The sequence below is a fragment of the Lissotriton vulgaris genome, chromosome 3_1, assembly GCF_964263255.1.
Source record: "Lissotriton vulgaris chromosome 3_1, aLisVul1.2, whole genome shotgun sequence".
NCBI classification, from domain to species: Eukaryota; Metazoa; Chordata; class Amphibia; order Caudata; family Salamandridae; genus Lissotriton; species Lissotriton vulgaris.
The window spans coordinates 781,801,761-781,945,939 of NC_141689.1; the positions used below are offsets into that span (position 1 = coordinate 781,801,761).

The window sequence follows — 144,179 nt, forward strand, 5'->3', positions numbered from 1 at the left end:
AATTCTAAAATAGTCATATAAAATCATTAAACAACTGCTTTTAAAATGATTCTTCACTTCTACCAGGTTGCCTCTAAAGATTTACTTACAGCTAATACAATTTTAAAGGAAGGGCCAGCTTTTAAAGTCCTAAGAGCAACCTGGTATCGGGTATTCCTATATCACAGCAAAAATGGTGATTCCACTTGTGGTGAGATATCAAATACTCAGAGAAGAAAACCAATAAGTGTAATTCATTCTGATTGCCCTGGCCACACTTAGGGCAAACCATAGACTCTTGTTTCTTGCCCCATTTTTAGGTAAACGATCTTATAGGAAGAGTCCCAAAACAAAATCGTAAATACTGGCTTTTGGCTAGAGAAGAAGGTATAAAGTCTAGATATTGCTCAATGATGGTATAAGTTTGTATTCAAGGAACACTTTGGTTTGGTAACCTATTGAGCTACTATAATCACTATAGGCAATTCGTAGCCTTCAGTACATTCATATTTGATTTTTTGATTCATGTAGGATCAGCCCAGTAACTATGTAACACCTGCTTCCCCAGCCACATGCATACAAATTTGACCCAGTGGAGCATCCTAGCACCTGGGATTTTTAATAGTTCTGCAAGTGAATCCTTGTAATCACTTAGCTTGGGGTGGTCCAAAGGCGAACCCAGTAAACTAGTATTTTTAATGCAGCCACGCCTGCTATTCTTTTTAGCCCTAACTCAAAGTACAGTGGGATAAAGGTTTGCTAGATGAAAGGCAAACCAATTTCCTCACAAAATTGTTTTCAGCAGTGGCCAAGGGTGGGACATTCACATGAACCCATCTTTCAGCACAATAGAGTGCAGCCCAATGAGCCTTCACACAATATATTTCCAGAACTGGAGAAGGCTACAAGTGAGATTGTTTGCTTAGGGATCCGAATGATAGCATTCAACCTGTGCTCAATTAAAAGGCTGATCTTGTTTAATTGACCCAGCCACTTAAAATTCTCCATGAGCCGCACCCCTAGATAATCAAAGTTATCTACCCTTTCTAGTACCTCGTTATCACTGTTTTTTTCCTCATGCCCGTGCCCGGCACCATAAATTTGGTAGTGTTTACATTTAGTTCAAGGCCCCTTGACTTGTAGAAACCTAAAAATCTATTCACTAAGATTTGCAGGCCCATAGGCGTCTTTGAGATGAGAAGAGAATCATCAGAACAGAGTGAAATGGGCACCTTCCTGTTCTTGAAAGTAGGGGAGTAATTTCCACAGTTTTCATCTATCGATTACAGTATCCAAGACCAAGTTCTTATATTTGTGAGATAAATCCTATATAGGTCATCCATATTTGTATTCCAAATGCAAGAATGCACAAAGCTATCATCTGGATAAAGTATTTGACTGTCCGAGAAATATAGAGCTATATAAGTAGATTTGATTCATTCCCATATATTTTCATCATAAATTCATAAGTTTGCTAAGTATCACTTCTACCACTTTAAAAATAAAAACAGCCAAAGGCATTTGAAATGAAAAGTTAATCTCTGGCCAAATGGATTAATGGATTTATTATCAGATTAATTCTGAAAACTCACATTTAAAGAATGTGATTCTAATTGCAGGAGAATTACCCTAAGTGCACACAGAACTAATGCACTCTAAGAGTTTTTTAGTGCATGTTGGTCTCATTGAATTAAGGCTGCCAGCTCGACTTGTCTATCCTACAAAGATAACACATTATCAATAGTGAGCTTTGGTGCATTAGACAGGTCTCATAATGACTTTATAGAAGTAGGGAGTTACTTGAGCAATGTAGTGTTGATAATTTACCCAAGGTGCAGTTGTTCACCTATATCTCAAATATGTTGCGTTAGTCTTCAAATGTGGGTCCTTGCAAAAAACTTTCAGAAACCAAAAGGTTTGGTCTGGGGTGTGACCAGTGCCACCTTGATGCCAGCATGGGGGGGGGGTAAATTGATTAGCGTGTAAGGTGAGTGTATGGGGAGTGAAGCATGTTTAAAGACTGAACTGTGAGTTATGAAGTTATTTAGAGGGTTTCATTGCATATTGCCCTCAAAATGAAGCCCGTATTCTTTAGAAAACAAACGGATATGATAATACTGTGTTATGCTGTATATTAGTTGGTATTTCTCTATCACACCCTTGAGTAATCCTTTTCTACTTGCTATCCCTACTTTTAGTGAGTCATGTGTACAAAGCAGGTAACTTGATTGTTGAACTGGAATGAAACAGAATCTAGGTCTCACAAGCCCCCATTGCCTTTGGCCTCTTATATGTAAACATTAGGAGCTCTTTGAAACTGTCTCAGTTAAGTTAGCAAATGTTATAAACAATCCTTGACAAAGACCCCTAAGAAGATGTGTAATTGAAAGCGATGCACAGACACAAACACCCAAACTTCACTGCTAGACATAGTACAGTGGGAAAGTTTTAGTCATGGCACGAGGAGACTGTAACTTTAATCTGGGCTTTCACACTGCCACAAAATGCTGGTTGTGATTTCTTTATTAAAAGCAATATCCTGAGGGAAAGGAGTGACATGTCTGCTATTGTTGTTACTGCTTCTACTACTTCTGTTTTGCCTCCAACATATTGAGACAAGAGTTTGTCTCCTTGCAGCAGAGTTTGTATACTGACTGTTCAAAATGTAATGACTGATTACTGTTGTTGATTCTACTGGTCAACAAAACCCTGTTGATACTTAGGCCCTTTTCCTGAGATGAAAAAAGCAGGGTTAAAAATCCTTTGCGTCTTCACGGCACATAGTGAAATACAGCCCTAGATGAATTAGGTAATTCAGAACCAAAGAGACATTTGCTGAAATGAGATTATGAGATAGCTCAGGAAGGTTCAAACATTTCTAGGCCAAAACCTGTTGAAACTGTGATAGAACTAGGTTGTGAGGCTTCCCTGATGGATTCAAATAAAAGACGGATACAGAAGTAGAATATGAATCTATATTGAGTAAGTAAGAAAATGCTTAAAACTTCAAAAAATATGTTATGAGAATAATACAGGCAGATTGGAATACCAATCGGCAGAGTGTGTGAACTGAGAGATATTCCTGTGTGTTTGGATCTGGAGATGTAAGGCCACTTAAAGCCCCTACCTTTTTTGAATGCCTGTGTTGGTGAACAGAGATGGATTTTTACCAGCTATAGGAATCTACGGAAATAAAGCGATGGTGAGAAACACCAGACTGGAGCTCACTTTCCAGTATAGAATTGACTCAGTCAAGGGATCGTACAACTCTATATTGATGTGGAGACAGGTAGGTTGAACCAGCCGGAAAACATTTGGACAGGTAGGTATGGTTGAACAGCCAGTTCCACAATATAACATACATATATATTCATGGAGTTTTACGCTGTAAGCTGTCCTGGAATCCAGCTAAGAGCCCAGGGGTGCTACCACAAAAACACCGGACAGCAGCTGCAACAAAAATAACAGAGGCATCACACAAAATATTGGGCAAGGCTAAGGAAGGAACTATCTTTGCAACCAAGGGATGTAATAGGGAGGTAAATAACAAATGTGAGTGATAATACATGTGTGAAGTAGTATGAAAGTATATTGCCAGCACAACTAATGACATACTGCAAGTTAAAGTGTAGAAGCAATGTGCAGTCTTACATGTGGTTCTACCACAATTAACCATGAAATGACTAACCCTGGGTGAAGAATTACGCTCCATTCGCAGAGTTTCGGCAACTCCGCGTTCCCGCCGAGAACGCGTAGCTGTCGATTACTCCGCGATCCGGTGCGTAGCGTAGTTCTCGCGCGCTGAATAACATTATCGCGTGCGCGGCAATGGCTTACCTTGGTTCTGCGTTCGCTTTTTCCCGGTCGCATGTGCCACCATGTTTGTAAACCCTCCCGCACAATTCCGTGCGACTGTTCGAACGCGATAACGTCATTTGGATGCGCGATAGCGTCATAAGGACGCGCGAGGATGCTTGTTGGTAAGATCGAGTTGCCGAACACGCAGAACCTGCAATCTTGCACAGAATAACTCGCGAGCATGTTAAAAGTAAAACCATAATAATAAATTACCATTTTGGTTAGCAAAAAAGTGAGAAACCCCTTAAAGTTGTACCTTTGGCTATATTTTTTTGGGGGAAGGAGTCCTCTTTTTGTTTCTACTCTATTTTTGAAGATTAAGGAGGAAGGGCCCTTGAGTTTACAACTTCCTGTTCCTGTCCACCAGGCTCCTCCCAGTGCTTTGTCCATGAGGTGCTCACTTTCATTTGGATTTTGAGCTGGAAAGATCACTTTCTGTGTGTGTTGGCTGCATTACTGCTTTTTCTTGGATTTTATTGAGGACTTTTGGATTTGGAATTTTCTTTTTCAAGTAAGTTTGAGTAATGTATGAGTGAGTATGATGTTGTAGACTTGTGTTTGTTTGATTTGAGATTTTTTTAACTACAGTATTCAATCCTGGATTTAAATTATTGATGTGGGCCTGTACTTTTATGAGGTTCCAACTTGTATTTCTTTTTAAATTTCATCCAGGCTACATAGAGAGGTACCCATGGGTAAAATCATGTTTCTGTGGTCTGTGTTTAAATTTTTATTCAAGTTTGTAAACAAACATCATGGCTGGCATTGGATTATGGTCATTATGCAATAGCAATGTCTGTTGTGGAATTTCTGTTTGTGTAATTTAAATGTTTTTATTTTTTTAAGCCAATAGCTGACCCTAGTACTCCATGTAGTTAGTGTGTAGGCATGCTTGAGTTCATTGTATTAACTTTCTGTGGTTGGCCTGGCCATGTGTTGGCGGCCATTTTATGTTTCCCAGCCACTTTGCTCTTGCCATAGGCCTCCAACCTTGTGGCCTACTCTGCCAGTAGGCCAGAGGTACTAGTCATAGGGTCATGAAAGTTAATCAACTGTTTTTGTGGTGTACCCTTAATTAGAAAATCATGGATGGCTTGGATTGATTTAGAAAATCTTATTTTTATGTGTGGGGTATGTCAGGTTTTGGGTGTGTTTAACTAATCTGTCAATTTCTGCCATTAGGTAACCCTAGGAATACAGCTTGGGTAGTTTTGGTAACTTCGCACAGTGTGAGAACGTGACCTTACATTTTTTGTCTTGTTTGCGCGCTCAATGTACTGGCTCGGGAACGCGATAACGACGTTTCATTCAATTCGCGCAGCCGAACACGCCGATTTTGCAATCTCGCGAACAATATGTCCCGAGTTGCATAAAAGTTCCTCGAAAATGTTTAATGTGTTTCTTGTGCTACAAAAAGTCCTCATTTATGTGTCATTTGGTTGTAGTTTTCTCTTATTGCAGCATGGACCACTTCCAGTTTCTGTCCTCTATGTAATGATTTCTTGTTTATGGGTGGGGTGACCAATTTGGGCGGTGGTGTGTCCATTTTGTGAAGCTAAGCATTGTCCCTTTGCCATAGGCATTTATTGTCTGTCTTCTCTTTCTTTTCATGTTGTTGTGGGTGGCCAGGCCATGTGGTGGGGGCCATTTTGTGTGTACTTCCTTTGTGATGATTTTGCCATGTTGTTGTTGGTGGACAGGCCATGTGGTGGCGGCCATTTTGTGTATGCTTCCTTTGTGACTGATTTTGCCATGTTGTTGGTGGCCAGGCCATGTGGTGGAGGCCATTTTGAGTATACATCCTTTGTGATTTTTCCATGTTGTTGTTGGTGGCCAGGCCCTATGGTGGCGGCCATTTTGTGTGTCCTTCCTTTGTGCTTTTGCCATAGGCATCCAAGGTTTTTGACTATTCTGGCAGTAGGGCAGAGGTACTACTACTCATAGCCATAGGTGCATTAAAGTTAATCAACTCTTTTTGTGGTGTATCTTTAATTACATCGTGTATGGCTTTGGATTGCTTCGCATTTTTTTTATGTTGGTGCTTTCAGATTTGGTTGCTTGTGTGTAACTAATATGGCACTCCCTGCCAGTAGGTAACCTTAGGAATACAGCTCGCGTACTTTTGGTAACGTCGCACAGTGTGGACACGCGACATTACATTTTTTGTCTTGTTCGCGCGCTCAATGTACTGGCTCGGGAACGCGATAACGACGTTTCATTCAATTCGCGCTGCCGAACACGCCGATTTTGCAATCTTGCGAACAATATGTCCCGAGTTGCATAAAAGTTCCTCGAAAATGTTTAATGTGTTTCTTGTGCTACAAAAAGTCCTCATTTATGTGTCATTTGGTTGTAGTTTTCTCTTATTGGAGCATGGACCACTTCCAGTTTCTGTCCTCTATGTAATGATTTCTTGTTTATGGGTGGGGTGACCAATTTGGGCGGTGGTGTGTCCATTTTGTGAAGCTAAGCATTGTCCCTTTGCCATAGGCATTTATTGTCTGTCTTCTCTTTCTTTTCATGTTGTTGTGGGTGGCCAGGCCATGTGGTGGGGGCCATTTTGTGTGTACTTCCTTTGTGATGATTTTGCCATGTTGTTGTTGGTGGACAGGCCATGTGGTGGCGGCCATTTTGTAGGTACTTCCTTTGTGCATTTATCATTGGCTTCCCTGCTTTTGGTCTGATCTGACAGTAGGCCAGAGTCCCAGAGGTAGTAGTTAGGGGGGCTGCTTTATGTAGCTGTTTCTATTCGGTCTATTCAATTAACATCATTAGGGCATGTGTGTATGGCATTGCATTCCCAAATGTGTTGTCTGGGCAGGGGTGTAGGTAACTTTTTTGTGTGTGTAATAATTTTATGCCTTGTATGTGTTTTTGCGGAGTAGGTTTCCAACCTCTTAGCCATGGGGTATTTTATTCCTTGCATTAACCTGTCATGTGTAGCAGGCATCCTCCTTTTTCTGTCCATATTGGTATATAGGCCTGCTTGACTTTATTGGTTCTTTCTGGACTTCATGTGGCTGGGAGCTGTGGTGCTGGTAGTATTAGTCTTCTGTTTTGTGTTTTATACATTGGCCTGTGTGTCTTTCAATTGTTCATGTTGGCTTACTGCTTGTTTGACTGATGTTGTTCTGTCTTCTTTGCTTGTAGGTGCACAAAAAAAGACTGAGGAGGTGCTGGTTGTTTTCACCCATCGCCCGTTCTACTGCCAGACGGACGTCCTTCAGTTGTACGCCACGTGTGGTGTGTGACTCATCTGACCACACATCTCTGCAATTTGTGCTACTGAGTGCTGCTGTGTGCTGACATCAGAAGAAGATGGGCCCTAAGAAAGCAGGTACCAGGTCCTCCACCACCAAGAAAGTTGCTGAGAAGAAGGTACAGAAGAAGGAAGTGTCACTTAAGTCTGGTATGGACCCCAAAACCTTTTTTGGGCCCCCAAAAGGTACGCCTGCAGCAGCGGTGTCCGGGGTGCAAGCTGGGGTCAGCACATCCGCATTAGCGGGGGCAAGCCACCAACCCAGGGCCAAGCACATGAGGGTCAAAGAGGTAGCCAGCCTAGTGTTACAAAGCAGTGATACTGAGCCTGAACTAAACTTATCGCTGTCTCAAAGTAGTACACAATCCACGCAAGATGAAAGTGCTCAACAACCACCGCAAGCAGTAGATGTTCAACAACCACAACCACTTCCCGCAATAGTTGTTGAACAACCACAACCACCGCCCGCAATAGTTGTTCAACAACAACAACCAAATCCCACAATAGTAGTTGTTGAAGAACCACAGCCCGTTATAGTACTTCCTCAAGAACAACAACCACCATCTCCGCACGCAATAGTAGTAGTTGTTCCTCCCGAAGTCGGGGCAGTTCAGGAAGTAGAGCCTCATTCCGAGCAAGAAGAAGAGGAAGCAACTTCTGGAGGTGATCTATTGTCTTTCAATTTACCAAGGGAAAGGAGGGTTAGTGGCAGTGCATCGAGTTCTTGGCCAAGCATCCCTTTAGATGACCTTGATAAGGATTGGCATCCACAACTATCTGAGCATTCAAAGGAGAGACATCCCAAGACCAGGCTAGGAAAAAGGAAGGATCTACCAAGGCTTGAACTTATGGAGGTCGATGTAGGTGAGCAGGATACTGCTGGTGATAAAGACGGGTCTGACACTGTCATCATCACAAGCGTTATTCCTGGTGCAGAGGATGTAGAGACCAACATTTTCACCCTATCCAGAAGGGCTGCGATTAGTGATGAGCAGGTAGCACGTATAACTCCTACACACTCAGCACCCAAAGTAACACCAGCTCCCATTTTTTCATCAGCGAAGGCCCGGCAGCATCCGACATCCAGCACAAGCGCCACCTCAACAGAAGGAGGTAGTGGCAGTACTAGTACTGAGCTGTCACATAGGGAAATTCAACAAAAATCCTCCAGTTCATCCGGCATTGGAAGTGGGTCCTCTTCCTATGGCAGGAGACAAAAGTTTACCTCCCCAGTGTGGGATTTTTTTACGGTTCACCCACATCAGGAGAACATTGCTATATGCACCATTTGTCATGTCAATGTTAGTCGTGGTAAGATTGGTACAAACTATGGTACTGGAGGCCAAACGACCCAATTGAAAAAAACACACTTAATAACGTGGGAGAACCACCTTGCAAGCTTAAAAAATGTAAGCACTGGTGTTGGTGGGGATACAGTACTACAAGGTCCACTCATGGTTGACCAGGAGGAAGAAGAGGGAGACGATGACCTTCTATCTGGGAGTGGTATACAAATGAGCCCTGTCGCCAGCACTGGAGTGGTACAGTCCACATCCTCCGCATAAGCAACTTCTCAGTGGCACCAGAGTCAGCCGGAGACACCAAGGAGTGCAAAGTCTGCGTTGCAAGGTGGTCCGTCTAGCCTACCAGAAAGAAATACCAAGCAGCGTACCATTACTAGCATGTTTAGGCAGGAGGGAAAGTACGAGCGGAACCACCCAATAGCACGTTTGTACAATGCGAAACTTGCAAAAATGTTGGCACTCGACCTTCTCCCATTTTCATTTGTTGAGGCAGTGGGATTTCGGGAATTAGTGGCAACACTCTGCCCAAAATGGAACGTTCCCAGTCGCTACTATTTTGCAAGAGTTGCTATTCCAGCACTACACCACAACGTGCTGGAATTGATTGGGAAAGCCTTACAACAGAGTGTTGCCCATTGTATCCACCTGACAACAGACATGTGGAGCAGTCGCGAAGCCACAGCAGATTACATGTGCATCACCGCACACTGGATCTCTTTTGCAGGTGTTAAAGACAAGTTAACTTCAGGCCTTGACGTTGCTGGGATTTTTAATGATACTCGCAGACATGCAACTGTAGCCATGTTTGGTATGGAGAAAACTCATACTGCTGAAAACATTTTGTCCGAGTTTAACAGCAAGGTCTTTGAATGGCTGCAACCAAGAGGCCTTAAGATTGGTTTTGTTGCCACCGACAATGGCAGTAATGTAGTGAAGGCAATGAGAGAAGGACATTATTTCAGGGTACCCTGTTTGGCACACTGCATTAACTTAGTCGTGCAAGACTTTCTGAAAACTGAAGCCAAAGTCAGCAACATACTGACCATCTGCAGAAGAATATGCACGCATTTTAACCATTCTTTTAAAGCACGGAAGCTGCTACGCGTCATTCAGCGTGAGCATAAATTGCCAGTCAAAGCACTGATCCAGGAGGACCCAACACGTTGGAACTCTACTTATTTCATGCTTGAGCGTCTCTTTGAGCAGTACATACCACTGAATGCTTATGTCATGTCAAGAAGATTAGGGGATCCTACTGTTAATCTTAAAACCTTGACCATTGAGATGTGGCAGTGGGACATCATTAAATGCTTGACAGAGATGCTACTACCTTTTGAGGTCTTCACACGTGCAGTTAGCAGGGAGGACTGTACTATGGGCCAAGCCATCCCATTGTTGTACATGCTTGAGCAACAGCTGAAGGAGGTCTGTGAAACATACGAAGGTGACGAAGAAAAAGTTGATGCATATACCTTGGCCAAGGCCTTAGCCAACCGCTTATCTCTAAATGCAAGGCTTCAAATGATTGTGTCAGATCAACATTACATAACTGCAACAATGTTGGATCCACGGTACAAATTGTTTGTCAGCAGTAGCGCAGTAATTCCTTTTTCAGATGGGGATGTTGCCAATTACAAAACTTCCATAGCTGTGGAAGCTAATGATTTAGAAACTGAACAGCTGTTACTTAAAGGCCTGCCAGTGCCAGCCCAGGACAGTCAAAGTACTCCAGGCCATCCTCCTGAGGCAAGTTCTTCAGAGCATGAGAGCAGTGCGTCTGCTTCCCAGCAGGCACCAACAGTACCAAAAGCAGCACCTACACGATCTGATTCAGCAGACACAACCAAAAGCATAACTGCTTTTTTTCTACAAAAAGGGATGGGTAAGTCCGTTGCTGTTGCAAAGGGGAAAGAGGACCAGCAAAGCCGAGCACCAATGAACACTGAGCGGACGGTTCAGGCCTATCTGGATGACACAACAGAGATGTTCATGGAGCAAAGCCCATTGGTCTATTGGTATGAAAGAAGGAGACAGTGGCCAGTGCTGAACAGGCTGGCGATAAAGTATCTGGCTTGTCCTGTAGCCAGTGTCCCTTCTGAGCGGGTTTTCAGTGCTGCTGGTGCCATTGTGACATCGAAAAGGACCAGTCTCTCCCCCAAAAGCGTGGAGAGGCTGACAATGATAAAAATGAATCAACACTTCATACCACCAGACTATAAAGTACGTGAATCAGAGCAGGACATCATCACTACTGTGTTACATGACCTACTTCTGTCCGAACCCCCAGAGTTTGAGGACGAGCTCCTCTTCCCTGACAACTAGGCTTTTAGATTGTTACTTTCTCCCTTCCTTTATTTGTGTTATTTATTTTCTTATTAACAATGGCTTTCTGGTGCAAAACTGCTAATAAAAACCACAACCAAATCCATCCCCACCACTGATTCTTTTTATGTACCTACTGGAGTTGCACGCCTGTGCATTTATTTTCACTGTATCTTTTTATTTACCTCCTGGAGTTGCACGCCTGTGCATTTATGTTCCATGTTGACTGCACTCCTCAGAGTCTTGCTCCATCTTCTTGACTCCCACTCAAGTCAATACAATCCCATTTTGCCAGCCATACATTGGATGTTGTAGATGGAGTATAGTACAATAACAATAATGTAGCCTCTAACAGTCCCTCCATAACAAGTGAACCGTACATGACTACAGCCATCCTCTATTTCATTTGAAATCTGCAGCTCATCACTGTCTTACTGAGTCTTAAGGCTACCACCTCTGTCTGCAGGCATTCATAGACGACTCTTCAGTGTCAAAAGAAACTTGAGCAGGCATCCACAACTGAAGTCAACTTGTTGTGACTCGTCATTACTTTTAAAAGGCTCGGCAGCATCTGTGATCAATCATCTGACAGTGAAAGAGAAGAGCAAGACAGGTATATTAAATGAATGATGCCATGCATTGCATTGGATGTATTGTTTTGCTGACTCTGAGCAAATGTGCATGGAGTTGAAGTATACTAGTAACTTCAGACTCACGTGATAGCCAATTTTTCCATGTTATTTAATAATATAAATTATTTACGCACTTGTGTTCCTACTACTACAGGTGCAGTCAGGACTTAATTTATCGTAGTCACTCGCTACAGACTGAGTTGCTGTTGCTGTTGGACTAGACGTGCCACACCTGATAATGATGGTGACCACCATATCTTTGCACGCTGTCAGGCAGTTGGATCTGAGCTGATTGATGTACAATGTTTCTTGGAGTGGAATACAAGGTAATAAATACAAATAAGAGGCACAGCACAGTAGACCCAGGCTACTACATGTGTGTGCACTGTGCAGTGGTAGAGTACAATAGTGGTATGATTGATGACTGAGAATGACGCATTGATTTTGTTGATTAATTTTGTAAATGCTAGGTTGCTTTTTTATTCCCCTTTCTGTGGCTCAGTGAAATTTTTAGGGAAATGCAGTTTGTGTTACGGGCGACCCTGTGTCGTCATGGGCCTGTTCTGTGCTGGCTCCTGTCTTTTTTTGTACTTCTAGATTAATAATGATGTGCAACTAGTAGACTTATACATATTGTATCGAAGCCGCCTCAGTCTGAAAGTCCTCTCATACGACTACTCCTCTTGTATTATTTTTTTGATCTTCACTGTAATACAATTTGTTTAGGTCATTCACATTCTTTTGTATTTGCCTTTTCTTTTTCAGGCTGGACGTTTTTCACCCACTGCTATTATACTATGAGCATCAACTCATTCTTACCACTAATCCTCATCATCAAGCAATTGGATGGTGGGAAACCAAGAATGATATTCAGCGTGTCCTTTTCTTACGTTTATTCCTTACATTCATTGGCTAGTGGATCAACATCATAAATCATCGTCTTCATTGTTTTGCTTTTGTTGTCTCCATGCGTACTGTTTTTCTTTCTCAAACCTTTCCCAAAACCCCCGTACCCATCCATTCAACAAACCCTAACCCTCTTCCCCCGGGCTGCGTGGTTTCATTGAGGTGTGATGTTTGTTACATTAAATATACACCAACAATTTGATCACGCGCTTGCTGGGGCAGATGTGGTGAAAGCAACAATAGTGAAATTTAAACAAGGCATGGCCAGGATCTTCTTCGGCTTCCCAACTCAAGCTCTGTGTATAATGCCAAATAATTTACCATTACCATCAAACAACGAATACATCTAATGAATTGGCGTAATTGTTTGGGTTTAAGTTTAAAGCATTATGATTTAGAAAAGTTTGACGTTGCTGTGAGTACTACAACTACAGTAGAAATTCTTATCTTCTCTTGCACTTAGTTTCCAGTCCCCAAAACCATTGTTTTGTTTCAGTTTAGCAGTTGCAATATTGGGTCAGTCGTGTAATGTACTGTACTTAATACTTATACTACCCCCACATTGTCTGTCACGCAAATGACTGCCTCTTTCTTTTTGTCTCAAAATGCTACTGGCAGGGTCTGTCTACTACTAGTACTATCACAGAAGTTCAGAACCACAGATTCTTCTCCATTGTCTTGGGAAACAAATGCAGCCTTTGCAGTGCCACACTTCATCATAAATCATCATCAGCAATCACAGGTAAGATAAGTTTGCTGTGAGGTATAACGCAAGACAGACTGGTAGTTCTTCTAATACTACAAATATAACTCGGTGAGGGTTTACCGCATCTATCTGTCTGCATGTTAAAGATGTGGCCAATATATTTTTTTATTTGAAAGCACTGTCCGCCGACCTGCATGGCCAATTAAACCTTGCGATGTTGCACAACGTACATTATTTGGTGAAACAGTCCCCCCTCCACCCCCCCAACAAACACAAATGAACTTCAAATGTTTTCTTTTGAACATAACTTTGTGTCTCATTTATTTTAACATAATATAAATAAAGATGATACAAAAATAAAATATATATTAAATCTTACCCCACAGCTGTCCCTACCCGCCTCCCCTAACCCCAACCAAATTTCCACGTTCAATGTAATGTAAACCCTAACACCCAATTCCCACCCACCAACAAAAGGATTGAAAAAGGGGCAAACAAACAGGGTCCATCTCAAAGCCGGCGGGCTTTCAAGTGTTTATCCACAATGAGCGTCACACGCTCCTCTATTTCACCCTCAAGCCTGGCTACCCGGAGGAGAATCTTTGTTTGGAATTGACGGCACCTACATTGGCATGCATGTTGTGGGGGGGTGGCCGATGCTGAAAAAATCTGGCAGCGGGCGGCTGCCTGACCACGACGACGTACTCCTGCAGGCTTGGGGGCCGGGGCATTGGAAGAGGCAGCAGCTGCTGCCGCCGCCTCCTCCTCCTCCTCCTCAGCCTGAGCCACCAGCCGGCGGTAGGCCTCAACGATGGCCTGCAGTTTCCGCTGCCGGGCCCGGACTGCCAACTCCTTTCTCGTTGGTTTTGAAGGAGTAACTATAAAGAAAGAGACAGAATTGTTGTAATCCAAAATCCCAGCAAATCAAGAACACAAAATGTATTCAACACATAGTGGCACAGTACAGTAGCACTAGCAAGCAAGCTGAGTACAAAAAATGGTGTTTTATCTATCTTGAACATTCTACGGCTTATATACTTAATTTGTTTGACTTTTTGGCACGGCATTATGCCTGCCCTAGTAGCATAGCATGGGTGTACTTCAACGGTCACACACATACGAACACCTGTCTTTTTCATATCTCGTTTCTTTATATCATATACTCTGTGCTTCCGGGAACAGTGACAGTCTCATACTAACATTAATTAACAGGGGCCAGCTAGTACTAGTAAATGTCTAGTAGAGACTATCATTCTTTATATCGCGCAACAAACCTTAGGTGGTTTGTGTTTCGCCAGCAACGACCCGGAATGCATCCAGTCGTCCCCTCCTTCCCTTGCCTTTGGGTTTGACCAAAACACCGCTGCTGACACTATCCACTACCCACCGATATTGGATGTGTCTCCCACCCACGCAGGCAGCTGTGTTTTCCCCTTTCTATGCTTCCACAACAACCCATGCATCCGACTGCTATCAGCCACCTGCATTGCTGATTCCAAAGTATCCTTCTATATTAGATGATTGGTGCTTTTTCCTTGCTCCTTTCATCATACTTAAAATCAATCTCCTTAGTGTTAATCCATCGGGGTCATGTAATGTTGTGGATAAGACTTTTTTAGTCTGCCACCAACCTTTCACAGCTGAGTTGTAGTCAGATAGAAGAGGCCTGTTATTTTATCAATTCTCGCCGGTGGTAATGCTAAGCTTGGTAATGACAAATAAAGTTGGCGTCATATATTGTCCAGTAGAACTTCAAGTTCATTATAAATATCAGAGTACAGTGAGGAAGTTTTCCCCACCCACCAAGTAATGCGGATCACTATTGAATGTAACTTACCATCGCCCACCGTTGTTGGCTCCTCCCCCACTGCTACTGGTGCTGGTGTAGGTGCCTCTGGTCCTCCTGTCCCCTCCGGGATCGCCTCTGCTGACGCTGCACCGCTGTCCCCGTCGGCACTGGTGGATGGTACCGGTTCTGCACCTGTAAAAATAAGTACACCTTTTTAGATGGATGCACAGCCCCCATTGTACTTGTTCACCAAGAATGGAGTTCTGCAAAACAGTTAAGTACAACGTAATCAGTAGTAGTCCACATTGCCTAGTACAGCAGAGTAACTAACTCACTACACATATTAGCATTCATTTGTTATGGTATGGTACCCAAGCTCATCTCATCTCTACTGCTACTCTAGTCCTTGGAAAGTTAGACTGAACCATGTAACCTAACCAGTTTGTACATCAATGTCTACAGTTTTGCGCATGCTACCTCGCAGCTTGTTGCGCAGTACGAGAAGACGCCTTTGAGGCCACATGATTGTTCAAAGCATACACCTGAAGAGTGGAAAATAAAAAGGCCCGTATTTACTTTTTGAATGTGGATTGTGGAATCGAGTTTGCTTACAGCCTCAGGTTACACCTTTTTTTTAGCATGACTGCTAAAAACTTGCATAAATGTATTTAATTTTTTCATACTGTCTAACGTGCACCACTTTTGTCATTATTTTTCGGCAGATGAGAAGATTTCCTTCTACGAAGCAGAGATTTCCAGAGCTTACCAAAAAGAGGCATATGTAACCAGTATACGATCAATGGTGAGGGGTCTCCGACATTTCCCACATTTCCCTATCGTGCACTGGTAGCTGTACAAATGTAGATTACTTTATTCAGCCTTTTTTAACTCTGGATTTTTTCTGGTGGGCCTTGACGTATTTCACGGAACAACTTAAAAACATTGATGTTACTTACTTAGTTACTTCTAACAAAATAAAGCTTTTGAAGTACCACATTGACTCGGAAGTATATTTTCAGTGTCTGTTGTCTTGTAGACTTACACGAGAGAGTGAGCAAAAGGGGGTTACTTAGGTTATGGATTGTGTAATAAAAGCATTGGGCATCTTGGTATTGGGGTTCAGGAGTGGGATAATTGAATAATTGACCAATGACTGAGCCCATATAGGTTGTCGTTCAGTGAATTGTGGGTTCCTCAGAGTTCTGTGACTGAGGTGTAAGACTGTAAGTAAGTAAGGTCCAACCTGCTATCACCAACATCCAATTTTGTGGTGCATACATAGTTATGTATGTGACTGCATAGAAGAATACCCGCAAGAGTAGTAGTGGTATACTAACGTTTACAAAATACTAGACCAACATCTGGATGCATACTTGGTTGGTGTTAATTGGCAAAGAAGAGACATTACAGAGGAAAAAGCATAAGACAGGAGTGGACCCTGTGCCTGCAGCTATTCTATCACAGATTTTTTGAAAAGATTAATACCTTAACTAAAGAGTGGGCAACAGGGCAAGCTTACCTACAGACAGTCTAGTAGTAGCACAGAGAGTCATAGCAGAGGCTCTTTGAAGGAACAGAAAGGCAGGGACAGATACCCCAAATTTTGAAAACATAATCAAAATCAAAAATGCATTTGTCAAAATGTAGTTAGGAATGAAATCTCATTAATCGGTTGGAAAAAGAAGCTCCGTTAGAAAGTTAGGGAAATATCATTGTTCCAAAAGAAAGCACTGTTGGACTTACTTGGGACAGCAGCAGGATCTTCAGTAGAGGAGCTCTGTGCCTATGGTTCAGGTTCACCCGCCGACTCGGTCCCAGCCTTCTGCTTGCCCCTGGGTTCTGTGGTTCATGTAAGAAATAATAAAGAAAGAGAAAAACATTGAGTGCTGTGAAACATAGACAGCATTTCAAAAACCACTGCTACAACATTAAAAGAAACAAACATTGATCTACCAAATGACTACTGCCTTGCATGATTCACTGACTGTATATATACTTGGAGAAAACAAATCAAATGTTCCATAAACATTCTGATTGCAGATTACTAAGTAGCACAGAGGCAGTAACACCTGAACAATCCACCGATTCAAGAATGGGGTAATCAATTATCTGTAAGTAGGCATTTCTTTTTTATTTTTGCCAGCAAAATGCATAGATCACAAGGAGGAGACATGCTTAACTTTGTGCATACTAACACGAAATTGTACGTTCATTGCATCATATTTTGTTCTGCTACTGACTGAATGCTACTGCTGCCCTACCCACTCACTAAACAAACTACATCAGTTCTATAGAGGGCTGAGGCAGGGGCAGCTCTAGGCTCATGGTGGTCCTGGCCAGGGAGCGTAGGTAGGGGGGCCCGGAAGAGGAGGTCGGGGCGGAGCACGGAGGCCAGTGAAGAGGGGGGAGTCAGGGTGTTTGGAAGTGGAACAGAGCCGGAGGCACCAAATCCCTGCCAGGGGCCGCCACGCAAATATGTATCCATCCTCTGAGGATTATTAAATTAAGGATATATATTGGTGTGGTGGCCCCTGGCGTTTGGTGGCCCTGTGCAGTTGCACAGCTTGCACATGCCTAAAGCCTGCCCTGGCTGAGGTAAGAAGAACAAAGTAACTTTAGCATTCATTGCCAGAGGAGGATTCATGCAGAAGAGAAGGCTGTGAAAAAAAAATGATACAATATGCAAACACGTACAATTATCCATCAACCGCTATTTCACTGACGGACAAAGGAAGGACAAGACTCTATCAATAGCATTAACTAACTTCAGTTCTCTACAATAAAGAAAATCTCACATCAATAAACAGCAAAAGCTAGCGCCAAATTGAACACGCAAGAGTCAGTGAAGATGAAGAAGCGCAGCACAGACCAGTGTCATACAATTACAGTAGATATAACGGAATACATCGGAAATGTAACTAGGAGCACCAGTCATCGCGTTACTTATTCAGCCAAGATTTACAAAGATACAATAACAATACTTATACTACTATAGATATATATTATACACACACTTTTTTTTTTTGGGTAGCCACTCACCAAGACCCACGACCTCGACACCAAGCAGGTCCAACAGGTCCTGCTCCCGGTCCAAAATGTCTGCCCAGCGGTGGGTCAGCTGATGGTGGGTACGCCGGATACCGGAGCAGCGGAAGACTGCCCGGCGCACCTTCGCCCACCGCCGGAGACGCTCTTCAATCTGGTGGTAGCCGGAGCGGGCCTGCCGCCTGCTGCCAACATCAAGGGGAGGTGGCGCTGGATAAAAAAGACCAGGGCAGCCACCTCCTCCTCCCCAAAAAGTTGGCGGGGCCTCACCCCTAGGGGGAGCATTCTGCCGCAAGGCAGCCGGGTTTTTGGGGGCACAGGCGCCTTGCCCTTTGAGCCATGGTCAAGGGCGCCAGCTGCTGCTGGCGCCCTTGACCATGGTTCTGGGTGGAGGGGAGAAGAAAAGTTCAAGACAAAAAGGTAGGGGAAAGAAGAAGCAAGGTAAAAGAAGGAAGTAAAATAAAACAATAGAAAAGTTGTAAAAGTAGAAATAAAATGAAAAATATAAACCTAGGCACAGAGAGAGATAGGTAATAACTAAAGAAAGTTTGAAAAAGTGGGTAAAAAGACCAGGATTGAAGAGATATCAGCAAGATGCTAAAGTAGGCCCAAAACCATAGCCAGAGTGTGTGATCCAAGATGGCTGCGCCCATCGCGACCGCGTGGGTAGGTTTGCGCGATATTTAGCGCGATCACGCACTTTTGTAGTGCGAACGAGAAGATGAGTTCCCGAACATGTCTTGCACAACCCGAACACGTTACTTGTGACCCGGAACAGGAAATAAGGGAACGCAAGCGGGCGGGACAAACCTCTTGGGTAACTTAGCGCGCTAGCCATCCCGAGCATGCAGGCAACGCCCCGAACACGCGCACCGCGCTCCCGAAGACGAAAAACGGCGCGCGAACGGGTCTAGCAAGCAACTATGCATGGCTGCGGAGCTACGCGTAGTTCGCGGAGTGCAAGTGCGTCTTCACGTAGCTCCGCGGAGTCCGACTCCGCGAACTACACCCAGGGTTAGAAATGACCCGCCCAGGGTGTGAGTGACTTCTGCAAGAAGTGGTCTAGGGTTCCCATTCTCCTTAGCTTCCACTGACCTTAGTTTCCACCTGATGCTATATCGTCTGCCTGCTCTCAGATTGAATCCTGCCACTCTGTTGCTGATATTTTGTGTTCTAGACAAAACACCCAGTACCATATTGCCAGAAGAGCTAGGAGACATGATTTCATCCCTCCCAGATGACTGATGTAACTGAGTGCAAAAGATTTGTCCATTTTTAAAAGAATGGAGCATTAGCTTCTTTCTTTGAGAAAACGTTAGATTGCAAACAAGCCTTTTATAAGTTCTAAACATTTATTTGTTCAATATGGACTTTTCCTTGGACCATTTTCCTCAAGTCAAGAATTGACCACATCCTAGCTGCCATTGCTGGCATCTGACGCTAATATGATATCTTGGCTATCGAGGCATGAAGAACATTGCTTTCCTGATCCAGTGAACTCAACTGAGAGTAACAATACCTTTTTTCAGATATTTGTTTTTTAACCATTGAAGGAGCTTGTAATGTAAATGTTCTTGTCAAGCTTCTGTTGAAGAAGTGGACTAATTGAAATTCCCTGCTATCCTCAGCTCTCTCAAGAGAAGGTTGAGATACAGTAGCCTCTCTCGAAGAATTTGAGGGAAATGAGGAAAGGTGAAAGACAGGTGCTGCAGTTCATGCTGGTCGCAAATCGCATATGATAAAACCTGGCCTGGAGTCACTGATCAGCATTCTGGTATGGCAAACGTCTGCTGCTAGTTAAATCCCACACTCAAATGGATAGCGATGGGAAGAGGATCTACACGTGTGCAGAAAGGTAGGGTTGGAGCTTGTAGAAGTGGTGTGATTTCTTTTGCAGCTAAACCCTTACACAGATTTTGAGTGGGTGTTGAAGTCAGTAAAGGCAGCATTGACCCACATTACCCTCCCCAGGACATATAGCAAGCATCGACCTGGATACAACTTCCCAGGACTACCAGTCATCAGAGAGCTCATAACAGCAGCTGGCCACTCCAAATTAGTAAGACTGATTCCAACAAACAGCAAGACAGTGAAAAGGAACACAAGGGAAATGAACATGAGAAACACAACAGAAGTGTGGGGCACTATGTATTTGAACGAGGGACGGAAATGAAACTGCAAATTGCTGGCAGGCAAAGGGATCCTAGAGAAAAGGTGTTTTGTATCACTGTGGCACAAATAACCCATAAGTGGCCTATGACTCAGAAGCTCCACTCCCAAAAAGGCTAACAGTCTAAAGTTTGGTTTTAAAGCACCCTTTCTTCCACATTCCCCAATATCTAGCCTGTTTGAATTTATTGACCCTAAGACTATTGTAAATGGCCTTAGTAACTAATTCCCAGCCCGTCTCCAAACATCTTTCTTTTAAACTCCTGTCAGTCCTAAAACAATCATCTGAATAGATAAAGCGAGAAGGCTTAAAAGCTGAGCTAGGGATAGGGAAGAAATCAAGCACATTACCAACATTTCTGAGACTTTATGAGAATACATCTTTGGACTGGTAAGTGATAGAAAATATCATAGGAAATAGTTGCAAGCCCTAAGAATTATGTTTCTGACTTCGGCCAATTGATTACAACCAATAGATGTTGAAGAAGAGTAGAAGCAAAGATGATCAACAAGAAGAGACTCATCTTGAGCCACAAAGAGCAAGTTGTCTAAGTAGATGATAAGGCAGATTCTTTTCTCTCCCTGAGAAAAGCCTGCAAGGGGTTCATGAGCTTTTTAAAGCATCATGGAACTGAGGAAAGACAGAAAGTGCATGTATGTCAATTTGCAAAAATGACAGTTGTAGGGATGTGACATCACAGGCCTGCTGATATCACACAAATCGATGACATGTGACTCTTAAACTTTGAATCACAGGAAGTGATGTTCAATGACTTTGAACTGATTTCATTAAAGGACATGAATGAAGTTAACAAAAATATAGAATCTTTTGGCCAAATGGTTCTCTTGATGTGAACCAAGACAGCACCTCTAGAATTGGTTAGGTTTTTCAAGATAATATCCAAACGGAAGCATAGAACCTTTACAACAGGGAGTCATATATTAATGGAAAACCAAGGACTAAATTCCACCTCTCCTAGTTTTGGTGGACCTGTAGTTTAATTGATAAATGTAAGTGCACCCAAATATAAATGCAATGTGACCATTAAAATTGTAGACATTTAAAAGCACAAGTGAAACATTATTAGCCTGATTCACAAAGGTTACTTACACTTTTGAGTAAGTTACTACTTTTTGCTTATTTTCCAAACCTGAGTGTAAGTTTCTGCTAAAACAATAGTAGTAAGTCCAGTACCACACATGGCAAATGTCTGGCACTGAAACACCATATCTTAGAAAATAATGGGGGTAGGGAGTTAAAATAAACCCAATATGATATACTGTTGAATTAAAGAATTCAAAATAGTTAAAATGTAAACAATGGTAATTTAATGTTAAACAATATATAAAAATGTTGAGTACATGATTATTATTCAATAATAAAACATTTCATTGCTGTATATTGAATTTAAAAATAATGTAACAATACTGTTGATTAAAATATAACTACATTTATTTTAATTACTTCTGTATGTCACTCTTAATTGCTAATGCATTTTCATTTTTTCTCGTTAGGTGTTTTTTTTTATTTAAACTTCAGAAAATTACTTTAATATATTTCCATTTAATAAGGTTTGCTTTTGTAGCTCTTTTTATTGATTTTATATGATCTGGGTAAAGCATTACACAAACATGTGCCATAGGTTGGTGAGATCCATCCCCAAGTACCCTTGCAATTGACATATCTACACATAACAATGCAATTCAACAACTCATAAAAAGCATTACAAATAACGTTCCAGGCCCACATTGGCCTGGGGTTTAACATATTACCTATGTACCCCGGGAGGTTTGTATACCAGTTCCTCGAGGGTGGTGCAATGGTTCATTCTACTAGTCCACTTTGTGATTGAGGGAGTATGGGTGTACCGCCAGTGCCATACTAAGGGGCCTATTACGATCTCAGTCGGAATGCCTCTGACCTTAGGTCAGATGCAATCCAAAAGAGATCATCGATTTCAATTCCGACATGCTGATTACAATACGGCCGGTTGGAATTAAAACCTGGCTGGTCATTCCGGTTCGATTCCGATGAGCTCAAGGAGCCCGTTGGCCAGTAAGAAGCCAGTCCATAATCCAAATTGATGGCGTTTTATGCCATCCGACTGCGATGTATGGTTTCCGACAGGCTTTCCATGCCGGACTTTCTGACATGGAAAGCCTGTGAGAAAGTGTGTTTGGGGCCCCCCAGCAGGGCCCCCTTTGGTGTCTCCTAGGTTCTCTATGGGAGCTTGTGTTATGGATGGTTTACAGCTATAACACAAGCTCCCATAGAGAAATGGGAGTATGCGACCGCACCCTGTGCAGTTGCATCGTAATAGCGGGGCCGGGACCACCGACTGGAGGTCGGGTAGTCCCGAGACTTATATGGTGTCAGGCGGACCTGAGTTGTAGTAGGGTCCTATGTCTTACTTCACAAATCTACGACGGAATATCACGTGCCTTAACCATGCATGCCTTTACTTAGCAGTCTTTATTACGCATGTTCCGCAATCATGTATGTCTTTAGCACACACATCTTTACCACAAACATACATAGGATTACATTAAAGTAAACATTACCATGCATGCCTTTGCCATGCATATCTTTACCATCCTTTGTGTAAATGGTAAAAATTGGGAATAATTGTAGATTTTTTTTATATATTTACCCAAATGTATTTAAAAGTACAGAAACATTTTTACAATCATAAAACGTACTGTTGCAGCCTATTTATGGGCAACAGAAAATAACACAACACAAACCATCACTTCAGTACACAAACATATCAAAACACTAACAATACAAATACTATTTTTGTCACATATTTGATCACCCAAAAACACATATGACAACAATTATACAATTATTTTACTGAAAGTTTTAGTATATAAAAACAAGCATCCACCATTTTGTGATCAGTGGTACACAACCTTTTGAAGTGACCGCATACTACTACTACAGGACTACTACAGAAACATTATTCCAAACAGTGCATCTAGCTGTGACAGTAAGAATAAATATAAAGTTTAGTATGTGTTAAAGGACTAAAGAGTATTACAGTTAATGAATTTTAATGACATCAGAATTTACCTACAGAGTCTACTAACTGTAGGAACACTTCAATTTGTCAACGTCCAGAAATTATACCTGTAAGTTAAAATAAATTTAGAAATTGCATTTGAAATAGCAAAATAAAGACTTGCAATATAATAACAACTAATTACTTTTCCAACTTCAATAAGTTTTAAGTCAGAGAAGGTGCTAGACAGTGGCTGGGGGGCAGATTTACTATTCTAACTCCGCCAAGTACTTACTTCAGTGAAAGGCCCGGACAGTGGCCGGGGGGCAGATTTACATGATTTCCAAAAAGCATAAAACATTAGTAAAACCTTAAAGAAACAAAAATGGAATATATTTTTTTCATTTCATATTAACATACCATACATCTAGAACAAAACTATTTTTACCTAATATACTGTTAAAAATGAAACAATATTATTCCATCTTTAACTTGTAACAGAATCTCAAATCAAAGTGAAAAACTAAAAACTCAGATCAAACCTTTATTACATAAAAGGTAATTGCTATTTACAAAAAACAACTTTAAAACAATTCTCTTTAAAGTTCAGAAAACCAACATTTTTTCCATCACATAAACTATGAAATCCATAGTTACTGCAAAGATTCCTGACAACTAACAATATATTTTACTATAACATTTGTGTTTTAGATAATGGAAAATCAGAAAGCTGCATATATGCTATCAACCTGAGGAAATTGACTTCTAAAATACAATGGTTGCCTTTATTGTAAAGAGAAATTAACTGAACCCAGGAGTCATTGGAGGTTTGTTGACTATTTCTCATCATATTACAAAGGCAGGGTGGTTATCCTTGGTTACATAGTTGAAAGAACCGTATGAACATAACCACTGCAATGAAGATTGAGGCTAGATAAAATGTACAGAATATTGAAACTCTAGCTGCCACCTCCAATGAACCCTGTGGATCAGTTTTGAGGGCGGTATCCCAGAACATCTCCATGCATGTTGTGAATAAAATTCCCACAATCTCCAATTTGAGAAGAATGATACAACTTAAAAAACAGAAGAGTAATCCCATGAGAGTAACTCCCAGAACCCATTGAGTTATTAACATTCCTCCTGAATTTACTAAAACCTTCAAAAAAGAACCTCTCCTACTTTATGATAATGAAAACCTACCCAAACGTATACACATTTTTGGCACCATTCATAATACAGTTATGTGTGGGAATAGTAAAATTTGGATGATGGATAGAACGTTTAAATCAACTTTTAAATCAACACCCCATCCATTTGCCCAAATTTATATTATTGGTACAAATATAAATAACACTACCACCCCTTTAATTTATAGCTGACTGCCCGACAAATATTCCTCTACATATACTGAATTTATAAAAACCAAAACAATTAACAAAAGTCCTAGGAAAATAGTAATTGACTTCAAATTACAAAATAATAATGCTATTAATAATATTTGCCCAGATATCTAAAATCAAGGATGTTTTTCTTCACTTTCCCCAGGCATATAGGAGGAAAAAAAAGAAAAATCCTTAGTTGAGGAATACATGACAAGCAGTAAGCTGCAATATGAACTTTGGAAACATACAGTGTTGTGTTTTGTACCTCCTGAATGTGTGGACAAATTCTACACCTCAAATATAAAATCAAATTTTTTTATCAAAATGAGGACAAATTGGCAACACTTCTAAATTACTTTGGAGATAAATGGATTGACAGGTAGGATCACAGAAGGAAACCACGTTTTCCAATTAAGTGGTGGAACTGTTACTCCACCTTCTCAGAGGGAGGTTAAACTCCAAACACTTCAATAGAAGTAAGGCATAATTAATTTATCAGCAGTTTTTGTAAACCCCACCCTAACTTATTGTCATATAGCTACTTCTTTTCTATATACTGTGTTAAGTTAGCATGAGCTTATTAAATGTTTAAACGCCATTTTACCTTTCTGCCTCATTTTGCACACGACACATAATTGTTGATTTAGCTTTCAACCCAGAAGAGTTTCATTATTTACTTGAGAAATAATATGTTATTGCTCTGATATCTGTTTTGCTCGGTACACTGTCTGCACAGTGAGTGCTGAAGGCTGAAAGGATAACTAAACACAATGTTGTTGTGAGAAATGATCTTAGCACGTCCATAGACATAACACACATGCTGCTGCCAAAATCTGGCTCTAGGCGGGTTTTATATTGTTGTGCTGCACACACACAAAACACACTTGATGGTGCTTTGCATGCAGAGAGCTGGTGGAAGATGATGTGATCCTCTGCCACTGCGATTTTGAGGTATGGGCCCGCCCTGCTAAGACCCAAATGAGACCTTCATAGATGTAAAATACTATGCTAAATAGGGAGGGTGTGAATTAGGTATTGTTAATTCCTATTCATTACAGCATCTTAGTATGCTGTCACCATTCGCCTTTTATGGACTAGTAACTATGCTGATAACTTTGTTGCTTATAATATGTTTTCTAATATTGTACAAGATACTGCGTTTGAGAACCTTGCATTAGTAAATAAATATTTCAAACATGCACGTGTCCTCTTTTACTCCACGTTCTGGTTTGTAATGATTATATAACGAAAGAGTGTTCATGTGTTCCACGATACCTGAGGTAATCTAAGTTCATGTTCTGGTCTGTATAAGCATTGGGAGTTTGTTATGACCAATGAGACACTGTAGCTAGCTCGGTAAGGGGATTTTGGGTACTGAGGTGAGTTTTGGGCCATCCTAATTCACCGAGGTTCCAGGTCTCTATGCACAGTTCTGTAGGAGAACGGAATTCCCGCTACAGGGCGCCCATACGTTGTTGGCCTTATATCATGACACTCGAGTAGTATATCATTCAAACCTTAACACCTTCACTGTCGTTTCCGGAAAACGGTGGTGTCGGAAAAACCTACCTATTTTCGAAATAGGTCTTTTCAGGCTTGATTCTTTCTAAAATGGTTTCCTTGAATTACTACCCAGTTGTGCTTCAAAGTAATCTTTGTTTTTTCGCACTCTTATGCTGTCATGGCCCAAGCCATGGACATTCCGCAGCATAGTCGCATTGCGGTGCGTGATCCTTTGCGGGCTTATAATGTTCCTTTGGAGGGCTTGGCTGTGATAATGGTGGTGAGTGCGGAACATGATTATCCATACAAACTATTTTATTCGTGGGTGACGTTTCTGGCGGTGGACGCACTCCCACGGCTGTACCTAATGAGTATACTCCGTACAGGGCACAAGAAGTTCCTATTGATGTTTGGCAGCATGGAGTTTGGTTTGGTGGCGCCCTACCCCATACTTTATCGGCTCCGAGGTTAGGTCCTTTGTCCATTCCAGGCGCTAGTTGGCCTGTTTTGGCTGGATTCACTCCTCATCCTCTACACGGCAATTGTAAAGTGGCTGAACTCCGACGACTACATGTAGTCGCGATTGCGGTGATTAGAGCCTTGGTGCATTACATGGGCTGTAATCTTCCGGGTGGAGCCCCGGGGGATGCGGCGCTTCCAGCCGGACATGGCGGTTTAAAAATCAGTCCTGTCATGGTGAATGCGGTCATGGGCAAGAAGCCCCAAGATAAGGATGTTTTTCCTTTCTGGCTTGCCGAGAAGTTTGACCAGCTGGAAGCTGTATTTCCTAATACGACTCCGGGTGAAAAACACCGGATTCTTACGCTAAGTTTGCCGAAAGATTTGGCCCCTGAGCTCGTTGACTGTGAGTCCTGGGGAAAGACTTTTGCAGGGGTCTATGCGAGGTGCTACGGCACCCCGTCTATGTACGTGCTGTCTTTGGTCCTTAATCGTGTTCAAGATGATCACGGACCGGAGACTGCGGTTGAATTGGGCATGCGCCTGTGTGGCACCTTTGATGTGGTTTTCGATCTGATCCTTGCGAATGTCAAGGGAGATGTAGTGAACTTTCAGGTGGCTAACGCGTTAGCGGCGCTTCCCAATGCCGAGGAACCCCGACAGTTAGCGAAGATCATTGTGGCCTCTTATAAAACCGTGGGCCGCAATGCCAAGGGACTTAAGCCTTTTTCTGTTAAAGAGAAAAAGCAGCCCCAGGGACAAGCTTCGGAAACTGACGTTCAGCCCAAGTCCAAAAAACAAAATTGGCTTAAAAAACAGAAACAGGGTAAGCAACAGCAACAACAACAGACCCAGAGTTCTCGTCCTGCGTCTCCGTTGCCTGTGCAGTCGGAACGTACTTATGACTTGCGCGATCGCGCGACGATTAAAATACCTGATCGTTTTCAGGCTTCTGACCAACGCTCTCCTCGTTCCTTTCAGGACTCATCAGCTCCGACAACCGGTGGTGGAGGGGGCGACAGGGGTCAGGTTGGCCAGCAAGGACGTGACCAGCCCCGCCCGAGGAACGGTGCAGAAAAGCAGGAGGGCTCAACGCCTAAGAGACCGCAGTTTGCCAAGAAGAAAGTCGCAGCCTTAACAGCGCATCGATATGCCCCAGATAGTGAGAACGCGGCTTCGGAATCTGACGTGGGCTCTGACCTTGCTGGACAGCGCGGCGGAGATTACCATAGTGAGAGAGGCCCTCCGTCCACTACTGAAGGTGAAAGCGACTGATACGTATGTTGTCATTGAAACAGCTGATACCAGAGTTGCTCCCCCTGATAGACTTTTTTAAATTGTCCTGTTAATCGAGGGTGACATACAGCGAACCATTAAAGGGGTATTTTGGGAAAATCTTTCGTCTACATATGACATTTTGCTTTCGGAGGCTGACTGGCCCCCACATTTTGTGCTCGCAGCTCCGCGAGGGGAGGAGGTGATCCTCCCCAGTTTCGCGAACACAGTCTCGAAAGAGGATGCGCTGCACTTTGCAGAAGAGTGGGCTCTGGCTCTAGCACCGGCTGTGTATCGCAATCAATGTGGTTGGGATAGATTGTCCCCGTGCCATGAGATTCCTTTACGGTCTTAGCCGCAGCCTCAACCTCAATATCCCATATGGCGAGAAGCTAAGGCTTCCGTCGCGGCTATCCTTGAACAATTGGAATATCAAGGTGTGATTGAAACCTGTGTGTCACCAATGAATAACCCTCTTTTTACTGTGAACAAGCCAGACGGTTCATATCATTTGGTATTGGATTACCGGCATTTAAACTCGCATTGCCGTAACTGCGCAGTACAGAATACCCACGGCTCTGCTCTTGTGAATAGTCTTGTGCGTAAGCGGTTTAAAACCACGCTTGACCTTTCCAACGGTTTTTATGCCCATCGATTGGATGCTCTAAGTTCCCAATGGACGTCCTTTACTTGCGGCGGTGTGCAAAAACAATATCGGCGTTTGCCTATGGGCTATAAGAATAGTCCTGGAATTTTCACTGCCCGCATAGTCTCCCTCTTAGAGGGAATCGACCCAGATGCTTGTTCATATGTGGATGACATATATCTCACAGACGACGAACTTTGGGAGCATCTGTGTCGAGTCAACGGGATAATTTGTGCCTTTGCCGCCTTAGGTTACAAATTCAACTTTGCAAATCGCACATTGCAGAGTACACAGTGTTTTTTCTGGGCTACGAGATCAACAATGAGGGATAGGGATTGGCTCCTCACTTCCTGGAGAAATGCGCACAATTGCGCGCTCCAACAACACTGAAAAAATTACAATCTCTACTGGGCTTCTTAAATTTCGGGAGGACTTACATTCCGGAATATGCCCAGCGTATCAAGCCATTGTATGCTTTGATACAACCATCTTTTTCCAAATCATGCTGGCTGCCAGAGCATTCGGCTATTCTGCAGTCTTTGTAAGCTGATCTGCTCGCTTCTAAATTCTTACTGACTCGTAATAACCAGACCAACCTGGTGATAAGAATTATCCCTGGGACGGTGGGTTTCACGTACCTGACTTTTAATGAAGGAGACACAGTAGCTATTGCTTACAAGTCACACTTGTACACGTCAGCTGAATTGTGCTTTTCCACTGTGGAGAAGGTTTTGACGGCTGTGCAGATGGCTATTCTTAAGGAACGTGCCCTGTCACAGGGAAAGCGCATGTTGGTTGTTACCCCGTGTCCTGCCTTGGAGGCAGTCACAAAAGCCAGTGTACCTAATTTTAAAGCTTTGCACCCTCGGTGGATTCAATGGGCTTCATCCTTGACATCCCAGGATGTCACGTTTATTTTTTACGCCTCCTTACGGTGGCAGGAGTACTTACAGTATGAATTCGTTCATCCGGCTCCTTTAGCAATGCGCCCCCTGGAGGATTTCCATTGCATCATTTACACTGATGGTTCGGCGCAGGTGGCGCATGGCTCTAAACATGCCTACGTTTCCGCATGCGCCATTGTGGTCGGTGCCATGGTGAACGACGAGTTCAAGTCCAGTGTCGTGCACACGCAGACACTAGGGGACTGCACTGCACAATTAGCAGAGCTTCGTGCTCTGATGCTTGCATTGGAGTACGCGGATCCTTGTGTGACAACTCTAATCGTAAGTGATACTTACTACTGTGTCCAGTCTTACAATGAAAACTTGATCTATTGGATTCAGAATGACTTTCGTGATTCCAAGGGTAGCACAATAAAACATAAAATTATCTGGGTCCGAGTGGATGAGCTTAAAGAGCGGTTGCCACTTGTGTTTGTGATTCATACTATCGGCCATCAGCGCGTAGGGGTCCACGCTGTCGGTAACTCGCTTGCTGATGAAGCGGCGAAGTCAGCAGTATCGAAATACTTAGTTGCAGCAGTTACACGGTCCAAAAGTAAAATAGATGATGACATCTTGGCGGCTGTTACTGCCACTGAGAAGGGAGGTAAATATCCTGCGGGGTTCCCTTCGAAGTACACATACCACTTAAGTCTTGATAAGGTTCCTTATGTGAAAATTCCTGAAGTTGGCGAACGTTTGATTCCCAACTCGGATCGCAGGGCTACTTTGATTACAGCGGCTCATGAAGGTGTGGCGTCTGCGCATGCGGGCGTCTCAGCCACTGTAACTCAGCTACAACAGAGGTTCTGGTGGCGGGGACTGTACAAACAGATGCGTGATTATGTCCTTCAATGTGACATTTGCAAGCAGATCAAGCCTTCGACTGCTGAGCGTCCGCCTTAGACACAGTTGTACATATCTAATAAACCACTGGGTTGCGTTTATTTGGATCACTGCGGTCCTTTTTCTTCTGATACTGCGTATAAATACATCTTAATAGCAGTTGACTCATGCACACGCTTTGTGTGGGTATTGCCAAATCGCAGCGCTGATTCACGGACTGTCATTAGAGATTTGCGTGTCTTTGTAGGGATTTTTGCCTGTGGTACCTTCCATTCGGATCAGGGTCCGGCTTTCGCCTCTAAGGCGTATAAGGATGCTATGATTTCGTTGGGGGTCCAAGTCAAGTTTTCGTCTCCATACAGACCTGAGGGTAATAGTGTAGTGGAGCGAATGAACCGTGACTTAAAACAATCTTTGACAGCTCGAGTTATAGGCACTGGCAGAAACTGGTTAGCCCACCTTAATGGCGTGCAGCATGCTCTAAACAATCTCCCTAGAAGGTCTCTGGGTTGGCGGACCCCGTACAAAATGCTCTTTGGTATCAAGATGTATCTCCCTGACCTCGATGGTCTAGACTGCGTGGCTCAAACCACGGCCTTTGATGTGGATGAACATTGCAATGTTTTAAAGGTTCTACTAAAGACCAGAGACAGTCTAGCAAAGGAACATTTGCCCTCCACATCGGATGATGCATTGCAGATCCCGGTAGTTGGCTGGCTACCCAAAGTTGGAGAACTGGTTCGAGAGAAGATCGATAACAAGAAAGAATTTGGTCCTTCCTATCGAGCACCGGTTCCCGTTCTTGGAGTGAAGGGCACAAGAACAGTCATTTAACCACCACTTCCAGGTCGTAAGGAAAACAGGTTTATCTCAATTGACAATGTCAAATTACACAGGGTGGCCGATTCTTCATAGTATGATACCGGCAGTCTCCTGTCCTTCGGTGGTGAGAAATTCTGTGTTGGCCACTATTTCAAATTCTGATCCGGAAGTGGCCCTCGAGATGCCTGCCATTTCCAATCCTTTATTAAATACTTTTCACGTTAATAACATTGATGACATAGACTATGCCTATCCTGCGGATTTGTTGATGTCTGATATACAGACACGTTTGACCACAGAATCCCGATTCTCATTTGACTCTGTTTCAGTAAATTCGAAGAAGCCCTCACGTCTTGCGACATATGCCACGTTCTTTAAAAAAACGTTTTTGGTCCCTCCATGGAGATATATTTGGCTGGTGCTTTTTTCAGTTTATCTTTTTATGTCAATTGGATTTGTGTTTTATTTTTTCCATCTGGTCGATGGACACTATGTCGAGGAGAGAACATGCATTCAGCTTCTTAATGAAACTTTGGACCCCCTTTTCTCGTCGAATTCTGCACACAGACTTAAGAGAGACTTGAATTTTGTAAACATCACTGCTTGGCCGATTCTTGATGGGATTGTGTGGGATGCAGTTAAATTTCAAATCCATGGCCCCACTGAAGTGGTTAATGTCCCTAATGTACTCAGAGTGAACATGGGGGATGTGGTGAAACAAAACATACGTTCTGATGATTGGGATGTTCAGGCCGTAGAGTCATTATTTTCTGATTTGAAATATTATGTTGCCTTTGATGCTGAAGATTTGTATTTAGAATCTGCTAATTATGGTGATTTGTTTTGCTTTCAACATTTTGGCAATCATTTCTTGCATAAAACGGCTTCTAGAAGGGGTACTGTAAATTACACACAGTGGGAACATTGCCCGGCACCGTTACAAGGTAGCTCCAGTACATTTTTGAAAAAGTACACTTATTTTACCGACTTTAATCAATCAAGTCCTGAGTCATTTTACTTTAAAATGACACAGAAGCCCATGTCCAAAGTTAGACTTACCGATACTAAATTGTTGTATTCGAAGTCCTTTCTAGACAGATTAGCTGCAGATGGCTATGAGCTATGGAAGGAAACCATTGACCTTAAATCGGTTTGGGGTTCTAAAAATTGGCAGGTACAAGGTACTGAGGCTTTGTACCGTGCATGTCTCATCCCAAATCATATGTTGTTTTTAAATTCTACCATTTTCCAGACAACATGCTTTGGATTGGCTACTTCAAAAAAATTAAATATCCCTTCTTTTCCTGATTTAGAAGAATATTCGGGTTGGAATAATTTTACAAAGTTTTCCATTTGAGAATTGTAAACGTTAATGCAAAATGCATCCTTCAATATATCCAGTTTGGATCCTAAGGTTTGGCTTATGTGGCACAGAAGCTTGGATTCTTGCCAACGTCGCTTCTTGGGTTTAGCTGAAGGTTTTACACAAGTCAGGCCTGATCCACGTTTTGATGCTGACTATACAGTCACCACTTACTCAGTTGGCAAATTATGTCAGAATTGGCAACAACATTCTACATTAGCTGCTGTTAAATTACATCTTTCCAAGCTGACTGATGATGTGGATTTAAACGACTTCATTAAGGGCCCGGCTAATGGTAGATCTAAAAGGTGGATTTATGCAATTTACAATGAAATCTGGAAAATTTCACAAGTTGAGGCTGCTAAGCACCTAAGAGCGATAGATCAAGCTAATTTAGAAAAAGTGCTTGCAGTTGTAGATAACAGTATTAACATGCTTTCTTCCCGCATTTATACATTGAATAATATTGTATCATCTGTTGTTGACATCGTACATGATGAAGTGTCTGTTTTGTACCATGGTCAGAATCAATTGTGTTCTATTATGCAGTTTGCTTGGACCCTGCAGACGCTTAAGGCTGGTCGTGTGCCTTGGAGTTGCATGAATGTTTCCTCTCGTTTTGCACCTTTTAATTTAACTGACAAACAACGCATGCTTTCAATGCCTGATGCTTCATTTTTCATGTTACACATTGAGAGGTTGGAGTCTTTACCATTTTCTGTTGCTGAAGCGACTGCTGCAACGTTGCTTATCCACGGATTGATCACATTGCCATTTGCCTTGTACAGGTTTACTACTTGTATGCGTTACATAGCTATAGGGAGATATGAACCATTAGGGAACTCATTCCTCCACGAGACGCGGTCTCTTCCGTTCACTTATAGATGCCTGAAAGTCGGGAAAGAGGTGTACCTTAATGGGGAAGAATGCACAGAGTCCCCTGACCATTCATTGATATGCAGACACATCCAGTTACATGGTTCTTGTAATCAGGACCGGCCTAATTTAGCCTGTTTTTTAAAGGGGACCCCAGTTCCTGCAATAGTTCCCACATTCACATTACTGGCGAATGGTAGTTATTTGCTGTTGAACAACGAGGAGTGTTGTGGTTTAATTAAAGGGGTCGCTTACGTGGTAACTGTATCGGAACGTGTAGTCTGTTGCAAAAACGTCCTGTATCCCCCTACACATGGGAGTTCAGCTGTTTCCATCTGGCCGCGCATCCCAACCTTGAAAGCAGAGTTCAATGGTATGACTAGAATAAGAGCCCTTTTGTTTCAAAAAGAAGTGGCCCTGAGTACGGCCCGAGAAACATTTGTCCTTCACATAGCTAATACGCGCACCGAGGTGCAGGCCCTTTAGAACACTGATTTACCGTTACATTTCAGTGAGCTGGTTCACCAAATCTTTAATGCCTCCTCCACATCTGGGCTGGCTCATTTTTTTAAATTGGTTAGCAGTGGTCTCTTGACTTCATTCGAGAAGATATTTGGAATCATCCCTAGCTTTTTCCATTCTATATTTTCGAGTCTGTTTGGCGGCTTCCCGGTTTTGCTGGCATAAGCTGCAGGCGTTTTGATTATATTTAGTTTTGTTAAACATGGATGCCTGTCCTACGCTGGAAGCCGCAGAGCCACTCCTACTGCTGTTTCGCAACCGGATGCTTGATTACTATGGCACCCTGCCGCTTGCGACTTTAAGCACGGCTTTTGGATTATCGTTTCGATTTTCCTACTTCACATGTGTCCAGCCTGTTTTTCATTGTCTGAGCTGCGATTTCGAATGGGCCCTTGATTTGTGTCTCTGCTTGACGGTGTCTCCTGATGTCGATTTTGATCATCTGATGAGCCCCGTAGTTGCTCACGAGTTGGTTTGTTCTGGCGAAAGGATTATGGCCTTGGCAGCGATGCATGGACTAATGGGTCATTGGAACATAATCACAGCGGCGCATGAGTTCTTGGCACACAGCGTTGTGGAAAACCCACCAAGTTGTCCTCTGATGCTGCTAGAGGATCCAATGCTGGAGGAACACGTATGTTCTTTTCCACTGCTTAATTGGATGGCTGAACTGTTTTCGGATGATGACAGTGATTTCATTTTAGAAGCTGTTGCTGCATATTTTGCTTATACAGTCCTACCATGAGATGCCTCAGAAACTTTTTATTATTTAGGCACGTACCTGTATGTATTTTTGATGGTGCCTTTAGCTTACACTGAGTTCTTTTTATACGCCCCAGGCCTATTGACATTATATTTGGGGATTTTTGAACCTTTTGTTTTGGCCACTATAGGCCGTCATGTACGACTTTTAAGATTAGCTTTGCTCATTATTATTGAACTTTGCTTTCATGTTATGCCCCTATTCTGGTGTTACATTTCCTTGTTTTTGTCCGTGCTCGGATCATTGGGGGGTTGTCATATAGCTACTTTTTTTCTATATACTGTGTTAAGTTAGCATGAGCTTATTAAATGTTTAAACGCCATTTTACCTTTCTGCCTCATTTTGCACACAACACATAATTGTTGATTTAGCTTTCAACCCAGAAGAGCTTCGTGATTTACTTGAGAAATAATATGTTATTGCTCTGATATCTGTTTTGCTCGGTACACTGTCTGCACAGTGAGTGCTGAAGGCTGAAAGGATAACTAAACACGATGTTGTTGTGAGAAATTATCTTAGCACGTCCATAGATATAACACACATGCTGCTGCCAAAATCTGGCTTTAGGCGGGTTTTATATTGTTGTGCTGCACACACACAAAATACACTTGATGGTGCTTCGCATGCAGAGAGCTGGTGGAAGATGATGTGATCCTCTGCCACTGAGATTTTGAGGTATGGGCCCGCCCTGCTATAACCCAAAGGAGACCTTCATAGATATAAAATACTATGCTAAATAGGGAGGGTGTGAATTAGGTATTGTTAATTCCTATTCCTTACAGCATCTTAGTATGCTGTCACCATTCGCCTTTTATGGACTAGTTACTATGCTGATAACTTTGTTGCTTATAATATGTTTGCTAATATTGTACAAGATACTGCGTTTGAGAACCTTGCATTAGTAAATAAATATTTCAAACGTGCACGTGTCCTCTTTTACTCCACATTCTGGTTTGTAATGATTATATAACGAAAGAGTGTTCATGTGTTCCACGATACCTGAGGTAATCTAAGTTCATGTTCTGGTCTGTCTAAGCATTGGGAGTTTGTTATGACCAATGAGACACTGTAGCTATCTCGGTAAGGGGATTTTGGGTACTGAGGTGAGTTTTGGGCCATCCTAATTCACCGAGGTTCCAGGTCTCTATGCACAGTTCTGTAGGAGAACGGAATTCCTGCTACACTATACCATTTATTGGAAGATTTGAAAAAGTTGAAAATAGGACCTTGTTATGGACCTTGTTATGGAGATTCTGCCTCTGCATGTAATGGAAAATACTTAAAATGTGGCTGCTCTTGTGAGACGTGTAGATAGGTGGTCTAGATGCTGGGGACATGAAGTAAAAGACACACAATTGATGGACAGAATACAGAACAAATCAAAACATTCACCCCCAGTCAGGAGATCTGGTTTAAATCCATCATTCTTTTGCTCACCATGCCACCCCAGTTTAGACCTGGCCATATGTAAATCAGTCTTGACCTTGTGCCTCATGGGAACAGTCCAGCCCGAACTGCCAAGCCAGTCCTCCCTGGACCAGAAACAAGCATCCTAGGACCGGTTTCGGGGTTTCACCTCTCTTCAGCCAGGATAGCTTGATCCAGTGGCACAGTGAGCCCAGGACCCACGTCTGGGCATACCTGGCACACTTAGGGCAAGAAAGCAAAAGACACACAATTGCTAGATGGAATGCAGAACAAATCAGAACTTTCACCCCCAGTCAAGAGATCTGGGTTAAATCCATTATTCTTTTGCTCAACATGCAACCCCAGTTTAGACCTGGCCATATGCAAATCTGTCTAGAGCCTTTGCCTCACGGTGGGAACAAGTCCAGTCTGAACTGCCAAGCCAGGTCCTCCCTGGACTAGAAACAAGCATCCTAGGACTGGTTTCGGGGTTTCACCTCTCTTCAGCCAGGATAGCTTGATTCCAGTGGCACAGTGAGCCCAGGACCCACGTCTGGGCATACCTGGCACACTAAGGGCAAGAAAGCAAAAGACACACAATTGCTGGACGGAATGCACAACACATCAGAACCATCACCCCCAGTCAAGAGATCTGGGTTAAATCCATTATTCTTTTGCTCAACATGCCACCCCAGTTTAGACCTGGCCATATGCAAATCAGTCTAGACCCTGTGCCTCACGGTAATAGTCCAGCCCGAACTGCCAAGCCAGGTCCTCCCTGGACCGTAAACAAGCATCCTAGGGCCGGTTTCGGTGTTTCACCCCTTTTCAGCCAGGATAGCTTGATTCCAATGACACAGTGAGCCCAGGACCCATGTCTGGGCATACCTGGCGACTTAGGTCGAGAAAGCAAAAGACACACAATTAATGGATGGAATGCTGAACAAATCAAAACATTCATCCCCAGTAAAGAGATCTGCATGAAATCCATCATTCTTGTGCTCACCATGCCACCCCAGTTTAGACCTAGCCATATGCATATCAGTCTTGAACCTGTGCCTCATGGGAACAGTTCAGCCCGAACTGCCAAGCCAGGTCCTCCCTGGACCGGAATAAAGCATCCTAGGACCGGTTTCGGGGTTTCACCCCTCTTCAGCCAGGATACCTTGATTCCAGTGGCACAGTGAGCCCAGGCAGTAAGCGAGGAGGATGCGTTAGTCCCTTTTTCCTTTTCAAACACAATGGTTGTTGTTCATGGGTTCACCAGGTTGAAGGTGCAAGCGGAAATAGATAGGCGTTGTGTGTTGCCGCTGAATAAAATTGCTAAATAAATATTGAATAAGCACCTAAATTTCGAGTAGCACCTCTGTTGGAGTTACAGGGGAAGTTTCCAAGCAATGAGAATGGAACAGTTTTTGTCATGTAGTCTGAATCCCAGAGTTTCTAAAAACAAAGTTAAGAAATGTCAGAGAGACTATAGAGCAAAAGTCAACAATTTTCGTTGATGAGTGCATCAGAGTATGTAGATAATCGTGCATACCTTCAGCACTCTAAATTATTTAAGAAGCCATTTTTTAAATTTCTTTTTAAAATAAATTAAGTATAAACCCTTCTTACAGAAGTCTTTTTTTTCAACTTTCAGTGATTTCCTTAACTCCCGTCACTAAAAATGACAAGTAATTCCACGAAGAAAAGAGAACGATCCAAGTTGAAATCCCCAAACATTTCTTTCTAGTGTTAAAAAAGTTTTTAAAAATCCATCTCCTACGTCCCCTTAATTACAATCCAAACCGGCACCAACATTTGGAATAAAACATGGTTAATAAAAAAATCTACTTTAAAAAAGTTGATATCCCTTTAAAAAAAAAAAAAAAAAACAAAATCCAAATGCAATCGTTTTTTTCTTTTGCCCACAATTAATTCTTACTTCCTGGAGTTTAGAGGATTTTGTAACAAACATGATACAAAATGTTTTTATTGTTTTCAATATTTTTATAAAGCGTCTTTTAAAAAGAAACATCACCTTTAATTTTCTTTTTCAAACCTATGTTATAAAAATAAAACTACCACCCTGATGTGCACTCACGAAAGCAACCTGTTTGGGGGTCTAAAAATGGTTGCAAAACATAATACCAACTTTTGTTCTACATAACACCCATTTATTGCCTCTCTCTCTCTCTCTCTCTCTCTCTCTCTCTCTCTCTCTCTCTCTCTCTCTATCTCTCTCTCTCTCTCTATCTCTCTATTATAATAAAGGTACTAGTTTATATGTTTAACAAACTAAATTAGATTTTTCTTACCTTAAAGCAGCTCCTGCGTCCATCTGATCTTGACCATGGCACTCCACCAATTGCAGAACCAGACACAAAACCGACAACAGCAACCTGAAAACAGAAAAATGAAAAAAGGACATTTTCTTCCATTGCAATGAATGGAAAAGTATGGGAAAATGTATAAACTTTATTTAAAAATGTTTAATACATTTTAAATAAAATATGTTGTTGAAACAATTCTAAAATTATAATTGTATTTTATAAATCTTTTTTTTTATTGTAAAAGGTGCCACGTGTGGAATCGCACTGAAGACAATCTGCGCTGACGACATTCCTCATAAGCCAGAATCGAAAGGAAGAGTAGTCCACTTGTCATCAACAAGCACTCCATATTCCACCTCCCTCGTCATTCTGAGCTTTAGTAGGGGGTCTGGCAAGTTGATCACAAGACATTTATTTAACCTTGAGAAGCCTTCTTTCTCATGAGTTTCTAATTTGATTTTTTTGCTAAACATATGTTATTTGGTTTTGACAAAGATGGTACAAATGAAAACAAAGTATAGTAAACAAAAACAATGCTCCACATTCTAAATCCCAACATACCCATCTTCACTTGCAACCCATTATACATCAAACCACGTTAGAAGGCATGGTATCCATTGTAGAGCATAATCCATTGTAATCCCACCATTTACCCCATATATTGAGGTATTTCTGCAGACAGCCCCTGGCAATATCAATTTTTTCCTCCTGCTTGGCACACTAGTCCATGGCAGCACGCCATGCTGACAACTTCGTTTGGACAGGCTCTTTCCAGGATTTTGCTATGTCTCTTTTGGCCACCAGGGCCTCCAACCCCACCAGAGCTCTATCAACCTGTGATCCCCCCCCCAAAGTCATCAATTATTTTCAACAGTATCACTTTTGGCGTCAACGTGATTGATTTGTCCAGAATCGTGGAGAGGGCATAACTAATCCTGGTCCAGTAGCTTGCTATCCGCGAACACTGCCAGACCTTATAAAAAAAGAAGTCTGCCATTGGAGATTTGCAGCAGGCTCATCTGGGGAAAAGCATGCAGATATTGCTCGCTCCCTAGGAGCCATTCATGCCTTCCACCATTCAACTTCCTCCAGGTCCCTGATCCATCCCTCCCACTGCACACTGACTTGGTCCAGTGTCTCCAGGGTGTTTGCTTTGAGGACATGCTATAGTAGGGAGTTAACTCCTCTGCCCAGTCTGCCCATCAATAATTGGGTCTCTAAGGGGCTAAATTCTAGGAGTTCCCATAGGTGATTATCATAACACCCGAGGGCTTGACACACCTGTAAATATTTATGGAACTGGGTGTAGGAGAGAAGAAACTGAGCCTGAAGATCTGCAAATGAATACATGGTAGACCCATATCACACATCCCCGAGGACCGTAATCCCTATGAAGTCCCAGTGACGGAAACCCTCCAGACGCACCACGAGTCCAGCACCCATTCTGGCCTGGAAAATACGACATCCCTCTTCACACCAATAGGATCACTTTGATACCCTTTGGGAGAGTGAGTGGGGGGTGGCTGGCAATACAAATAGTGCATCACCTCATCAAGGCTAAGGCCGCACATTTTCAATTGGTTCGCTGAATCGTCCCAGTCACTCATCAGCCAGTCATTTATGACTAACAGATGGGACGGGGCCAAGTAGTAAAGATGCACATCCACAAACCCAATGCCTATATTATAGATTTGACCAGCAACAAATAGCATGGGCAATGCAGGGAGGTTGGCCCCTCCAGAGAAACGATCGGAACATTGCTGTGACCTCGGTGAATCATGTATTAGGAATATGTAGAGGGATGTTTTACAGAATATATAAGAATTTAGGTAATACCATCATCTTTAGCAGGACGACCCAACCCAAAAGATTGAAGAGTAATTGTTGCTATGGTGAAAGGTTAGTTTTAGTTCTCTTCAAGGGGGCTGCAAGGTTAAGGGCACAAGTGAGGTCTGGCAGAGTCAATGTGTGAATACCCAGATATTTAAAGTTGAGGCGACGAATGGGGATGCCTACCGGCCCGTCAGACGACACACAGTCTTCCTGCAAAGGGACAAGAAGTGACCTCCTCATTCAGCTGGAGGTCAGAGGTGTTCTTAAATAGACTGAGAAGCCTAAGGGCTCGTGGATCAGAGACAGATGGATCTGCAAGGAAGAGGACATTGTCAGCATATAATGAGATCCTTTCCTCAAAACCCCCTCTCATTGCCATCCCCTCATCTGCACATCACAGCGGATCAAGGGCGCTAAGGACTTGATGGCAAGTGCAAAGAGGAGCAGAGAGAGTCCTGCCAGATACCATGGCAGCTTGGAAACTCGCAGGACAAAACATGGTTGATCATGACTTGGGTCTTCGTATGGGAATACAAAAGGGACTCCATTGCCTAAAATCGGACGACAAACCTCATCCAGCATGGCACCGCTCAAAGATAATCCCAGTCCACAGTGTTGAATACTTTTTCAAAATCAATAAGCATCAATGCACTGCTTCCTTGATTTCACCAGCATGAACTAGGGCTACATATAAGCACTGTAGACAGTGCCTAGTGCTGTGGCCTGTCCTGCAGCCACATTGATCTGGGTGGACCAGGGTGCCAAGGACTGTCTGAAGCCTGATCGCCAGGATCTTGGCATACATTTTGATGTCTGCATTGATCAAGGAGATGGGATGGTAGGACTCATAGTCTGTTAATGGTTGGTCTCTAGGGGGAAGAACCCCCTTCCCCACGGCCTCTGATTAGGGCGTGTTAAAATATCACAGAGTCTAGAGTAATACTCATGGGGGAACCCTTCTCGGATGGCCACTTGGGTCTCTCACTCAGTGATCAGTTCCTCTAGTGTCCATTGCTGGACCCATGTCAGACTGGGGAGGGGTACTTATGCAAACAACAGCTGGGCTTGTTCATTAGGAGGTCATGAGTGATGGGCATAGTCTCGCTCATAATTGTCAGCAAATACTGCCGCAATGTGCTCGGCTGTAGTAACCAAGGACCTTGATGCATCCATCAGGACAGAGATAAGTCTTGAACTAATGTTCCTACTTACCAGCCGACAGAGGGGGGCACTGCTTATATAGCTATGTTCCTATATACATTGGGTGATCGTGCGCCAGGATCTAGGGCCAATAGTTGGGTCAACCCTTCAGTAGCACAGAGCGCAGCAAATGTCTCTTTATGAAGTATACAGGTTTCGAGGTTAACTATTTTGCATTGTTTATCCTCTTCTTTACATTTGAGATAGCTCTTTGCCACTCCTCTGATTGTCAGTTTGCTGGCTGACAAAGTCTACAGGCACTTTGAACTGTCTCCGCATTGGTCTCAAAAATAGAAGTCAAGTTCCTTAGACACGTGTTCAATCAGCCCCTCATCTACAGGGAACTACGCGTTAAGATGCCACATGGATAGCCTATGGTATTTTAGGGTACACAGCGGAAGAAGCTGTGGGGAGTGGTCCAAGATGGCCCAAGGGAGCACAGAGGTTCCCATTGTGGTAGAGATGTTCATGCCAGGAGAAATATAAATATATAATCAATGTGGAACATCATTTTAATAGAATCCGATGTGTGGATATTAGCTCTTGTATAATCCAATTGGAACATGGATATGCCCACTCCTTGGTGAATTAACGTAATCAAGTGTACTTGGTTTTCTGGGTGCCACATTGGTAAACCCTTCTGAATATAAGGGTAAATAAACTGAAGAACAAGTGTTGGATCCCATGAGAGTAACATCCCCAATGTGCACTCCTCAATGTATTTTAATACATTTTCACAAAAGGCTTTTTATTGTTGTTTCATGTAACTGTGTTTTTTTTTCTTCACTTTGTTTTAATTTCCATACTATTGCATTCATAGTATGTGAATCTTGCATCTTTAATCATTATTGGGAAAGCAAGGGGAGCCATCCTGGTGCTTCTGGCATGCATCACAATGGCACAGAAGGCTGGGGTAGCTACCTGGGGAACAGCACAGGGTGCTATCGCACAGTTAGAGTCAGCGTTACTGCTATCACTCACAGCATCAGACTCAGATACCAGACACAGTCAAAAGGATAAAATCAGGAGAGCGCAATCGCAACTTCTGTTCGCTACCACGGCCTCACTCCAGTCCAAGGCTCACTGCGGTAAGGCACAGCCTCAGGCCATTAGACCAGACCAGCAGCTGGATCACACTCGGTAGTTGGCAAAACCTTTGAAAGCAGTCCCCTTTCTGCTGTCCCTCGCCAGCCACTCCAGGGATCTTCTACGACTGCAGGCCACAGGATTGGGCAGGCCCAGGATACAAGTCCTCTGGCCAGCGAGCCACCACAATGTAATATGGAGGAGGATCAGCTAGTGCACTCTCTCAGTGACCTCACAGGAAGCCTTCAATCGGGGTACAACCTTTGCAACTGACAAGGAGGGCAACCAAGGAATCAGGTACAATTTAAGGGTACCCTGGAAGCCAGATTCACAAGGATAATGGGTGCGGTCTCAGAGGTGCCTTCAGGACACGGCCACCATCTGGGCTGCTTTGGCCATGCCACCTCTAATATTAAGTTACTCTCTAGGGAGTTTGTCTCCATATGAGTCTAGGGCGTGTCTCAGTTGCAGTTACAGATAAAATTGTGAATTATGGAGATGAAAGTCTACTGTCACCTTCTAGAATTACCTGTCCAGACATTCCAGAGAGTGAAAATACCTATTAAGTCCAATGAACGAACCCTGAGAGTTTTGCCGTTTCAGCCAATCATGTACCTGCCATATCAGGGTTGCCGCTGTTATTCTGTTATACCATTTGATGTATTTAAAAGTGGCCTGTCAGCAAAGTATAGCGAGTCATGAAATGGGGAGCGGGGTAAAGAGTGGGGCACAGCCTTATGGTAGAGTAACTTGAATACTCCATAAGGATTAATGAGCTCAAATTTCAGCTTGTTGGTGGGATTGCTTCTATGTCCATATAACCAGTCATTGATGGAAACCATCTGTGAGGTCCAATGCATTTAATAACGTTGTCATTCAGAATTATGTTAACAGTTCTGTAGCAATTTCAAAATGTTCTACATTTAAGATACATATCACATATCAAATGAAAACACCCTAATATTTAATATAACAATTTTTGTATTATTTATTTTCTTGTCAAATACATTTTTATAAATGTCCCTATATTTTACCACAGGTAGACTCTGCAGTTGGGGGCAAAACGTTTTAGTGTTCAGAAATGAACCCAAAAGGGGGAATAACCCTGGAGTAGGTTCTGATTCCATTTTTCCACTTATTATGGCTTCTGCTTCACTTGTCCTCTTCCTCTCTCCCCTCCTTCCACCACGCCTGTAAGACACTTACTTTTGGACTCTTGACTGGAGAGTGTGATGAGTGAGGTTGATGGCACGGAGTGGCGTAAGACGAGCCATCAAGGTCTAAGTGACCCAAGTTTTGAGCTTTGTAGTGCCTGTTATAAGGCCATTTGCAAGAAAATCTCTAAAAGAAAAAATTTCCAATCTGGTGGCCTCCCTCAGTACAAAAGTGTGGCACCCAGAATCTGGTTAATACAAGTGTGTAAGTGTGTGCAAGTCCAAGGAGCAAAATGTTTTCCACAGTAGATAATGGACAATTAGAAGTACGCCAGCCAACTGATAATACAAGCACTGTAGGTGTTTATATGCTATTTGTATGTAACCACAGAAGGACCAGATAGAAGATTGTGGTGATACATTCTGAGTGAAAAATGAGTTATTTAGGATATTTCCCAGATTTTTAAAAATGATTTATCAACCAGAATGTTAAAGCAGTGGATAGAAGAAGTGGATATCAATGGTGACAGATTTTAGTCTCATGCTATATTACAGTCAGATAATCAGTTTGTAGAAGGATTAGGCCACCTTACTGAAATGCATGTTTTCTTGCACTGAAGAACATGAGACGTATTTTGCCTTTTCCTAGGTAGAGGTGGGTGACTTGTAATCTTTAATATCATGGTTCTCAAAAGATCATGTAATACGCTATGTACAAGTATTGAGAAACGGGTCAGAATCAGTGCTGGAAAAGAGTGGTTTCACACCAAATTCTCATTCCACCAGCTGATCTAGAGCCAGATCTCAGCTGGTCCTAGCAGATCGTACATTATACCCTTTTACTGGGGTTATCCAGAGATCCATATCTTTATTACTAATTATGACATTTACTAGTTTATCATGTTCTGCCAGGAGTCCAAGGTTCTTGAATGACGTGAATCTCTTCAGACTATCTCATTTATTCACCTCAAATAATCATAATCAAGCCGAGGGTGAGGGATTGAACCTGTGGAGTAGATTTTGTTTTTATTTTTAATACATTTTAGCTTGGGACCAGCCCAAGCCTAATTACAAGACATCAGATATCATTGCCCAACATTTAATCTATTGTACTCTGCATTTGAATCTCCACCTAGGAATAAACATGCCTTGCATAGCTGATAATCTGCTCAATTTCTTTCAACAAATATTTGTTATGTCTATTGCCATCTCAGAGGTACACAGTTTATCGCAACACAGCCAGGTGACATAGCCACTAATTTATTTAAAATGTTAATTATGAAAGAGTGTAAAGTTTAGCATAACTAATAATGTGCGCAAATCGCTCTCTCTATCAACTGCATTCACAGACTACCGCACTCTAGCCAAAGCTGCTAATAACATGACTAATGGCTTTGACACTAATTCAAATCCTTTAAAAACAGTCTTACCACCCTCATAGGGTTCCTGCAATTGAACCAAAGGAAAGCTGTAACAAAAATCTAGAACATCACCCAACTTTAAGTTCTTTAGTGGTTCAGTATTGTTCCAAGTGAACGTGATTAGCCCACTTACACCGATATTAGGCATTTCTTCTCTTATCAATGTATGCAATTGTACACTTGAGATAATTTGGCAGTCACTCACTCCCACTTTCATGTATTCTGAGTCTTAGAACTTTTTTACCCCCTCCTTCTCTTCACAGCAGTCATCACAGTGTTCTATTAATTTACAGGAACCCTGCTAGAGGCAAGAAAAAACTGGGAAGCACTCAAGCTTCAGCGTAGGACTTGGGGGTGAGGAGTTACGCAAAATCTGTTTATTGTTTCTCATCAGTTAGCGATGTAAATGTTGAGCCGCCACCTCTTCCCAGACACTTACCTCTTTTTCAATGTGGAACACTCCATAATTATTCAAACAAACGTGCTTTCTAAAACATTCTACTAAATCTATATTACAGGTTGCCACACATCAATTATTCTTCCTCACCCTGGCCTTCTCCATCATTAGCATTAAAAATAAGAGTGAAAATGAGGCAAATTAGGCATATGTTCACATTTGAATCAGGTATGTTGGAAACTTTCATTTTTCAGAGACTTAATGTGCCATTTTAAGGATTTTTTTGGATCCTGGGCATGATACATTTGGAGTCTCATGTTCAGGGTAATTTTTAATATATTGCCCATTTCCAACTAACCCAGAACCTCATAATGACAAACAATATTGAAGTATACAATAAAAGGTCGGAAATGGGGCACACAAGACAACCAAAATCTGAAGCTGCCCAGCATCTGCCAGTCGAACAGAAAGCTTGAACAACCATAGATTACGCCTTTTCCTTCTGCACCTGAATTTAGATTTTTCTCTGTCTTGCAACAACATTTTACTTGAATTCAGTATCTAAACCTCCTAAGGTAGTAAAAACATGGCGAGGGCAAATAGAGGGATGATTAGGGGCCTTGTGCATGATATTAAAAGGAGATATCGACAACTTGCACTTTAAATAGTAAATTAAATTAAAGGGTACTCGTAAGTACCAAAAAATCCATGTTAAACATGCATTCTTGCTGCTGTAGTGAAAAACAACCACTCTTCAAAGGATTTTCTCATTCCATTGAATGAAATCTAATAATTTTGTCCCTAAAGGCTTCACTTACAGTTGATAAATGGGTTACTGCGTGACAAATATGACAGTAATCTCACCTGCCTTATTTGAAGTGCTTATATTCTATGGCACTTGTAATACTGCAGACAGGATACAACATGTTATGTTTTCAACAGAGTATTTGTTTGCCAAATTCTAAATTGGGGCTTAAGTCTTTTATGCTGCCGTGTCTCTCCTCTCCTCTTTTCTTGTATGCTTCTCACAAGAGAGTGACCTCTAACTTTATTGATTAAAAGAAGTGGGTAGGGGCGTGAGAGAAAGGAGGGCATTGAGGTAAAATAAAGGGTGAGAGAGAAGAGGTATACATGAGGCAGAGAATCCAGGTGAGGAAGCCAGAAAGATACAAAGAGGATAGAGCATAGATGAAGAAAGCAATGTAAGTAAGGTTTAGAGCGAGGTACAGCACTAGATAATGCTAGAGACGAGATGGGAGTGCATTGAGGATGAGCTAGAAGGAGAGGCAAGTGAAAAAGAGAGATGAGGTTAAGATAAGGAGAAGTAGTGGGCTGAAGTGGACGGGTTGAGAGGCTAGGTACTGAGAGCAGTAATTAGAAATGCGAGGCAGAATGAGTGGTGAGGTAGGGAGAAAAGCATCAAGAGTTTGCTGAAAAGTAGAAAGAAAGAAAAGATGAAAGAAAAGAGATGAAGCAGAGCGACAGAGGGGAGGAAGAGAAAGATATGAGGTTGATACAAAGGTAGAGAAAGGGTGTGGTAGATAAAGAGTTGAGAGGTAGAGACAGGTGAAATAGGTATACCTAGAGAGAGGTGAGAGTGGAGTGGTGGGGAGATTGATTTCAAATAAAGGATACGCAGAGAGAAAAAGGAGAAGTAATGATAGAGCAAGAAAAATAGGTAGACAAAGTGAGGTAGTCAGAAATGAGTAAGGCAGTGAGAGAGGTGTGGTAGAGAGTAACAGAGGTAGAATAAGGAAGGGGTGGATAGGTGAGGTGAACTAGTGAATAAATGGTGAGCTAAGATGAGAGGTTAGGTAGTAAGAAATAGAACACCGGTAGATTAAAATGAGGTAATGAGAGTTGTAAGAAATGAGGTAGAGTTTAATGAAAGGGTTTAGAGAGGTCGAGAAGGGTGGGATGTTAAGAGAAGGCGAGAGAGAAGTGCTGGTAAAGGGAGATGAGTTTGAAGGAGATATGAGGTAAATGAAGGATAGATGCTGAGGTAAGATGGAAACGAGTGTGGTTGAGAGGGGCATGAGGTAGACTGAGTTGGACTTCACAGAGAGAGAATGAGAAGGTCGTAAAAGAGGTACAGTGTGGTGGGGCAGAGAGGGGTGTATTGAGAGAGCTGAGGTAGGGAGTTGAGACAGTGTAAGATGATAGGTACATAGAGAGGTTGGAAGAGGTAGAGAGAGAGTGGGTGAGGAAGAAGAGGTGTGCAAAAGTAAGGAGAGAGAAAGGGACAGAAGGGTTATTTTTTAATTGTGTTTGAAAGTTATTTGGCTTTCTTTTATATATTGTGGTTTAGATACTATAGTTTATTCCTTCTTAGCCTTTATTGCTGGTATTTGAAAAGTGGAATTAAGAAGTGTGAATAGTTTAGCTCTCAAGGCTGTAATTAAATCCTTGTTTTCTGTTCACAGAGGTAACTAAATCATCGTTGTGTGGTACCGTTCTTAATTCCCATTAGCCTGGTATGATTTAGAATTTTAGCATATGATTCTATGAAGACAATAACATGTACACACTTAATAGGCTGAACTGGAAAAAAAGCATCCTATTTGTGTGACAGAATCTGTGATATGCATGCTCTTCTTACAAGCTCGCTGCCTGGCCTTGGAGGAAAAGAGAAGAGGGCTGCACTTCAGCTTGCATGTAAACGCTTGTTAAAAAGCCTGGCAAGATTCCCTTGGGAGGAATCCATTCATCTGCTGCAATTCATGCACTGAGTAGTTCAAACGAAAAGAAAAACAGTTTTTAGAATAGCTTAAAATGTGTTTATCATCAAACACCAGATTTTTCCTAAAAAAGATTTATTGCGACTTGAATGCTGCTCGCCCGTTCTCCCTCTTCACTAAAGAGAATATTCTTTAAGCGCTTGTTTGTCAGGTCAAACCGACAGTCACAAAACGAGCTATAAACCTTGCCTGCAATGCTCTACTGAAATCCGTCGCCGTTTCTTTACATTTATATTTTACATGTTTGGTAATGGCCTCAGTATTTCAAATTCTGTTTAGACACGTTTGACTTAGGCCTGTTCCTTGTTTGCAAAATTACAGTAATTTGCCACATTATTGGAATGAGAAAGAGACAGATTGCATTTAGCGGAGGATGGGGAGGTGTCCTCGGGAAGTGGTGTGCTTTGGTCAGCACATAATTTCAGGCTGAGGACGCCTGCCTGTGAATAGCTAGTCTGTTGACTGGGCACAGCCTGCCACAAAATGCCCCTTCACTGAGTTATGGTTCTCCTTGCGTGAACAGTCTGTTCATCCTCTGCGCGCTGAATGCAGACATTTTGTCGAAGAGCCTTGTAGAGAGCATGTATGAATTTGACATGGAACGACAGCACGCCTCGACCTGGACACGGGCGTGCACGTGAATGTACGCAGTGTGTCGCTCTCAGAAGCGGAATGCTTGTGGGAAGGAAGAAGCTGAGCAGTGCACGCCACATTTTTCAAGTTCCTTGGTCACTACACTGAAACATCGCCTTCCATGTAAACACAAGATGATTTCATTATCACAGACGTCTTACATTCCAAGGAATCCATTGCCTTCGTTTAAACAAAACCTCCACTCAAGGCAATCCAGTTTGCTTCTGTTGCTACGAGACGCATGACAAACATTATTGAATATACTCAAGATCAAGTTGACAAGGAGGTAAAAAACGTTCCAACTAAATGCCATTGACAATGATTACAGATGCAGTGACTCTAAATTGTAATTAAAAATGGCCTCCCCCACTCCCGCACCGAAGATGACTACACCACGGCTTTGAAATTAATCTTCCGAACACAAAGGCAGAACGCTAAGAATGCTTAGCAGCACTTAATGTTTTGCTCACGTGTGGAATGCAATAGTCTTTTATCTGTTTGAAGAAGATACTTTTTGATTACATGATGCTAGGAGTAAGTAGCGTGGTGTAGCTCGTTTACAGCCTGCAGTTCTGAAATGTCTGCAGGAAAAAAAAACACTGTTTAAGGCTTGTCTTTTTTTCCCAATCCTCACAGCTCATTGTTGAATTCATTCCGTTCAAAGGCTCAGCGAGTCTGCAGACCGGCAGCCAATCATCATTATGGAAATGTGCTTGTAAGCTTTCCTATTGGCTGCTCCTGGAGGAAGAGCTTTCTGTGCTATGCAGCTCTTTACCAAGGACACGGCAACATTGGCCTTCTGGTTTGTCTGTTTCAGGCGTAATCTTTTGCACATCATTTATGTTACACCACGTCCACTTTGATTACAGGAGATTGATGCGTGTGTGATTTAGAAAACATTCAGACATATGATAGGAGCGATGCTTTTTAAATCACACTCATTTAATAGTATGCAATGCATAGCTAAAGACAGAACAATCATTTCCCCAAAAATGTTATTGGCTCAGCGTGGTACTTGTTTTTTTTAGTCGGGCCATCGTTCATACTCTCCAGATAAGATACATTAATTCAAACTTTGACAGCCCTGTTCTCGACCACTGTCTTGTACTGTTTCATTAATAATAATAATAGTGAGATTGTCCTTTTCTGGCATGCCAAGGTAGGCAAGGCTTGCCAAAGGAAGCAGATTATTTACACACAGTAGCAGCACAAGGTGTTCATTCATTATAGGCAGTGTTTGGCGGAGAATCTTCTGTTTCAGGGGGCAGTTTAATCTGGAGCACGCCGGATAGGTTTGCAATGCTCTTCACTGTTCCCCCGAGGCTGAAATATAACCTCCTCTGCCGAGTAAGACACGTCTTCATCTTTTTCTCAGAATACACAATCACAGGGAAGCGCACCGGCTTTCCAATTCATGCACACTTCCTTCTCCTTGGCTTTACACATCGATCCTCTCATTTTTGCCAGCATCTGTTTTCTGTTCTGTAATCACTCAGCAAGTAACTTGCGAAATGTATTTTGTGGGTCATAACTGTTATCTCTAGAGAGATGGTCCCACCTGCTTTAATTTTGCTTTAATTTTTTTTAACCCATCTGTTTCATAAACCAGCTCAGGCCTAACACTGAACTTAGTCTGCTTCGTCGCCCCTTGTTCCAGAGGTGGTGAAGGGGCAGGTAAACATTGTTGCACATGAAAATCATGGTTGCACATTGCGCAACCACTAATTATCGATGTGGTACAAGTGGGTGTGCAATTTGCTCCTGATTCCAGGTTGAAGCTACTGGGATGGAAATTGTGTGCCAATTGAACTGTCACATGGTCAGGATAAGCCCGGTTAGAAACATTACCATTTAAAGGCTCATGTTTCTTAAGTTGCCTTTTCTTTCAAACACAGTGACTTTTGACATACATTTGCGTTTGCGACCATGCAGTATAACATTCAATGAAAAAGCACTGCTTACATGTACACTTCGTAGGCACACTATTACGACACCTTGAACATTCCCTACAAGGGATAAACTTCCCTGTGCAAGTGTCATTTATGTCATTGTCCGGTAGACGGTGACGCTATCCAACTAGAATAAACAATTTCGGCCTGACAGATCATGGCCTAAATATCATTTGCAAAATTGTGTCCACATTCAGGTTAATAATTGAAAATTTGCACCTGTTGGACACTATTTTCATTCATGATATTTTGGATAGAATATTTATGCCAGATGATATTTCTAACAACGATCTTCTGACATACAAACACTAGGGATTGCACCACGCACAACTGAAGAAGTTGTATCTTATGTATACCTGGGTGTAGCTATTACTAGCACCCTCGAATGATAGGAGAATCAAAAACACTTGGATAACATGCAACACGAGAACCAATAAAAACTGAGATGCAACTCTGTCACCACTTTTTTGTGTGTGCATGAGGTAAAAATTGTTCCCTAATTATTGTATGTGTCGAGCATGTTTGTCAGATTTCTAGGCAAAATGAATCGGCCACTTAGGAGGAGGATTTAACTCACTTTCTCCCCTGGACTCAAATTGTTAATGCTAAGAATATGTGTACACATATTGTGTACATTTTGTGAAAAGAAGTATTAATAAACACATCCCTTTTCAATAATGTCTCTTTTTCCTGATTCACTAGTTCTAATTCCTAGACTTGGGAAGAATAAAATGATACAAAACCCTAAAGTCCTAGTCTGTCTTAAGAACCCATGTGTGTGTTGTTACATTTTTACATTTGGGTCCACACAGTTGACTGTATTCTTTTACTTCATATAACATAAAAATGGAGTTTATATTTGCTTTCAGAATGTCTGGGTCACAACAGGTAGAAGAAGTATTCAGACATCACAAAGACATTACGAAGCTGCAGGTTTGTGTTGTATTGGTTCTTTGATTATTGCTAGTCATTCATCGCTTCTATCCCACACCTTTGTTATTTTCACACTTTATGGTTCCTCAGTATTCTGACCAACTTTGCCTGATACTGTGCACTTGCTCTTAGGTTTCTGTTTCAGCATTGATATACTACTGTCTTTTCAATTTATGGTTCCTTACCCTCCTTACCTCTTATGCCGACAGGCAGCGGATTTATTTGTTAAACTTTTCAATTCAACTTTCCCCACACCCTGTAGAAATAAGCAATTCTAGGGGAACGCATTTCGTTCCCCTAGTGCCACAGGAACTTCATCAGGGCTTACACAATGTAATACAGGACACTTATGACCTGCGACAAATTCATGATTGTCCTCACTAAGTTACGTCACCAAGGTTGAATCATCCTAGGCAATAAATCAGAATGGATCTCTATCATGTAGTGAATAGTATTCCAATGCCTAAAAGGAGCTTGAATCAGAACTTTGTGAATCCTCATACATAATTGGGCACTCTCCCGAGAAATTTCATAACTTCTGACTAAATCTAATGTCAGATAATAGTTTGTCTATGAACTTGCATCACTATTTATGAATTCCGAATATCCTCGCTTTGAAATCCGCATTCTTCCCACTTGACTTTGAGTCGGATAAATAGGAGGATCCCTTATTAAGAAGACCCCTTCTTGGTGCTTTTATATCGACAGTTGTTGTTTAACTTCACCTGTGCTGATTCACAGGACCAGCTGTGAGTATCTTAGGAGCGACAACATTGTCATTTTCATACTCTTGTATTTCTGGTACATTGGCATTGGAATACTTACTTACCTCCAATTATCCATGCTCCGGTTTTTAGCATTAAGCCACCCTGCCCCTCCCCCGCCCGCCTTTCGTCCCACCGCAACTCCCTCCACGGGCCGCAGCTGACACAGGGTAGGCCTGAAGCTATGTTTCCATTTCCACTCCAGCAGATGGCACAATAAGTGCTGCTGTCCACAAGTGACAATTAACTTATCATGAATGCGTATCAAGAGAGAGAGAGAGGACCAGAAAGCTAGTCCGTATCCCCGGGGTTTATATATGATTAATCAAAAGGAGACTAGCTCATCTATTACGAAATTACCGAAAGTAAAGGACTCAAGTATGTTTCGTCAAGGGGTGGGAACACCTGGTAAGTGTGTTCATGAAGCCCTCACCCACCAACCTAGTTGGTGGCATGCTTCATCATCGGGCCCACCCAGTGACACCTAGCGTGTCCCGGGTGTGCTTCGACGCCTGATTACAGCAGAGCAGGTATGTTGCTGAGTGTACAGTGTGGAGTGTCAGGATAGTGATGTTAAAACGGCTTGGCGGGGATCCCAGTACCCAAGGGTAAATTAAACTTTAATACCTGGGCCTCCATCAGCGGTTAAAAATAAGGCTATTGGATGTTGGAGGCGAGTTACGACCTCTCACATCCAGTGGTGGGTCGACATGTTTCAGCCAGTGCCTTATGAATATGCTGGCAAGGGGTTGACCAGCTTTTCTGGGCAGAGCCTGCTCTGGACCTGTAGTGCCTCCTTCGCATACCGCTTGCTACTTCTCTACCTTGAAGCCAAAAACTGCTAAAACAAGTGTGTTTTTGAGAAGGGAATCCCCCTCTCACACATAGATAAACACTTTAGGGCGTGTATACACATAGTCTGAATTACACACCCACTAGTTTAGTCACACCCACATTTCTATATAGGTCCTGAAGAAAGCCAGCATATTCATAAGGCACTGGCTGAAACATGTCGACCCACCACTGGATGTGAGAGGTCGTAACTCGCCTCCAACATCCAATAGCCTTATTTTTAACCGCTGACTGAGGCCCAGGTTTTAAAGTTTAATTTACCCTTGGGTACTGGGATCCCGGCCAAGCCGTTTTAACATCACTATCCTGACACTCCACACTGCACACTCAGCAACATACCTGCTCCGCTGTAATCAGGCGTCGAAGCACACCCGGGACACGCTAGGTGTCACTGGGTGGGCCCGATGATGAAGCATGCCACCAACTAGGTTGGTGGGTGAGGGCTTCATGAACACACTTACCAGGTGTTCCCACCCCTTGACGAAACATACTTGAGTCCTTTACTTTCGGTAATTTCGTAATAGATGAGCTAGTCTCCTTTTGATTAATCATAATTAACTTATCATGCCATTGGTTTACTCCTGCAGCAGATATTGTGGCCTTATAGAAAGGTTAAATATGCCAATCAGAGATTAGCGCGTTTCTCCATCTTTAGGGACCAGAGCACAAACAATGGGCTTTGGACAGTAGTGCCCCAGTGTGCAGTCTAAAATCCAGCAATAAAATAGGGTTCAGCAAAAAGCAATAAAGTGGGGTGGCCACACAGCAAAGGTGGATTTCCTAAAGTATGTTAACGTGATTTTAAAGTCTAATTATGTTTTATTGTATACGTAATTGTTCAAATCCACTTTTACAAAGAGGCCAGTTGTCAGAGGTTTGCCAAAGTAACTCATATTTAATAATATTCATGCGGGTGCACATATTCACAGCGCTAGAAGGGCTATGACAAGAGAGGACATCGTACAAAGATCTGCAAAAAAATGTATACATGTTACATGGGCTGGGGATGTGCAAAATATTTACTGAAGCAACAATCCCTGATTAGGTAGCAAGGGTATGACTTATTCCTGACAGACAGTCGTACAAACGAGTATAAACGTTACAAGTGGGCATTGATTGTTCCTTTGCATACATAAACAGACAATCGAACAATCACAATAAAAACCTTACAAGTGGATATTGCTAAGCCCTAGATGTGCAAAGAGCAGGTAGGTCAACACAAGGTGTGGAGATGACACAGTGAAAAACAAGTCTGTATGTGCTGACTTGAAACAAAATAGAAAGGCACCAACATTTGTGATTTCACTACCTTGGGGGAATACAAATGGAAACACTAATCTTCAGATTAATAGGGAAAAATACTTTTTTCACAATCGACCCTTAGAACATTAGTTCTGAATATTTCAGTATCATCCAACCCAAACCATCAGTGTGTCTTCAGTTGAATTCACAATTTTTTGCTGGTAAATAATAATTATTCATCCATTTGCATTAGATAAAGACTTCCTACTGTTGATCCATTGCTGCATTTGCCTGATGCATAAGTGTGGGAGAAGGGCGGCAAGTTGCAGCCCATATATCACAGCACATTGGCAAGCATTGTACACACAGGCAACATCCTAGTTTCATACTCCCTATTACAAACACTATCATCAATAATTTCCCACCCTAGTAAGTGAAGAATGAGTTAATACGATCTCAAAGGGAGGAAATATCTTCATTGGCAAATGAATGTACCTGTTGGGCTATGTTAAGCTTGTTCTCAATAGCCTCATGTATGTTTTTTGGAATTGTCCGGTATAAAAGTTCAACATTCAGTATGCAAAAGTCCTCCATGTTCTGCAAGTAGCATATCAAGGACCATGCTGTTTTGTAAAACCACAGAACCCATAGCAGTAATTTCTACTGTTACATTATTTAAGCAAAAGACACAATTGATGGACGGAATGCAGAACAAATCAAAGCATTCACCCCCAGTTAAGAGACCTGGGTTAAATCAATCATTCTTTTGCTCCCCATGCCACCCCACTTTAGACCTGGCCATATGCAAATCAGTCTTGACCCTGTGCCTCATGGGAACAGTCCAGACCAAACTGCCAAACCAGGTCCTCCCTGGACTGGAAACAAGCATCCTAGGGCTAATCAAAACCCTGGGGACAGCCATCTCACCAGGGCTATTTTCTTAATGAATGCAGGTGGGCAAACTGGACCCGCCTGCTGCCCCAAGGACTGCCACCTTCTCGGGGCAAAATAAAATGTCCTATTATGTGGGGTGGGCCTCACAGACCCCCTGTCCCATGAGCCACCACCTCCCTGCGGCTAATTAAAACAATATGAGGGGCCTCACGGACCCTCTCTGCCTCGGGTATCCCCACCTCCCAATGCTAAGCTCAATAATAGCGGGGTCCTCATGAGCCCACCGGGACCACTACCTCCCCGGGGCACACTGTTTTATTAAGTAATGCGGGGAGACTGTAGGACCTCCCCTTCTGCCCCGCGTACCGCCACCTCCCCTGGGCACAAATACATTAGTGAAGGGGGGTCCATTGCAAGCCCTCGGGGACCACCACCTCCCTGGGGGCTTAGTTAACTTTGGAGGGGAGCCACATGTCCCCCCTTCAGGAGCACTGCATGTTCAGGGTGCCCACTGCCTGGACATTGCAGTTTGCTATGGAATGGCGGGAGTGATGCTCCCGCCATGCCACTGCAAACAGTGTGCTCCGCTTTGAGCAAACAAGAGCATTTTGCTCTCACTTGCTCAAAACGGAGCACACTATGCTTCTACACACAGGGAGCTGCATGTCAGCAGCTCCCTGTGTATAAAAGCAGTGCCAGCTCCCGCAGGAGGTGGGGAGCCAGCAGGGACTGCATATACATTCCTGATCCCCTTGCTCCTCAACAAAGTGGACAGGCCCCGGGGAATAGGGTGCCCATAGCCAAAAATGGCCCTAAAAAGGGGGTGGTCAGCCCCTTCCCTTTAAAGAGAAAAAACAAAAGAAAAGGTCTGGCACCAGGAATGAGCTGAAATTGTCCTAGGGAGGCGGGCAGCTCTGCCCCGTACCTGTGTATTATTAAAAAAACTAAATAAAGGCTGGGCCCCTGGGATAGGGTCCCCCCTCCCGTTTTCTATTAAAAAAAGGCCAGGGCCCAAAATGGTCCAGGGAAGGGGGTCAGGCGGCTCACATTCCTTAAAAAAATTACAACTCACCAGAGGCCACGCTCCCTATCTGCACTACTCTGAAAATGGGTCTCCTGGTGCTCTCCTGGTTGGGGGACGAAGTCCCCTTCAGTGCTGAGGAACCTTAGGGGCCAACAAGGCCTCCTGTGTCCTCCATTGAGCTTCACACATTGGAATTGGCCGGAGGCCACACCCCATGTCTCTACAACTCTGCAAAGATGCCTCAGTGAACTGCTGGTCGGAGGATGTGGTCCCCTTGTCTCCTGAGGGCCTCAGGAGTAAAGTGGACTTCTTCCCCCAATGGGTATGCACTAGAAGGTGTGTTGGCAGAGTGGTGGAGAAATGGGGAATGGCCTCTGATGACTTCTCAGCAAACTACCTGTGTGGGTCTTACTGGAGATAACAGGAGGGCTAGTTGGCCCCAAGGGCCCTCAAGAGCCAACGGGACTTCATCCTTAAACTAGTAGTGTGCCAGGAGGAGTATTTGCAGAGAGTTGGAGAAAGGGGGTGTTGCCACCAAAAACCTCTTAGTAAGCATACTGTGTGGGACTTGCTGAAGGCAACAGGAGGGGTAGTTGGCCCCCAGGGACCCTCAATAGGCAAGGGGACTTAATCCCTTTACTAATCGTGCACCAGGAGGTGCGTTTGCAGAGTGGTGGAGAAAGAGGTTGTGGCCTCCTATCAGGTCTCAGCAATCCTGCTGTGTGGGACTTACGGAAGGCAATAGGAGGTGTTGTTGGCCCCCACAGACATCCTTGGGGGCCTACTACCCATCCTGTTATCTCCAGTAAGTCCTACACAGAGGGATTTCTAAGTGATCTTCAGAGGCTACGCCCCCTTTCTTCACCACTTTGCAAACGCGGCTCGTGGTGCACTATTGATTGGGGGATGAAGTCTACTTTACTCCTGAGGGACCGTGGGGCCAAGAAGTTCTACATAGCGGGATTCCTGAATGCTGGTCGGAGGCCCAGCCCACTTTCTCCATCACTCTGAAAACATGACTACTAGTTAAAAAAAATAGAAATTCACTGAAAAAAACAAAGGTTACAGGGTCGTTATAGTAAGGAAATGGAATTTGAAAAAACATAGAAATTCAGTGAAAAACACAAAGTTTACACAGATGTTATAGCTATGCTATAACATCTGAGCTATGCTCAAGTTTCATTCGTACAAAACCAGAGAATTTCAACAGTTATAAATTGCACTCCTGTAATGCACTGCTTATGACCTCACATATTGCTTCACTCATGGCATTGTCAGTGACATCACTGATGACATCTCAAATTACATCACTGATGACATTATCCAGTGACTGTGAGTGTTTTCAAAAGGTTTATGAGTGTTAAATATATATACCAAGGTATATTAATGAATCAGTGGGTATATGCGTCACTGTATGGATGATTAAGTGGGTGCATGACTGACGGTATAAGTGAGTGATTAGGTGTCTCAGTGAATGTATTGGTGAGTGACTGGTTTGTGTGACTGTCTGCATCAGTCTATCAGTTGGTGTCTAAGTGGCTATATGGGTTGATGAGTGGGTACGTGAGTGGCTGTATGGATGATTGATTGGTTGGCTGAGTACCTGTATGGCTGTATGAGTATCTGTGTGGGTGGATGAGGGTGTGTGTGACTGCCTGCATGGATGAGTGAATAGGTAAGTCAGTGGCTGTATGGGTTAGTGAGTGCATCTGTGAGGGGCTGTATGGGTGACTGAGTGTGTGTAACTGCATATGTGAAAGGCACTATAGGTGAGTGTTGGAGCATATGCGTGACTGTATGTGTGAGTAAGTGATTGTGAGAGTGGCTGTATGGGTGAGTGTGTGCTTGTGTCAGTGACTGTACAGGGGAATGAGTTTACACACACACATATATATATATATATATATATATATATATATATATATATATATATATATATATATATCACAAATGACATCTCTGATGACATCTCAGAGACATCACTGATAACATCACTGATGACATCATCCAGTGATTGTGAGTGTTTTCTAAAGCGTACTGAGCGTTAAACATATATTCTAAGGTAAGTGGCTGTGGGAGTTTCTATATGGGTGAGTGAGTGGGTGTGTAAGTGATGTATACAAGAGTGAGTGTGTATGTGAGAGACGAGGTTTGTCAGTGGGTGTATGAGTAAGTGAGTGGCTGTGTGAGTAACTGTATGGGTGAGTGAGTTGATGTTTAAGTGGGTGTTATAGTAAATGAGAGGATGAATGAGTGGTTGTATAGGTGAGGGTACTGGTGTGTCAGTGGCTGTAAATGGTGAATGAGAGAGTGCATGAGTGGCTGAATGGGTGACTGATCAGGTACGTAAATGTCTATATGGGTGAGTGACATGGTACATACTTGATTGCATGGCTGCATGAATGGGTGTAAGTGAGAGTATGGGTGAGTGAGTGAGTATGGGAGTAGTTATATGGGTGAGTGAATGGGTGTGTAAGTGGCTGTATCTGTGAGTAAGTGAGTGTGAAAGAAGTTGTATGGGTGAGTATGTACTTGTCTCAGTGACTTCATAGATGAGTGAGTAGATGTATCAGTATATCGAAGAGTAAGTGAGTGGATGTGTGAGCAACTGCATGAGTAAGTGAGTGGATGTGTATGTTGCTGTAAATAAAACAGCGATAATGTTAAGCATTAGCTGAAGACATGATAGCGTGATTCATTTGTGCATTTTCCCGCGCAAACTCTTGATATCTGCTCCATCTTGTTTTCTGTCCTCCATTTTGTCTGCTACATATTGCCATCCATGTGCCCGTCATGTGGCGAGTCCTACCTCTCCGCTAGTCACCCTTGAAGTCTGCCCAGCAACAAGCTATAAATAGTCCTTTGTGCGTCTAGCGCATGCTCAGTGAAAGTCACATCTGTGTTTGATTAGCTCAGATCGGAATGTGCATTTCCGCGGGCTTTAAGAACTGTTAACTCCACCCATGTTCAGAAATGTCCATATATGGTTGTAAATCATGTCTTGAGTTGTACCCGCCTACTTATGAGCCCTTCTTTGTGTATAAAAGGGGACTGTGTACTCGAGTTCTTTGTGCTACCTTGTACAATACTGTAGAGTGTTGTGTGGGCTGTAGTACCACCTTTAAAGGTTTATCAAACTATGTTTTTGTATTTTCAGTTTCCGTGCCAAATTTTTTGCATAGTCTGAGGACTTCGTGCACAGAAGGGCGAACCCTTTGCACTCGCAGGCCTTGCTGAGGCCTGTACTCATCAATTGGCGCCCGACACGTGAGGCTCATCGGCGACTCGGATGTTTGAAGGATTGGTCGTGACAAAGGATTGGAAGCTTGCCGGGGACGTGATCACTGCCAGCGGCGCCTTTAGTCCTGGCATCCCGAGGTTTTCTTCCTTCCCTTCCAATCTGACCATCTGGGTGGCGCCGGTCCGCGACTGAGACCTCTTCTGTCGGTTTGCCGTGCAGTGGCCGTTTGGGCGAATTTGGAACTTGCCAGTTGGAATCTGGACGCTCTTGATTGGTAAGAACCGTTGTACGGTACTTGCTGCGAGCTTTTGGTAGTCAGGGTTGGCAAGGCAGTTTTAGGATACGCTTGCTGTGACTAATTTGTTTAGTGTGACTAGTCATATTTGGTTTTGGATTTGGGATATATGCGTTGCAACACATATAGGCAGGCAATGTGGAGATATTTCTCCTGAACTTTGGATTTGAGCGGCGCAAAGTTTTAAGTGCCATTTTGATTATAATATTGCATATTTTGCACTATTTTTGACATGCCTGTTTTTAGCGCACTCCGTAAGTGGTGCTGTTGTTTTGGAAGTGACCGGTTAAGACTTGAGGAATCACAGCCGGCTCCCCCGAAGGGGACGCCGAACAGGGATATGTATTTGAAGTTTGATCTTTCCTCTATAATGTACAGCACATTATGGAGAAAATACACAAAAAAGGATCCTGAGTTACGTTGGCCTCTGTATGGATCATTTGATTTGCGAAAAATTGAGTATGTGGAGCAGTGTATGTGTAAGCGACGAGCGAGGCAAGACATGTTTGAATGTGTGCCTATGTGGGTGAAAGAAGTGCGTGAGCGCGAGAAATGTGAGAAAGCGCTGATTGAGAAGGAACAACGAAAGAGTGAATGTGAGAGAGCGCAAGAGTTGAAAAGGCGTGAAGCAAAGGATTCAGAAGAGAAACAGGAAAAGGAACGTCGATTGCAGATATCTGGCCAGTATGCTGTTCGGCAGCCTCTTTATCCCGTCCTTAATAAACATGATGATGATTTTTCATTATTAGATCGCTCTCCGCCTCCTTACGCTGGTCCGTCTGCTCCGAGAGGGGGAGGTGAGGATTCTGGATCACCCCCAGATAAGGTGGATACGCGGTCTATGTTATCGAACGATTGTATGGCTGACCTCCGAAAGATCGCTTATCGAGTTAACAAGGCTACTGTTTCTCTTCCTGAGTTAATGCAGTCTCTTGAAGGATGGCAGGATAGGGAGAAATTATATTTTACCGAGACTCTTTCTGATGAAGTGGTTACATCTTTTCGGAAATATTCAGAAGTTCTTGAACCTGATGATGTGGTAGCTGATTCTAAAGAATTGCGTAAAGGTCTCTTTCTTCCTTCTCAGGTGCCTGACGCGGTTCGACGGCTGTTTGCGTTGCGGGATGAGATTTTGCGACTACGGGATGAAGCGCGCAAAAAGAAGGCAGAAGAGGAGTAAACGAATCCGAGCGGCGGCGGGAAGCAGTCATCTATTCTTCATTCAGATAAGACCGATCTAGTGCATGTTAAGCCGATGCGAGAGGCAGCGCCTTTGTATGTTCCCCCTAAAGGAGCGGGTACTAGTTCGGATAAAACTTCTCCTGATGCTAGAGGGTATTTCATTTATAATTGGGTTTATACTCCTTGGAATAGAGCGGATGTTATGGCATTAAAAGCTGCATTACCTGATCCACAAAAGAATCCTGCCGCCTTTTATGAGGAAGTTGAGGGGGCCCTAAATTCTTGTACCATGACACTAGCTGATATTGATTTATTTTTAGGGCTTATATTACCCCCCGATATGTGGAGATCTGTGCGGAAAGTAGATGATCTTGTATCCTTTAGGCAAAATGGGCGGATCTTGAGGATGAGGATAGAGACAGGAAACCTGCGCAAAAACCACCCCAGTCGATTTTAGATCTTCCTGCTGCCATTTTGACTAAACTAAAAACGATTATCCCCCCAAAAAGATTGATTGGACTATGTTAGCGTCGTGTAAGCAGAAGGTCGATGAATCAGTTTCAGACTTCTTTACGCGATTCGAGGAAACTTTTCATGGTTTTAGCGGACAGTCGCTTAGGGATGACACGGGCCGACATCTTTTTGTTGATAAGTATGTTTCGAATTTATTGCCAGGAGTGGCAGCTCAGTTAAAAGCGAGTGAAAGCTCCTGAACGACTTCTTCTCCGGCATCCCTCCTGACGATGGCTCAGTATTATGAGCGTCAGGAATTAGAAGCGAAGGGTAATGAAGAGAAGAAGTCTAAGGATTTTAAAACAAAGGTTATGTTAGCACAAGTGTACGGACCGCCCCATAGAGGTACTGAAATGGGTGGTTGAGGTTCTTCTGGTTCTTCCTTTGATCGTTCGGATTTGGCTAGGGATCAATGTGAGTATTGCAGGCAGAGGGGCCATTGGGCTAGGGAGTTTCCATTGTTGCGCGCACAGCAGGAAGAGCGTGGTCAAGGACCGATGAGAAATAGAGGGGGCTTTTCAGCCCCCAGAGGCAACACGAATGATCGTGCTAGGTTTGATTCTAATATGCGACCACAAGATGGGTCTAATGTCTTTGATCAACAGAATCAATGCCAAATATCTGATTACGCACGCCCTGAATGTCATAATTCACAATATGCATGGGATTGCGTAGGATGGGGTAAGGAATCAGTTGAAGTGCCAGTAGATCAGAGGGGTCCTTATGTTACAGCACATGTTTTGGGTTCTACTGATCGGTTTCTGGTCGATACAGGAGCTACTCATAGCGATTTGTCTGAACAATTGGTTCCGAGGGCTCCCCTGTCTGGCTTAACAATTACATCTATAGGGTTCGATGGAACGCCTTCTCTTAGCCCACTATCACTACCTCTTGCACTTCACTTAGATAAGTTTGTTGCACCATGTCCATTCTTGCTCTCCCCAAACACGCCTGATAACATTGTGGGTTTGGATATGCTCAAGCATTTTCGGGCTACAATACGTTGCTCCCCTGAAGGAGTACGTGTTATTTTGAACGACAACTATCCGACAATGGAGAGGGTGTGTACGATTAAAGAAGATACTGCATTGGCCTCTTTACCTTGTACTTTGTGGGCTACCTCGGATACTGATGTGGGACAGATGGTCATTCCCCCGGTGCACATCAGTGTAAAGGAGAGAGCTGTGTTACCACGCCTACCTCAGTATTGCATCTCACAGGAGGGGTCGGAGGCGCTTACACAGATCGTGCAGGATCTCATTAAAGTGGGGGTAGTAGAAGAGGTTCCATACAATGTGTGTAATATTCCTATACTACCGATTTTGAAGAAAGATACTGACACTAGGATCTATCGATTTATTATCGAGCTAGGGGAGGTGAATAAGATAGTGATACCTCAATACCCAGTGGTTTCTGACATTACGACACTTCTTACTCTGGTTCCACCAACTGCAACCACGTTCTCCGTTATCGACTTGAAGAACGCTTTCTTTTCAAACCCTATTCATCCTGATAGCCGATATCTTGTCAGATTCACTTTCGATCGTATAGATTTTGTAGAGTTCTTCAAGGCTATACTGAGAGTCCTAGCATTTATAGCTAAGCGCTCAAACGACAATTGGATTCTTTCATTCTACCTGAAGGTGTGGCGCTTATACAATATGTCGATGACATCTTGTTGGCGGCTGATACCCCTGAGCAATGTGAGAAGTGTACATTGTCTTTGCTTGCTTTCCTGGCATCACATAATCACAAAGTATCGAAGAAGAAATTGCAATATTGTAGACCAAAGGTAACCTACTTAGGTCACCTTTTGTATAAGGAGGGGCGTGCACTTACACCAGATCGTATTCAAATAATTTTGGACACACCAGCACCCTCTACGCAGAAAGATGTACGAGCATTTTTGGGTCTCACTTCCTTTTGCAGACAGGGGATACTGGGTTTTTCACACATTGCTAAACCATTGTTAGTGCTTTTGAGAAAAGACACTCCAATTCCCCTTCCCTGGACAGATGAGTGTGAGAATGCCTTTCAGCAATTACAACAGGCCCTTTGTTCAGCGCCAGTGTTAGGCACCCCTGATTACACAAAGCCTTTTACATTGTACGTACATGAGAGAGATGGATGCGCATTATCAGTGTTAGTGCAGATGCACGGTGATAAACAGCGCCCTTGTGCATATTTCTCGGCAGGACTTGATCCTGTTGCTCGAGTGTTACCTAGTTGTTTTCGCTCGGTTGCAGCGACAGCTGTGTCAATACGCCAGAGTGAGGGGATTGTGCTATCTCATAAGTTGTTGGTGTTGGTTACCCATGCTGTTGATGCTCTTTTGAATCAGACAAAGATACAGCATTTAACTAGTGCTCGTCTAACAGGATACGAGCTAACGCTGTTGGCTCCTCATATTACACTAAAGAGATGTGCAGCACTAAACCCAGCAACGTTGTTGCCATTTCCGGCGACTCAGCCTGAGGCGCAAGAAACACATGACTGTGTCTTTGTGACTGAGGAACAGACAAAGGGTCGTATTGATTTGCAGGATACGCCCTTTACAGATGTGGATGGAGAGCTGTGGGTGGAGGGATCTTTCCTGAAGTTACCATATGGGACTACCTCAGCAGCATATGCAATTACTACACTACACACAATAGTGGAGACAGCACGCATTCCGCAGAAATCAGCTCAAGCAGCAGAACTGATAGCGTCGACACGAGCATGTGAGCTTAGTGAAGGATTAGGTGTGAATGTCTATACGGACAGCCACTATGCTTTTGGAGTAGCGCATGATTTTGGCCTGCTCTGGAAGGAAAGGGGTTTTATGAAATCAAATGGAGCACAGATAATGTACGGAGAGTTAGTGCATAATCTTTTGACTGCATTGACTTATCCAAAGAAGATAGCCATAGTGAAGTGCAACGCACATAAGAAGGTGACAGATAAAGTGGGACAAGGAAATGCTTTTGTAGACCGAGTAGCACGTGAAACTGTGATGCAGCCTGACTCCACTCCAATGTACGTTGTGAAGTCACAAGCCGAGTGGTGGCACGATGCTAGGAAGGAGGTGCTAGAGATTCAGAGGACCGCTTCTGACAAAGAACGGGAGCAATGGTCCAAGGATGGAGAGTTGGATGATGAAGGTTGCAGGAGAAATAAACCGATGGATAAGTGGAAGTTACCCACAGCCTTTGTACAACCTATCGTTCAGATGGCACATGGGCTAGCCCATGTTGGAGCTTCGGCAATTGTGAAATTGCTTACGCAAGTTTGGGAGCATCCAGAGATTGCTAGCACGGCTAAAAGAGTAGTACAGACCTGCATGATTTGTCTTAAGTACAATCCAGGAAAAGGGACACGAACTCCAGCAGGAGGATTTGCAACACCTACTGCACCTTTTGAAGTATTGCAAATGGATTATATTCAGCTGGAATGCTGCAATAATCTAAAATACGTCTTAGTTGTGGTTTGTGCGTTCAGTAAATGGATTGAAGCATACCCTACGAAGGACAATACTGCAATCACTACGGCAAAGGTGTTATTGAAGGAATTCTTTCCTCGATATGGTGTTTGTAGATTGTTGTGGAGTGACAATGGGCCTCATTTTATAGCGGACGTTGTTAAGTATGTCCTGAAAGGATTGGGAATAAAACAAAAATTTCATGCAGTGTTCCACCCGCAATCAGCAGGATTGGTGGAAAAGTACAATGGTACTCTAAAGCTTAAAATTGCAAAGATACAGGCTTCTACTTCTTTGACTTGGCCAGATGCCTTGCATTTAGCATTATTGTCTATCAGATCAGTACCGCACTCTCGGAAGGGCCTTACACCCTACAGGATTGTATTCGGACGTCCCATGAATATATGGGGAGTGCCCAAGCCAAGCTCAGTGTATGATGTACCTTGTGTTTTGATGAATGACTGTTTGGCACAATTAACTGATAGTTTGGTTTCCATTCATCAACAGGTTCGAGAAGCACTCCCTGACCGGTCCACAGGGGCAGGCCATAATCTCCGGCCCGGCAATTTCGTCCTCATAAAGTCTTTTGAAATGTCGAGCAGTTTGGAGCCGAGGTGGTGCCTTCCCGATCAGGTTCTCCTTGCCACAAGAACAGCTGTCTGAGTCACCAACCGAAAGAATTGGATCCATTCCGTACATTGCCGGAAGGTGCAACCCGGATTGGTGGAGCCTGCTCTATTGACCGACCATCGAGAAATCCTTACTGCGGAGAAAGGCCGTGCTGTGGTACCTGACGAATCTGAGGAGTTCTTTCCGGACCCGACAGTCCCTGAAGCGAGAAGATATAATCTACGACCAAGGAAAGAGCCTGCAATAAGTTGTCAGAACGGTCCCTAGGTCAGTGAAACGGAGAGCCGATGAGGCAAGGGGGGGATCAGCCCTGCATTAGTGTAGCGACACCCGTCTTGGCCCGCTGGTGAAGAAATCAACGGCTGCCTAGGGGGAAGAGTTCTGACATCACTTTTATTTTCAGGAAGATACTGTTTGTACATTTGTTCGAATGGATAAGAAGAAGATTTTTTGTGCTGTAGGGTTCATTGCTGCTGTAGCAGTTGTTGCTACAATCACGTGGTTTGTCGAGGATGAAATTCCTGCCCGGGGGCTGTATGTTGTTTCCACTCCAGTCCCAGATGAGCATTTCTTTTATACACTCCCATATCAAGAGTTGAAGCATCGACAGTCGTATTTGAATAACACTTTCATTCAGATGCTACACCATACCCACGTAGCTACTAATGCCACAAACTGTTGGATATGTGGGATGATGCCAGCACATCAGAAGAAGGGGGGAACACCTTTCATACCTCTCCCTTTCTCTCATAATGGCTCTTGTCGAGCATGGTACACTTTGCTTTTCGCCACGAGAAAGCCTACAGTGGGCAGATTGCTTTTCAGACTGAATAAAGAATGCCATCAAGATAAAGAAGGCTATCCACAAGCAAACGGAACTATATGGGAGTGGAAAGAATACCGATCGGACAATGATTCAACGCCTTATATTTTTACGAACACTAGAGACATTGTTGGCAGTGAAAAATTTGTGATTTCAGTGGCCCAAGCACAAGCGGATTTATGTGTACAGAGTGTAGGTCATATCCCTGTAGGTGTTATTGATTGTATTATTGTGTTGAATATTGATGGTCTGAATAATAGCACATTTCTTGCCTCTCATAACACTTACTTTGTATGTGGATATAGAGGTTATTACTGATTACCAGCTGGATGGTCTGGAGTATGTTATGTAGCGTTTTTACTACCACCTCTATTCTTGGCACCTGCATCGTACCATAAAGATTTGAAATTATTGAATAATGTGACTGTAAACAGATACAAACGGACTTGTCTATTGATGATGTAGACCAAACAGACACTAGTTTGCAACAATACATAGATTTCAATTTAGGATTGTTTTTCTTTGTTGGAGCTGCTCTGAATAGTAGAAAGATACGGCGATTAACGAGAGTAGTAGAAGCCGTAACTAATCAAACTGCCGCAGCTCTTGGCAATCTCACCGAAGAGCTACAAATTACTAGAATTGTTGCGTTACAGAACCGAATGGTTTTGGACGTGATGTTAGCAGATAGAGGCGGTGCTTGTAGAATTATTGGAGGTAGCCGTTGCGTGTTTATCCCCGATCATACTCCTTTTGTGTACAAAGCCATCAATAAATTACATAAGATCGCAGCTGATATACATGTCGAAAATGGGACTTGGACATTTTCGAGTTGGTTCTGGACTCTGATCTCCACATGGGGCTGGAAAGTTCTCACTGGTCTCTGTATAATTATTGCAATTATTTTTACATGTTGTGTATGCATTCAATGCAGTCCAATGATATGTTCTCTGTGTGTTTACTTTTGTGTACCTAATAAAAGAGCTGTTGCTGAGTCTGTCCACCAGAAAAGTATAACTAGAGAGGTAGCTGAAATGATGAGCATCAATATTAACGATGAGTATCTAGATTATCCAAGGAAACCGAATGTCTTCAGCTAATGCTGAAAGGGTCGTCTGTTGTAAATAAAACAGCGATAATGTTAAGCATTAGCTGAAGACATGATATTGTGATTTATTTGTGCGTTTTCCCGCTCAAACTCTTGATATGGCCAGACTATATCTTGTATTCTGTCCTCCATTTTGTCTGCTACATATTGCCATGTGCCCGTCATGAGGTGAGTCCTACCTCTCCGCTAGTCTCCCTTGAAGTCTGCCCAGCAACAAGCTATAAATAGTCCTTTGTGCTCAGTGAAAGTCACATCTGTGTTTGATTAGCTCAGATTGGAATGTGCATTTCCGCGGGCTTTAAGAACAGTTAACTCCACCCATGTATTGATCATGTTCAGAAATGTTCATATATGGTTGTAAATAATGTCTTGAGTTGTACCCGCCTACTTATGAGCCCCTTCTTTGTGTATAAAAGGGGACTGTGTACTCGAGTTCCCTTGTACAATACTGTAGAGTGTTGTGTGGGCTGTAGTACCACCTTTAAAGGTTTATTAAACTATGTTTTTGTATTTTCAGTTTCCGTGCCAAATTCTTTGTATAGTCTGAGGACTTCGTGCACAGAAGGTCAGACCCTTTGCACTCGCAGGCCTTGCTGAGGCCTGTACTCATCAAAGTGACTGTAAGGGTGAGTGAGCAGGTATGTAGGTATTTGTATAAGTGATTGAGAATGAGAATGGCTGTATGGGTGTATGAGTGGCTGTGTAAGTATCTGTATATCTTTATGACTGGATGTGTGAGTTGCTGTATAGGTCAGTGAGTAGGTACATTATATGTAATTTTATTTTGTTACACTATGTAGCGTTTTTGATATGTGTGCTATATTATAGTATGTTTACCATGTTATTTTGAAAAAGTATTTTTTATAAATAATAATATTGTGTATCATTCTGAATTAATAATGTCTAATGTGCTCTATTTTTCAGAGAGATAACATAAAGTAATATTTTATTATTTATAAAATGGTTGAGGTAGTATTTATTTAATGTTTTTAAGTTAGATTTTAGTTTGGGTTATTTTCTGGTGACATTTTTACAGTAGAGGTCTGGCAAAAAAGTAGGAGTGGCCTTGATGATTAATAATTAATTACAATTTTCTTGGTAGCATTTGATGCATTTGTTTAGTTTGTTTGGATGTTTTTGGTTTTCGCTGGGTAAGGAAGTGCTCTAGTCTTAGCTCTTAGTAGCCTTGTTCTTTTTTGAGCATTTCTAGATATTGATAGAGTGTAGAGTGACTTCTTCCATGTCTTTCGGCGAAAGAACAGTGCCACCCTACCAGTCCATTTTTTGTGTTGCTTCTTGACAGATAGTGCTATCATACACATGCTGAAAAGTTAATTTGAGCTGGTGCCTGTGTCCTTGTCATGCAGGCGCCAGTAGCGGCTCCTCGAGAGAGTGCTGCGTGGCAGGGGAGGGGCAGGGTGGGGGTAGTAAACTCCGGCATATGGCCGACCGGAGTTAGGTAACTAACTAAATAAATAAAACAAATTACATTGCGCGCGCGGCAACGCCATCCCACCACAAGCAAAGTTATGGGCAAAAATACAATGCCAACCAAAGGCCTAGCAAAATATTATAGGGCGAGATTCTAGAGTTTAGTGAATATTATAATATTAGCTCTCAGCTGAACCCAAGAGCCTGCCCCTTGAGGAACATTTTGATATTGGATATGTGGTTCCGTGGTCCGAATTGGGTTCGATAGTTCCGAAACCTGATTTGTAAAGATTGCCGGAAATGGACGATCTTGGTGTCAGCAGACCGCAAATGACGAGTCTAACGTGTTTGAGTGTTTTTGTATGAATCGATATAGGAGAACACTCTGCATTTGAGGATATAGTTTGAACCCTCGGGTTCCATTTTGTATGTGGCAGCCATCTTGTATGGTTGCCCTAACATAGGCCCTATGATTGTGGCCGAACGAGTCCTTGACACGTACGCCTTAGCTGACTCCTGGTTGACCTGGCCGAACTGACTCCTCGCCTGGGGCGAATCCTGCTGAGCCAGTTCCTTGTTCAGCAGCTGCACTGATAAAGATCAAAGAACAGGATGTGGTCCGATTTTATGGCCCACCGTTCCCACTCCTCTATCTCCTTTCCATCTGTTTCTGCCTTTCCTTTACGACATGTTCATCGATCTGGGTTGAAGGTTTTATGATGGGTTTGTCCGGCCTGATCGAACAGGAAACTAGCATGTGTGCGATCGTTTTGGTGGGCTGGACAACGGAAAGTGGGATTAACTTTGACTGTCGTGATTCGTTACTTTTTGGAATGCTACTTGTTCATTGGTTAGTTTTGTATGCACCGAATGCAAATTGTGATGTTGCCAGAAGAGTAATTTTCGGCATAAAAGACCGAGTTTTGTTCATTGGGTTGGTGCAGTCTCTGTCGAACTACCCGTGTGTACTTCGTAGACCTCTGTCCCTGGTTGCAACCAATAAACTTTGGTCTTTGACGTCATCGAGAAGTATCCCGTGTCTCTGTTTGCCAAGACAGGGGAATCCGGGGTCTTTGGGTGTTGCCCTGACACCGCTGGGTTATTGTAATAGTATCGGTTCCGAGAAAACCCAGTACCTCAATTGGCGCCCAATGTGGGGCGACTTCAGCGGTACCGGTCCAAGCCAGAGGTTCGTGAGGAGCTTCGTGTGAAAATTCCAGAGGTTGGCCAGCCACTTCAGCGACCCCTGTATGTCGACGCGGTTCCGAAGGTCTTTGCTGCGAGGTTTCCCGCGTCCCGATGGCTACGAAGGACTGCTGCCCTGACTGTCGCCCTGTTTTGGAGCCTTAGACGTTTGTAGAGCGAGACAATTGACGGGTCTTCTGGTGACGCCATCGACAACTCAGTTAAGTATAAAGGGAGCGTCTCCTAGTTCTTAGTTTGTTTTGTATTCTTTAGTGGATAGCTTTGATTTGGTACCTGCAGGCCCCAAAGCCAAGGGATTCGTGTATTCACGAGCTTATCGATTCTAGATTACCCTTGTTGTTTGAAGCTAGACTAGTGAGCAAGATGCCTGGTTTTAGCAGTCTTAGGAAGTTGTTTAGTTGTGGTACTATGAGGGATTCCCGGTTAGAGGATTCGTGTCCGGTTCCTCCGATCGGAACTCCTACATACGAGTTATATGTGAAACATGGTGTGGGTCCTATTAGCTATGATGAGGTCTGGATTAGATATACGAAGAATGACGGTGTCCTACAGTGGCCCCGTTATGGTAGTTTTGAGACAGAAGTCTTAGATAATCTTGAAGTGAAGTTGTTCAAGAAGAAAGCCCGGCCGGCGATGTTTGACTCTTTTCGCATATGGCGCAAGGAAGCCAAACAGAAAGAAATTAAGTTAGCGAAAAAGAATAGAAAGGGTATGTCAATGGTACAAGCTGCCATTGCATTCAGAGATAATGAAGAAGAGAAAGACAGTGAGCAGATGCTTAGAGTGAGGAAGTTAGCGGTAGACAGATGCTACCCAGTCTTGCCGGCTAAAGAGCAGAAAGACGAAAAGGATCTTGTGAAAGACCCTTTGATGTCACAATTGCTAAATTCACCGCCACATTATGTGCAGAATGCTACGGCACCACCACAACCTGTTGTGGCCGCTCAAGCTCCTGTTGCTTTGCCTCCTGTTATTCCTCCGCAGCCAGCTTCTTCGTTGGTTGTTGTTCCTCATGCGCAGCCTTCTCAAGGGTTGCCAACTTTGCCTTTTTCTGCTACTACTGTTTCTATGCCTGTTCCGATTATGGATCCTACTACTACTACTGTTTCGTCTCCTCTTGTCCTTCCGACTGTTCCTTCTCCTAGACAGCGGATGACCGCTGCCTTTATTAATTTTCTAACTCCTATTTTGGGACAAATGGGTATGTCTCCTGTGAGTGAGCGTAGACAGTCGCGTAGCCAATTGCCCGATACAGATGAACGAGTTGTCCTTGACCATATGGTACGTAGATGGGTGACGTATAAGTCCCAGTATGATCTAGAAGGTATTATGGATGTTTTCCGACAATGGGAAGCACCAAAGCAGCGTTATGTTTTTGAGCTTATGTGTGCATTCCTCCATGAACAATGGATGGACGGTTTGGGTAGAGTTCCTGTAGAATTGTCTCGATTGCGTTCGGAGTTTGCCAAAGGAACGATTGTGAGTCTACTCGATGTTGAGAAAGCGGTATCGACGTTACTGTTGCTCCGTAGCGATGTTACTATTGAACGGCTGTTTGAGCCAGATTCGTCAGTTAGGAGACATGCGCGTCAATATCCGATGCGAGAGGTTCCTCCAGTATGGAGACCTGCTGATGCTGCTGCTCATCCACCTGTTTTAGCGCACTTTCAGCGTGTGTGGGTTCATGTACCATGGAAGCGTGCAGAAGTTCTAGCGCTCAAGCAGACTTTACCAGATCCGCGGAAGAATCCGGCAGGATATTATAAAGAACTTACGCAAACTGTGAGTTTGTGCGTCATGAATTTGGCGGATATAGATATGCTGTTTGGGAATGTTGTTCCACAGTCCATCTGGAATGTCATTCGACATACAGATCATGATAATGAATTGGGCGATTCGTGGGTGAATCTTGTTGCAGCAAATGATAGACAAGTTGGAGGTGCTAAGCCTGAAGATGTTATTAATGAACTTCCTGGTAGGATTATCACTTTCATGAAGACTTTAATGCCTGAAGTCCGTGTTAATTGGGACAAATTGTCAGCCTGTAAGCAGAAGAAAGATGAGTCTGTTTCAGACTTTTTCTCGCGTTTCGAGGAAACTTTTGTTGATCATAGTGGTCAGGATATGGCTACCGAAGGTGGCCAGAGATTCTTTGTTGATAAATTCGTGCACAATCTTCTTCCTGAGTTGTGTACTAAGTTAAAGGATTCCGAGAGTGCTTGGCCTGTTTCTACTTCGGCGCAAATTCTTGCTACGGCTCAGTACTACGAGAATAGGCGTAAGGATGAGTTAGAGAGAGCGGATAAGAAGACTAAGGAATTGAAGACTAAAGTTCTTCTACAACAAGCTTATCCACCCCGTGTTAATATTCAGCGCGACTATCAGAAGCCTCAACAGTATTCGAGGAACTCGCAAAGAGACGAGACTCCTCAACAACAGCGTATTCAGTATGGGCCTAATCAGTGTGCATATTGTAGAGAAGAAGGCCATTATAAGAACAGTTGTCCGGTTCTGTTGCAACGTGCAAATAGTGCTCCTGGTGTTAGAGGTAGAGGTGCTCAACAAGCGCCTAGAGGTAGAGGTCGCGGACAGAACGCGCGCCCTTTGCCTCCACAGAGTTCAATGAACAGCTTTGATCAACAGCAGAATTCTTCTGGTAGGTCTACACAGTACTACGTAGATGATTATTATGTTGAAGGCGATGGAGAGCAAGGTAATGATTGTTAGGACAGCCATGGACAAAGAGAGGGAGTTGTTTCAGTTCCGGTAGATCAGAGTGGACCTTACGTGGAAGTGATTGCATCAGGTGTGTCAGAGCCTTTTCTGCTAGACACTGGTGCTACGAAGAGTTCTATTATGCATTCTAAACTCCCTGGCGCACCTTTGTCTGGCTTTAATAATGTTTCTATAGGTTTTTCTGGCGCCCCCGTTATGAATCCGATTTCCGTTCCATTGCCTCTTTCTGTTGGTCCTCGTAGGTTTGAAGCACCCCTTCTTTTGACTACAGGTTGTAATGAGAACTTACTAGGCCTTGACTTGTTGAAGAGATTGTATGCAACTTTGTACTGTTCTCCGTCAGGAGTACATCTTACTTTAGGTGAGAACGTGATTTCTCCGATATATGTCTCGAAAGATTGTATTCCACCTGAATTGCCTTCTTTACCCGATTCGTTGTGGGCTACGGGTCCAAATGATGTGGGCCTGTTAGACATTCCCCCATATGTTGTGACGTTGAAAGCGAATGCTCAGTTACCACGCATTCCGCAATATCGTATTTCAAGTGATGGTGAATGAGCGCTTTTAGCGATCATTTATGATCTGATTGACAAGGACGTTATTGAAGAGACTCGAGGAAATGTGTGTAATAGTCCGGTTTTGCCTGTTCTGAAGAGAACTGATTCTTTACAGCCTCCTGTATATAGGTTTGTTATCGACCTTCGTGAAGTGAACAAGATTGTTGTTCCGCAATTCCCTGTCGACATTACTGCGTTACTGACATTGATTCCAGCTTATGCTACATGGTTTTCGGTGATCGACTTGAAGAATGCTTCCTTCAGCATCCCGATTGCCATAGAGAGTAGAGATATTTTTGGATTCTCTTTAGGAGGACGAAGTTTCCGCTTTGAGCGCGCTCCTCAAGGTTATTGGGAGAGTCCATCAATTTACAGCCAAGCTCTGAAGACGCAACTTGACTTGTTGGCCTTACCTGAAGGTGCGGCCCTTATCCAGTATGTTGACGATTTGTTGGTCGCTGCCGATACTGAAGACATATGTAAGGATGCCACTGTGTCCTTGTTGTCTCATTTGTCTGAATGCCATCACAGAGTTTCTCTTTCGAAATTGCAATTTTGTCGCCAAGAAGTTACCTACCTAGGTCACCTCTTATCGAAGGAGGGAAGGAAACTGACCCCAGAAAGAATTCAGACTATCGCGAAAATGAGTGTCCCTACGACACAGAGAGAAGTACGTGCGTTTTTGGGTATTACGACGTACTGTAGACAGTGGATCCCAAATTTTTCCCTTTTAGCGAAGCCTTTGATAGCTCTTACGCTTAAGGATACTCCAATTCCTATTCCTTGGACTGAGGAATGCCAAAAGAGTTTCTCTGAGTTACGCAATGCATTCTGTTCGGCTCCTGTGTTGGGTACTCCCGACTACAGCAAGCCTTTCACATTGTACGTCCATGAAAGAGAGGGATGTGCATTATCTGTCTTGACCCAACAATTTGGCGGGAAGCAACGCCCATGTGCGTACTTTTCGTCAACTTTAGATCCTGTGGCTAAAGCGTTGCCGAGTTGCCTGAGAGCAACTGCAGCAGCGGCTGTTTCGATTCGACAATCTGCTGGTTTGGTTATGGACAATACGCTAGTGGTTATGGTTCCACATGCAGTGGATACCTTGTTGAATCGGACGAAGACACAGCACTTGACTAGTGCTCGGTTGTCAGGGTATGAGCTTACATTGTTAGCGAGCCATGTGCACATCAAGATGTGCAATACCCTAAATCCGGCTACGTTGTTGCCGATTTCGCTTGAGACAGACGATGATAGCGAAGAGCAACACGATTGTTTCTTGAGAACTGAAGAAGAGACGAAAGGGAGGATAGATTTGAGGGATACTCCTCTTCCTGATTGTAATGATGCTTTGTGGGTTGACGGCTCGTGTTTTAAATTACCAAATGGCGATACCACTGCAGCATATGCCGTGAAGACTTTACATACAGTTGTTGAAGCTGCACGTATCCCGCAAAATTCTGCTCAAGCGGCGGAATTGATTGCACTTACGAGAGCATGTGTGTTGGAGAAAGGGAAAAGAGTGAATGTGGATACTGATAGTCAGTATGCCTTTGGTGTGTGTTGGACCCGGCCCTTTGGGCAGGTTCACCCCTAGACTTTTTGCTTTTTCCTAGCCTGTTTCTGGAACCTGGTGTTGGTGATTCTAGGCATCTGCGCACTTTTTTCACTGTGGTACAGTGTAAAGTGCTGGAGCTCTCTGTATGAAGGGTGAGTGGCCTGCCCTCCCATAGGAATGAATGGGGAATATGTATGCCCATGGTAGATTCCTGATGCGTGGGGAGTGCAGGGTCGAGTTTGATATGTGTGAACTCGTGAGAATGAATGCTGCAAAATGATGTATGCAGCATGACTGTGTCTAGTCTAGAAGTACCACTTTTGGAAGTTGGCATAATTGTGTAAGTTGGTGCTAGCGTGTGATTGGCTGGTGAGTCTGCCCAGGAGTGCCTGGACCTGCTGGTGGATGGACTGTCCGGTTTGAGTAGGACAGGGTCTGCAGGGTCTGCAAGGCCCCAGAGGAGGGGGGCTGAGTCAGCCGTGGATGAAAGGCCCCTCTGCTGTCAGGGATGGGAGGAAAGAGCGTCTGGTGGTGCCGGGCCGTGCCTGTCACCCACCCTGCTAGCTCTCCTTCCTGACGGCCCACTGTCACCTCTGGCCCTGAAGCTGTCAGGAAGACGAAAACCAGAAACATTCCAGCACTCAGGGTCCCTTGCACGAAGTACTTCAAAGGCATTCCTGGGTATAAGAAGGAGATGAGTCTCCTTCCAAGTTGTTCTTGTTCTAGCTCTTGTGGCTGACTTGGATCTACCAGGGGTGGGCGCTGCCCAGCCCCTGGGTGCCTGGATTCCTGGACTCCTGGGGGACCCTTCTGCCCTGCCTGGGCTGAAGGGGGGACTTGGCTTTGCCCCTGGGGAAGCTCTGGGACCTTGGCAGCATGGCGAAGCTGCCTTTTTCTGAGGAGAGCGCTGGAGTTGATTTCTAGCGCCTGGAGGCGCTGTGCTTCCCCCTGAGCGCCTGGGAGCGCTCTGCCTGCTGTCCAGCGCTTTGGAGCGCTTCATTTTCCCCAAGCGCTTGAGAGCGCTTTCTCAGGACTTTCTAGCGCTTAGGAGCGCTTTTCATGCTCGTTGATAGCGCTGGATGCGCTGAAGATTCCTGCCTGGATTTATTTAATTATTTCCGAGTGCCCACCTCGATCTGCCGCGGAGAAAAACAAACCACGAAGGGGCCGCGACCGGATTGGCCGAGACCCAAGGAGAGCCGCGACGGGATTGGCCTGGGGACCGTCGCGTCATCGGCGAGGCCGCGCTGCCATTGGTTGGCGGCCTCGCGTCATGAGGGGCTTGCCGAAGGAGCCGCGATGGGATTGGCCCATCGCTCGTGACCCAGGGAAGACGAGACGGCGAGGAAGAAAGGTGGAGGCGGGTTAACAGGGCTCCCGTGTGCCGAGGGAGCCCTGCAGCGCGAGAAGAGATTGCCCCGGGAGCCTGGCTGGCTCCAATCTGCGTCCCGGTCCCGAGACGGGGGACCGGGCCAAGCGAGGAGAGTCTGGGAGGAGCCGGAGCTCCTCCGTGGCCGCCGAGCCCGCCCCCGTCGCACAGGGAAGCCGGTGAGTGCAGAGCGGAGGGGGCGCGAGGCCCTGACTGGTGCCTGCCCCTACCGCAGCCGGCGAGAGTGAGCCGCCGCCCGGAGGAGCCCCGCCCCAGAGCCCGGTGAGTAGGAAGGGCTGGGGGGGGCTCCGTCCAGCCTCTGATGGTGCCGATTGAGGCACAGAGTCAGGGCGGCCCCGATTGGCAGCGGGTCGCCCCAACGGTTGAGAGCCCCAAGAGGGGCAGGGGGCATTTTATGTCTTTGAGTTCCCCGAGTGGGACTCCAACGAAGGGGGCATATCGGGGCATATTGTCGTTGCCCGTCCCTAAAGGGGCCCAGTTGTGTTGAAGCCACGAGGGCTTCAAGGGCGGCCCCAGTTGGCAGCGGGTCGCCCCAACGTTGTCCAGAGCCAGGAGAAGGCTCGAGGGGGCAGGTTTGCAGAGCCTGAGGGCTCCAACGTTTGGCCACAGTGTCTGTTTTAGAGCCTGTGTGGCCCCAGCATGGCGCAGTTTGCGCCCAAGGGTCAGTGAGGACCCTGTCGCAGTTTATTTTATTGTTCTCCAGGTGCCCAGCACTTAGTGGGCACCTGCCACGTTTAGGCTTTTTGAACTTCGAGACTGGCGCTGCATGGCAGCGCACCCTGACACTGAGACTCAGGGCGTCTGAGCCCCAACAAGGCCGTTGGCCTAGGGACTGCCACAGGTAGTGGCTTATGTGAGTTTGCGCAATGGTATGGTTATTGCACCTCTGAATGTGATCTTTTGCATCATGTGTTATTCCTGCACCTCTGAAGGTTTTTAGGCCTCATGTGATTTTTGCGCTATTGCTTTACTCTTGACACCTCTGAATGTTTGATGCATTATGTGTCTTTCTTTTCATGCGCTGCACCTCTGAATGTTTAGTCATCATGTGTCTTCTTGCGCTGCACCCCTGAATGTACTGTGATTACATCATGTGCTCTGTCCTTAACACCGCTGAATGTGTAGGTCTATACATCATGTGTTTTCTTTCTTTACTACTCCTCTGAATGTATATTCATGCATCATGGGTAATGTGTTCTGATTTATACCCCTAAGTGGATTTTATCCTTAGGTGGGTGTTCTTTCTAGTACAGGGGGTCCTAGTGAGGTCCTGGTTACCTGCGTGACATGCTCCTAAGGTGTTTAGGGTTGCGTAGTGTGTACTTACCTGTTCCCAGTAGTTACTGGATGTGATTCATAACTGTTACTTTGTGCTACAGTGATTTTATATGCTTATTCTAATTTCTGACAAGTGTTTCTATTTCGGAAAGTGTTAAATATGACAGTGGCCCTTGTGGCCCTGTCTTGTGAATAATCCCATGTGAATATTGCCCGTGCCAATTGGCACCATGTATATGTGTGATTTTATCTGATGTGCTTTTACAATACAAAAGGTATTTTTATAATAACCTTGTGTGGAGTCTCTTTTGTGGTGTACCTAGTATGTTGTTGCTATTGTGCGCTGACGCAAATGCTTTACACATTGCCTTCGAGTTTAGCCTAGACTGCTCGTGCCAAGCTACCAAGGGGGTGAGCAGGGGTTATCTTGGCGTGTGACTTCCTTGCCCTGACTAGATTGGTGGTTTCTGCCTGGCTTTGGCGTCAGCCTTAGCCTACCAGAAATAGCCAGTTCTAACAGTGTGGCTCATAGCTTTGGACGATTGTGGCGTGAACGTGGATTTTTGACATCGCATGGGACGAAAATCCAGCATGGGCAGCTGGTGAATGAACTTCTTGAATCTCTTACGCTACCTTTGCAAATAGCGATTGTGAAATGTAGTGCCCATAGAAAGATTACGGATGATGTTGGTCGTGGTAATGCGTTTGCGGATGAAGTTGCGAAAGAAACTGCTAGGAATGTGACAAGTCGAATGTATGTTGTGGGACCAGCGAGATGGGTTCCAGAGAAAAGCATGTGCAAAGACACCATTGAGAGCGTGAAGATTATCCAGAGTGAGGCTACAGAGAAAGAGTTGGATGAATGGAGAGAGAGTAAGGGTAGGTTGGATTCGAATGGTTGTTGGACTGATTTGTCCGAATATCAGAGATGGTTGTTGCCAAACGCGTATGTGCTTCCAGTTGTTACAATGGCACATGGATTGGCACACATTAGTGTGAAAGGGATTTGCAAGTTGTTGGCTCCGGTTTGGCAGAATGTAGAAATACCCAGATGTGCAGAGAATTTGGTCAAGAATTGTATGGTGTGTTTGATGCATAATCCTGGCAAGGGAACTCCAACACCAGCTGGTCATTTTGCTCCTCCTACGTATCCGTTTGAGGCTTTGCAGCTAGATTTTATCCATATGGAAAGATGCAACAACTTAAAGTATGTGTTAGTGGTTGTTTGCTCTTTTTCTAGATGGGTAGAAGCTTACCCCCTTAAGGACAACACTGCTTTGTCCACTGCGAAAGCTTTGATAAAAGAATTCTTCCCTAGATTTGGTTTGCCGAGAATCATATGGAGTGATAACGGAAGTGAGTTTGTGGGTCAAGTGATGAAGAGAGTGTGTGACGGTCTTGGGATTAGGCAGAAATTCCATGCTGCAAATCATCCCCAATCAGCTGGTTTAGTCGAGTGTTATAATGGCACTCTGAAACTTATGTTGGCCAAAATTCAAGAGAGCACTGGTTTACAATGGCCAGATGCTTTGCCATTAGCACTTTTGTCCACCCGAATGACTGTGCATTCACGAATGGGTTTGAGTCCGTATGAGGTTGTGTTTGGTCGCCCGGCGAATATTTGGGGCGTACCAAGACCAACGAGGTTTAGTGACCTCGAATACCCTGTTTTGCTTGACTATTTGCGTGAATTGACAACTAAAAGGAGTGTTTATACGCCAACAGGTACATAATTCTCTTCTACAAGCTACAGAAGATCCAGGCCACGCCATAGAACCCGGCTCATGGGTCTTCGTCAGGAATTTCCAGCGTACAAAGAACGTTCAGCCCCGCTGGACTGGGCCCTACCAAGTCCTTTTGTCGACAAGATCTGCGGTGCGAGTATATGGGAAACGCCACTGGATCCACGGCTTCCATACGAAGAAAGCACCCTTACCTGTACCTTATGACAAGTGGGTTCAGGATGGTCTCGCAGATTCCGAAACAGAAACAATTCCGAAATTTGTAACGTTCAGTGATGCTCGTTTGATTGGGACTAATTCAGAACTGGAGAGTGATCGTCTTTTGCAAGCATCAATACCTCCTGCAGAGCGGTTGGACACTACCGAGCCTCATCTTTTGTTTGCCGATCAAGAATTACCTGGAAGAGACAGATACAATTTGAGATCGAGAATTAAGGACAAATAAAGATTAATAAAGTTGATTTTTTTTAATGTTCGCAGGTTAACTCTCCACCAAGGATCTACGTATTTTTGTTTTTCTGAGCTGCCATCCGGTTCTTGCTGCTAGGGTCGCGGTTGCTACCAGTCTTGGGAGTGTAAGTCTGAGACACTAGGCCTTGGGTTCTGTTGGTCCGAGGCAGCCTTCCTGGGTGCAGCAGAGGCACTCTCAAGCAGAATCAACCAACCACCAGGCGCAGCACCTTTAGTTTAGGATGGATTTCTTTGAGTTGGAGAGACCTGTGCAGACACTGACTTTTAGAAAACGCATTTGCAAAATAATGTCGAAGAAATGCTTTTTGATACCATGCATACTTTTGCTATTGAGTTTTGTACTTTTTATAATTGGTTATGTAGCATTTGTTTTTAAAATGACGTTTGTTTCCACTGTGCAACCTACACCTTCACCTACTATTTCCTCTAATTCTTTCCACCCTTTGCCTGAATATGAGGTAGTCAGACGTAAGGAGTTCGCTAATAATTCCTTCATACAGCTTTTGCACCAGCATCAGTTAGTGATCAATACAACGAACTGCTGGATTTGTGGTTTGATACCTCATACAACCGATAAAGGAATTCCTTATTTGGTCTTGCCCTTTAGTTTGAATGGTTCGATCCGTGCTTACAGAACCATGTTCATATATGCTCATAGTGTTGATCCCTTACGTTCACCAAGAGACAATCCGAAGAATAGTCCTATAGCTAGAGGCATAGTCGACATGATTAAAGGGACTAATGCAGTAGAGACTATTCCGAAAGACGAGAGGCAACCGTATAGTGGTTGGAACGTTACTGGATATGGAGTAAGTCTGAGTATTAACCAGCGTGCGAAAAGTCCTCTACCGATCTGGATAGTGCCCCATAAGGGCTACTATTGTCTGCAGGGCAACGGTAAGAATCCGAAGGCTCAGTTAGGGAAGAGCTTTTGCGCTGAGACTTACGTGTTTCCATCTCAGTCTTCCCCAGCGTACTTAGCTGCTAAGGGTACCTACTTTGTTTGCTACGACAAAGCATACACATGGTTGCCCCATGACTTTTCGGGCACATGTTTTGTTTCCTTTCTGTTACCCCCCACTTTTACAGCTGCGGCAGATTATCACAAGATGAGAATTGCTAGAGGTGTCTTTAGCCAAGAAGACACTGCAGGACAAGAATTGGGTGATTTCTTTAAGGGATTTCTGACGTTCTGGGGACCTATGGCTAACAGTAGGAATATTCGTCAGCTTACGAGAGTGGTTGAGTCCACCATAGTTGAGACTGCCAGTGCCCTTGGTAACCTGACTGCTGAGCTCCAGTCGGATAGACTTATGACACTTCAGAATAGAGTTGCCCTAGACGTTATTCTGGCAGATCGAGGGGGAGTTTGTAGATTGATTCAATCGAGCTGCTGCGTTTTTATTCCAGACAACGCTCCGTCAGTCTTCCAAGCCATCTCCAAATTGCACAAAATCTCCGATTCTGTCCATTTGGACAAAGGGGATTGGTCTTTGATGGGTTGGTTATGGGGATTGATATCCACTTGGGGTTGGAAGAATTTGATGGTCATTGGAATGGTCTTAGCGATTCTGTTCATGTTCTGTCTCTGTGTACAGTGAGCTCCGGCTATTTGTGGTCTTTGTGCTACTTTGTGCGTACGGAAACCTGTCCTGAGAGAGATGATTAGTAATAAGATGATGCTACAGCAGCATATCGATGACCTGATGAATATAGATCCGGATTCAGATTAAAATGGGTCTGGGTTTATTGCCTATGATAGGGCAAAAGGAGGGTCTGTGGTTCCGTGGTCCGAATTGGGTTCGATAGTTCCGAAACCCGATTTGTAAAGATTGTCGGAAATGGACGATCTTGGTGTCAGCAGACCGCAAATGACGAGTCTAACGTGTTTGAATGTTTTTGTATGAATCGATATAGGAGAACACTCTGCATTTGAGGATATAGTTTGAACCCTCGGGTTCCATTTTGTATGTGGCAGCCATCTTGTATGGTTGCCCTAACATAGGCCCTATGATTGTGGCCGAACGAGTCCTTGACACGTACGCCTTAGCTGACTCCTGGTTGACCTGGCCGAACTGACTCCTCGCCTGGGGCGAATCCTGCTGAGCCAGTTCCTTGTTCAGCAGCTGCACTGATAAAGATCAAAGAACAGGACGTGGTCCGATTTTATGGCCCACCGTTCCCACTCCTCTATCTCCTTTCCATCTGTTTCTGCCTTTCCTTTACGACATGTTCATCGATCTGGGTTGAAGGTTTTATGATGGGTTTGTCCGGCCTGATCGAACAGGAAAGTAGCATGTGTGCGATCGTTTTGGTGGGCTGGACAACGGAAAGTGGGATTAACTTTGACTGTCGTGATTCGTTACTTTTTGGAATGCTACTTGTTCATTGGTCCGTTTTGTATGCACCGAATGCAAATTGTGATGTTGCCAGAAGCGTAATTTTCGGCATAAAAGACCGAGTTTTGTTCATTGGGTTGGTGCAGTCTCTGTCGAACTACCCGTGTGTACTTCGTAGACCTCTGTCCCTGGTTGCAACCAATAAACTTTGGTCTTTGACGTCATTGAGAAGTATCCCGTGTCTCTGTTTGCCAAGACAGGGGAATCCGGGGTCTTTGGGTGTTGCCCTGACACCGCTGGGTTATTGTAATAGTATCGGTTCCGAGAAAACCCAGTACCTCAGATACTATATTATTCACTGCACCCTAAAATATTGTTCCATTATGCTTTGCAGGGCCTTTGGTTGGGATTGTATTTCTTGCCCAAAACTGTGCTTGGTGTGGTCCTTGGAGGATGGGAACACCACCAATCGTTCAGCATGATGTGTTCTTTGTGTTCAAGGCATCTGCTTGGTTCTCTCCCTAGTTTATTGAGGACATCAAAATGTTCACCTCTCTCACTGTTTGCTGTAATTTCATTTTGACTTTTGTGAGATGATTATATGCATTTGTAGCATGTTATAATAGAATATTTGTAGTTGTACCAAGGGTATATCAGGTTTCTGTTTTATTAATTGTGGTGACATTGAATGGAGTGGAATTCACTGAGTTTTTGATCAATTCTGCAGAATTACTTGTAGTGGTACTTCGCCAACAACTCCCACCCATACCTGTGACCCAAGTCCAATGACTTGAGCAACATGGATGTAAGGGAGAATCACTGAGCCTACATTCATCTATACTTCCACACTTGTAAGATCATAGACATGACACATCTATGTGATTATTAATGTTTAATGCATATTCAGTGGAGTGTTTCAGCTGGAACAGTACAGGGCCGTGTAAACCCGACTTTACAATTTAGGCCCGTGGAGGGCCAGCCAAAGTCCTTCAGGGAATGACAAGTCCAAAGGAAGAGGATGAGTTCAGTCCGCCGTCTGTTGCTGTGTCATTGGCGATCAAACAGAATATAGCAGTCTGTTTCCAGGTCCAAGGTGAATGTGGCTGAGTGTATCGGGGGTCAGTGGAAGGTGATGATGCAGAGGGCAGAACAAAGCAGAAACAGGCCATATGGCAGAGATGAATGCTACAGTTTTCTTCTTACCAGTAAAGCGGTTTCATCCGCTTCTTCGTCCTCTTCTGTTTAATGTGCCTCACGTGTGGGTGGTGGTGATCTGTCTCCAGCACTGTGTTGCAGTGACACCACAGGGGCCGGAGATGGAATGTCTGCCGCACTGTGTGGCATTGACACTTCAGGGGGCGGAGATGTGAATGTAGTGGTAGCAGCACCATGCATCAGCGCCAGGCCTTGTGGCAGCAATGCCATGAGGATGGTCCTGAGGTCATTGAGAAACCCAGCTACCTCTCGCTGGTGTGTAGCCTTGACAGTCGCTCTTTCCGCCTGCGTCCGCTCCATGATTTACATTGACCTCTGCATGTGTCCCAACTCCCTGGTGACATCGATAGAGCCATTCTGACTGGACAGTTGTTCTAGACTCTGAGTCAGGGCTCCAGCGATGTCAGCCATGGTCCGTTAGAGAGCATGGAGTGGACTGTGGGTGTCCGTTAGGGACCATGAGTGGTCCCTGATGGGACTTAGACACCCACGTATGGCATCTAGTTTGGCTGTCATGCGGTCGAAGCCCAACCAGAACAGATTCTTCTGGCACCACAACACACAGAGTTGGAAGGCCATGTGTTCTTCGTGGGGGTCCTGGGAGGCAGCCGTGGTGGTGGGTGCTGCCTGCTGTGTGGTCTCTGCAGGGGGATCTACTCGTAGCATCTGGACTGCCCTGCTCCTAGAGGTGGGCTGCGGAGGCTCTCCATAAGCTGTTGGAGGCCGTTGGGGTTGGATCTGTGGTGGTCCTCTTCATCATCAGACAAGAGCGGTTCGTGCTGCTCTGCCAGAGTTGTTGATTTTACCTCTGCAATGTAAATGGGAGGTGCAGTTTAACAATGTGTTCACATGTATGTTGTCGCATTATACATTTTTTCATACAGACTACAGAACTGTGTACATTGTGGCTAATTGGGAGGAGCTAATTATCAGATGCAAGGTGCACACCTCTCTTTGTTACACTTTGTAATGAATTATACTCTGCACTACTTAAACCTTGCGTGCTGCTAAGGCTTACACACTGTCCCGGTGTGTTGAAGATAATAAACTGAAAAAACAAGTGCTAACTCCTGACCTTTGCGCACAGTTGCCTGCCCACCCATGGGTGGTATACACTAATATATTTATCACTTTTAATCCAGTCTACAATAACTTACAAAAAACAATGTCAACTCAATTAGTAAGTCAAACGGACAAAAAAGTATATAATTGAAAGTTTTTCATGTCCTCAAATGACGTTACATGTAACATAAATACATCCTTTTACAAATTTGCTTAATAAATCACAAATTCGTAGAACCGCCCAATGCATTTCGTGCCATTGGCTCTTCATCCGGGGCTTGATCTGTAAACAAAGCAAATAAATAAATTACATTGAACCCATGTTGACAAAGAAGCAAAACACATTACTTTATAACTCTTCCAAGATTAATTATATGATGTGACATCCTCACAAAAACGCAAACTTATCACAGTGAATCGATTCCTAAATAAAAAAGTCCAACTGATATGCGAGAACACAAACATAAACACACGCAAACAGAAGTGTATACATAAGTGAAAGGCAGTCTGCCCTTAAAATCAAAATACTTTATTCACGTCTTCTCTGAAAAACTCATGGAGCTTCATTTTCACAATTTAAATGATTCGAAAAAAACGTACTCTTGAGGTTTCTTAATCTCTTGTCAACAACAATTGACTCAAATAAGAAGGTTGCAGTCCAATCTAAGAAAATACAAGAACTATAATAAGTGCTACCCCCAAATACAACACTGTAATTAATCAGCTAGTGGTGATCCCTGGGAAACAGAACTGACCTCCGTATCAGTGGTACAGCACTCATTGTCCGTAGGCTTCCCACCACAACCTCTGCACTGTTCGAGTTTCCTATCCGTTATCTGTTAACAAAAGAACGCCTTTATGAATATGCCATTCAACCAAACCTTTCTCACACTACTCTCTGCTGCAAACTCCACTGTACTAACCTTGAAAAGTTTAATCCCTTTCAAACCCATTCCAAAGCTTCAGAGACACTTCAGCTGCCGGCTCTCATCACAGTGAACGCCACACGTGCGCATTATAAACCCCTTTTTTTTCAGTATGGAATCAATAAACACAATCAACGGACTCTCATCATGGAATCTATACAACTCTATACCGCGATTGACTCGGAACGCATTACCAACATCCGCTCCATTTTAATAAAAGCCGAATCAACCACTATGTGACAACTGCCACCGGTCTTCCTGCGCTCAAATAACCGACAACAAAACCCTCCTAATCAGTGGATATAAATGCATCAAAAATATATGTAGCAACCCCTATGTTCGCCAACTGCGTGAGAAACAAAGTGAAAAAAATATATGTAGAAAAGACAACACAACATATAGACAAACATAAAAATATCAAAAATATTCGAACTTTGATGATCACATCCTCTGAATTCTTGAAATGCATTAAATTGAAAAGAACTTCATACATTGCTGAAATGTTTCTTGCGCAACCTAACTTTCGATGCCCCTTTATATAGTACAGTCTATAGGAAACAACCTAGATCGACCCTATCATTGATCCCTTTTGGATCTTGAGTCTCTAAACGCCTGATCCAATAAACCTCTTGGGAGGAGCTGCCTATTTGTTAGGGGACAGTGGACATTTCGGCAACTAAACGGATTCTTGTTTGTACATTGTCAACTCACATTTCCCTGCAATGCCAAATGTGATTGGCCAGTTTCTACACACAAGTGACACCAGTTGTGTCCTGTGTTATGTTGTGTACGTTTTGCGGGTTGTACCACATTGTTGTCAATGTTGATATGCTCTACATGTTATGTGTGTGTGTGCTTAATTTTGGGTGAGTCGCCCCTGCAGCTCTGATCTTGCTACCTCTTCTCCCTATCATGTGGTGTGCCTTTGACTTCTGTGCGTATACTGTGCTGAGATGTTGCATACTTGGGTACATTGGTCTCTTGGTGGGAGTTGGGGGCTGGGGCATGGTTTGTCTGCAAATGTTCGCTACTTAATTGTACATGTGTGTCATTGTGCCCATCTCCCTCATTCCCCCAAGTCCCCGGTCGTTTACTCAACCTGGTGTTATTGTGTCTAGTCATGTTGAGCAGTGTCCGGTTCCCCAACTCCAGCCACCGTCTCCCCACTGATGACTGTGGACACCATTTGCTCTATCTCATTGCAGCTCATCCTGTGGTGCAGGACTCCCACCTCCAGTCTGCATTTGCTGCCTTTCGGTTGTTGGCAAGTTTCAGCTTGGTTTTGTGCTTGACATAATTACAACGCCTCTTGACCTCTTTCATTGTCCTCTTCAGCACTCCGACTGCATTTACCTAGTCCATGATGGACTGCCATAGTCCATTTTTCGTTGCCAATGACACAGTGGAGGTGATAAACAGTTGTTAACGGTGTTCTACCACCTCTGTTATCAGGGTCCTGTTTTCCTGCGGACTGGACCGCTTCTTCCTACTCTTCTTCTCCTTGGCCTTCCCTGATTCCAAGGTCCCTGGCTGGTCCTCCGGGGGGCTTGTGGGGTTCTGGTTTTCCTCCGTACTTGCTCCGGCAACATCCATTGTGCTTCTCTGTTGTTTGGCATTTGTTTGTCTGTTTTAGCAGATACGAACCAACTAGGTCCCTACGTTCAGAGGGTGCCGGACTGCTGACAGTCCCTAGAACTAAGAAGGCCAGAATGGGTGGACGCTCATTTGCACTCCAAGCAGCTCAACAGTGGAACAAACTTCCCTCTGCACTGAGACTGGAGAGCAGCGAAACGCGGTTTAGGGCTCTGCTTAAAACTCATTTATACTCTTCATAAATGCGGGTAGTCTGTATGCTGATTCCTTGGACAGTGTCAGCGCGGGGACACGCCGTGATGGCGTTACTGAGCGCTCTACAAACTATATATTATTATTATTATTATTATTTATTTAGTGATTTTTCCCGCCTGACGTGTGTGAATTGCAGGCCCGTCGCTGGTTTTCACAGATTTTTGTATCGCGATTGGCCTCATTGCAACTTTTTTGCTTTCTTGGTTCGCATTTTTGCTGCATTGCGTTGACTTTCTCGCAGACATTTGACACGGTCTCGTGTGCCTATCACATAGTACCGCTGTGTTGTGAATACTTAGTTAACACAACGTTATTTGCCCGCGATAGACGGCGATATGAAGAGTTGCGGTAAGCTCAATTTGCAGTAATTATCACACGTTGTTGAGAATATCTCCCATTGCTTATTGTGTGGTATTGTTACATTTTGAGGTATTTGTATTCTTGCCGTTTCCGGAGAAACCCATCTTGGTCTAATTATTAGCCTTTTTAGGTTTTCTATGCATTGAATCTTGAATTTCACTCATGTTTGGAGGGTGATTGTGCTACTTTGCATCTTCAACAATATCTTCTTTGGTGGTGGTCATACAGTAGCAAGCAATGAAGTAATGTTTTGTGCATTTTGAATGTGTTCCTTCACTAGAAGTTCCTTCTTTACAAAAGGTGTATCTCTTATAACTTAATAGTGTTTTCCTCTTTTGTGATTTGATATTTTTTGCAGTTAGTGAAATTATATCTGTGGATTGCAGTTATTAAAATACATGTTATTTTTATGCTTACTATTTGATATTTTTTAAATAGGCATTTTTCCTATATTTTATATATTATTAACTTTCATTTTTTATGCTTCTTTTATGTTGGTTTGTAGGTTTTGTGTTTCCTTTTCTGCAGGGTTGTTATTATTCATCTTTTCCTTATTCTTCTGTTTCTAATTACACTGTTGGGAATGAGATACATTTTAATTATTGAAGTTCAGCTAAATTTGTACATGCATTTTTGTTGGGTATGATCAATGTTAAAAAAAGTAGTTGTCAAAATTATTTTAGAGGTTCTGGTTCATATCTATTTGTATTTATTATACTTTCATTTCATTATGTATTTGATGTAATATGATTTTTCAATACCTATATGGCTTAGTTTATTTTGTGTATAAAAAACAAATGTAAATGATTTTTGTAGTTCAGTTTGTTATTTTAAAGGCAGCACCTCTTTTGTGATTGTAAGGACTTTATTTTGGAGTGTGTTACAGCTTTCCTGTTTGTAGCCTCAGTTGGGCAGAATGGCGCTTTCCGGCAATGGTGGTTTTGCCTGCAACAGTTAGTTGCACATTTTAGTTTTTTTAATACTATTTTAAAATTGAGAATATGTTCTATTTGCTAACTCTTTTTATGTTTAATGTAATTGGTTGGATGGTTAGTAATTGGATGTTTAAATTATTTTGAATTCTTGCACGGTAAACGTTAAATATGTTAAATTAATTTATGCTTAATCTGTTTAAAATGTGAATAAATGAATGAATGAATGAATGAGTGAATGAATGAGTATGGATTTGTATAGCGCTGGCTACCCGAAGGCATCCCAGCGCTTTTGACCCACAACAGAACAACATCACTCAGCAGAACAGGAAGGTCTTCAGCCGCTTTCTAAACAATAGATAATTAGGTTCAAGCCGTAGGTTATCGGCAGTTGATTCCAACTTTTTGCTGTCTGCACTGCAAACCGTCGCCTGTACGAGAGCGCTTGACCCTTGGGACAGAGAGCAGATTACGGTAGTTGGATCTTAGAGCTCTGGGCGCTTGATGCTGACTGAAAAGAGGGCACAGAATGGCCGGACCGTTGTTGGTTATTGATTTGTGAGCCATACACAAGGCTTTAGACCAGATCCTTTCCTGCACCGGTAACCAATGCAGAACCCGGAAGGCAGCCTTCGCCGAGCCATGTCTCGGTACCTCTAGGAGCATGCAGGCTGCATAATTCTGGACGGACTGAAGTATCTTAATAGTGCCTAAGGGTGCACCCAGATAGACCGCATTTGCGTAATCAAGCCGCGAAAGAATCAGGAACTGAACAAGAATCCGTCTCGCCTCGAACGGAAGAAGGATCAACACTTTCCTTAAGATCCTCAAAAGGCCATAGCAAGTCGAGGCGACCTTACGAGCCTGAACTTGAAAGCCAAGAGTGGGATCAAGCCAAACCCCCAGACTCTTAATTTGGTACTTGGGGGAAGGAGAGGGACCCAGACATCTCGGCCACCAAGAGTCAAGATTAATGGTGACCTTGTATCCCAACATCATGATCTCGGTTTTTGAACCGTTGAGTTTTAAAAAGGAGGCATCCATCCAATCGAGGACCTTGGTGAGACACAGGGACAGATTGTTAGCCCCAGAATCCACAGCATCCGCCCTGGCAAGGGAAACAACTAACTGTGTATCATCGGCGTAGGTGACCAGCTGGATTCCCCAGGAAAGAACCACATCCGCCAAGGGCCTCATATAGATGTTAAATAAGGTCGGTCTCAATGAGGATCCCTGGAGAACGCCGTAGTGCAGTGGAAGTTGTTCGGATGCTGCTTCATCTTCAAAAACTGAAAAAGATCTCTTCGATAGAAAGGACTGGTGCCAATTAAGGACAGTCCCTGCGATGCCAGCCTCCCGCAACCGATGGATCCGGAGTGTGTGGTTTACCGTGTCGAAGGCTGCGTTGAGGTCCAACAGGACCACCGCCACGCAGCCTCCTCCATCAACGATTTTTCTGGTCTCCTCTACTACTGCGACCAGAGCAGTCTCTGTTCCATGCTTCGTTCTAAAGCCCGTTTGGGTGGCATGCAAGGCTCCCTCATTCTCAATGAACGTTGATAATGTATGGTTGACATGCTTCTCTGCAATTTTACTGATCCCTGGCAGCAGAGAAATAGGTCGATAGTTAGACCAGTCTTCAGGGTCAACGCTGTTTTTTTTTTTAAAAGAGCCTTAACTCTGGCCTGCTTCCACAAGGGGGGGCACTACACCTGCCACCAAGGAGGAGTTGATGACATCCTTAATAATAGGAGCAACAATAGCAGAGGCCTGTTTAAGTACCGAAGGCGGAGCGATGTCTAAGGGGGATCCGGAATTAAGATTCCTAAGGAGCCTTTCGACCGAGGGTAGATTTAATACAGGGAAGGACTCAAGTGTAATGGGGGGAACAGGCACAGTGAGAGGGACAGGGGTATCAGTAGTGACAAGAGGTGGAAAGGCTGAGTATATGTTAGCAACCTTCGTGCCAAAGAAATGGGCCAGTTCAACGCAATGTTTCTGGGAGTCATTTACCTCATTAGAGGGACAAGAGGGGGTGACCAGGGACTTAAAGATTTTAAAAATTTCCCTAGGTGAATTTGCGGCATCAGCAATTTTCCCTTGATAGTAAATGGATTGTGCGGTTTTAAGTTGCTTCTTATATTCCCTAATGTATATATAGAAGTTTAGTTTTTATATTAGTTCCAGCATTAGTTTGTTTGGTGATATTTTTGTTGTTGTGGTTTGGGTCATATATAATGTGTTTCATTGTATTGACAATATTTTGTACATTTTTTTTCATTTTGATTATTCACACATTGTTACTATTTATTATTAATGTTTCTGTTGTCGATAATTGTGTTTTTGTTCTTTATGTGTAGGATAATGTTATTTTGGTTCTCTATATTTTTAGATGATATTTTGCATTTCATTGTTGTTATTGGCATGTTTAGCCTGACTGCTAAATTAAGCATAACTTTTCTATCGTGCTCCACTGTATCTGTCCCTCAAAGCCGTACACTCTTCCCAAAAGATAAGTGAGACACCTACATGCCTTTGTGTATGGTGAGTGTTGATTTGATCAGGTGTTTTTTCCTCTAGTTACAGCACTAAAGAAAATATATAAAAGTAACACAACAATGTTCAGAAGTTATCCTTTTGTGCATCAACTGTTTACACAGCGAAGCACAGGTCTCCTGAAATTGCAAATCGCACTTAAAATATTTTTTATTTGTGCCTGCCACTTGGCATTAAACACATGCTAGTGTTCCGTGAGCTTTCCAGAGTGTCTGTTTTCTTTCACAATGTCGTAGAAGCAGGTGGGAGGCATGCAAGAGTGTTTAAACACATGTCATGCCCTCGGGTCTCCAGTTAGCTTCCTCATTGTACTAGCAACACTCCCTCCCTCCTTAATCTAGAGATGCAGGTGTGCAGATTAGCTTTGCGCTAATCCCTTTGCTGTTTAAAAACACTTTTTAGTGGAGGCATACCTCCTCAATTGTCAAAGCACCATGACTACTGCGTCAAATAACCCACAGCAGTTGCTGTTTTTGCACAGCACTGTGTGCAACCCTACAGTCAATGTGTTAATCGGTTGCAGCACACAATCAGTCATTCAAACGCGTTTGCAGTAATCCTGCCTTGTGTGTGTTGAGGAAGCAAGATTCTCCCAGCGGATCCTCCCAGCTGGCTGTGAACCTGCGAAGGATAGAAGGCCTCCATGCCTGCATTAATATTAGCAAAATAGACAAGGACCGCAATAAAAAGAAAATAATTCTTGAAGCCATGGATCCAGCGTGCATTTTCCCACCTAACCACACTCCCACTTTGCGAATGGATATCACGCCTTTACAAACTGATAGTACACCAATAGGTTTGACTAGGATAAGGGTTGCTAACAGTTGATGCATATTGCTGTGAGTCTAGGAAGCAGTCCTAATGTGTGAAATGTCTCGCTGCAAAACCAGTCACTCGTAATCCTCGTTTGGCACATCGTTGCCGCAATTGTGTCCACACCGCCAGGCTTTACAGTACAAACCCTTTCTGAAATTAGGCTCAAAGTCTTTGTGGAGAAACAATGCACACAACTCAATGAACAATGGAAACAACAAATTGAATACAATGCAATGAACTGGTGGTTAAATAACATCAAAACTACAATCAACTCTGTCTTCAGTAGGCAATATTCCGTTGTTCGCTTAATGCTCTTGTTTTTGTTTAGCCAAGTGAATCATTTACGTGACAAGCAGCCATTTATGATCTTTTGAAAAAGGGAAAACAAGCCTATTTGATTATTCCGTGTAACAGGTCTGACTTTAAATGAAATTGTTTGAAAATAGTCTTTTAATTCAAACTCACTTGATCTACTGTGCTTGCTTACATTATTACAAACAGCCAGGGAACGTATTCATCTTTTTGTTTATCTGTTTGCTGTGATATTCTCCAGTGTGCCCGAGGCAAACTGATTCTAATGCAAAACGGCATCCATCTGTGTCCTCACACGAACTGGCAATTTCTATCAAAGCATTTTAATTTACCATCCTTTTAGTAGCATACATCTTCGGCACTGTAACAAACACTTCGGTGCATGCTGTAAATTTTCTGTGCATTTTCCAGACTAGTTTAATTATACATTCTTGTTCTTTCTGTGATAAACTCCAGTTAATCAGTATAAGAAATGTGTGCACAATTTGTCATAGAATGATTGTGTTTAAGTTAATAGACCACACAGAGCAGAACACCTTGGCCAGAAGCAAAGAGACACTCTACCATTTTAACATATGAAGGGGGAGTGCTGCTGTCCACATATTACAGCAATATGGCTGTGTCTCAAATACTTAACCTCACGAAGCGTCCTTCCAAAATAAATACGCATAGTAAGCTCAGAAGGCTCTTTGCAGGGACGCGGCTGGAAATAATTCCTTGCAGAACATTCTTCATCGGACACATTAAAGTGTGCCCTGAGTTAAGCCTGTCCAAAATATTTACATTCAGAGCGGGAAGTAGCGAGCCCAGGCAGGATAGACGCCCCAGGCCAGATCACAACACATTTTGACTGGAGCTAATTTCCTTGGTGGTAAGTTAAGGCAGTCCTTGGTGCAAGCACCTCCAACCACCGTGTTATGAAAGCAGGTTTCTGTAGGAGGTAAAGTGTGGCAAGAATGTTTGTGCATTTTTGTTGTGATTTTGTGCTGCTGTTTTTTTGCCCTGAATTGCAACATTGTGATGCTTTTGTGGTTTCAGTGCTGCATTCTGTTTTGTCTCTTTTATTGTGTTTTGCCCTGCTACGGTTTGTGTTGTTATGTTGATTTGTTTATGTTATTGTGTTAGAATTTACTATTCACTTTAGATATGTCAACAATTGCTGCCATAATTCCAGCCAAAAGCAAGATATGTTTTTAAAATTCCTGTGACAAACAATTATTTATCACTATGAACAGGGGAAAACACCACTGCCCAGCTCTTCTACGATTTAAGACCTCAGTCAGCCAAACACTATGGCAGAGGCCAGTCTTAAATTAGCACGTGCAGCGCTCACTTTCAGCCACTAGCAAAATAATCTTACTGCAGCTTTATGCCATCACTAAGAAAGGGGGATACTATTTAGAAATATCACATTTGCACCAATCTCCTTGGCTTTAGAAGCCTAATTAAAACGTGGCTATTTTGACATGTTTTTTTAATAACTCTCTAGGACTTGGGTATCACTCAAAGTAGCGCCATGAAACCACCCTGGTGTACGTACGCTTTACAAATATATTTCAACATAATATTTAACATAACATCTGATGTGTCCCAATGATTTGGTGGCTTCATTGCTGCTGGCCCTGAAACAGTGCAACATTGCTATGGCCTACATGCCTATGGCCCTAAACCGTGGAAGCACCTGAACTTGTCTGCTATGAGGTGTCTGTTTCTTCTTCTGTAGACAATATTATATGTGTGAAATATGGCATATTTAGATAATCATGCTTTAGTGTGACAATGGTATTTTTGAACACAAGGTTCATCCAAAGTGTCAAGGTTTCTTGGCAGAAGCACTTGAGCGGAATTATATATAGGGAGAAATTCTGCCATCCTCCGCTAAAAGTAACCAGCTTATTGTAGTCATTTACTTTTATTTATTGCAGAATTCATTAAGTGAGGATTTCACCACAAGGATATCAGAGTGCTTAAAATAGAGCACCTGAAAAATCAAAGCAATAACACTAAGATCAACAAAAGCAATAACGTACATAAAGATCAGTGCATTACAGAAAATGTTCAATATTTACATCAGCTGCACTCTTTTTTTGTACTGAATAGCTAAGGTTATAATGCATTTACCATTTTTCTAAACAACAAATAAAATGTGTGTTATTCACATAACCCACTTGCTTGTATTTCTACTCAATGAAACCATTGATGTTTCAACGTTTCCAAGTTTATCAACTGTTTCATGAACTTCTCTTGATGCTAATTAGTCTGAGGTCTCATTGCTGTATCCACATCTCTGATATTCCCCAAATCTTCCGAAGGTTGTTGTCATTGCCCATTTGATTATAAAACAGATCACTGAAAGAATGTCATAATCATAAATATTGAGTGACAGAAATATTGTGTCAAAAATATTGTTAACAAATATATTGTGGTCCTGTATTTATATTCTTAATGACAAATTCATTGCTTATAAGAATATTGATCAAAACAGGTACATTTATTGTTGTTTAAAAATAAATATCAACTTTAAAATAGTGCATTTAAAAGAGTTTATTCTTTCAATGTAATATAATGTTTATTAAATGATTTTAGTGTCTTTATATATATTTTTAAGCATATTTAATATATATGATATTTTTTTTAAATGTCAACAATTAATTTTTATTAAATATCTTAATTTTAAATATTAACTATAAATAAAAAAACAAAAAAATCAAGAAACATATATACTACCAACAAAACCATTTATCATGAATAAAGTAATAAAATGTACACATTAAAATAACATGTATTTATTTTTGCTGTTCATTAAATTTTGAAACAAAAACAATTCATTTAACATATATTAAGAATAGTTTTACAAATTTTCTAAACCTAAACAAATAAAAAAATAAAACACTATATATACATTTTTATTAATTTAAGAAGTATATTAAGACCATTTTTCTACAAATAATATACACATGTCTCAACAAAAACACATTGATAATAACAATAAACAAAAATATGATACATATCACAAATCTACTCTTAACTACAGTAGGGAAAAAAGTGAACTTTATAGGTGTTAGATTTACTATACAGTCTACGCAAAAGTAGGGAAAGGGTTGGACTTTTGGATGGGTTACATTTACTATTCCCATTCCAATTTAAGCAACAGTAGGGAAAGTGTTTTTTTTTTTTTAATTTTTATCCTCATATTGCGGTTTATGCAGATAGGAAGGTGTTTGGGAGTTTGACAGTATTTTTGCGGTTGTTCCACCACACTGCCCCTAATCCTCTATCGATGGATACAAGGGGAGTTTCTCATTATCTTAGTTCTTACCAGTCAATTTTCTCCAGTGCACCTTTATCTTGCTCAATAATTCCATTGTTTCTGGCGTTATCTAGCCCTTGGGCTGTTTGGCAGATTTCAAGTCATGCCTGGAATTATTGTTCCGCTTAATCATTGGAATCAAAAAAGAAAAAGAAAAAGAAAAAAGAAACAAAAAACATCGGAAAAGGAGGGGTTCTAGTTTATCATCTAGAAGTAATGTAATTTTCCCAAATCTCCCAGTACATCATTCTTTTGGGTTGTTTCCCCTTTCTATCCAATCTGCTGGTTTTTATTACAGAGTTTAGCCAATTTTCATGGGTTGGTGGTGCCGTTTTTATCCAATTAATACAAATTTCTCTTCGTGCCAACAGGATCAGAACGAACAATAAGCTTTCTTGATGTTTACTTAGCCTAATCAGATTTGGTTGAGTGGTACAATGGATCCCAAAAATAATTAAAAGTGTACTTACAGTTATAGGTGTTGCCATTACTGCAGTTAGTGTCTTACCAATCTCTTGCCAGTAGTGCGTAAGTGCTGAACAGCCACAAAACATGTGGATATCATCCACCTTTTCTTCATCGCATTTGCGGCATGATTTTACTGCAGTGCCTTTAAATTTTGATAATCTTTTGGGTGTCCAATAAGCTCTATGTATAGAGAAAAGATGGTTTCTGTTTAGGGCTGTGGGCTTTACACACAGCCAACATTTCTCTACTGATTTTTTCCAAATTTGATTTAGATCCATAACTTCGTTTGGTAGGTCTTTTCTCCATATCTTTTCCAGTATAGTAAAATTTTCTTCGCCAGATTCAATTAGAGCCCAATACCATTTTGAGACTTCTTTTATTATTAGCGTTTCTTTCATCATTTCTGTTTCTAAATTGTTCGGATCTATTGCTCCTTTCGGGATGGTATTTGCCCAACTGCACAGCTGATAATATTTAAACTTTGAGACTTTTCGTTCTGTTATTATTTGCAGATGTTCCCAGGATATTAAAACATTTTCAACCAGGAGTTGTCCCCATTTTTCAATTCCAGATTGTCTGAGTGGGCTAGATAGTAAGTCCTTTAAGCATTCTGGGGTGCCAGGCGAGTCCCATATTGGGGCCATACTACTGTAGTAAGGTATCTTTGTGGCAATTCTTATCTGACTCCAAAGCTTAACGGCATTGTTCAAGATCTTCAGTTTTACTTTTTTGAAGAATTTTGGATGACCAAATTTGAAGAGGAAATGATCTTCTCCATTTGTTAGATGTTGTAAGAAAATTGGGTAGGCATGATTTACCTTTAACAAGGCTCTGAAGTTTTTAAATTGAAAAGATCTATAGTATTCATATATGTCAGGGCTTGCTATTCCACCTTGTTCCTTCTTTCTCCTGAGTTTGTTCCATGAGATTCTTGTACTTTTTGCTGACCAAATAAAACTAGATATTTCTCCTTGTATTTTTTTTAGGGCTTCTTTTTTAAACTCTAACGGAATGTTATTAAAGAGATAAGTACATTTGGGAATGATTGACATTTTTATTGCATTGGATTTGCCTAAAAAACTTAGCGGCAGACCTGACCAGATTTTAAGGAGTCTTCTCATTTCTTTCACCACTATATTTAGGTTTAGTTGTGGTAGTTTTTCAAGCTCTTTTGTTATAGTGATGCCTAAATATTTTATTTTATCCTTTAGAAGAGATGAATTTGAGTTAGTATTCCAGCTCATTGCCTCTGTTTTATCGTTATTTATCAGATATCCTGAAACCTTGCCAAAATTATTCATTGCATCCTCGATCGCTGATTTGGAGAAGTTATAGTTGTCAGTAAACACCATAAGGTCATCTGCATAAAGTGCAACCTTCTTTGTCCAATTTTGATATTTAAAGGGTGTTATGAGCGGTTGATTTCTAATAGAGCAGGCCAAGGGTTCGATATACAGATTAAAAAGTAGCGGAGACAAGGGGCAACCTTGTCTTGTGCCTCTCTGAATCTTGATATTATCTGTGAGGTTCCCGTTAACTGCTATCTTCGCTCTTGGGTTTGTATAGATTTCTTTCACCATATGACTAAAGTTACTCCCTAATTTGTTTTTTTCTATGATTTTATTTAGAAAGGCCCAGTTGACACGATCGAAGGCTTTGGCAGCATCGTATGTAACAATCGTTAGAGGTAGTTTTTCGCAGACAGCAACGTCGATTGCTGCCACTAGTTCATACGTAATTTCCTGGATTTGTCTGCCCTTTATGAAACCCTTTTGATCCAGGTTAATTAATTTAGCCATAACTTTTGATAATCTTTTAGCTATTACATTCATGAACAGCTTGTAGTCACAATTGAGAAGTGATATTGGCCTATAAGATGCGCAATTCTTTGTTTTTTTTCCTGGTTTTAATAAAATACTAATCGTCGCATCATTCCATGAGTCGGGTATCGTTTCATGTCCCAGATAAGTCTTATTCATTATTTCTGTTAGGTGTTCAATTAATGTTTCTTTTAATGCTATGTAGAATTCATTAGGCAGCGCATCCGGACCCGCAGCTTTTCCTCTCTTTAGGTTACATATGGCAGTTCTTATTTCTTCTGGTGTTATTTCAGCGTTCAAGAAATCCACTTCTTCATCTGTCAGGCTTGGAAGGGGAACGTTCTCAAGATAGTTCTTGATGTCTTTATCTGATGGATTTATGTCTTCTCTATATATTGTGGTAAAAAATTTGGAGAATTCTTGCCTTATTGAAACACCATCTGAGCAAGTTGATGATTGGTCTTGGGTATAAATGCTTAGTATATTATTTCTAGACTGATCCGTTTTCATTTTCCAGGCTAGCATTTTTCCGCAACCTTCTCCATATTCATGGTTTGCTAATTTACTCTTCTCCCATTTTTCTTTGACTATATTCTATAAGTAATCCACCAGATTCTCCTTTAAGTTACGTCGCTTCTCTTCTAAATTTTTCCTTGATTCTTGAGTTATGCCACACTCTAGCTGTAATTCGACTTCTTTAATTTCCATTTCCAACCTATTGATATCCAATTTTTTTGTTTTATGCTTGTATGCTCCCAAGCTAAGCAGTTTACCTCTTATTACCGCCTTATAAGCATCCCACGTTACTCTTTTTGATGTTCTGACAGCATTATCTACAAAGTAATGGAGGGAAGTTGTTATGAGTTGGTCCACACTTTGTTCATCTCTAAGAATTGATCGATCAACAGTCCATCTATTGGACAGATGGGATTGTGGAAGTGATAAGGTTAACTGTACCGCAGAGTGGTCTGATAAGTGCGCAGGTAGGTGTTCAATACTTTTTACATTAGCTCGCAGAGATTTGTTCATTAAGAAGAAGTCTATTCTGGATTTGTGTCCTAATTTCTTATTATGGAAGGTGTACGGATACTTTTTTACTCCTTTTAGCTTCCACATGTCTTCCAGGTTTAGATCTTTTTTGTAGATCCCTAGCCATTCCCTCATTTTTGGTAGATTCCATTGTTTTGTTGGAGGCATTCTGTCTGTTTTAGGATCCTCTATAATATTGAAATCTCCTCCTATAACAATCGGAGCTGGAAATGTTAAAAGTTCAGAGTACAGTTTTTTGAGAGGCGCTGGGTCATCCCTGTTTGGGCCATAATATCCCACAATTGTGAGTATACAGTCCTCAATCCTGACTTTAGCAACTGCCCATCTACCATTGCTGTCGACTTCTTTAGATTCTATTTTGGCATTTAGGGATTTTTTTTATAATAATTGCTACCCCCTTTATGTTGCACTCTTGTGATGTATGTATGCTTGATCCAATCCAATGAAGATTTTTTACCAATTGAGTCCACTCTGCATTTATTAGATGTGTTTCTTGAAGAATAATAATTTCACTTTCTATTTCTTTCAAGTATTCCACAATCCTTCTTCTTCTTGAAGGGGTTGTGAGCCCATTAACATTCCATGTTAGAATTTTATAGTTTTCTCTTTTGTCATCTTAAGTTGTTATTATGATTGAGGCAGCCATTAACTCCCGTACTATTCCTTTTATATTCCAATTTTGAGGATTTTTCTTTTTTTTCCCTACCTTGCTCCCCACCCGTGTGTATTTAAGAATTGCATTTTTGTGGTACAGTGTTGCTTGAGATTCCCTCCCTGAGGAAGCCTCCCTTTTTCTTCTTTCAGGTGTTATTACACCCGATTTCGCGCTCCGATTCTCCAGGTATTTTATTCTTTATTCTTTATTACGTAAGTGCTTCCCAATATATATCCTGCTGCAGTTGTTCTGTCCCATTTTATGTTTATACATATGTATATGTATTTTCCTTGTTTTTTTTTTTTTTTTTTTTCAAAATTCCTAGGTTCTTCTTACAGTTTTTTAAGAAAAGTGTGTTAAAGTTTGTTCCTTCTATTACTTCATTGCTGCAATATTCCTTATTTAGTTTATCAATTTCGATTTGGTCTTTTATCAGCTGAATGAGGTTTTCTACCTCTTTTGGCTCCCTTAGGTTGTGCATTTTATTTTGCCACATTATTCTTAAGGAAGCTGGAAATTTCAATTGTACGTTTGCTCCCAGAACTTTCAGTTCCTGCATATGTTGCCCCAGCTCCCATTGCCTGTCTTGTGTGGCGTTACAGATGTCTGACCGTATACGAAATGACCAATTATCTTTATTGAAATTCCCAGTTTTTAGTCCCTCACTCAATATTTTTTCTTTCAGAGAATAGGTTCTGAAATTTACCAAGATTTTTCTCGGGGCCTTTCTCTCCTTACTTTTTCTGAATGGATCTCTATGGACTCCTTGAATATCTGCAGCTAAGTCACAATCTTTCGTCCAAGGAAGAAATTCTTCTAGGAGAGATAGAACGTAAGCCTTAATGTCAGATCCCTCTGAGTTTTCAGGGACATTCAGCACTCTAATGTTGTTTCTTCTTCCTTGGTTTTCCAAAGATTCTAGTTTCTCCTTGATGGCTTTCTCGCTGTCTTTTAGATGTCTTATTTCTCTTTGATTTATGTCTATCTTTTTGCTTAAGGAACCAAGTTCATTTTCGACCGCTGTAACTCTGACCCCTAAATCATTTAGTTTCTGATCTAGGTTTTTAACGACTTCTTGTATTTTGTTCTGGTTTCCTTCCGAGATTCAGAATTTTTTTCTCATTTCCCCCAATATTTTGTCCATCATTTTATCCATGTACACCTCCAGGATTTTTTCTGTCTTATTTTTAACCATATAATCCATATGTTCCTGCTCTGATGCATCCTCTTGAGTTTCTTGGTCAATTTCTTGATCATTTACTATTTCGGTTCGCGGGGTACTCGGGGAGCTTGTTTGCGATGGTTTTACTGGTTGAGGTGACTGGTTTATCTGTGTTGGTGATATTGATTGTGTCAATGGAATGGTCGCGATAATGTTTGAAGTCGAGGACGACTGCATATCTGCTCTCTCTACTGTCTCTTTATCTGCGAACTCCACCACTTCTTCTTCGGAAGTTGGACTGACACACTGCTTGTCCGATACTGACAGAGATGCTGCGCCCGCTGTGTTTGCTATGTTTGCTGCATTGATCGTATTAGTTGCTAGACAATTACCCCCTCCTCTTACTTGCACAAATTGTTGTACCTTAAAATATGATCTTAGAGATGGTGTAATCTTGATTTTCTGATCTTTGCTTTTCCTAGACCCTCTGCTTTTTATATTTTCTGTTAATTCCTCTGAGCGTGGGGGGTGTTTCACGTTTTTCTTTGTGCTTCTCGGGGTCATGCACCTTTTTGTAGTCTGTAGAAGGTTCTGTTTAGATAGGTTTTGATTCCTAAGACAGTATGCTGACCTTACTCCTCCCTCTTCCGATCTCTCTAACACAGAGAACAAGGCTGTTCCTAATGCTTGTGTCTTCTTCGATCTAGATCTTGTGGTATAAGCAAATTGTGGGGGGCCTTTTTCTTTTTTGTTTTTGCTAATGTTGTGTTTTCCCAGAGGTAAGGCAGTGTGTTTGTTACCAGCTTCCCCCGAATTCTGTGGTAAAAGGTCTTTATTGTATTGGGTTTTTATTTCGTCTACCTCTGCCTCAGTTCCTTTCTGTTGCTTATTGTGTGTCTGTTCCCCTTCTGCCAATACTTCCTCTGGGGCGAGACTTTCACCTCTCCTTTCACTCATCCAGCAAGGAATTATCGGGGATTTTATCGTCATAAAGTTTTCACTATGACGCTCTTTGCACTTTGTTCCCTGTAGAAACACTCGGCTTTCAGGAGAATTAGGGCTCACCTCTCCTCTCAAATGCCCCGTACTGAAGACCTCGCTACTGCTACCTTGTGGGCTTTTCACCGTGTTTTCAGTGTTTGCACCCGCCCCATCAACACAAACACACACGACAGCATCGCAGGCTCTGCTGCTCTTACCCCGGAAGAAGAAATTGATCTCGCCGAGCTTCTTCCTGTAATTCCGGGCAGCGTCTCGCGCTCTCTCCCGCAGCCCGTCACTGCTCGAAGGGGTGATTGCGGGATCCAGGCTCCGCTGCACCACAACTGCGGTCCACCCCGTCATGCAGGTTTCAATTTCAACACAATATCCCCCAAATTTGTCCTCGGGACCAGAGCAGGTTATCGGCCAGTCAGCTGCGAGCAGAGAGTGAAGGACGAGACAATCCGAAAAAGAAATGCTGCCGCTGCCGATCGCTTGTCTCGCCGGTCAGGTAATCGGGCTCCGACTGCTTGTCTGCCGGGGGAGGGTTTTTCAAAACTATGGATTCCAGGGAGTATATTGGGGTATATTGGGGTCCTCGGATTCAATCCGCTTATAGCACCTTAACTCATATTGTTAAATTAGCTGGTTCTGCATCGGGAAGCGTTTTATCTGCACATCATCCTGGAGTCTTGGACTTCGGAGGGGTCACACTTTCCAGTCCCAATCCACTGTAAGTAACATTAGCAAAAGGTATGAACATCAGAAGGGTTAGATTCAGTATTTAAACCCCAGTCTAAAAAGCAGTATGGAATATGTTGGACTTCAGAGAGGATACATTTACTATTCCCTCCTCCAGTCTATGCAACAGTAGTGAAAGCGTTGGACTTCCAAGAGGTTATAATTGCTATTCCAACTTCAGTTTAAGCAACAGTAGAAAAAGTGATGGACTTAGAAAGAAGTGCATATAACAATAAAAGATCAAATGATTTATTAAAATTGTTTTAATACATAAAACATAATAAATTATAGTGCACTGCAAAAATACTCCATTAATTAAAAAATAAAAACAAATTTAAAATAAATTAAAATGGAAAAAAACAAAGGAAACAATTACTCACAATAACATTCCCTTACAGGATGTATGTTGGAACCAGGCATGCTATTTCAATGTGTTCATTACAAAATCCGCGTCTTTACAGCGCATCGCATGCCTTTACAATACACGTCTTTACCAGGCATATGCCTTTACTATGCATAACTTTACAATGAAAAAGTAAGGTAAGTATAAAGCCATTATATATCTATATCTATATCTGTCTATCTATCTATCTATCTATCTATCTATCTATCTATCTATCTATCTATCTATCTATCTATCTACATATATATATATATATATATATTACCTACTGGCGATAGCCAGTAGGTATATATAGTTAGGATTTTTTTCCTATGGGACTTTTGAAAATTCTATGTCTAATAACTTTGGCGTTTGTGGACGGAATCGGCTGAAATTTTCAGGAAAATGGCACATTTTGTTTCTGAGCAGCTCCTGAAAATTTGGGGGGGGTTCGTCAAGGGGGGGCCGAGAAAAAAGGGGGGTCCCAAAACGCGTTTTTCCCATGTTAATTTCCATAGGGCGGTTGGACTCACTTTTAGCCCGAACGGCTGAATGGATTTCCACGAAACTTGGCAAAATTGTAGGGACTGGTACCCCGATGTGCCTTTGCTAGGTCTCAATATATGTGCTTCAGTGGATTTTGAGAAATTAACGTTTAAATCAAGATATATATCTGTAACAGCGCTCCGGGCAGCTAACCGGTTCGCGAACTTTTCGCGTATCGGAACTTTGCAAAGCGAAGCTGATTGGCTCTCCGGTGTCTGTCAACATTCTAAACAGTCCGGTGCGGCCGCCATCTTGTCTCTCGGTAGGATCGAGAGACAAGAGGAGGCCAAACCAAAGGGGGAAATGAAGGAAAGGGGGCAAGGTAGACCCCTCCTGACCCCCTAGGATTGATGAGGGGGATATTATAGAGCCACGCCGGGCCCAAAAAAAAAAAAAAAAAAATCCGATTTTTTCGCCGTAGAGACGCGTCTTGGTTCGCGAACCGGGCAGCTAACCGGGCAGCTAACCGGGAAGCTAACCGGCAGTGTAACCAAAAAAAAAAAAAAATCAGATTTTTTCGCCGTAGAGACGCGTCTTGGTACGCGAACCGGGCAGCTAACCGGGCAGCTAACCGGGAAGCTAACCGGCAGTGTAACGGGAGTCTGAGGAGTAGCTGATTGGCTGTCAATATTGTAAACAGTCCGGAGCGGCCGCCATCTTGTCTCTCGGTAGGATCGAGAGACAAGAGGAGGCCAAAACAAAGGGGGAAATGAAGGAAACAGGGCAAGGTAGACCCCTTCTGACCCCCTAGGATTTATGAGAGGGATATTATAAAGCCACGTGGGGCCAAAAAAAAACAAACGCCGTAGAGACGCGTCTTGGTACGCAAACTGGGCAGCTAACCGGGCAGCTACCGGGAAGCTAATCGGCAGTGTAACGGGAGTCTGAGGAGAAGCTGATTGGCTGTTATCATTGTAAACAGTCTGGAGCGGCCGCCATCTTGTCTCTCTGTGGGATCGAGAGACAAGAGGTGGAAAAAAAAAAGGTGTAAATGAATGAAAGGGGTAAGGCAGACCCCTCCTGAACCCCTAGGATTGATGAGGGGGCTATTAAAGTTCCCTGGGGGGTGAAAAAAAAAATTTGCGATTTTCGCGGTAAAGGTGCTTCCTGGTACGTTAACCGGGCAGCTAACCGGCAGCGTAACGGTAGTCCGACATATTGTGTTTTTTGAACGTTTGTGATATGTGCACGTGTGGATTTTGTCTAATTAAGGTTAAAAAAATATATATATATCTTTAAGCGTGTTCTGGCGCGCTTACGTTTTGGGTTTGGTTTGCGCTGCAGAGACGATACGTCACGGTTATGCGATGCATCATGAGGCGTCTCACGGGCTACGTGATACGTCACTTAATAAAGAATATATTTTACAGCTATAGATATTAGCTTTTAAAAAACCAATGAAATTCACAGAAAAAACCATAGGTTATAGACCATATATAGTTAGGAATTAGCATTTACAAAACCTTGAAAATTCACTGAAAAAACCATAGGTTATAGACCATATATAGTTAGGGATTAGCATTTAAAAAACCTTATTTTATTTGCACAAAACCATTGAAATTCCATATATAGTTAGTTGCACTAACTATATATCGCGGACCCGCAATCCACTGCTAATGATGTCACATATTACATCATTCATGACATGGTCAGTGACATCACTGATGACATCACTGATGACATCTCAAATGACATCACTGATGACATCACTGATGACAACACCCAGTGACTGTATGTTTCTGTAAAGTTAAAATATGTCTTACATATTGAAGAATGAGTGGATGTATAAGTGTCTGGATGAAGGATTTAGTAGGTGCATGACTGACTGTATGAGAGAATGATTAAATGTGTCTCACTGAGTGCATGGGTTAGTGATTAAAGTGTCTTAATTTGGCAATCAATATTTATGTTCTTCTGTAAACTGCTGCATGTTTAAATCAGTAGCTATATCAGTAACTATATGGGTTATTGAATGGTTGCCCAAGTATTTGTATGGGAGACTGAGTGTGTGTGTGGGTGGCTGGGAGGTGTATAACTCTGTGCATAGATGTGTGAGCGGTTGATTCCCTAGGTGTATGGGTTCAAAAGTGCATGTAGAAACAGCTGTATGGACAGTTGACTGTGTGCATGAGTATATTGGTGAGTGAATGGATATCTCAGTTCTACATGTCAAAGTAAGTACATATGTAAAACACACTCCATGTGAGAGTTGACATATATAAATAACTGAACATAAGAGTCAGTGAATGTGAGAGTGGCTGTATGAATCATTGTGAAGTTGTATCAAGGATTGTATAAGAGAGTAAATATGTGTTAGTATATGTTTGAATAAGTAAGGTGTGTATAACTGTATAGTTAAGGAAATGGAGATGTGATTGATTTTTGGCATAACTGACTAGGTGTGTGAGTAACTCCATGGATGTGTGACAGTCTGTGAGTGTCTGTTTACACTGATTGTATCTAAGGTTATATTAGAGCCTGAAGAGGTTCATCGTATTATCACATGAATGATATCATCAGTGATGTGATCAGTAATGTCAAATGAGATGTCATCAGTGATGTCATCAGTGATGTCATTTGAGATGTCATCAGTGATGTCATCAGTGATGTCACTGACCATGTCATGAATGATGTAATATGTGACATCATTAGCAGTGGATTGCGGGTCCGCGATATATAGTTAGTGCAACTAACTATATATGGAATTTCAATGGTTTTGTGCAAATAAAATAAGGTTTTTTAAATGCTAATCCCTAACTATATATGGTCTATAACCTATGGTTTTTTCAGTGAATTTTCAAGGTTTTGTAAATGCTAATTCCTAACTATATATGGTCTATAACCTATGGTTTTTTCTGTGAATATATATATATATATATATATATATATATATATATATATATATATATTCACGCTCCTGTTCGCACCAATATCGACGGGGCTCTAGCGGTGGGTGCCGCAAACACGGTTGGTGCACCGTGTAATATTCCTGCTCCAAGTCTCCTCCCCCAGCCGGGAAAGAAGTGGCAGCACTCGCGGGGTATTGTACAGTATTTCCTTTATTGTTCCTTTACAGACGCGTTTCGGGTCAAGCCCTTTTTCAATGTGACAACAAGAGTGTTGCACAGGAACCAATTTTAAATGCAGTACGTGATTACAAGAGGAAACTGAAGATGGACTACCCGTTCACAATCTGCGGGCGCCATATTGGAATGTGCAAAAACAAGCAAAACATTTTAAACTTATTCAGCAAGCAAGATTACATTACATTTGTGGTTTTAAACTTGATAGAGTTCGTACATTTGGCCGTGAATCGGCTGGCTAAATACATGGTATTTCTTAAAGAGCAGAGCGTATGTGACATTCATGTTGTCCTGTCAAAATTCTTGATGCAATTTATCACATACTAAGTATACGTGCTTCGACTCTTTGCTATACCATTACTAAAATAATGTAATGTTGCCTGATACATGTAACATTCCTTTAAAATCTTGCCGTGGATCGGCTTGGGCGGCTCCTATCACTAGAAACCGCCAGGTTATGACAGATTCCTCAAGAATTCGTTAAGTTGGCCTTGGCATGTGTACAGTTAATTTATTTACCCAGGTGGATGGCCAATTCTTCACCACTATTTAAGCCCGTTGGAGCCTTCGTTTGCAGGTCGATTATGTAGCGTGATTCAAGACGCCTCAATTTAAGCAGACGGTTGCCACCCCTTTCATGCTCTGATACCTGGTCCACCCCAAAATATTGTAACAGATCCCTGTTACTACGGTGTTTGATAGCAAAATGCTTGGCTACAGGTGATGTTACATCTCTGTTGGCTATAGCCCGCATATGCTCAAGGATTCTCAATTTTACACTTTTTATAGTGCTCAAATTGCAGGGGCACGTAAGACAATATACCACATAAGGTGTCTGGCAAGTGATGAAGGAGTCGATATTTTTCCTCTTCTTTAACCCTGGAAGATCAAAGCCCAAGACCCTTTCGCTATGTGCGCAGGCCTTGCACTTGCCACAGAGAAAAAACCCCTTCATCTCTGCTAAAGTGCTTGTCCTTGTTTTGGGGGCATCTAGATGACTATGTACCAGTAAGTCTTTAATGGATTTTGTTCTCCTAAAAGTTACCAGCGGATTTCTTGGGATGTCTGTCCCAATAATGGGGTCTGTCTTTAAGATGTGCCAATTACGGCGCAATATTCCTTTCAACAGATTGGCATTGTTCGAAAACTTTGTTATTAAGCGGAACTTTCCCTCATCTGACTTGCTTTTCGTATGATTCTCTTTTTCCTTTAACAGTTCAGTTCTTTGAATCTCTGATACTCGTTTCAGTGTTTGATTCAAAAGCCCTGGACTATAAACTCTTTGCTTGAACCTATCTATGCTTTCCTTAGCTGCAATTTCGAAGTCCTCCTCTCACGAGCAGTTGCGTTTAAGGCGCAATAGCTCCCCGTAGGGGATACTTAATTTTTCGGTTCACCGGATGTCCACTCTCCGCGTGCAGAACGCTGTTTCAAGCGGTTGGTTTGCGGTACAGGGATGTTATTACCTGGTTGTCAATAATGCTTACCCGGAGGTCAAGGTAGCTCACTGGCTCTGAGCTTACCTCCCCAGTGAATTTCAGATTGACATTATTGTTGTTTAAGTAGGAAATGTAATCTCTGGCACTCTGTTCTGACCCCCTCCACACCAGGAAGAGGTCATCTATATATCTGTGCCATTTGACCACATTGTCAGTCCAGGCCCTGTTCCCCTCGGACCAGGCCACCTTCTCCTCCCACCAGCCTATGAATAAATTTGCATAGCTGGGAGCGAAGCAGGTGCCCATCGCGGTCCCCGAGATCTGTCTAAAGAGGTCTCCCTGGAAAAGAAAAAAGTTATTCAGCAGACAGAATTCCGTTAGTTCCAAGAACATTGTGCTATGTCCTGCATATTTCAAAGGTCTTTTCAACATGAAATATTCAATTGCTTTCAAGCCTTGCACATGCTCAATGCACGTATATAAACTCGTGATATCCATCACCATCAAAACATAAGTGGAGTCCCAAATCAAGTCTTGCAGTTGTACAATGAAATCCTTAGTGTCCTTGATATATGAGGACAGATTGAGCACAGATTGGAAAAGAAAGTGATCGATGAAAACTGACAGATTCTCAGTTAGACTGCCCATTGATGATACTATTGGGCGGCCCGGTGGTGCCCTAAGATCTTTATGGATCTTAGGCAGATGGTAGAACGTGGGAATCACTGGGTGGTTTGATCGTAAAAAAAGATACTCTTCAGTATTGAGCATTGAGCTTTGAACAATAAAAATAGGACTTTCAACTTGTTTAAAGCTAACATTTAGTTTTCGGCTTACGCAATTCAAATTCAGAGTTTGTTGTTGAGGATAGAGTGCCTGCAAACACCGACTAGGATATAGATTTACAAGCTCGCTCATGAAGTCTATGGAATTTGAGCAGGTTATGGTTCATTTGCGGACCTGTTGGTCCTAGTCGTTTCATTTTGGCAGCTCTACAGAACCTTATTCCCCTGTCAATAAAAGGTTTTTTTTATAGCATGGCGCGTGCTGACTATAGGTTCATGCAAATGCATATTAAGTGTATAAGATCTTCTTTTTTGCTGCCTCAGAGATGGCATGCTGTTGGACCTTTGTATATCCAGCTCAGTTGGTCCCCTAAGGATGGGAACTTTCCAAAGCACAATGCCATCAACTATTTTCTTTGATATGCAACAAATGTGAGGTTTAAGTAGGCTGCTGGTCTTTATTGGTCACCATTAAAGCATGAGATCTATGAGCAAGGATATTTTTGTCTATTAACAGAGAGTGAAACTTAGCAGCTTTATTTACGGCTTGTTTGAACCTTATGAAGGGCAAGTTCTTGTTCAACAGCTCCTCTGTACTTGTAGTTGTTAAAGCTTTTTGCAAGTATTGATTAAATGCTGATTTTTTTGTCTTTTTCGAGTTTGGCCCACAGTGCATTATTGAGCTCAGAACGCACTAGATTTTCTTTAAGTCTGTACCATACCTTTATTGTGGTGTACATTCTCCCTATCGTTTCATTTGTCAACCAAAATTCAAGCCGAACTTGCACCGGAGAAGCAGACTGTGGATGTTGAAAAACATTTTTGTATATAGTCGCTACCAGCTTATTCAATGGACTTGCATCTTTGCTGTGTACAGCAATGCTGGCATATGATATTGTTGACAGCATTCTTGCATATATTACTGAAAACAATGGTTTGTAGGGTTGGCCCTCCAATTTTTCTGCCAGGGTTGAAAATGTAAAGGAACGGGCGGCCCAGTGGTTGCGCGAACTTCAGCGCTGAACAGATACCTGGAAGAGATGGCTGTGCAGTCATGGGGCTCGAGGAGACGACATACTCCTGCAGGAAGCGCAGGACATCGGCAGAGGGTTTCATAGAACCATGAAGTTCGCGCAACCACTGGGCCGCCCGTTCCTGACTTACAACTGCATTCTGGGACTTGCAGTCAATTCGACACTCCAGGAACTCTCACAGGTGATATGAATCACCAATGAAGAAGGAGCGAACTTTAACTATTTCAGTTGGTAAAAGACACACCTTTGAGATCACATTTCCCTTTCCTGTTACATTCTGGGCGCTGAGGAGGCCACTGTGGCCGAAATGCATACGCCCTTTGCTGCTTAATTGTGGAATAAAGACTTTCCGGTTTGCTCCCCTATTTCGGCCTCTGCCTTTCAATTCTGGAGGGGTTTCTGGATATATATATTCTTACATTTTTAACTTTTATATCATGGGTTTTCAATATTGTCAAATTGAAAATGTGGATTTAAACCAGTTAAATGAATTCTATTTCCGACTGTTGTTATTTCAAAATGTTTGGAAAACAGACTACGCCATGCATTGCAAGTAGTTTGTCCTCGCTTTCTATTACCACGAGGTGTATGACGAAAAAAAGAAAAAACGCACTTTTTCACTGTTTAGCAGTTAGTATTTAAAACGTAAGCATTTCCAACTCTGATTGTCTGTGAGCAAGGGCGGATGCCCGAAACGCGTCAGATTGCTTGGTTCAGCTTATAAATAAAATCTGTGCTTTAAATAATTATTGGATCCGCGTGATTTCCTGGGTCGCTGTGGTCGGAGCCTGGGAGGTTGCACTTGTTCGATGTAATTTTCGGAAGGTGATTGCTTCCGAGGCGGATCCACTCTCCTGAAGTTGGCTGTCGTGTTCAATCATCTTCTAAAGCCTTTCCTGCCTGGGAAATTCGTCAACGACAGCCCCTGTGTCTGCGGAGGTATTAGTTTCACGTTGGAGAATATCGGCGGCGTTCTTTGAAAATTGGAAAAGGCGCGGAGGCGCCAAAAAACGCCTTGCTAGTCGGAATCCAACGGCAAACGCTCTACTATTTCGGCGGCACAGTGGGGAGGAATATTAAGCACTTGCACGCTACCCTGGGAGCAGGATTGTCGAGCTCGGGTAATTCAGTGCATATAACATCTTTAAGCAATTTGAACCAGGCGCCATGTCAGAGGAGACCCTCCGTGGCAGGGAAGCGGCGGCGGCCGCCCTGTACTCCAACCTACCCAAGGTAACAACGGGTGTGGGAGGAGGCAGCAATAAAACTGATCAAACTGGTAGCTCCAATACGATTGAAACCCAGATACGCGCTGCATTGAAAAGACTAGAAAAATGCATGTATTCAGAAATGTCCAAATGGTGGGAGCACAAATCTTTGACTATGTATTTGGAAGAGAACAGAGTCCCTAGAGGGTTACGTATTTTGCTGGCACCGAGCTACGACAGGCCAAATCCCAGTATGCTTAAGGAGTGGGGTCAAGCTAATCTGGAGTCATCTGCCAAGTTGATGCAAATTTTGGTCAAGTACGCGGTAATAGATCGTGAGCGGCTCATGCAAGAAATCAATGAGGAGCTGCTCAAATTCGAACCGCACGATCTTATAACCAAATCTAGAAAAGAAATAGACGAGCGCATAGCCAAGCAGGAGTAAAAAATCAAAGCCCGTAAGATTTTTAAATTTGCGCGCGATAAGGAAGACTATGCACAGGGTAGAATATTTACCTTCGCGCGCAAATTTGACAATGCAAAGCGCTCCAAATTTGCTCAACAAACGCAGTTGGCCAAACAGGGTAAATCTGATGGACAAACATCTACCTCAGTGCCAGCTCTGGGTCCCACAACAAGTAGAATAAACCAAGTACATAGCGACAATGAGTCACTGACAAGTGCCCCTACCTCGGATGATGATGTCAGCGGCACTTGGGAAGCAAGTTCGGTCATCTTGGATTTAGGGGAAGAAGTGGATTTTTTATCCAACGAAAGACTGCAGTCACTAAGGCCCCGGAACAAACAGCAGACAAAGGGGCAGCAGCAGCAGCAAAGCGTGCCAGGAACAACAGGAGACGGGGCCAGCGCCGGAAAAAGCACAAAAGCGCCCAAAAAACCTAAGCGGCAATATTCGCGCAAAAACAAGTGAGTGACAACACTATAGTCAATCTATCTTCCGTTGACCTTACCATGGCTGAAAAACAACTCTTGAGCCTTGGTCTTTCATATTGTCCAGCTACTGACTTCAACTATGCCAAGACTCGCATAGATGTTTACATGTATATAAGAAAATGGAAGCTCAAAAAATTCTTTGAAATTAAGGAAGGTCTGAACAACAAGACACCACAGGGAATTGGAGCTACTACCAATTTTCTTCCAAATGTGCCCATACTTCCGGCCAGTGACACTCGAACAGCACTTACAGTTTTGAATCTTTTGGGCAATGATGCACTTACCAACGATCTCGCATCCACACAGGATGAATTGAGAGCAGCTGACATTCCCCAAATTGGAGCTAACATCAGTCCTTTTAAACAAGCGTCCAAATTCAATCCTACCATGCCCAGAGACTCTATTGATGTATTTCAGGACGTGGTAGTCGAAGACCTCAAGCATTTGCATCATCAGATAAAGCACAAAAAGCGATACAGAAGCAAACAGGAAACTGATTACCATGCTTTGGTTAAAAAATTGGGCAATGACTACAACATTATAGTAACCACGGTCGACAAGGGGGGCAATGTGGTCATCCGGCCCCAGGAGGACTACATCAAGGAAGCAAAGCGACAGGTTAGCGATGGTACTTGCTATTCCATTACCAACATGAGACACTTTGAATCTTCCAAAGAATCACTTAAAAAACTACTTTTTAAGTATAAAAGGGAAGGCATGATTTCATCACAAGAATTTGAGTTCCTCCATGTTGAGTTTCCTGTTTTGCCCAAACTTTATTTACTCCCTAAAATACACAAATTATCTAGACCAGTACCTGGCCGACCGATCATTTCGGCCATTGCAGGAGTGGCTGAACACGTCACAGAATACATTGACTATTTCCTGCAAGGTCTGGTCCAGGATTTACCAACGTATGTAAGAGACACAGGTGATTTTCTGGCTAAAATTCAGAATACCCAGTGGAATGATGGAATGCTCATGATTACTTTGGACATTGAATCGCTCTACACGAGCATAGAGCACATGTCGGGCATAAAAGCACTAGATTTTTTCCTCGGAAAAAGGCCCATGAATTGTTACCAACATAACAAAGTATTGATTGAGCTTACATTATGGTGTCTTAATAATAATTTCTTTCTTTTTGGGAGTGATTTGTATCTGCAAAAGCATGGGGTCGCGATGGGGGCCTGTTTCTCTCCCAGCTACGCGTGCTTGCACGTGGGTTGGTGGGAGGAGCAGGTCCTCAGGCGGCAACACGCCCAAGTCTTTTCTGATCATGTTTTGCTTTGGCTTCGTTATATTGATGACGTTTTTTTGTTATGGCAAGGTGACAGGAACAGCGCACAGCTGTTCATTGATTCAATCAATACTAATAATGAAAACCTGAAATTCACTAGTTCCATCAGTGATTGTGAGGCTGAATTTTTGGATGTTAAAATCCTTATCCGCAATGGCCAGCTTACAACCAAGCTACATCGGAAAAGTACTGCTGGCAACAGTATCTTGCACGCTAGCAGTGCACATCCGCGCCATGTGGTAGATAATATTCCTCTGGGTGAACTCTTAAGAATTAAGAGAATCTGCAGTACAGACTCTGACTTGGAATCTTGCACCAATGAAGCATTGACTAGGTTCCGTGCTAGGGGTTACCGTGAATCAGTGCTTAGAACAGCAATGGAAAAAGCCAAGAGTAGATCTCGTGCTTCTCTGCTTGAGACTAACAGCACTGCTGATACATCTTGTACTTCGGATGGCAGCACCACGAACCCCAGGTTCCTAACGCCATATAGCAGACAGGTCAGGCAAATAAAATCCATTTTGTCTAAAAGATGGCCAGTCCTTACTACAGACCCTGTACTAAAACCCCAACTGGCAGAAGCTCCTATTGTCACCTTTAGGAAAGGTCCCTCACTCAGGTCTCACATTTGCCATGAATTTCCTGAACTTAGAAAAAAGCAGGAATGGATGAAAACAAGATCAGGTTTTATACGCTGTACCTCGTTCAGGGCTTGTAAATTTGGCAAAAGTACTAGGCAATACTACACGCCGTTCAGTCCAGACCCAATTCAGATCATGGGGTCAATACAACTGTAAAACTGAATTTGCCATTTATGTTTTAACTTGCACATGTGCACTTAGGTATGTCGGTAGCACACGACAACCTGTACACGTTAGGATCCTCCAGCATCTACGTGCCATCGTTAACAACGACCCAGCCTATCCTGTAGCTAGGCACTTCAAGGCAATACACAATAACAATCTGGAGTGCCTATCTTATTTTGTTATCTCTGCAATTGATAAGCCCAGAAGGGGCGGAGATAGGGTCAGGATGCTGAGAAGAATGGAATCTCATTTCATTCTTGAGCTAGACAGTAGATCTCCTAATGGCCTGAATAACACGGAGGATCTACATGTGTTCTTGTAAATCAAGCCTTGCTTTGTCCACTTCGTTCTGTATTACTTTGGGTAGTAGGGTTTGTTTGGCTGCCGCCCTCCCCCATGTGATTAATATTATGTCTCCTTGTTGGGTTTTTGCACGTATCATTTGTACATATGGTTTCACGGTGATTCACTATGGATGTATTTGTATCAATTTTTGGGTACACTTATTATTTGAGGACATAGACAATATGCTTTCTCTGTATTTCCTGATTAATATGCTTTTTCAACAGTCTGATTAATGACAATGATATCCCCTTGATTTTTATACCAAATAGCCCTGGCCTTATAACTATGCTGCTACAGTCGTATGTTTACATATTGCGCTGATTTGCACTTTGATAGATATAGATGCAACATTACAATGTTTACATTTAAGCTTATTTTGCACAAAACCAATAGTATTACTGCTGATTTTTTATTGCATCTATTACAACATTAACAATTTTTTATACGATGCACTTTGCACTTTATTACGCATTTTTGCACTATCAATACTTAATGCAGGCGAGGGCCTTGTATATTTTATATACAATTTTTTGGTATATGCATTTTAAGCTGCTTAAAAGTTTTTCTTACATTTTTAACTTTTATATCATGGGTTTTCAATATTGTCAAATTGAAAATGTGGATTTAAACCAGTTAAATGAATTCTATTTCCGACTGTTGTTATTTCAAAATGTTTGGAAAACAGACTACGCCATGCATTGCAAGTAGTTTGTCCTCGCTTTCTATTACCACGAGGTGTATGACGAAAAAAAGAAAAAAATGCACTTTTTCACTGTTTAGCAGTTAGTATTTAAAACGTAAGCATTTCCAACTCTGATTGTCTGTGAGCAAGGGCGGATGCCCGAAACGCGTCAGATTGCTTGGTTCAGCTTATAAATAAAATCTGTGCTTTAAATAATTATTGGATCCGCGTGATTTCCTGGGTCGCTGTGGTCGGAGCCTGGGAGGTTGCACTTGTTCGATATATATATATATATATATATATATATATATATATATATATGTGTGTGTATATATATTAATATGTATATCATGTAGATCATGTGGTGGTCACGAACTCCGAACCCTACACTAAATCAACCTGGTGGGAAATGAACAAAGGCTTTTATAGATGTAAAACCTGCAAGGCCTGTAGCCATGGTCAAAACACAAAAAACTATAGGGACGGATTCACCAATATACAGCATCCCATTACTCAGGTTTTAACATGTAAAACCGAGTATGCGGTATACATATTGGAATGTCCCTGCGCACTGAAATATGTGAGCAGCACGAAGAATGCTGTCCACATTCGCATTCTTCAACATCTGCGGGCCATTGCTAATAGCGACAACACCTACCCAGTGGCCCGCCATTTTAAAGAATGCCACCACAGTGACAATACCCAGCTTAGATACTGGGTGATTGATTCAATTATGAACAGCAAGAGAGGGGGAGACAGAGATGCAAAGTTGAGGAAATTGGAGACCAAATATATCTTACTCCTCAATACAAAGTCACCAATGGGCCTCAACATTACGGAGGACTTATACACATGTTTGCCCTGAAATAATTACAAATGTTACCTTTAAGATCAGCAGGAATTATCCACATGGATGTGCCCAAACTTAAATTCCCCTGTGGGACAAAAGTGTGGATACATTAGGTGGAGAGAAAATAGACTTTGTCAATTTCAGTTTTCTTAAATCTGAGGATGTTGTAAACTATATGAAATCATTGATTTTTGGGGAGCACAAATAGAAAATATTTAGATTGTGGTGGATCCTAAATTCCAGTCAATCGAATAGTATTATTCATTACACTAAAATATATTCGTATTTTTTTTCACTTTCTATTACTGAAGAAGACTATGGAAGACAACATGTAATCAGGTCAACAGGCAAGATCATTAACTAGGACGTACAGGGTGGCAGGATGTACCCTAGCATCCACTTTTTCACTATCCACTGAATAGGGTATTTGTTGTTTAACATACAGATATGTGTTGGAATTAGGACTGTCATAGTTATAAGATCAAAATAATACAAAATATTGCACAATTTGCGGTTTTTGCACATTTAAATGCGATTTTTGCATATATAATTGCGTAATTTGCACAATAGATGAGCGTATTTGCACAATTTGGTACAATACCAAAAAACAGCACTTGCACTTTATTATTGACAGTTTTCAATTTGATTCACAATATGTGATACCCTACAGTGTAAAAAATGTAAAATTTGAATTTTGTATTTTACAAATAACTTTCAGGATGAAACGATACAATGCCATCAATTGGATGTTTTTACATATGTATATATATTATCATGCAGAAAAAAGCTTTTTTGATTTAGCAAAATGAGTATTTTACTAGAAATATATATGGAGCCAATGTATAGTGAATGAATATCCACATGTATACAAATATTTATTTGTATGCAGAATATCTATGCAATCAAAACAGTGAACCTCTCATATATTAATTCTTTATCAACATATGTTCAAGCACTAACCGAGATCCCACAGTATATTGGTATTTGACTGATATTTGAACTGTTGCCTCCTATCAAAATATCGGAGCTGAATGAGTTTATTTAAAACATTTCATTGAGTATGTTGTCTATGTCTATGCTTCAGACTCTCACATGTGCAACCAATTTACCTATCACTGGCACTTTAAAAGGTGGACACCCACAAACAAACATTGTCATGTGAACAAGGCTCGTGGGAGCCGAAACGTCATAGACTGTTTTTCTGCACTAAATAAACAAGAAACCTTACTGGTCCGTGTCCGAGTGGTGCTTTGCCTGGCGGGTTGCAACTTCCAAGACAGGCGGGACGGCAGAATACACGATATATATATATATATATATATATATATATATATATATATATATATATATATATATATATATATATATATATATATATATATATATATATATATACACATATATATATATATATATATATATATATATATATATACACATATATATATATATATATATATATATATATATATATATATATATATATATATATATATATATATATATATATATTAAGATAGATAGATAGATAGATAGATAGATAGATAGATAGATAGATAGATAGATAGATAGATAATTCCACAACCACCACCTCTCTCCAACGTTCTAGATGTGCTTTTCCCATAATTATAGAACAGGAATCCGCATGCTTGATTTAGTTTTTATTTGTATTTTAACATGCCACAACACCCAACACAGGACACCTAGCAATTTTGACTTACGCCTTCAACCAGGCAACCCCATTTTTCACAACCGTAGTGATTTAAACAAATGGGCTGTTCGTCACATGACCCCAACTCACTTTCCTTCCTCAGCATCTAGAATGAATATTTTGCAACCCAGTCTCAAATCAACGGCTATGTTGGAATAACATATTAATATTATTTTGTATCCCTTTACATATAAAAAAAACTGCAATATGTTGTTAATCTGGATGTGATGCACATAAACCATATCGCCAAGAGATGTAATTGCAAGTCAGCAACGTAATCCCTTATGTACGTCGCATGATTTCTGATGTAATTTCTTCTCATATATCTCTGTTGCGCTAATTCTAATTACATTGCTTAAGCTGGTATTTATATGCATACCTAAGTGCATATGCCTGTATGTAAACACTATACCAGGATAACATATCTAGAGTGTGACTACTATTCATCAATTACATGAATCATCCTCTTTATAAGACCATCTCTATACCTTCATACAACAGATGTGCTAATAGGGACATCTGGCTGATTTTCAATGTACATCAACACACTGCATTATATTCTTAATCTGCATATAATATACATAGACCATATTACCCAGGATTATAGTTGTATATCAGCTTGTGTGCTTCACATATATTCTAATGTATTTAGTGCTTGTATAAATCGCACATTTTCAAATGTATTTTAGTTTTTTTAATACTGTTGCACATATCATAATTTCATTGCTTAAGTTCTCAATATACCTACGAATTCTGTAAACCTTTTTCCTTATATCTGCTTTTTCCAATACACCCAAGATGCAATTTACTGCTTTATTCGCAGTATGCCACATTTTCATATTTATAATGAAACTGTTGTTGATATGCGCACCTAAAGTGCAAGTGCCTATAAATAAATTGGTCAACTATGTGCAAAGATAGCATATCTGTAGTACAACTGTTGTTTATGCTCAGACCAAAAGTGCAAATGCCTCTGAAAAAACATGTGCAAAGATAACCTATTTGTTATGCAAATTATATGTATACGCGCACCTAAAGTGCAAGTGCCTATGAGTAAACAATGTGCAAAGATGTCATATCTAAGGTGCAACTGTTATTTGTATGCCCACCTAAAGGGCAAATGCCTAAGAGTAAGCAATATGCAAGGACAACATTTCCATAGTATAGTTGTTATTTGTACACGCACCTCAAGTGCAAGTGGCTAAGAGTAAACAACGCGCAGTGATGACATATCCAAAGTACATTTGTTGTTTATCTTTAACATAATCATCCTCTTTGTTAATGCATCTCTATATCTGTACATAAAAAGTGCAAGTGCATATATTTATTGATAATTACCACTGGTGATCTACATATAAACATGCAAAGGCCTATTTGTAAGCCATAATTATGATCAAATGTATAAAGTGATTTCTTCTTCCCTCGAAGGTGTATATGCATTTATACATCTAAAGTAATAATACCTATCTAAGTCTGTAGGGTATTCCTAGATATAGAAAAATATATATTTGTAAATGCATATGTTTAGGTACTTCCCACAGGTGATCTCATATTTCCTACTTAAAATGCTACTGCTACATACACCAATTATTATGTGCTTCATTGTAAACCTTATATCATGGTAACATTTCTAAAATGCAACTATTATTTGAATGTTGCATAAATTCTCCACCCCTTAACTGGCTTATCAATATTTGTGCATCTAAAATCCGAATAAATTTATATAGAAATGTAGATCATTTCTATACAAAAATTGTGACTCCAACTCTAATATCAGATTGGTTGTGCCTAGATGCGTAAGGGAAACTGTCATATTCCTAACAACATTCTGTAAAGTGCCTGCGCAAAGAATATGTGCAAAAACATTTACAAATAAATATATATATTTACATTATGAGTGCAACAGTCTATCGAAGTAAAGTCAAAAGAAAGCTCAGTTATAACCTTCAATTCTAAATAACCAATAAAACATTCCATGTTCATTAGTTTATTAATAACATATCACATGATGAACACATTGTTCCATTCTAGAAGAAAATTCAGCTTTAATGGCATATCCATATTTGTGGATCTAAAATCCTAATACATTTATATAGAAATGTAGATCATTTCTGTACAAAAATTGTGACTCCAACTCTAATATCAGATTGGTTGTGCCTAGATGCTTAACGGAATTATATCCCTAACAACATTCCATAAAGTGCCTGCGCAAAGAATATGTACAAAAAAATGTACACATAAATATATATATATTTACATTATGAGTGCGACAGTCTATCGAAGTATAGTCACCAGCATGACCAGTTTTAACCTTCAATTCTAAATAACCAATAAAACATTCCATGTCTTTAAGTGTATTCATAACAGGTCACATGACTAACACATTGTTCCATCATAGAAGAGCATGCAGCTCCGCATCAAGGTTTTGACCCCATGGCTTTTCAGTGGCTAAAAGAACAATCATTCTAGATTCACACTGATGCAGTTCAAGTTCTCTATTCCATTTGCGTGGGTGAATCTTGATGTGCTTTATGCCGTACTACTGCATGGATGTCAAATTGCCCTGATGCACTTCCCAGAAGTGTTTAGCCATGGATTAAGCCCTGTCATGGTGCCTAACGGCCCTAATGTGCTGCAGAATCATGAGTTTGAACTTGTTCACAGTACTTCCTACATATTGCATGCCACAGTCACATTCCAACACATAGACCACAAATTCAGTTTCACAAGTGATCCTCTCCCTGATATTGCAAGTTCTACCCACAAAGGTCATGTAGGTGGTACGGTTGGCTCCAAATTCACATGCCTTACAGGTGGCACATTTCTTAAAGCACTGATTTCTTCAGGTGAGCCAATACGGTTTGTTGTGATATGTTATACTTGGATACTGGCCTATGATCTCCTTGAGGTGCTCATCATACTACAATATATGCCAATTCCATTTGATCAGCGAGCAAATGGAACTGTGTTCCATATTGCTGCCCATGGAGAACTGAATCACATGGTCTTGTTCACTAGTGTCTCCAAATGTGGTTGTGGAGGTCGTTTGTGCAGTTGTGAACAATAATTGATCCCTGTTCTTGGTTAGTACCCTTTGTTTTGCCACTCTTAGAATGTGTTCTGGGTATCCTCTCTCTAAGAATCTTGAGTTCATAGAACTAGCTTTTTTCAAACAATTCATCTGTTGAACAAATTCTACGAGCTCTTAAGACCTGACTATACAGTATGCTCCATTTAAATGAGCAAGGATGTCTGCTGTAGCCTTGCAGAATTAAATCGCAGGCCATTTTCCTATGAAATACTGTGGTTTGGATCAAATCACCTCTCACATGCAGCTTTACATCCAGAAACTCGATTTTCTGTGGGCTCCACTTCACAGTTAATTGTATATTGTACGGATTCCTATTCAAAGTTGTTATACACTCATTCAACGATGCCTCATTTTTATCCCATAGGACGAAAACATCATCTATAAAGCGCACCCACAAAACATTCCTGTTGGTGTGGCGTGCATTATTGTCAGCCTATGCCACCTCTTTCTCTCACAAGTTCATATTGATGTTGGCATACGTGGGGACAAATGCTGCCCCTTTGCCATGCCTTTTTTCTGAAAATACACCTTCTTATCGAAGAGAAAAACAATTATGTGTGAGGCAAAATGATTCCATCGTTAGAAGCATCATGGTGTGTAGAGCAAGTGTTAAAGGTCTCAATCTAAAAAAATAGCGGTAAGCTTCAATACCATACTTGTGGGAAATAGATGTGTGAAGAGAACAGTCATCCATGGTTACCATTAAATAACTGCTGCCGCAGGGAATATTGTTGATCTTATGTAAGAAATCATTTGTGTCCTGTATATATGATGGTAAACTCATAACAAAGTTACATAAAAAAAGATCTAAAAACCTTGAGCTGTTCTCCAGTAGAGAACAATTCATACTGACAATTGGTCTCCCTGGTGGGTTGTGTAAACTTTTGTGCTCCTCTGGGAGTTAGTAGATGAACCAGTGTCTTGGGGTAGTTGATCTTTAGATATAGATGTTCTTCAGTTGACAATAACCCCTGATCGATTCAGCCCTTTAACATAGCATGATATTCCTTCTGATGGTCGGAAATAGGGTTACATTTCAACTTCAGATAGTTTTCTCTGACCTTAAATTGCCTGTTCATTTCCCTGGTATATTAGTTGATGCTCATGACAACTATATTTCCTCGTTTGTCTGACGATTTCAGGACAATAGATTTATTATTTCTTCAGGCATTCAGATCACACCAATCCTGTCCTGTAAAATTGTTTTGCTGCTTACGGTGCACTTCAACCCTCAGCTTATTGATATCATCTGTTAATAGTTCATGAAACACATCTACCAAGTTTCCGGTTGGCAATTGCAGCATAAATTTAGCTGCCTGTTTCAATCCACTATTAATTGTGTGGTCAGTAGAGAACCCCATTTGATCTAATTGTGAAATATCCATTTAATCAAGTCTGGAGTCACTTATGCCTCCCTTCGTATCCAGGCTGCTGATTTCTATTGTCCCAGGAATGCGACCAATGGAGAATTAGGCAGTGGTTGATCCACATTGTTTATATTAGTTGTAATTGTGGTCTCCTTCATGGCAAAGTGGTTGTACAATTTCAATTTCTTGGTGAATTTGTATCCTGAGATGCACAAAACCTGAGCTTACTGAGGGGCAAAAGCTTAGGCCAAAATTCAAGATTTTCAGTTGACCCAGTGTAAGGGGGACACCAGAAATGCTGATGACTGTATTATATTCATCTTCTTCTATACTGCCCAGGGATTGTAGTCCTGAGGTTCTGTCGTACTTTTGCTCCTTCCTTTTCCCTTTCCTTTTGCCTCTCCTTGTTTTTCATTGCCTTGCCCTCCTTTTCCGATTTTGCCCCTGCCTCTTTGGGGCAACACCATCCTCAGCAATCGCATCTCCTCTTGAAAAGCCAATTTCTCCCTGGGTCCCTCATCTGCAGGGAACCCAGATTTGGAGCTCACATCCATGTCACTGATATTGGCAGGTATGCGACCCCTCATATTGAGTTTTTCTTTTGCTCTGAAAGGCTCATAATTCTTGGCAAACGTATAAATCCTGCCAAATTGATAATCTAATCTGTCTCTATTAAACTTGTGAGCCTTACGCATTTGTCTCTCTTCTTCATGCTTTTCAATACGATATTCCATCTTTTTAAGTAGACTTTTCACTTCCTCTTGCTCCTTAACTGTTTCAATTTCCCTCAAAAGAGAATCTATTATCACTGTTTGTTCCTCCATACGATGCCTTGCATGTCATGAGTGTCTCCATAAGCCTGAAGAAACAGCCGTCTGTGTTGGATCTCCGTTCTTCAAATAGATCTGTGTCCATGTGTTTGAATGTGGGCATCACAAAAATACGCAGATTATGCAGTATTCTCTTGCTCTCAATATAGCGGGTCAATTATGTAATCTAATGCCATTTTTAGGATTCCGCAATGGGCGCTTTTTTCATTTCTCTGATTAAAACCTGTGATGTCCTCACAGCTACTGATTTTTCTTGACACATACCTACAGTCATTGTGACACCGCTAAACACATCCAATGCTGTTTTCTCCCATTGCGCTCTCTGTTCCATCATACTGTGAGTACTAATATTTCTGATCTCAAGAAAAAAGTGTCTCTTCTTTGTTATAGTGTTACACTCATTCACCAACCCTCTTTGGGGGCTTACTGTTTAAATACTCCAATCTCATACACACTGCACTTCACTGAGTGCTGTTCCGGGCTCATGTAAATTCTGAAACAACCTAGGGTGGTAGTTGAGTGTTGCAAAATCAGACTGACATAACTAAAAGGTCCACCTCAGATTCCGCTTTTGTGGGACAAATCAGGATTCCGTTTAGACATGCCCTCTGTCATACAGTATGGGCATCTGGTCTGATAAACACCATGATCTATGTTGCTGAAGCATGAAATGCCATACGGATGCTGGGTGGTCCCCCACAAGCCAGTCCCAGATCCGTGCAAAATACATTCTTAGTGGACTGTCTAATTTGGTCTGTGAGTGGGTGTGGGAGTGTCTCAGTGGGTCAGTGCATGAGTCTCTGAGTTAGTTTGTGAGTGAGTGCGTACGTTTCTCGGTAGGTCTGTGAATGAGTGCATGAGTCTCTTAGTGGGTCTGTGAGTGGGTGCATGAGTCTGTGTGGGTCTGGGAGTAGTAGTGTGAGTATATGAGTGGGTGCGTGAGTGTCTAAGTGGGTCTGTGATTGTTGGGTGTGGGTTAAGCATGGGCGAATTTTGTGAATCTGGCGTTCGCGAATTTTGCGAATTTGCGAACTCGCAATCCGCAAAATCCGCAAATTCTCACGAATTTGCAGATTTTTTTTGTGTTCGCAAGGGTTTCTGCCAGTTTGCGAGGGTTGGTACTAGTTCGCAATTGCGAACGTACTTGTCGGCTCGCAACGGTCGCGACTATGTTGTTTCTACGTCTGGTTCATCATCACAGCCTCCCAGCACCCTCTGTTTCACCACTGCCACCCTCTGTATCACCCATGCCACCCTCTGTTACATCAATGCCACCCTCTGGTTCATCATCACTGTAGATTATGGGGGGGAAAAGCAAGCACACCTGCCCTGCTTCAACTGACATGAAGTAATTTGGGGTTAGTTTATTATTGTGTGACTGTTTTAAAATTCCAGGTCTGGCACCTGCTTCCTTATCAGTAATTTGCTTTCTGTTGCAGTGCAATTTTTTTTTCCAGGACCTTTGTGGCCTACTTCTAGCTATTCTATGAGCCTGCTGTGAGGGTCAGAGCAGGGTCATACAATTGTTGCTACTAGCAACTGAACTCTGGAGGGGCCCCAGTCAGGAAGCACTACAGGGAATGGTTACTAATGATGAGTTTGAACTCTTGCACCTGCCGAGTGCTTTCAGTTTTGCAAAAGTCGTTTTTCTGCAATTTCGCGGGATTCGCGGGGCGTGAACGAGCGCGAGATCGGATTCGGAAGCCGCAAATTCGTGCAAATATGCGATTGTTTTTTTTGCGCCGTGTTAGTTTGCAAGTTTTTGTGCGTTTTCGCGAGCCGCTTGTAGCGCAAGGCGCGAAGTTACCCTCGCGGTCGTTCAAGGGCGCGGCCATCTTGTTTGCATGACGTATTTCCGTTTCCGGGCGCGAAGTGTAATCTCGCAAAGTGTGCGGCTCGCCAGTACAATTTCGCGAGTGTTCGCGAGGAACATCTCGCGCGAACTTACCCGCGTGGTCGTGAACGGGCGCGGCCATCTTGTTTCTCATTCATTGCTATGGTTCTGGGCAGGCTTTTTGTATCTTCTCTAAATCTCTGCCATCCTTTGCTTGTTTGAAGTTTTTTTTTATCTATTTTACTTATTATCTATCCCTCTATTTTTCTAGCCCTATATTTTTGTGTTTACTGCTACTTTTGGTTAATTTTAAACTACTTTTTTAAACTCTTTTCTTTTCTTCTCTTCCCTATTCTATTTTCTTTATTCCTTTCCGCCCAGACCATGGTGAAGGGAGCCGGGAAGCATCCCGAGAAGGGGAAGGGTCCCGCACCCCGTGCCCGGCTTCCGTGCGGGCGTTTGAGGGGGGAGCTAGTGATGCCACGGGAGATCTTTAGCGCGGAGGAGGTGGCCGCACTAGTGTTCTATGTACAGCGCCACCTCCCCAGGACCATAATGGCAGGCGGCAAGATTGGAGGCGGGTATGGGATACGGCAGTGCCGGAAGCGGTGGGAGAAGGTGTGCCGGGCCATGTATCACCACTCACGGGTCCGGCGCACCTACAACCAGGCCACCCACCGCTGGACGGATGTCCTGACCCATGAACGAGATCTGCTCAACCTGCTTGGCCTCGAGACCCCCGGGCTTGTTGAGTAGTAGTAGCTATTTCTTTACTACTCTGTTTTCTCCTGCTGTGTTATTATATTGCAAATTTTTGTTTTTTACCAAGAGCAATAATGCTGCTCATTACATTGTAGGTAAATTATATTTCAAAATCTTCTGTGCATTTCAGGTGCATTGCTCTCCTTCTCAGTAGTGTTGCTACTATGCTTATTTGTTTTCGATTTTGTGTTCATTTCATTGGCCTGTGAAATTATGTATGAGTGTAGTTTAAAGAACTGCGTAATGCTACACACTAAGGTTCAGATTTTTAATTACCGGCGCATCCCTGCAAAGTAGCAGGGATGCGCCAGTAATTGTGCGCCACGCCACTATCACCCATGGTGCGCCATATTTACAATGCGGCGCACCATGGGCCCAAAACGTCACCAAAGCGTTACGCATCTGTGCCGTAAGGGCGGCGCATTGCTGGAGTTGCGTCGCAACGATGGCGCAGCTCCATCAATGCTCTGGGGTGCCCTATCTCCCCAATGCTGCGTCAAGCCGTACGTCTGCTTCAAGCAGGCGCAGGGTTTGAGTCACGCATCATTGTCGTTAAAGTGAGTGATTGAAATCTTGTAGATTTCCCTCAGCCACTTTTAGGATGCGTTCCTGCGCAGGAACGCCCTCCCTTGCGCCGGAACGCCCCCTGATGGCGCAGGGCTTTACAACGTGATGCATCTCCCATATGTGTCACGTTGTTAATATACGCCGCACCATTGCGCCTCTTTTGTGCTGCCGCTGCGTCACAAAAGTCACGCAACAATGGAGCAAAAGAGCCGCAAGGGTCTTCTAAATCAGCCCCTACAGACTCAAGTCCAGTCCTTCCTTTGTACACATGGCGATAAGAAGAAATAGTGGCGGTGGATTGATAGTTAGAGTATTTTAATGACTGGTTAATGTAGTAGGAAACTTTAGTGTTGTCGCTGATCTGCAATCACGATGGACTTTGGCTGTCACTTCGCGTGCTGCGGACTGCTGCCTGCCAATCCTAGGCAAACCGTTTTAGTACTTTGTTTAGTGAGTTACATAAGAAGTTTCCAATTCGACGGTCCGCAAATCAAGCAATACTAATAACGTAGTAGACCACATGAGATTGGTCAATAATATATCCCGTGGAATAGTTGTCTATTTGCTATTTCGCCAAAATATTTAGTTAGTTCTTTTGAAATGTTTGATTTGGTTGACAAATATCATCCATGTTTTCTGTTTTTCTTTCTTTCGTGTTGTACATCAGATTCCCCCAGGGGCAAGAGGAGGACACAGGAGGAGGAGGAGGAGGAGGAGGAGGGTGCTGTTGAGGATGCAGGCCAGGATTGGGCAGGCGAGGGCTCCTTTGCTGGCCCCAGTAAGTTTTAATTTTAATATAGAGTACTTATTTTTTCCCAGCGTTCCTCATTCGATTTTTTCTAAATCGTCTTTGATCTTCTTGTAGACTGGATCTAAATTCCTATCCTGCCTCGACTATGACTCCCTGTGGTATTACTAGATTATTCTTATTAGTCTGTCTGTGTAGCTAACTAAGATTGCACATTTGGCAATTCCATTGGACTCCCATTCTAGTCAGCAATAGCTCTATGCACTGAGTGCAGTCCTCTGGGATTGTCCATAATGTCTTTTCAAGTCTTCTAAATGTTTATGCTTTGACAATTGTCAACAATAAAAAGGTGAATGACCACCAAGAAAGAATAAGATACTACTTTACTTTTGGTTTGGATAGGAGGACAATCCATTCTACTACTGTTGCAGGGACAAATCTGCACAAACAGAACTATGGACACTAAATAATGCATGGCTTAGCTTATCAATTATAATAGGTGCTGTTAGACTTTCCACATACCTCAGTGATAACAGACTTTGTAGTTGAACCCCCAATCTCCTTACTGACTAGATAGTGTGGCAGAGTCATTTAGCTCCTAAAGTCACCGAAGATTATTCCCCAATGATGTCAGAGGCACGGACTCATGCTTGCAAAAATTGCAAAACCTTTAGCTCATCCACTCTAGTCTGGAGGTCCAAAAACCACAGAGTCTATTTAAGTTTAAAAGCTTTATTAAAAGTATTATTAAAATCAAGTTTGTTCATAAAAGTAAACGTTTAACTGAAAATGGAAAAGTGCTTAGTGCTGATGATTAATTGGACACATTTCTTGTGGTCGAGCCGAGCTCTCACCTGGTTTGAACTTGATCCTGCTCGTGTTCTTAGAAGTCAAGCTTCTGTCTGTTAGGAGAAAAAGTGGTGCGTGTTAAAAATAAAAAGCAAGCATTCATCAGTTGTGCCAAAAAGTGCAGCAAGACAACAGCCTTCCCTGGAAAAAGGGACATTTTTACTTTAGAGTAGACAGTCACAAATTATTACATTGTATACTGTTTTTTTCACATTTCTTTCTTCCTCCTAGACCAAATATTATATAGTAGTGAGTGGTGTATTCTAACATTATTAAATGTACTTTGTAGGTGGAACATCTGGAGGCGGGGATAGCGCGGAGGTGGTGGCGGCATTGGACGAGGAGGACAACTCTGGGGAGGAGGCGGTGCAAGTGCCGGACAAGGACATGCCTGTGAGGGATAACACGGTGGTGGCGGGCAGAGGTAAGCTATATATTCCTTACTCATTGAGATTGAAGACTGCAGAGTGTGCTTTCTGCACGGGTGTATTATAAATAAACCAGGTAGTAGCCTCCTCTAAATGTACTTCGACTTAGCTGTATAGTTTTTGGCGAGAAGAATCTCAATCAGATCTGAGATGAACTTGATGGATGGGATGAACGAAAAGCGAAAGAAGGGTGTAAGTAAGTGTGGAAGGACAAGAAATGTAATGATGACTGGCAAAGAAGAATGATATGTGTTTGCTTGGTCCCCGAGGTGGCTGGGAAGGAAAGAATATGGTATGGTGCATGACTGGGTGAATGATGAAGCAAGGATGGGTGGAAGGAGAACAGCCTGGGTGGGTGAAACAGAAACTGTATGTGTGCATATACTTTGAATGGATGGATGCCTGGATCATGGTACTATCTGACTCTTAGATAGCATATGTGTATCTAGAGAGAGTAGATGGTCACTGGATGAACTAAGTGTTACTTTGAAGAGCACGTAACACCGCACCCGCACGTCCGTTCCAGTGTAGGAAAGGCAAGGAAAAGAAGTTGTAATTTTGTCCAAATACTACCATGAATAGTAACAGTAGTTTGTATTGCAACTGCAAGCACAGCATATATCCGGTTATTACAGTGGACACTCCCTACGTCTCTTAATAACTTTAGTTTAGTAGTAGTACGTCATTCATGTGTGGGTGTATCACTGTTCACTCAATAATAAGCAAAGCACCTAAAGTCATTCCATATGTCATCAAATACATCCCATGTGAAGTGATAGATAATCAGATTATTTAGCTTCTTCATTTTCCTTTTCTAATACTCATTTGCACTGTAGGGTGAAAGCTAAATTAATTAAGCAGTAGCCCTTTTAACAGAGTATTCTCAGTGCCACCCGTAATAGAAAAGTAAGAGCTTCACCACCTGCATGTACTGGACCGGTACAGTAACGGAAGTCTGTCTCACTCACCATGGTGTGCGTCTGTTTTTCTCGGGTGCAAGTTCACTGCGCTGGCATTATGCCGGCTTGCATAAGATAACGTACCAATTTTCCTAAACAAGAGAGAAGAAGAAGAATAAGACTGGTGTACTGTCATAGTCGACTGTAATGGAAGTCCATAGTGCTCGTAGAATTTGTTCCTTAAACTCCCACTAATGTTAGAGCAAGGATGAAGAAGTCGGAGGTTACATAGATACTGTCCTCAATAGTTATGTACTGTGCTTTCAATTTGCCACTTGTACTGTGACAACTTTCTGCTCAATCATTTTGTGTTAATCTTAAGGAGCATTGGTTACAGACTATGTCTTTCTTTCTTCATATAGTTGCTCCTTCCATATCCAAGAGACCATCAAGGAGGAAGGAGCTGGCTCGAATGGCCCGGCAACGGAGGCTGGATGCCACTGTTGCTGAATATCGGCGGCTGGTGGCCCTGGAGGAGGAGGAGATGCAGTCTGGTACTACAACAACGTCCACTGGGACAGCTGCATCCTCCTCCGTGCGGGCTGCCAGCCAGCGCAGTGCTCCAGCGGTACGGAGCCGGGCTACCAAAGCCAAACGCCACAGCCGAGCAGCAAAGATAGCAGCTGCCCCCCACAGGATTTGCAAGGCACGCCGGCGCCGCTTATCCCTCAGACTGTCCTACCTGGAGCAGGAGGTCCTGAACTATAAGAACTTGGTGGAGGGCCTCCGCTTCGAACATGCCACCCTCCGCAAGGAGCATGATGCCCTGGCTTCTAAAGTCAACAGTGCCCTGCCATAGTGTCCCTTGCCCCTTTTTTAGAGACTTTTGGGGGGTGGGAATTGGGAGTTGTGTTTTTTGGGGACTTTTGAAGGACAATCGTTGGGGTTAGGGAGGGTCTTGCGGGAGATTATTTTGTTAGGGCTATAAAAATATACTTTTTGAAACTTTATCTGACCATACCTGTTTTTTACTGCTTTTGAGTCTGGTGGGTGGGGGTTTAACAGTAAGTTTGTTTTCCTGAATAGTCCTAGGACTTTAGTAGTACTATCGTCAATCTCTCGTCTCTCCTAATACTCCATTATACTACCTCCAACCAAACGCTTATCTTACCTGTAATTTCTGTTTGAAAGTAGGGCTAGGCCCAGGGCTGGCTCCACGGGAAATGGCGATTAAGGTTGCAATCCAGGGCGGCTGAAATTTCCTCCTCATTGCGGTGGTACTAGTGGTGTGACACAGTGGCAGTTGCATGGCTATGGAAAAAAAGAAAATGAAACCTGGTTTGTCCTTACTGTAGCATTACAACGGTACGATAGAGAAAATAGCAGGTGACAGTACACTAGACTACAACAGTGCCACAATGTAGCCTAACAAATGGTAAAGTATTGATAGTATAACTTGTACTTGTGTAGGATTTCTTTGACATTGGCTACTACTACAAGAAATAGTAATGAAGCTGAGTAATAATAATAATAATAACTTTATTGCGTGATTAATTAAAATCTTTGCAATGACTCTTTAGAAAAAAACATTGGAGTAAATACATGATCAACAGTTAAAAAACAATAAAAGAGAGTTAAAAATGTGGACAAAAGACCTGTGCAAACTGTTGCAATACATTGTGATTGTAAGAAAGAGTAGTTCAAGGTTTGCTGAGTCTTTGTTAGTCAAAAAAGAGTTTTCTTAAGATACAAAAGCAGGTCTTTTTGAGTCAAGTTTAATCGCTGGGTTCTGGATTTTGGATCGTGTTAACTGTGTTCATTTAGCGCACTAGACTGCAGGCTAATTGGATGTCATCTCCCTTGAAGCTCATCAACAGGGCTTGTCTGCGGGTTCGCACATCGTTTTGGTTCCAGAACTGCTTTAATTGGCCCCTTCGGGCTCTGTCTAGAGCTTTGCAGCTGCATAACAGATGCAGAACATCCTCCATTGGCTTGTCGCAAAGCCTGCAATTGGCGTTCGATTCCTGGCGTTTCCATGGGGGTAGATGTACTTTTGACGGAATTACCCCCATCCTCAGCCGCAGGAAATCTTCCTTCACCTTCCTTGAGAAGCTGGTACTGAGGTTTGGCTGAGGTAGGGGTCTAGTGTAGCCTTGAATCACGAACCACCCATGTGATCTCCTGGTTAGTGCTGCTTTGTCTTCTTCCATGGAAAGAGTTTTCACTGTCTTGTTGACAAGGAGCTTGAAGCACTTGTGTGAGCAGCTCGAGTGCCAGAGGTCTTTTAATGCAAGAGATTTTATAGCTGCCTGAAGGTAGGCCGCGGCGGGGGATCCCTTGTTTGTCTCCTGCTCTTTCCAAAGGTGGACGTTCAAGGAGTCTGGTTCAGCGTTCTTTATTTTGTGCCAGCATTTAGCATATGCGCCTTTACGTGCAATTTGCTGCTTCTGTAGTCCAAACTCCAGTCTTAACTGTGCTGGGGAGGTGTAGGGGGGGAGTGAGAAGAGTATTCGGAGTGTTTTACTGACCACATTGTCAAGAATGACCTCGTCTCTCCCTCTCATACATTCACTGCCATATGTTATTGATGGTAACAGTTTTGCACGAAATACGTCCAGCAAGGGGATTAAGTTTGGGCCCGCTATTTTGATCTTGATATTTTTTAAAGCGATGGCCAGTGAAATCCCTCTGTTTTTTATTGTTGTAGCCTGTCGCTGGAATAAGCCACTGGAATCAAACATAATCCCCAAATATTTATATTCTTTAACTGTATCCATTTTGAGGTCATGCAGAGACCATTGAAATGCTTGCTTTTTTGATTTGTGATTAAAAACCATCACCTTCGATTTTTCCATGTTGATGGACAGACCGTTTTTGTCGGAGAATGTGCTTGTTGAGTTGATAAGATGTGCATGCCTACTTGTGTTTGACTGATTAATATCAGATCGTCTGCATATAGTAAGTTCTACAGTGTAAGACCCCCTAACTTTGGGGCGTGATGGTTGCAGTTGTCCAAATCTGTAGAAAGGTCAGACATAAAAAGGTTGAACAGGGTCGGTGCGAGAACGCACCCCTGTTTCAGTCCTTTTGTGGTCAGGATTTCTTTTGATAGACAATTGCCGGCTCCTAGTTTTATTCGGATCCAGGTGTCTGAATGTAATAAGATCAATAAATTGAGCAATTTGGAGTCCACCTCCCACTTTGAAAATTTTGACCACAGTTTCCCTCAGTCAATGCTATCAAAAGCGGCTCAGGAGTCGATGTAGCACGCATATAGTGGTTTTTTATGTTTAATGGCAGCGTCAATCAGCAGGGAGAGGGCTAGAATGTTTGTCGAGGTTCCTAGATTTTTTTGAAATCTTGTCTGGTTGATAGGGATTAGTTTTTTATTTGATGCCCAGGAGGTTATTTCTTCCAAGAGTAGCCCAGAAAAATATTTTGCATCAATGTCTATAAGGGCTATGAGTCTGTAGTTCTTGGCCTCATTCTTGTTGCCTTTTTTATAGATGGGAGCTATTATTGAACCCCTCCAGGAGGACGGAAATTGTTCGGCCTTCCATGTTTCTACAAAGAGCGGGAGGAGTTGTTCGGCCCAGTAGGTTGGATCTTGTTTGTAGACAATGGGAGGGATTCCATTTGGACCTGGGGCTCCCTCCTTCCGTCCTTTCGCAATTCGTCCCTTCAGTTGTTCAATCGAACTTGGGAAGTCGGTGTCCACAGCTAGGGGCTTTGGGGCCGTCGCGATCGGCATATAGAGTTCCGGATTTTGATGGCCTATGCTTGGTATTTCATCATTAAAGTGATTGAGCAGATAGTTTACCCAGGATGCCTCTGTAATGTGGGAGTTTACTCCAGGGGCATTCGGGTTATCTATTTTATTAACGGTATTCCAAAATCTTGCACTGTTATTATTTTTTGAATCATAGAGAAGTTTTGACCAAGTTTTTTCGGCGGCTTCTTGTTTGATTCGCCACAGGATTTTATTCTTTTTGCACTTTAGTGATCTCAATTTAGACACCGAGTCATCGCTGCTCCCGTCTTTCCGCAGCTCGCGAAGAGTTCTATTGATGGCTGTTTTTACTGCCCTTAAATTAAGCGTTAGAGAGGAGTAAGGGTTATTTTGTGGATTGCATGTCGGGCTAGGTGATGCTTTATTTTTGCAAATCCGTGCGTCGGTTTCTTTGGCGACGTTAAGTTTGGTGTTCTTTAGGCCAAAGGATTTCAAGAAGGACTCCCAGGCAAGTATTTTGTTGTCGTTCAACTCAGCAGCATTTTCCCAGCACAACTTTGCTTCTTGCGTTAATCGAACTGGGTCGCTAGTGTTGCACTTAATTCTATTACTTTTTGCTGAGGTCGTTAGCTTTGGGGCATTTGCTGGGAAAGTTGGCGCAGTCCCTTGTGCCCTCAGTGTCAGTTCTTGCGGTAGGTGGTCGCTGCAGTCAAATGTTCCGATTTTGAAATCTTGCACTAATACGAACAGAGAAAAAGACAAGAAGGTGTAGTCGATCGCAGATGATGTGATCGAGTTATGAAAGGTTGCTGCTTGTGGACGATCCCCCGGCGATCGCCCATTTACTGAAATCAGACCCAGATTAGTTAGGTCTTCTGTTAAGCTTTTTGATAAGTTTGTTTGTTTGCCCCAGGGTCACACTTCCAGAGGTGGGATCCCCCTGACATGCAGATGATCTTCCATTGGATAGTTCTTCCCTGATGATTTCGAGAGGAACATATTAAAATCTCCTGTCACAATTAAGTTTGGATTGTCTACTTCCGTTATTAGTGTGTTCAATTCTGTCACCAGGGCAGTGGCACCGTTTTTTTTCCCTTTGGGTGCAGATAGGTATTGACCAGGATGAGTACTTGCCTATTGGAACCCGGTGTTGATATTTCCAGCTGGACTGCAATGATCCCGTTTTCAGATCCCGAAATGTTTTTATTTAACAGTTCTTTTACGTGATTAATTGTTTGAATCGAGGTGTATATCGTTAAACCACCTTTCTCATGACCGAATTATGAGGTTTTCCTTCCTGGGAGGTGGAATGTTTTAAAGCCCTGAAGATGGAGCGGTTCTGCTGACCAGGTTTCTTGTAACAGGATTAAATCATACTGCTGAAAATATAGCAATAGATCCTTGTTGGTAATTTTTGCTCTTAGACCGTTTATGTTCCAAGAACACAATTTAAGCAGCCGATTTATGTTTGAGAGGGTACCGAATTGCTCTGCAGATTGTCATTGGCTGCACTGTCTGAAGTTAATTGTTTTTGCGATCCAGTCCCATTCTTGATTTTGGGTCGAAAGACCATTTGTTTTTTGCAGAGAGGGTGCATCAACCTTCCGTTCGATTGAGCTTCCTCGTGCTCCTCTCAGTATAGATTTTATGGGAATGTCTTTGCGACGTTTGCTCAAGGTCAAGTTTTTATTTTCTTGGGTATTGCGGAGTAGTGGAGCTGGATAACCTGGGTTAAAGAATGGTTTGATTCGAATGCCCCATGCTTTTAGTTGGTTTTCCTCTCTTAAGATTTTTTTCGCTGATTCTCCTGAGATCCAGATTGTTTTTGTTATTTCCTTCTCTGATAGATGTTTGAGAGTGATGAATTCGACTGCCTCCAGGTCTTGAGTAGTTAGCAAAGCTAAAGATGTAATAGAGTTCAGAACTCGTAGGATGTTCCTTCGATTTAAAATATCTTCGCGGCCTTTGGATCTATAGTCAGGAATGAAGAGTATTGTTTTGGGATCTTCATGAGTGGTGGCCTCCTGCCACTGTTCTGGATTTAATGACCGTTCTATACTCTTGCAGTTACTGTGATCTTCTTGAGAGCTTTCTTGAGGGTTTAGCTCTCTTAGGGTCAGCGGACCCGAGTTAGCTGTTGATACCCGTGCTGTAATCTTTCAATTGTTGTAGACTAAAGGCGCTTGATCTTTTTGCGTCAGCTGACCCAAGTTGGCTGTTGGGTCGCGGGGTTTGTGCTTGCTATTGTCCTGCCTTTGGCCCAGTGTTAATTCTAGGGTTGTGCTTTGGGTTGATCCTGGGTCTTGCTCTCTCTGGATCAGGGGTTCCTTGTCCAAATTTATGTTAGTTTCGTTTTTCTTTGCTGATGAGGGGATGCAAATGGCGGAATTCCAAGGATTGGTTCCTCCGGTCGATTGTTCCACCGGGTTATCCACTGTTTGTAGTCTCATTGAGTTGATGTGGGGGGGGGTTTGTACACTTGCTTATCGCCCCTATGTCATCTTGTTCACAATCTTCTTCAGCTGTTCCTATTATATAATCGGCGTCCGTTGCTTTATTCTTGACAGACATTGCCTCTGGGTTTATATGAGCAGGGGAGGTTAAATGGGTTTCCCTTGTCCTTTTGCTTAGATCATCCTTAGTGCCTCTTTTTTCTTTCTCTAATTCCGGCAGCAATTTGTTTGCTTGTGGGAAGATTGTCCTTATAGTGCCCATCTTGTTTCTCCCTTTTCTCTTCATTTTCCTTCTTTGTTTAGCAGACTGTTGTTTGTTGCATGTATATTCCCCGCTTTCTGCAATGGCGGACGGCACTCTGGTTGAGCCCTGCTGATTTTCGTCATACCGGACCATGGGTGCCCCTCCCGTTTGCTGCGAGTTCTGTTCATTCGTTTCCTTAGGGTGATTAGATGAGTTGTTTGAGGCCGTTATGACGTTAGGAGTAACCACTGATTGGATTTTTTCCGTTGTCTCGCAATCTGGGTTTTTTCTTTCCTTGCTTGCTATTGCCCATGCTGCTCTGTGAGAGTTATTTATAGATTTTATGTCAGTTAGGAGGTCACTCATTACCTCTGGTAAAGATGATAATTTGTCAATGATTGAGTAACAAGTGCAGCTTGGTGGGTTGATTGTGGTTTTTGATTGGGCATTTTTGATCAGGTCGTTCAAATCTAATAGCTTGGTGTCGATGTTAATGACATGGGACGTTAAGCAGGTTAGCAAATTTAGTTGGATATCCATCTTGTCCGAGTGGTATTCCATTGCTTTTGTCGTGAGGTTCATGGTGTTTAACAGTGATGCCCAGAGACTGCTCTCGTCTGTGTTTAGAGTCTTTATGGAATCGGCCGTTTTGATTTTTGTGTCTTGAGGAAGCGTGACGCCTTTTCCCTGGACAGGTGTGTCTGCCTTTTTATCCCATTCTTCTGTTGTCGAGGGTAATGCGCTGTTTACTAATGCTAACCCAGAGTGCTGGGTAATAGTTGAAACTGGTGGTCTCACTTGAGGTAAAGTATTTGACTCCAAAGCTGCAGGGTGGACGGGTCTTGCTGGCACATGCTGGGTCGTATTTGGGCCAAGATGGTTTGTTTGGTGTAAGCTGTTTGAATCCAAAGCCAGATCAGGGGGCTCCCACTGTGATTTTTTTGCTGAGGTGGAGTGGAATGAATAGTTTGGAGATGATGGACGTTCTAAGTAATCATTAAGAGAATGTTCTTTGGCTTGATCGTCTGGCTGATCTGCTGGCTCATCTGTTCTATATTCTCTTATCACGCGTGCGTCCTTGGTCGCTTCAAAGCTTTCATTTTGACACCTGGGATTATTTCTATCGGTTTCAAAACTTTGGAAACTGTTTGCTACTATAGTTGAGATGGGCGTTGAGACTTTGTAAGGTTTAGGTGAGCTTTCATTGACCAAATGACTCAACAATACCGATAAATAAACAAGAAGAATCCTACTACCAGTGTGCACCACAAGGATGGGGAACACTCAGTGTTGTGTAAAATACCCCTCACACACCAACAGGCCCCTTGGGGTCATGCTTCATCATCGGGGTCTTCGCATCCCGCTAAGGGGATGCGGCACGCTACGACCTGCGACTACGCGGAAGCGTTGACAAGGTTGACTATGTGTGGTGTGTGTTGAGTGCAAGTGAAGGGATTTATGTGAGTGAAGGGTGTGGTGAAAGGTTAAAAAGTACCTGGCTAGTGGGTGATGTGAAAAAACTTTATTCCGTACCCCTAGCTGGTGCTATTAAAAAGGTGTGCAAGAAACGAGGTTGGTTGTCTTAATTAGGGACAAAACCTCTGGTGTGCGTCGACATGTTTCGGTACTGGTGTACCTTCTTCAGGACGGGGCACAACTTCCCAACCCTACTCACGTTTTTCTATAAAAAGTGTTATCTTAATTATCTGAAAAGTGATAACAATCTTAAGAAGGCTACAATGTGCCTACAGCGGTTCTTTTTGGATCATGCAATTGCATGCCCTGAAAAGAAGAAAAAATCCATTAGGTTTGGTTACCATATAGGATTGGCTCAGACAGGTGCAGTCACCTGGAGCCCCAAACAGTAAAATAGACCTGTAAAACAAGAGACACACAAGACACACAACATGTAAGACACACTTAAGGCTTTTGTTTATATTGGACATACTCATGGTCTTTGTAGTATGTTGCATCATGAGCAAATCCTGAACATCAAGGTAGGCAGGTGGATCCACAATCTATGAGGGTAAAGAAGTGGTTTCAGTGTTGTTGTTCCTTTTACTCACTGTTTAACTCCACACTACATCTGGATAATTGGGAGTTGTGTTTGCTGCAATATACTCACGAAATCCGCCTGAATTGGCCTCCTTCTACCACCCTGTGCTGCTCCGCTGTGAATGCATGAGCAAGCAGCTTGGTGGTATATATTGAGGATTTAGGTGTTATCTCATTCGTTAATTAGCGGAAATGGAATATGACCTTATAAGGCATATCCGTGTTGCCGCCTATCGTATACATGTGTACTGACCACATGTAACATGTATCCATTTCTCATACGTTAATTACCGGGTTTTACGTTGTCCAAATAAGGACTATCCGCTCACCAGCCACTCATGAGCTCGGGCCCCGACTCCCACTGTCACCGGTCCTCTCTGCGCATGCTCGGATCGTGTGCTTTTTCGAAAATGGACCGCGCATGTGCACAAGCGTGTTTACTGCGCCTCGGTTAACTAGTTTTTGGCGCATGCGCGTTCGTATCTATGTCCGGCACTGCTCGCTAGTGCTGTATAGTACCTCGAGCTGTTAGAGGTTCTGCAAAGCTGATTATAATGTTTTATCGCTACTCAGAGTATGTCAAGGGGTAAATTAACAATCCGTTCTTCTTATAAACAGAGGTTTGAATGGAAAAGTCAACAGTTATCAGTTTTCTCTGATGCAACATACAGAAGGGGGATTTTGATGACGTTTTAGTATCCCAATTATGGTCAAGTGATTTGGTTCCATGGGATATCGTCATTAAGACCTGTGACATGGGTTCCCAAGCGGAACACCCATCGTTGTTCTTTCTGGAACAGGCCTGTTTCAGAGGGTAGACGTTCGATGACTGTCCAGCGTAAATCATTAATGCAGTGCTGGTGTTCCAAAAAATGTGATGCCATCTTGGTCGTCGTTTTTTTGCAGCGTATGTTGCTTTTGTGTTCCCCTATCCTCACCTTAACGGGTCGGGTGGTCATGCCTATATATTCCAGACCACAAGGGCATGTTATCATGTAGACCACGTTTTTTGTGTTACAGTTGGAAAAATGGCGTTGTTCCCATGTTGTGCCATTTCTAAAGGTTAGGGTTTTGCTTTTCTGACTTTGGTGGCAGCAGCTGCAATCCCCACAAGGGAAGTGTCCTTGGACCCCCATCACATTCTGTCTTCCAATGGGGTTTTCTCGTGGTCTAGTGTGCACCACAATGTCCTTAATGTTTTTGCCCCTCCGATGTGCATGCATCGGTTTCTCAAAATCCAAGCCTCCACAATTCAATATTCCCCAGTGTTTGTTAATGACCTTCGATACCTGGTTTGATATGGAAGTATATGTTGTCACACTGATTGGTCTTTTGTTTGCTCCTTTGTCTTGTGGATTGTTCTCTAGGAGTGTCTCCCTGTGATTGTTTTTTGCGCGTTTCATCGCTTTATCAATGGTTTTGACTGGATATTGTCTTTGTATAAGTTTGGATTTTAAGTCTTTCGCCTGTTTGTTGAATTCATTCAGTTCTGTGCAGTTCCTTCGTAGTCTTAAGAATTGTCCATACGGTAGATTCTCCCTTAGATGTCTGGGTTGAAAACTATCGTATCACAACAAACAGTTCCTGGAGGTGGGTTTGAAGTGGGTAGTACTTTTCAGCCTTCCATCCTCAGTGTATATGTTCAGATCCAAAAATACCATTGATGTGCTGGAGATAGTACTGGTAAATTTTAGGTACTCATTCTGGTTGTTTAGCCAAGTTACAAAATTCGTGGCACTGTTTACGTCCCCATTCCATATGATGAAGATGTCATCTATGTACCGTTTCCAGGTGTTGATCTGGGAACGGTATGGATTATTTTCATGTAGGATCTTGTGCTCTTCCAAATGGTGGACGTATAGTCCCGCTAGACTTGGGGCAAAAGTACTACCCATGCTCGTTCCATGGGTCTGTAGGTATAGCGTCTCTTTATACTTGAAGAAGTTGTCTTTCAAGGCCATGGTGATGCATTCAAGGACCAGGTTCCTCGGTGTCTGGTACTTCCATGTATTACTGAAGAGCACTTCCTCTATGATCTGTAGTGTCTCTTCATGAGGCAGGCTCGTATATAAGCTCTCCACGTCGAGGCTTACTAGGAGCTGCGCAGATGGATCAAAATCCTTCTCTTCCAAAAGTTGTAGGACCGCTTTGGTGTCTTTCAAGTATGTGCTTGTTGCTTGTACCATAGGTCTAAGGAAAGCATCCGAGAATTTCGACAATGGCTCCAGAATCGACCCAATCCCGGAAACAATTGGTCTTCCCGGTGGATTTGTTGCGATATGATAGTTTTCATCCCAGACATCTAAGGGAGAATCTACCGTATGGACAATTCTTAAGACTACGAAGGAACTGCACAGAACTGAATGAATTCAACAAACAGGCGAAAGACTTAAAATCCAAACTTATACAAAGACAATATCCAGTCAAAACCATTGATAAAGCGATGAAACGCGCAAAAAACAATCACAGGGAGTCACTCCTAGAGAACAATCCACAAGACAAAGGAGCAAACAAAAGACCAATCAGTGTGACAACATATACTTCCATATCAAACCAGGTATCGAAGGTCATTAACAAACACTGGGGAATATTGAATTGTGGAGGCTTGGATTTTGAGAAACCGATGCATGCACATCGGAGGGGCAAAAACATTAAGGACATTGTGGTGCACACTAGACCACGAGAAAACCCCATTGGAAGACAGAATGTGATGGGGGTCCAAGGACACTTCCCTTGTGGGGATTGCAGCTGCTGCCACCAAACTCAGAAAAGCAAAACCCTAACCTTTAGAAATGGCACAACATGGGAACAACGCCATTTTTCCAACTGTAACACAAAAAACGTGGTCTACATGATAACATGCCCTTGTGGTCTGGAATATATAGGCATGACCACCCGACCCGTTAAGGTGAGGATAGGGGAACACAAAAGCAACATACGCTGCAAAAAAATGACGACCAAGATGGCATCACATTTTTTGGAACACCAGCACTGCATTAATGATTTACGCTGGACAGTCATCGAACGTCTACCCTCTGAAACAGGCCTGTTCCAGAAAGAACAACGATGGGTGTTCCGCTTGGGAACCCATGTCACAGGTCTTAATGACGATATCCCATGGAACCAAATCACTTGACCATAATTGGGATACTAAAACGTCATCAAAATCCCCCTTCTGTATGTTGCATCAGAGAAAACTGATAACTGTTGACTTTTCCATTCAAACCTCTGTTTATAAGAAGAACGGATTGTTAATTTACCCCTTGACATACTCTGAGTAGCGATAAAACATTATAATCAGCTTTGCAGAACCTCTAACAGCTCGAGGTACTATGCAGCACTAGCGAGCAGTGCCGGACATAGATACGAACGCGCATGCGCCAAAAACTAGTTAACCGAGGCGCAGTAAACACGCTTGTGCACATGCGCGGTCCATTTTCGAAAAAGCACACGATCCGAGCATGCGCAGAGAGGACCGGTGACAGTGGGAGTCGGGGCCCGAGCTCATGAGTGGCTGGTGAGCGGATAGTCCTTATTTGGACAACGTAAAACCCGGTAATTAACGTATGAGAAATGGATACATGTTACATGTGGTCAGTACACATGTATACGATAGGCGGCAACACGGATATGCCTTATAAGGTCATATTCCATTTCCGCTAATTAACGAATGAGATAACACCTAAATCCTCAATATATACCACCAAGCTGCTTGCTCATGCATTCACAGCGGAGCAGCACAGGGTGGTAGAAGGAGGCCAATTCAGGCGGATTTCGTGAGTATATTGCAGCAAACACAACTCCCAAATATCCAGATGTAGTGTGGAGTTAAACAGTGAGTAAAAGGAACAACAACACTGAAACCACTTCTTTACCCTCATAGATTGTGGATCCACCTACCTACCTTGATGTTCAGGATTTGCTCATGATGCAACATACTACAAAGACCATGAGTATGTCCAATATAAACAAAAGCCTTAAGTGTGTCTTACATGTTGTGTGTCTTGTGTGTCTCTTGTTTTACAGGTCTATTTTACTGTTTGGGGCTCCAGGTGACTGCACCTGTCTGAGCCAATCCTATATGGTAACCAAACCTAATGGATTTTTTCTTCTTTTCAGGGCATGCAATTGCATGATCCAAAAAGAACCGCTGTAGGCACATTGTAGCCTTCTTAAGATTGTTATCACTTTTCAGATAATTAAGATAACACTTTTTATAGAAAAACGTGAGTAGGGTTGGGAAGTTGTGCCCTGTCCTGAAGAAGGTACACCAGTACCGAAACATGTCGACGCACACCAGAGGTTTTGTCCCTAATTAAGACAACCAACCTCGTTTCTTGCACACCTTTTTAATAGCACTAGCTAGGGGTACGGAATAAAGTTTTTTCACATCACCCACTAGCCAGGTACTTTTTAACCTTTCACCACACCCTTCACTCACATAAATCCCTTCACTTGCACTCAACACACACCACACATAGTCAACCTTGTCAACGCTCCCGCGTAGTCGCAGGTCGTAGCGTGCCGCATCCCCTTAGCGGGATGCGAAGACCCCGATGATGAAGCATGACACCAAGGGGCCTGTTGGTGTGTGAGGGGTATTTTACACAACACTGAGTGTTCCCCATCCTTGTGGTGCACACTGGTAGTAGGATTCTTCTTGTTTATTTATCAGTGCCCGTGGAGTAGGAATCCTATCTTTTTACTCTACCTCCCCTCTTTGTTATTTGAAGTCAACAATACCGATGCCAGTTCTGGGGCTCTTGCCGCGTCTGTGACGTCGTGGTTTGTTAAGATGATTATTTCTGGAAGCAAAGGGGATGGAAGGCTCTTCTGAGTGGGGCTCATATGGTTTAGCACGGCCCCAGCATCTTTTGCAAAGGCAAACTTAGAGAAAATGTTTGGTTGTACAAGAGGTTTTTTTTGGTTTTTGTCGGTTATGAATTTGTTGATCTGTTTGACCTAGAACTAGACCCTCCGCTTCATACTCAAGGATAACTAAGGTATCGTCCTCTGTGCTTGTGCCAGATTTTATTGGCTTTGTTAATTTGTCGCGTCTGTCGGAGAAGGCATTAAGTAACTTATTTTTTTTTTCTTCCGGTTACTCACTACTGTGGAGATGCTTCTTCTTTCTTTGCCTGATCTCATGATGGTTAGAAAGCTGCTGTCAGCTGAGAGGGTGGAGGGAGTTCAGTAGATCCTGTACTGTTCTTTTAGTAGAAACCACCCCTTCAATGCCCCTCACCTGATGTGTAAATGCCGGTAATTCACGGCTGTGTTTTCGTGCCTTTTAAAAAGCTTCAATTGTACTTTTTGCGCCTTTTATGCTTTAAGCACTGCGCTGCGCTGCATTGCGTTGCGTTGCGTGACACTTACTGAACAGCTGAGTTGTGCTGCTGGGGTGGCGCCGGTTGGGTGATGCTACTGTGATGCGACTTTCGAAGCGAGTTTCTGGCTGTGCTCTACACTCTGCAGTCTGCACTCTGCTCGCTCTCCTCAGTCTGTTCTCAGGCACCACCAAAACTGTGCTACTCCATCAATTGTGGCTGTTGTAGCTCTTGTGGCTGTTAGCCATTGACTTTTAGCAGGCAGGAGGGGAGTGGTGCAGCAGTGATGAGGTGAGGGGCTGGGAGCAATAATTAAGCTTTGCTGATAGCTGGTTCGTCACGTTCGTCTCTTTTGGTCACTCAGTCACTCAGTCAGTCAGTCAGTCAAAGCATTTTATTTCGAATATTAAAAATCATAAAAAGACAATCATGAACATATATACATATATACATATATATACACATAGTTAATTACATAAATCAGTCATAAATTTTATGTACAGTGTAATAAGAAAAATAAAAATGTACGTAATCACAATACATTCAGATGTCTGGTTGCTTAAAACAAAGAGATTAACAGTTTCATTAAAATTCAGGCTAAAAGTATAATTTACAATAGAGGTAGTTCATATGGACATAATACACATTTCATCACTTAATGCATCTAGCAGACCTGATCAGTCACTCAGTCACTCTGGTCACAGGCGGGGGGGACACGGCGGGAGACTCGCCGCCCCTCTACTACCCTCTGCTCCGCACTGGTGTCGCTCTGATGTGTCTGGAGAGTCTGGTGGGTCTGGTGGAGGCTCGACTGCTGTGGTTCTACTGCTGCAGTGTCACCGTGGCCATGAGTCAGGGGTCGGGGAGTGGCTCACCTTTCGTGCTGCGTCGCTCGCCTCGCCCTGCCAGAGCCGCCGCTCTGACAGCCTCTGCTTGCTTGCCCTGCTAGCTCTTTACAGCGAACGCTGCTCTGCTCTGCTGCGGGTTCGCGCGGGTTTGTACAGCAGCTTCTTCGAACCCCCAGACCAACTAGTGACCGCTGAGGAGCACACAACAGGAACACACAACAGGCAGTTGTCCCCCGCAGCCTACCACCAGCCCGAGTCTCACCGGGTCCTCAGATTGCCCGGGACGTTGTCGGCGGTGCTCGAAGCTGAGACCGAGCACTTCCCAGCTGCAGTTACTTGGCTCCAGCGCCAGTACCCTGCAACATCTTGCAGCGGGTCAGGGCACGAAGCTCCAGGGATTCACTGACAAACTGTCGTCGTCGGAAAGAAATCCTTTCCCTGTCGTGGCTTCTCTCGTGGCTTGTGGTCGGCGGCTTGTGCGGCTTGTGCGACTGCAGCTCTCTTTGCTCAGTGCTGCTCTCTCATGGTCGAAGCTGAGTAAGTCTAGAATATATCCTCGGATTCCTTCACCAGCCTGTTGCTATGACCTTATCCTCCCCAGCAAGTGTGTGGAATTATTGATGTCATTTAGTCA

At 42.7% G+C, this 144,179-nt stretch overlaps 2 pseudogenes; one reads left to right on the forward strand and one right to left on the reverse strand.

The window, feature by feature from the left end:
* Positions 1-13,476: 13,476 nt before the first annotated feature.
* On the reverse strand, positions 13,477-54,893 carry LOC147727027 (uncharacterized; annotated as a pseudogene).
* An 11,072-nt stretch (positions 54,894-65,965) lies between these two features.
* On the forward strand, positions 65,966-67,458 carry LOC147727028 (uncharacterized; annotated as a pseudogene).
* The last annotated feature ends 76,721 nt before the right edge of the window (positions 67,459-144,179 follow it).